The following is a 141,590-nucleotide window of genomic DNA, read 5'->3' as shown; positions in this document are numbered from 1 at the left end:
GCTTCTGCGCATGCGCATGACGTCATTTTGAGCGTCTGCACATGCGCAAGCGGCAAAACCTGGAAGTAACCCTTTCTGAAAACACTCAACCTGAAGCAAACGTAACATGAGGTATGACTGTAATAATAATAATAATAATAATAATAATAATAATAATAATAATGGAATAAAAGGTAAAGGGTCCCCTGACCATTAGGTCCAGTCATGGCTGACTCTGGGGTTGTGGCGCTCATCTCGCTTTACAGGCCGAGGGAGCCGGCATACAGTTTCCGGGTCATGTGGCCAGCAGGACTAAGCCACTTCTGGCGAACCAGAGCAGCGCACGGAAACGCCCTTTACCTTCCCGCCAGAGTGGTACCTATTTATCTACTTGTACTTGACGTGCTTTCGAACTGCTAGGTTGGCAGGAGCAGGGACCGAGCAACGGGAGCTCACCCCGTCGCCGGGATTCGAACCGCCGACCTTCTGATCGGCAAGTCCCAGGCTCTGTGGTTTAACCCACAGCGCCACCCGCGTCCCTTTCAATAATGGAATAGGGCGTCCCTATTTTCATAAGATAAATGCGGGAGGGTATGGAACAGGATGCTGGCCTCGGTGGGCCTCATCCTGCAGGTACTTCCGGCTTGTAGGGAAGAGTGCTGCCTCTCAGGGACAGAGCATCCCGCACCACCAGATTTGTGGCTCCACAAAGACCTCCAGTCCCCTTGCCCGCCAGTGCTTCAGGGGCCTGATCCAGGCCCTCCCTCCCCGCAAATGGACGCCAACGGCCCCCTCACCGCTGCGGCCAGCTTCAGCGCCAGATGGACCAGGATGATCAATGCGACCAGGATGGCGATGGTTTCGTGGAGCTCCAGGCAGCATCCCTCGGGGGACGGGTGGCAGTGGAAGCTGGACTCCCCCATGGGAGAGGCGACTGGGCCAGCAGCTGGCTGGCTGAGCCCCACATCCCCACCGGCCTCCACGCCCAGGGGCACAGGGCAGGGCAGCTGTCCAGCCGGCAGGAGCTAATGGCCGGCCGGGGAGGCTGAGGGGAAAGGGGGTTTGTGATGCAGTTGCCCCGGCAGCCGGGAGGGGGATTGTGACGCGGCGGGAGGGGGGGCAAGAGGCAAATGGGCCTCTCTGGGGAAGTGGTCTCTCTATAGGGGACATGGAGGGAGGCCCTGGAGGAGGGATGCAAGTGTGATAGGAATTTTGAGGTCTTTGTTGTTGTAGTTTAGTCGTTTAGTCATGTCCGCCTCTTCGTGGCCCCCTGGACCAGAGCACGCCAGGCACTCCTGTCTTCCACTGCCTCCCACAGTTTGGTCAAACTCATGCTGGTCGCTTCGAGAACACTGTCCCACCATCTCGTCCTCCGTCGTCCCCTTCTCCTTGTGCCCTCCATCTTTCCCAACATCAGGGTCTTCTCCAGGGAGTCTTCTCTTCTCATGAGGTGGCCAAAGTCTTGGAGCCTCAGCTTCAGGATCTGTCCTTCCAGTGAGCACTCAGGGCTGATTTCCTTCAGAATGGAGAGGTTTGATCTTCTTGCAGTCCATGGGACTCTCAAGAGTCTCCTTTGTGGTCTTAGTTATATGTTAGATGTTCATACGTAAGAAAAGAACTCACTCTAAAACTCACCCACAGGTGGTACCTAACACCAAGAAAACTAGCGCAAATACGCCCACATGCCACGTGACCCGGAAGCTGTACGATGGCTCCCTTAGGCCATGACTAAGCCGCTTCTGGTGAACCAGAGCAGCGCACAGAAACACTGTTTACCTTCGGTACCTATTGATCTACTTGCACTTTGACGTGCTTTCGAACTGCTAGGTTGGCAGGAACTGAGACCGAACATTGGGAGCTCACCCCGTCACAGGGATTCGAACCGCCGACCTTCTGATTGGCAAGCCTTAGGCTCAGTGGCTATTGTGGCTTTCGGACTCAGATGGTGGGAATTCTTGTGCTGGCCCGAAATACACCACCTTTGCCACCAGATGGCACCAGGAAGCTATGGAATAACCCTTATCTGTGTCGGGGCTCCTTCCTGCTTTTAACCCATGGGATTTTTGCCTGTTTCACAAAACACAAACTGGCCAACCGATCGGATGCCTCCAGCCCATCCTGCTCTACCCACTAGGCACCACTTCCTCCTTTCCCTCCCTCTGACTCTGCCCCCTCCCATGAGGACCTGGGTTCGAATGTGGGTTGAATCTGGGCTCAGGCACGGTTTTGGGACTGAATGAGCCTCGATGGATGATGACTTCTCTCAAGAACTGGACAGTGGGAGTGCCGCTCTGCGTCTTGGTCTCTTGGCAGCTTCTGCTGATTCCTGAATAATATTAGCAACAATAATTTGTACAGTAGGGACGCGGGTGGCGCTGTGGGTTAAACCACAGAGCCTAGGACTTGCCGATCGGAAGGTCGGCAGTTCAAATCCCCGCGACGGGGTGAGCTCCCATTGCTCGGTCCCTGCTCCTGCCAACCTAGCAGTTTGAAAGCACGTCAAAGTGCAAGTAGACAAATAGGTACTGCTCTGGAGGGAAGGTAAACGGCGTTTCTGTGCGCTGCTCTGGTTTGCCAGAAGTGGCTTAGTCCTGCTGGCCACATGACCCAGAAGCTGTACGCCAGCTCCCTCGGCCAGGAAAGTGAGATGAGCGCCGCAACCCCAGAGTCGGCCACAACTGGACCTAATGGTCAGGGGTCCCTTTACCTTTACCTTTAATTTGTATAAAGGTACCCCTGCCCGTACGGGCCAGTCTTGTCAGACTCTAGGGTTGTGCGCTCATCTCACTCTAGAGGCCGGGAGCCGGCGCCGTCCGCAGACACTTCCGGGTCACGTGGCCAGTGTGACATCGCTGCTCTGGCAAGTCTGCACCAGCGCAGCACACGGAACGCCGTTTATCTTCCCGCTATAAAGCGGTACCTATTTGTCTACTTGCACTTTTAAGGGCGCTTTCGAACTGCTAGGTGGGCAGGAGCTGGGACCTGCATGGAAGCTCCACCCCCCAGTCGTTCTCAGACTCCTTACTGGGTGAGCAACGCAGCCAAGCAACCCAGTTGGAGCCTCCCTCCTCCCTGGCCGGCAGGGAGGGAGGGAGGGAGAGGAGCTGCTTCCTTTGAAACCCGGGGAATTTAAGGGACATCATCAAGAAGGGACAGCAGCGGGACATGGCGCTGGGATAAGGGAGTTTCCCGCCAAATAAGGGACAGTTGACAGCTATGCTCCTGGCGTAGGAGCTTTATCTTACGGATCACGAGGGAAACGGACAGCGGAGACCTGTTGGTGCGGCTCATAAACAGCCGTTTGAGAATCACCTTGTTGAATTTTGCATTGGTCCGTAGAGCAAGAAATCTGTAGAGCTTGACCAGGAGGCGAAGGTAGATATCCTGACTCTTTGGGAATGTAAGAAAGTAAAAAACTTCTGGGAGATGATATATAATGAGATGAAAAAGATGTTGAAATATACATTAAAAAAAACAACCAGAAGCATTTTTACTTGGTATTATAAGTGAGGATATTAATAGACAGGATGTTAAATTGTTTTTATACGCAACAACAGCGGCAAGAGTATTGTTGGCCCAGAAATGGAAGCAAGAAGACGAAAGAAGAATTGCAGACAAAAATAATGGACTACACAGAATTGGACAAAATGACAGGAAGGATTCGAAACCTGCGAGACCAGAGATTCACAGAAGATTGGAAGAAATATACGAACTGCTTGCAGAGCAACTGTAATCAACAAATTACGGTACTAGTAGGACGACAAGAAGTTTTGCAAGGAGAATGTAATCTAAATGTAATAGTGAAAGTAAGAAATGTAAATTAAGTGATAAGGTTCGAAAATTTTCAGATGCGATTGATGGAAGTAAAAAAAAAGTGTATAAGATATAAAAGTATGTTTAATAATTGTTGAAAATGTTATGTTAAAAAACTAATAAAAATATATATATTTTAAAAATATCCTGACTCTTAGGCAGTTTGTGTCAAACCTTCAGGTTCCATGGCAGCGTCAGCCGCTCCTGGGAAAATAGGACCCAATTCTACAATTCTGTGATTATGTGAAAATCTCTATCTCTCTCTTTCACACACACACACACACACACACAAACAACTGACAAATATAGCAGATCCCCCCCCCCGCTTTTCCCCACAGCAAACAATAAAATGTGTCCCATGACCCACATGACAGCGGGAGAGAATCCACGTGAACGGGCAGGCGGGCAAGTGAGCACATGCCGGGATCAGCCGCCACACCTTCAAGAACCCAAAATTTGCACCAGACCCAGAACGAGAAATAAACAAGAAATATCCTCAGTAGAGCAAGTCTGAGAACGGAAAACACTGTTGGAGTGGGGGGAATTTGCAGAGTGTAATCTAAAGCGATTCTAGGCTGAAATCTAATATCTTGATCGAGGGAAGTCATAGTCCTGCTAGATCTTGCCCTGGTCAGACCACACCTTAGTAAAGATCAGGCTTACTAGCTGCTTTGCTTCTCAATATTCTCTGGTTGGCCTAGGGAACCCACTTAAGGACTCTATACGGGCTCTGGAATACCCCATAAGGGAAGGGGAGCAGTTTTTCTTATAACATTTCTTTAGCTGCTTTGTTGAACTAGGTGAGTTTTGGGTTCAGTTCTATCCTCAAAGATTTAGGCTCCAACCCTTAACCCTGGATACCAGGGACTCTGGGACGAAACCCCAGCAAAGTCAACAGGACTTGCTTCTGAGCAGCTGTGTTAGGCTTGCACTGTGAAAGTGGGCGAGGGCTGGCGAGGAAATTGGGGCGGCAGTGTGTGTGTGTTTAACCGCAATAATTCTCTCCACCCTTTCTTGTCGAAGCAGGGGATCTGTTCCTCAACAGCACCCAGACATAGGCAGAAAGGAACGAGGAGGTGAAATGGGAAGGGATCCGCCACGTGCCTGTTTTTCTCTCCCCTCCTTTGAAAGTCCTTCTGTCCCAGAAGATCTCAGCTGAGCCGCTTAGTGGGCCGGGCAAGTGAAAGCCAGGGACCAGAAGACCAGGTCTTGCAGCCACCCTACCTTGGAAGATTCAGGGCAGGCCAAAGGAAGCCCCTTTTCATGCATTGCGGACTGCGGAACTCCCTGCCACAGGAGGGAGTGATGGCGGCCACCAAGCTGGGTGGCTTTAAAAGAGAGCAGGACAAATTCATGGAGGGCTACCGATGGCTACTAGCCAGCATTGCTGTGCTTTGCCTCCACTGCCAGAAGCAGAGATGCTTCTGAATGCCAGTTGCTCGAAACCGCAGAGCGGTCTTGTGTTCGAATCCTGCCCGGTTGGCCTCTATCAGGACAGGAGGCTGGATGAATCCCGCTGGGAGAGGGGGAGAAAAACTTAATTAACCACTCTATCACTTTCAGAAAGCCTAGAGACTTAAGAAGGAAGGAAGGAAGGAAGGAAGGAAGGAAGGAAGGAAGGAAGGAAAGAAAGAAAGAAAGAAGGAAGGAAGGAAGGAAGGAAGGAAGGAAGGAAAGAAAGAAAGAAAGAAGGAAAGAAAGAAGGAAAGAAGGAAGGAAGGAAAGAAGGAAGGAAGGAAAGAAAGAAAGAAAGAAAGAAAGAAAGAAAGAAAGAAAGAGAAAGAAAGAAAGAAGGATAGAAGGAAGGAAAGAAAGAAGGAAAGAAGGAAGGAAGGAAAGAAGGAAGGAAGGAAGGAAAGAAAGAAAGAAAGAAAGGAAGGAAGGAAGGAAGGAAGGAAGGAAGGAAGGAAGGAAGGAAGAAAAGGACGGAGGGTAGGAAATGAAAGAGCAAATTCTAGCGCCCCTTGCAGGAATGGGCCCTGGTGCGATTGCTGCAAAATTGCATCGTGGATAATCCTCGTCTGTCCCCCAGCCCCGGTAGGAACAGAATCTGACTTTGGGGCAATTCAGAGAAGCTATTCAGAGGGCAATTTATAGGCCACCGTCGCCGTCGCTTCCCCCAGCTCCCGGATCAGGAAGGCGTTAAAGAGGCTGAGCCCACGAGAAAGAAGCTTTTAATTAAGGTTGCTGCGGGGAAGCCTTGCCGAACGAAAGGGGGCTTACTCTGTGTGCGCAAAGATTAGACGAGGATCCTGGCCGGCGGGAGGGATTTTAACTCTGCTTCACCGAGAGCTGCAGGAAAAAAGCAATGCCTCAGCACTTGCGAGACGGAGCGTCCTGGAAGCCGCCAAATCTGTATGTTGCTGAGGTGCAGATATATAGTCAGGCAGCGCTCAGATCTCATGCCAGAGAGCAAAAGAGGGGGGCAATGTTTTTCTCCATCCACTGAGGCCTGGAGCAGGCAAAATATTTTTATTTTTTTAATTCTATTCTATTCTATTCTATTCTATTCTATTCTATTCTATTCTTCTCTTCTCTTCTCTTCTCTTCTCTTCTCTTCTTCTATTCTTCTATTCTTCTATTCTATTCTATTCTATTCTATTCTATTCTATTCTATTCTATTCTTCTATTCTATTCTATTCTTTCTCTGAGGAGCTCAAGGTGCCACTTTCAAACTCCTCCCACCTCTCCATTCAACCCCCCCCCACAACAACCCTGTGAGGGAGTCCTTTGAGGTTGAATCCTGACAAGACAGAAGTACTGTTTTGGGGGGACAGGAGGTGGGCAGGTGTGGAGGATTCCCTGGTCCTGAATGGGGCAACTGTGCCCCTGAAGGACCAGGTGCGCAGCCTGGGAGTCATTTTGGACTCACAGCTGTCAATGGAGGCGCAGGTCAGTTCTGTGTCCAGGGCAGCTGTCTACCAGCTCCATCTGGTACGCAGGATGAGACTCTCCCTGCCCGCAGACTGTCTTGCCAGAGTGCCGCATGCTCTGGTTATCTCCCGCTTGGACTACAGCAATGCGCTCTACGTGGGGCTACCTTTGAAGGTGACCCGGAAACTGCAACTAATCCAGAATGCGGCAGCTAGACTGGTGACTGGGAGCGGCCGTCGAGACCATATAACACCGGTCTTGAAAGACCTCCATTGGCTCCCAGGATGTTTCCAAGCACAATTCAAAGTGTTGGTGCTGACCTTGAAAGCCCTAAACGGCCTCAAATGCCCAGTATCCCTGAAGGAGCGTCTCCACCCCCATCGTTCTGTCCGGACACTGAGGTCCAGCTCCAAGGGCCTTCTGGCAGTTCCCTCCCTGTGAGAAGCCAAGTTACAGGGAACCAGGCAGAGGGCCTTCTCGGTGGTGGCACCCTCCCTGTGGAACGCCCTCCCTTCAGATGTCAAAGAGAAAAATAACTACCAAACTTTTAGAAGACATCTAAAGGCAGCCCTGTTTAGGGAAGCTTTTAATGTTTAACAGGTTATTGTATTTTGGTGTTTTGTTGGAAGCCACCCAGAGTGGCTGGGGAAACCCAGCCAGGTGGGCGGGGTATAAATAATAAATTATTATTATTATTATTATTATTATTATTATTATTATTATTATTATTATTATTATTATTAAAATAATTAAATTATTATAATAATTATTATAATTATAATAATATTATTATTCATATTTATTATTATTATTATTATTATTATTATTATTATTATAATTATTATTATTCCCACTGTCAAACAGAGCCAAAAATTGTGTCCCCACGCCCTGCGCCGCTGCCTTCTTGGGCACTTGATAATTTGCTGGGCTTTGCATTGCAACTTAATAGGCTTTATGGCCTTCTCGGGTTGGTCTATAAGGCCTCACGGTGTCTCATTCAAGGATGGCCTTCCGCCCGAACTCCCCTTTCTCACTCGTGAGCTGGCGGGTGGCTTTCTATTTCCTTTCCTTTTCGCTTTGTCCTGAGAGAGAGAGAGGGTGAGTCAAAATAGGCGCTGCCGGGCCTGTGTGCGAATCTCGCCCTGCACCCTGGTTTGTGACAGGGTGTGATGGCGGTTTGGGGAAGCAGCGCTGCACAGGGTGGGGGTCGGATTTGGGCCGGGGTGGTGGCGACGGTAACATCTGCGCAGCTGGGCGTCAGCAGCATCCGAGATGTGAGAAGCAGATGCTAATTATATCTACACAAACGCACAGACACACCCATCGCACTGTGCATCGCGCTGTAGCCTGCAGGCCAGGAGAACTGGGGCGAGCGAAGGAGAATTTGCTTCTCCAACGCGGAGAGAAGGAGCAGGAGGAGGAGGAATGTGGGGGCTGTTTTGCAGTCCTGTGGGTGGTTTGACATGGGAGAGAGCGGTTCGGGGGCAAGCAGGCAGCCTGGGCTTCAAAAAAAGGGTTTCAGAGCCAAAAGGGGGTCGCCTAGGGCGAGCGGAAGCGAGAGCCTGGCCAACTCAATCTGAAATATACTCGGAGTCGAGAGTGGATTTCATGCGGGTGGTGCTGTGGGTTAAACCACAGAGCCTAGGGCTTGCCGATCGGAAGGTCGGCGGTTCGAATCCCCATGACGGGGTGAGCTCCCGTTGCTCGGTCCCTGCTCCTGCCAACCTAGCAGTTCGAAAGCACATCAAAGTGCAAGTAGATAAATAGGTACCGCTCCGGCGGGAAGGTAAACGGCGTTTCCGTGCGCTGCTCTGGTTTGCCAGAAGCAGCTTCGTCATGCTGGCTACATGACCCAGAAGCTGGACGCTGGCTCCCTTGGCCAATAAAGCGAAATGAGCGCCGCAACCCCAGAGTCGTTCATGACTGGACCTAATGGTCAGGGGTCCCTTTACTAGACTTGATAAGAGGGACACAGGTGGCGCTGTGGGTTAAACCACAGAGCCTAGGACTTGCCGATCAGAAGGTTGGGGGTTCGAATCCCGGCGACGGGGTGAGCTCCCATTGCTCGGTCCCTGCTCCTGCCAACCTAGCAGTTCAAAAGCACGTCCAAGTGCAAGTAGATAAATAGGTACCACTCCGGCAGGAAGGTAAACGGCGTTTCCGTGCGCTGCTCTGGTTCGCCAGAAGCGGCTTGGTCATGCTGGCGACATGACCCGGAAGCTGTACGCCGGCTCCCTTAGCCACTAAAGCGAGATGAGCACCGCAACCCCAGAGTAAGTCACAACTGGACCTATTGGTCAGGGGTCCCTTTACCTATTAAGCTCATAGTGGTGAGGAGGAATGGAAGTTCCCCCAGAATGTCTATTTTATATACATTATTTACACAATGGGCCCCAAGTGATTGGCTAATTCCGGAATTCACCTGCAGGCCAATCAGGTTGTGGATTCACTTCCACCTGGAGCTGGATTGGGTTGCTCCTGTGGACCAATCAGATTGCTGCATTCTGGATCCTATTGTTCTAGGACCAATCAGACTGCTGCCTTTTGGATCCTATTCCACTCAGTACATAACACAATCCTTCACTGAAATAAAATTTTAAAAAACCCCTGGGCACATATTCTAAGGATACGAGCGGTGCTGTGGTCTAAACCACTGCCGATCAGAAGGTCGGCGGTTCGAATCCCCATGACGGTGTGAGCTCCCGTTGCTCTGTCCCTGCTCCTGCCCACCTAGCAGTTCGAAAGCACGTCAAAGTGCAAGTAGATAAATAGGTACCACTCCAGCGGGAAGCTAAACGGTGTTTCCGTGCGCTCTGGTTTCCATCACGGTGTTCCGTTGCGCCAGAATCGGTTTAGTCCTGCTGGCCACATGACCCGGAAAGCTGCCTGTGGACAAACGCCGGCTCCCTCGGCCTGAAAGCGAGATGAGCGCTGCAACCCCATAGTTACCTTTTCCCTTTTACAGGGGTGGTTGTGGCCCCAGAGGTGGTCGTGGGATTACCTACAGGGGGCGCTAAGAGGCAGTTTTATTGTTGAAAGGCTTTACTGCCCCTCCCTTTCCCACTTCCTCCCCAGAGCTGAAGAAAGCCGGTTTTGGGGCGCAGACCCGGTACAAGCGCCTTGCGGCTGAAGTCCCTGCTGAAGCGAAAAGCAAGGAAGGTAAAGAGGAGAAGAGGCTCCCATCTTCTGAGGGACATGATCCGGCCTGCAGGGAGAAGCTGCTGCTGATGCAAATGAGGCGCAAGTGGGTGGTCTGGAAATGCCAGCAAGGCTGAACTCCTGCGTAATGTGTTTGTTTTGCTCCACGCGCAGGCCACACCCTCATCAGATACACCCTCTTCTCATACACCTGTAACACCTGGAGAGGGGTCCTTTACCTTTACGTAAGTATACGCACCGGGATGCGGGTGGCGCTGTGGGTTAAACCACAGAGCCTAGGACTTGCCAATCAGAAGGCTGGTGGTTCGAATCGCCGTGACGGGGTGAACACCCGTTGCTCGGTCCCTGCTCCTGCCAACCTAGCAGTTCGAAAGCACGTCAAAGTGCAAGTAGGTAAATAGGTATCGCTCCGGCAGGAAGGTAAACGGCGTTTCCGTGCGCTGCTCTGGTTCGCCAGAAGCGGCTTAGTCCTGCTGGCCACATGACCCGGAAGCTGTATGCCGGCTTCCTCGGCCAATAAAGCGAGATGAGCGCCGCAACCCCAGAGTCGGCCACGACTGGACCTAATGGACCTCCCCGCTTCCGAATGAGTTTGGTTTGGAGCATCTAACCAGGGCGCTGCAGCAGGATCAGGCCATTAGGGTTACCTTCTAGTCCAGTGGCCGGGGGAGGGAACCCGCAATCAGGATTCGAACACAAGAGCCCTCTCCGCTCCTGCAAAGCTTTGGACCAAAAAACCCGAGCGTCCTGATTTTTGTCAGTGGGGTGTTGGAGGGCAGGATGAGCTAGTAAATGCCGTTTCAAGGAATCGTACAGTCAGAAGGGAACCCAGGGGTCATCTAGTCCAACCCTTGCAATGCAGCCTGAGATTCGCATCCGCTTCTGGGTAGCTTTGGGGCGGGGCCAGAGGAAAAAGTAGGTGCGGCGACTAAGGTGGACGTTTGCCCAACGGGGTGGTTTCTACACACACACACGCCCTGGGGTTCACCCCTCTGTCCTCCAAGCCAAGCAAGAGGCGCGGTCCGGGTTCAAGAGCACTTTCCAGGCGAGCAGAAACATCCAAGCCGGAGAAGGAACATTCTCTCATATGTGGTGGGAATGTAAAAAAGTAAAGAACTTCTGGGAAATGATATATAATGAGATGAAAAAGATGTTGAAATATAAATTCTTTAAAAAACCAGAAGCATTTTTACTTGGTATTATAGGTCAGGACATTAATAGGCAAGATGTTAAATTGTTTTTATATGCAACAACTGCGGCAAGAGTATTATTAGCCCAGAAATGGAAACAGGAAGAAATTCCGACGAAAAAAGAATGGCAGACGAAATTAATGGACTCTGCAGAATTGGACAAAATGACAGGGAGGATTCGAAACCTGCGGGACCAGAGATTGACAGAAGATCGGAAGAAGTATATGAATTATTCGAAGAGCAACTGTAATCGACAAATTATGCTAGTAGGACTACAAGAGGTTTTGTAAGGAGAAATATACGAAGTGTTACAAAGTAGAAAAAGATAGAGATATTGGTTATGTGTTTGAAATGTAATAGGGAAGATAAGAAATGCATACTGAGAGATTAGATTGGGAAATTTTCAGACAGGATTGATGGAAGTCAAAAATGTGAATAAGATGTAAAAGTATGTTTAATTACTGTTGAAAATGATACGTTTAAAAAAACTAATAAAAATTATATTAAATTAAAAAAAGAAACATTCAAGCTGGGAGGGAAATAGGGCCTGCGAGGGGCGGGGCCTGGGGAGACTGGGCGGGGCCTGGGGAGCATTCTGAGGGCCAGGCAGGCAGGTCTGAAGGGCCACATTCTGGCCCTGAGGTTGCCCACAGCGGCTCTGCTGAAAGAGGACCTCTATTTGGAGAGCCTTCGGAGGTCTGCGTTGGGCCCCCAAGCCCCAGCCACTCCTCAGCCCCTGCAGACGAGGCCTTTCGACGCGCCCATTTCAAAGACGGGCGCATAAAGGCGCGAGAGATGCAAAGAAGGGTTTTTGAGGCAGCGAAACCAGGCTCCGCAGAAGCCAGATGGCCGGGCGAGTGTCAGGGGATATTCTGTTATCCTTACGTAAACTTCCACTTGCAAACATCCCAGAGACGGAGGCCTGAGCTGCGAAGAGGTGAAGAAGGAGGGAAATATTGCAAAGGACAAGTGGAAGAAGCGATTGCTTGGATCTGGGAGGAGTTAGGTCAGAGGTCCCTTTACCTTTATATATAACACACACACACTTTTGTTCTATAAGTGGCAGAATCCCAAGAACTAGTCTCCCTCCAGTCCCCCAAAAGAAACCTAGCAAAAGGGCCAGCAAGAGATCTTCCTTTGGCTATTGCCAAAGTACAGGATCAGGTTTTAAGGTGCTGGTTTTGACCTTTAAAGCTCTATGAGGCCTAGGACCCTCGTACCTACGGGACCGCCTCTCCTGGTATGCCCCGCGGAGAGGTCCCCAAATGACAACATTTTGGAGGTCCCAAGTCACAAGGTGGTTAGATTGGTCTCAACTAGGGACAGGGCCTTTTCAGTACTGGCCCCGACTTGGTGGAACGCTCTGTCCCAGGAGACTAGGGCCCTGTGGGACTTGACATCTTTCTGCAGGGCCTGCAAGACAGAGCTGTTCCGCCTGGCCGTTGGTTTAGACTCAGTCTGACCCTTATGTTTCCCTCTCCTTATGGTTTTGATTTATCAGTTACTTTTAAAATGAGGCTGCTTGCCAGGTAGGTTAGACTGTGGGTCGGCAACCTATGGCCCGGGGGCCGGATCCGGCCCAATCGCCTTCTCAATCCGGCCCGCGGATGGCCCAGGAATCAGCGTGTTTTCACATGAGCAGAATGTGTCCTTTTATTCCAAATGCATCTCTGGGTTATTTGTGGGGCAGAGGAATTCATTTATTATTTTTCTCCAAAATATAGTCCGGCTCACCGCAAGGTCCGAGGGACAGTGGACCGGCTCCCTGCTGAAAAAGTCTGCTGACCCCTGGGTTAAACAGAGAGGTGCTCTACCCCTGAGTGAGGCCTTTTCTCCCAGATGATTTGGGGGAGGGTGAGCCTCAGCCCGGACGCCTGGGTCCTTTCCCCAGCCGAGAGGCAGGAGTCGGGCTCGGAGCGAACACCCTGTGCTGAGAGGAAGCGAAGCAGCTTTTAATCTGCCACTGCCAGCGTATAAATTATCCATGCCTGTCACCGGAGAATATAAATGAACAGGGAAGGCGGCGCCTGAGAAACCCCACAAGGCACCTCCGGCTGCCGCAGGTTACGGAGCAGGAATGTTAAACGCCTGGCTGGAGACGCAGTTTCCCGGGCTCAGCCCCAAAACCTATTTATAGCCCAAATCGTCCCATAACGCCCCCTCCCCACTCGTAGCACATGGTTGCTGACATTTCTTTTTTCCCAGTGGGCTGCGTGGCGAGGGCCTCTGAGCATGCACAGAGTGGCTCTTGCTCAGCACTCACCTGGCCTCATTAATTTATACACACACACACACACACACACACACACACACACATATCTGCACATATATATATTCATTTATATATATCTGCATATTTCTATATCTATCTATCATCTATCTATCTATCTATCTATATGCATATATATATATATATGAAGGGACGCGGGTGGCGCTGTGGGTAAAACCTCAGTGCCTAGGGCTTGCCGATCGCATGGTCGGCGGTTCGAATCCCCACGGCGGGGTGAGCTCCCGTTGCTCGGTCCCAGCGCCTGCCCACCTAGCAGTTCGAAAGCACCCCTAAGTGCAAATAGATAAATAGGTACCGCTTTATAGCGGGAAGGTAAACGGCGTTTCCGTGTGCTGCGCTGGTGCCGGCTCGCCAGAGCAGCTTCGTCACGCTGGCCACATGACCCGGAAGTTTCTTCGGACGGTGCCAGCTCCCAGCCTCTTAAGTGAGATGAGCGCACAACCGTACAGTCGGACACGACTGGCCCGTACGGGCAGGGGTACCTTTACCTTTTTATATATATATGCCTCGGTGAAGATTTGACGTTTTCATCCCCCCCAAAGTTTTTGATTTGAGTTTCTACTGAAATGAGGCTGCATTTTCATGTTGCATTTGAATCTCGTTTTTAAGTTGTCTTTTAATCCATTGTTTTTATAGCTGGTGTTAGCCGCCCTGAGCCCGGTCTTGGCTGGGGAGAGTGGGGTATAAATAAAATTATTTATTTATTATTATTATTATTTAGAGAGGGAAAAGATCTCTGCGATGGGGAGCCTCGACTTCCTTCCTCCAGACCAACATATCACAATTTTGGAAAGTAGGGAGTAAGAACCATTTGTTTGTTTGTTTGTTGTGTTTATATTGCACCTTTTTCCCCTCCAAGGAGCGCAAAGCGGAGTGTGCATGGTTCTTCCATTCTTCCATTCATCCCCACAACATCCCTGTGAGGTGAGGCCTAGAAAGGGGATTTGAACTGAGACCCGAGTCCGGCGCTCTAACCACTGCACCCCACCACCGGTTCCCACACTACACCCCGAACTTGACTTGAGCCAAGGCCTTTCCTCTCGCCCCTCCAAAACAAACAGAGAGTTCATTTGGTAGGCTCTTATAATCTCAGGGTCTCGGGTTCGAGACCCGCGTTGGGCATAAAACTGGTCATTGGGCTAGACCGTGGGTAGGCAAACTGAGGCCCGGGGGCCGGATCCAGCCCAATCGCCTTCTCAATCCGGCCCACGGACGGTCCGGGAATCAGCATGTTTTTACATGAGTCGAATGTGTCCTTTTATTTAAAATGCATCTCTGGGTTATTTGTGGGGCGTAGGAATTCGTTCATTACTGTATTTCCCCCCAAAATATAGTCCGGCCCCCCACAAGGTCTGAGGGATAGCGGACAGGCCCCCTGCTGAAAAAGTCTGCTGACCCCTGGGCTAGACGGCCCCTCCGGCTCCTTAGTGGCGCTAAGGGGAGGAGGACGCAGGGCCCCTGAGCATGTGCAGAGTGCCTTTGAGCAAGGAAGCCCGGCTCTCTCTCACACACTGCTTACTGGATTTTTGGACACTTGGGGGGGGGGAAATATTCTTCGCCGACCTCTGGAGTCTGACTGCACCCACCTAGGGTGTTGGGTGCTGAACCCCAATATAATAATAATAATAATTTTTCATTTATACCCCGCCCACTCTGGGCGGCTTCCAACAAAACACTAAAATACAATAACCCCCCCAAACAAACACTCCCCCCCATCCCAGGTTCAGGAACCATAGCTGTCAACGTTTCCCTATTTGATAAGGGAAATTCCCTTATTCCGGATAGGATTCCTCGCAAGGAAAGGGACAGCTATGCCCTCCAGTCCGCATCTGCGCCCCCCTCCCACAATAGGGACCCCCAGTTTTCTCCGTCCATCAGCCTCTCATCTGTCTCTCCCCCCCCAACCCCCTTCCTCCCCTTTGCATCCTTTTGAAAGGGGGGGGGCAACCAGTCAGGCGTTGCCATGACATCCCTGCGCCATCACACCGCCCCCTTCTCCCCCCCATCCATCCCCCCCTCTCTCTGCGACATAGTTGGGGGTGGGGGTTAGAGAGAGAGAGAGGGAGAGGAAGGCTATTTTTAGCAGCCCTGAGCGCAGAGCCAGAATGCAAAAGAGGCAGAGGGGGAGCGCCCCCCTCCCCACGTGACGCTGACACGCGTCGCCTCCTCGTCTCCTCCACGCGCATCCCCCTTCCCTTCCCAACCTCGACTGGTCCGTGCGTGACTTGGGAAAAGGATCCCCCCCCTCCCGGCAAAAAAAAAATGACGGGGGGGGTCCTTTTCTGGACTGAACCCCCCCCTCCCTTCCAGAAGTGCCGACCTCTCCGTTGCAGCCCCTTTGGGGTGCCAATTGAATAAAAGAATTGGGGGGGGCAGATAACCTCTTTCTGCATAATCGATCGCACGCACGTCTTGCTCATCGATTTTTTTGGGGGGGGTGGCAAGCACCGTGGGCAGAGCCAGTGGGGTGCAGAGGGGACAGCTGCCCCCCTAAACCAAGTAAATAAATAGAAATAGTTAACTAACTAATTGCATCACAGATATCTGGGTTCTGCCCCCCCCATAGATCCTGGCTAAGCCCATACCAGGCCCCCTTAAATATTTTATTTTGGGGAGGGGGTCGAAGGGACCTCGGGCCCCTAGGAGCTGGCTGCCCTGGTGCTGCTTAATAATAATAATAATTTTTATTTATACCCCGCCCTCCCCAGCCAAGGCCAGGCTCAGGGCGGCTTAAGGGTTGAGGGGGTTTTTTCTGGGGGGGGGGTGTGGAGAGAAGGATTTATGGGCACATGCTTGGAGCAAGGGAGGAGCAGAGAGAATATATGTTTTTGGGGTGGGGGTGTGAAATTCACAGGCAGGGGCAAAAGACCAGGAGGGGAGGGGGGGATTGCCAGGGGATGTGGACAGGATTTCTGAATCGCAGGGGGTTGGACCAGATGACTTTACGGTTTGGTCGCCTGCTTGGCATGTAGAAGGACCCAAGTTCAGCGCCCCGCCCCCCCATGGCATCTCCAGTTGGGCTGGGAGAGATGTCTTCTTCAGCGTTGCTGCTGCCAGTCCGTGTGGACAATATTGGCTAGGAGAAGGCTCCTGTTTGTCGGAGGACTAGAACCAGGAGGAGCTCAGCTCAGCGGCAGAGCATAGAATAGAATCATAGAATCATAGAATCACAGAGTTGGAAGAGACCACAAGGGCCATCGAGTCCAACCCCCTGCCAAGCAGGAAACACCATCAGAGCACTCCTGACATATGGTTGTCAAGCCTCTGCTTAAAGACCTCCAAAGAAGGAGACTCCACCACACTCCTTGGCAGCAAATTCCACTGTCAAACAGCTCTTACTGTCAGGAAGTTCTTCCTAATGTTTAGGTGGAATCTTCTTTCCTGCAGTTTGGATCCATTGCTCCGTGTCCGCTTCTCTGGAGCAGCAGAAAACAACCTTTCTCCCTGCTCTATGTGACATCCTTTTATATATTTGAACATGGCTATCAGCTGCTCAGCATGCAGAAGGAATAATAATAATAATAATAATAATAATAATAATAATAATAATTTATTATTTGTACCCCGCCCACCTGGCTGGGTTTCCCCAGCCACTCTGGGCGGCTTCCATAGAAACCAAGAATAAACTAAAATATCACACATTAAAAACTTCCCTGAACAGGGCTGCCTTAAGATGTCTTCTGAATGTCAGGTAGTTGTTTATCGCTTTGACATCTGAGGGGAGGGTGTTCCACAGGGTGGGCGCCACTACCGAGAAGGCCCTCTGCCTGGTTCCCTGTAGCTGCACTTCTCGCAATGAGGGAACCGCCAGAAGGCCCTCGGAGCTGGACCTCAGTGTCTGGGCTGGACGATGGGGGTGGAGACGCTCCTTCAGGTCTACTGGGCTGAGGCCATTTAGGGCTTTCAAGGTCAGCACCAACACTTTGAATTGTGCTTGGAAACGTACTGGGAACCAATGTAGGTCTTTCAAGACCGGTGTTATGTGGTCTCGGCGGCTGCTCCCAGTCCCCAGTCTAGCTGCCGCGTTCTGGATTAGTTGCAGTTTCCGGGTCACCTTCAAAGGTAGCCCCACGTAGAGTGCATGGCAGTAGTCCAAGCGGGAGATAACTAGAGCATGCGCCACTCTGGCGAGACAGTCTGCAGGCAGATAGGGTCTCAGCCTGCGTACCAGATGGAGACCCGGAAGGTGACCCGGAAACTATAACTAATCCAGAATGCGGCAGCCAGACTGGGGACTGGGAGACCATATAACACCAGTCCTGAAAGACCTACATTGGCTCCCAGTATGTTTCCGAGCACAATTCAAAGTGTTGGTGCTGAACTTGAAAGCCCTAAACAGCCTCAAAGGCCCAGTAGACCTGAAGGAGCGTCTCCACCCCCATCGTCCAGTCCGGACACTGAGGTCCAGCTCCGAGGGCCTTCTGGCAGTTCCCTCGTTGCGAGAAGTGAGGTTACAGGGAACCAGGCAGAGGGCCTTCTCGGTGGTGGCACCCGCCCTGTGGAACGCCCTCCTTTCAGATGTGAAGGAAATAAGCAGCTATCTTCTCTTTAAAAGACATCTGAAGGCAGCCCTGTTTAGGGAAGTTTATAATATTTAATGCTGTACTGTTTTTAACACTCGATTGGGAGACGCCCAGAGCGGCTGGGGAAACTCAGCCAGATGGGTGGAGTATAAATAATAAATTATTATTATTATTATTATTAGACTGGATGACCTTTGGGGATCCCGTGACTTGCAAGGGAGAAAGGGAGGGAGGTGAAGAAGAAGAAGAAGAAAAAAGAAGACAGGAGAGAAAGCAGAGGATGGAGGATGAGAGGCAATTAAGGCGAGATGGATGTAGAGCTTAGAGAGGGGAATGGGTCTGGATGGAGAGGGAGGAAGGGGGCTGCCCCATAGCGCTGCCAATCAGACCCCCCCGCCTCCCGCCCTCTTCCAAGCCCTTCTCCTCGCCTGCCCCTCCAAAATCCTCCGCAGTGTCCCCCCTCTGGGTTCCCTTGCGACGAAGCCACTGTTCTGCACTGTTTGCAAAAAATATATAGGTCACGTCGCTTTTGTGCCGCTGCAATGGGGGGGCGAGGCTGCAGGACCCATTGGCTTTGGCCTGCGCAATCCCTGCCCCCCCAAATCTCCCTAGAGATATCTTCTTCTTCTTCTCACCCTCCTTCCGCCTCGGCCAGGATGCCCTGCGGAGGTTTGGGGGTCACAGCTCTTCACTGGAGGTTTCAAAGCAGTGGATCCTTTTAAGCTGCAGTTTCCGTGCCGCGCTAGTTGATCCCTGGGGGATCCCTTCCTAGGCCACGGTTCTGGGATTCCGAACTGGGGAGCCTAATGGGAGAGGAGATGGGCCTGCGGGCGGCCGGGAGCTGTAGCCCCACAGGTGCGGAGGGCACCGGGTTGGGGAAGGTCGCAAGCCCCACGGCGCCCCCTGTTGGGGAGACCGGGCTTGCTCCCTGCCCTCCATTTTCCCCCTGCAGGTTTCCAGAGGGCAGTTCTGGTATGTTTGCCTCATAATACCCTACCCTCTGGGACTCCTTGCCACTTGATGTACATTTTCGGAAGGATTTTTGCTCAGGCGATCTGAGCCAGATGTGCAGAACGTCGGTGTGTACGTTTCAATTCACTTTTCATTTCTTGCTGATTTTAGCCTTTTTTGAATGTTCCAAAGAGTTTCAAACAGTAAACTTAGTGTTTTGCAAACCGCTTTGGGGTTGTTGTTCCTTTTATATAAGGAAAGGAAAAACTGGCTGGTGTGGAAATTTTATGAAATGTGCTGAATTAAATAAACCTGGGGATTCTCAGCGCTTTGGAAATCCGAATAGGGGAGCTGCAGCAGTGGCCCTGTAGGGAATCTATGGGGCAGAAAACATGGGGCAGAAAGAAGGGTTCACGATCCAGATTCAAGTGAGGCGTACCCAGGCCCTTAGTGGGCAGTTTTGGTGTCAAGGGAGTGCTGCGCATTTGGGGTGGGGTTGAGAAGCGAGGAAATAGGGGCCTGGGAAGGAGCACTGACCTCTCACGTTCCTGCATTTCCTGGGGCTGGACTAGATGGCCTTTGGGGGGTCCCTTCCGGCCTCGATTCCGCGTGCTGCCTCCAAACTTTGCTCCCAAAGCCGGTTTGGGCAAAGGAAGTTCTATTACTCTCCGTGCCGGGAAGAATCCAATTAAAATGAGCCACGGGGCGTCTTTGAACAGCAGACTCGGCTGACGGTGTCCAAATTTCTCCCCCTGCGGAGATGGCTAGCTGATGCCCAGGAGGTGAGCAGGAGGACCTGCAGGCCACGTCGCATAAGGGAGGATTTGAACCCGGCACCTTATGGGGAAGGGCCGTCATAGCTCAGTGGTAGGGCATATACTTGGAGTGGAGAAGATCCGATCGCTAGGCAGGGCCTGAAATCCTGGAGGGCTGCCAGTCCGTGTGTGCCTTCCTGATGGACCCCAGTGGTCTAACTCGCTTCCTAACTGGGGATCGAACCCAGACATTCTGCATTCCTAGCATGTGTCCTCGTCCCCTGCTTTGGGGCAAGGGCTCCTCCAGACGAGGGGCAGCCTCACCCCCCCCCCAGAAGGCACCGGGGTGGATGAGGCACGGGGCACATCCAGGCCATAGCTGTCAACTTACAGATTTGAAAATAAGGGACCAGCAGCCTCGAAAGTAAGGGATCAGCAGCCAAAATAAGGGATTTTCAGAGCACAGGTATGTTCGACTTCTGAGCCAAAGGCAGAAAGCCCAGCCAGCAGCCAAACGAAGCCTCAAACAGTGGTTCCCACAGCGCAGCAACCCGGCAAAGGGGATTCAGCAAGGAAAACCACCCTCACCTCTCCGCTGGGAAGCGCTGAGCAAAGGCGAGTCCCCAGGCAACGCGGCCGATTTGATTGGCACAAGGCATGCAAGCTCCACCCCCCAGTCGTTCTCAGACTCCTTACTGGGTGAGCAACGCAGCCAAGCAACCCAGTTGGAACCTCCCTCCTCCCTGGCCGGCAGGGAGGGAGGGAGAGGAGCTGCTTCCTTTGAAACCCGGGAAATTTAAGGGACATCATCAAGAAGGGACAGCAGCGGGACATGGCGCTGGGATAAGGGAGTTTCCCGCCAAATAAGGGACGGTTGACAGCTATGGTCCAGGCAGCAATCCAACAGGAAGTGTCCTGGCTGTGGCTCCTGTACTGCAGGGGGTTGGGATGGATGACCACATGGGGGCCCTTAGAACACGACGGTTCTGTGATAGGCCAGGTTAGTCTGCCTGGCCCAGCAGCACCTCGACTTGGGCCGATGATGGCGCTCTAGGGCTTCCTGCGGAAAGGGGGGCGGTTCTCTTCTATGATGTGCTTCCAGATCCTTTTAACTGGAGCGAACAGGGACGAGATCTGGGATCCAGCTAAGTTACGCCGGACACAAGGGAGGCGACAGCGTCTGCTACCTTTGGCCGCTGCCGCACATTGGTAGAGCACATGGCGCAAGGCAGAGCATCCTCCGAAGGGGTAGCCATTTTCTAACCGGCCTTATGCCATTTGGAGCCCTCAAGTTGTTTAGGACTACAGTTCCCATCAGCCCCTGCCAATTCCATCTGTTTTGGATTCCCATCAGCCCCTGCAAGATCTGGCTGTTTTGGACTCCAACTCCCATCAGCCCCTGCCAGTTCCTTCTGTTTTGGACTCCAACTCCCATCAGCCCCTGCCAGTTCCTTCTGTTTTGGACTCCAACTCCCATCAGCCCCTGCCAATTCTGTTTTGGACTCCAGCTCCCATCAGCCCCCACCAATTCCATCTGCTTTGGACTCCAGCTCCCATCAGCCCCTGCCAATTCTGTTTTGGACTCCAGCTCCCATCAGCCCCCACCAATTCCATCTGCTTTGGACTCCAGCTCCCATCAGCCCCTGCCAATTCCATCTGCTTTGGACTCCAAGTCCCATCAGCCCCTGTCAATTCCTTCTGTTTTGGACTCCAACTCCCATCAGCCCCTGCCAGCTCTGGCTCTTTGGGACTACAACTCCCAGCACGATAGGATTTGTAGTCCAAGGCAGCCTGCCAGCCCCAGGTTACAAAAGGCTCTTTCCAAGGGTGAAGCCCGGGGGTCTTGCCCCCACCCCACCCCGCCGTAGCCCCCCAAGAGCTCAAGAAGCACACCCAGCAGCTAAATCATTTTTTTTATATATTTACAATATCATTTTCCATTTCTTGCAAGGTTTAAAAATGTGTACAGCATCTCAGCTCGGACCCCCGCCTCCCCCCAAATTGCACCCCAAGTCCCTCTTCTCTCGGAGGCTGGAAGGGGGGGGCGCACAACCCACCCCAGAGGCGTTTCGACCCACCAGCTGCGTCTCGATCGTAACAAACCAACGAAATTTAAAAAAGAAAGAAAAGAGGAAGAAGAAGAAGAGCACCACCTTGGGATTTGTGTTTTTGATTTCAATCGCGCCCTCTTCCATGAGAAATGGTCCTTCTTTTCTGGGGTGGGCGGCAAGAGTCCGCAAGTTCGGGGAGGGGGCCCAGATTTCGGCCGTGGGTGTGTGTGGCCCCCGAGTGCAGGAAAGAATTCGCTTTTTTTCTGCTAAACCCCCAAATCAACCCCTTCCTGGCCCCAAACCTAAAGTCTCATAAAAATAGATTTCTCTCCAGTTCGCAAGTGGGGGAACAATGGCGGCAGGAGGGGAGGCCGACCCTCCTCCTTGCGCCGCCTGAGGCGAGGTTCCTGGCAGCCATTTTGGGTCGCGGCGCATGGCGGTGGGAAGGCGGCCATCTTAAACGGGCCACAAGGACGGGGCGGCGGCCATCTTGAAATGTCGGAAGGGGACGGCGAGGACGATGGCCGTCGTCATCATAGCAAGAATAAATCCTCTGAGTCGGGTTTGCGCCGGCCTGCGAAGCCGACGGGTGGAGGCCGCGCCTGATTTTTTTTAGAAAACGAGGTGGCGGAGGCGTCGTTTCAAGGGGGCCATCTTGAACGGTGGGACGGAGCCGCCCCCGAGGAGGCCACGTCGGTTGGCTTTTGGAAACAAAGAGGGCCGCCTTGGATTTGGCGAACGGGAAGGAGGACGGCGTCGGAAACAAACGGAGGGGAGGCCCCGCGCAGCAACCTTTCGGTTTCGGAGCTGCCGCCGCAGTTGTCGTCCCTCAGGCGGCCATGTTGGGTCAGCGGAGAACATCTGGGCTGCCATCTTGGACCTCCAAACAAAATGGCCTGTGCTTTTCTCCGCCGGCGGACGGATCCGGGATATTGCAGTTGGCGCTTTTGGGGTGAAAAGGACAAAGGGGCGAGGGTTTTTTTGGGGGGGGTCAGCATTTGGCAACAGTGTAAGGCGCTGACATCTCTCATTCCAGAGGTGCATTCGCACCCCACGTTGGAACTTCATTCCGTTCCTTGGCACAGACTTTATTTTTTTTGTGTTCACAGGAGTCCCAGGAAACGCGGTATTTGCAAAAAAAAAACACAAGAGAACAGGCCCCCCTCTTTCCCCCCTCCCAAACAAACAAACAAACAAACCACCCCGAAAAAAATATGCTCCCCAGCCCCATCCAAGTTTGCTGAGTTTGGCACAGATTTCGCTTTTATTCCCCGCCCTCCCACCCTCCCCCGTCTATTTAATCATTTTAAATTTTTGTTTTTGTTCATTTTTTTTTTTACAAAATAATTGTTTTCCTTTTTTAAAAAAATGGAGATATCTATATATATATTTATTTATATTTATAATAAACTTCTTTTATTCTTTTCTTTTTTTAAAAAAAGGAAACCAACTCGGAACATCGCCAAGTTCAGATGGAGTCTTCAGAATGGCTTAAGAACCAAAACCGCCCTCCCCCTCCCCGCGACCGGCCTTCATCCGCTCCCCTTCGTCTTTCCTCTTTCGTCGTCGTCGTCGGAATATTCTGGAAACGATAATGGTCTCCCCACACGCCCCCAACCATGAGAATGAACGCCAGAGGCACGAGAACCGAGGAAGGCAGCCGTGGGGACGGGAGAGAGAAAAGGAGGGGAAAGGAAAAACGAGAGCCAAACACCCATCCAAGAACGATGTGCTTCTGCAAACAAAAATATCACATTTCCCTTTCATGCATTGCAGGGGGTTGGACTGAATGACCTTTGGGAGTCCCTTCCAAGTCTACAATCCTATTCTTCTACGATCCCCCATCTTACTGGAGCCAGCAAGTACGAGGTCGCTCTAGAAAGAGCGTACTACGGCCGAGCAGGGGGCGAGGAATCTCCCTGGGGATCCCAGGAGATCACTGGAAGTGCGTGTGGGTGCATAGATGGGTCCATATTGCACGGTGGGGATGGGAGATGGAAGTCGGGAACGAAGGGTCGGGGGGCGGCGGCGGCACACCCTTTAGACTTCGCCCCTGCGCCACCCCCATCTGAGAAAGAGCCGCCGGCCCTCCCTTCCCCTTCAACCTACACGACCCGGCCCCCAAGCAAAGAGAAAAAAGGCACACACAGAAAAGGAGCGCCTTCGGAGGAAACAATAGCTGGCTCATGCAAGCTAGCCAAGCTGCGTATTACGGGGAGAGAGGCACGCGGGGAAGAAGGCTCAGCCCTGCGGAGGTGGGCATTGATCAGGGGCAGGGTTTGATGGGCAGGCGGAGCTTATGCAGGGCAAACGGGGTGGATTTGGGCGGCAGGATCAGGCCAACGGCCCATCCTCGCAGTGGCCAACCGGATGCGAGCAGAAAGCGTTCTCCTGGTTCCCAGAAGCATCTCTGCCTCCTGTGGCAGGGAGTTCCATAGTCTAACTCGGCACTGCACGGAGAAGGGCTTTGAACATTTCGACTCGGTTTTCTGTGCTAGAGCTTCTCTCTTGAAGGGTGCTGTTTCCCGGCCTCACCCTGCTATCCCACCTGCTCTTTGGGTCGGTTGCCAACCCAGACGTAACTACAGAGAAGAAATCCAAAACTCCATTTCGCTCCAGGAGGAGAGAGGTCGGATCCCAGCCGCATCGTGCGCGGAAAACCTAGCCCAAAGAGGGAAGGAAAGATTGGCCTCCCTGGAAGGAACAAGGGGGAAACAGGTTTGCAAAGGAGGAGGTGCACGTCTAAACCCATCGGAACTGCTTTGTCTCTCGAATGAGAAGCCTGCGTCGCAAGGGGTTGGGCTAGATGACTTTGGGGTTCCCTTCCAGCTGTCCAGTTCTGTCAACCGGAGTAGCCGCCATCTGGTAGGAAAAGGCTGCAAGTCGCTAACAAAAGCACACTCGGCACTTTTGCCAAACTACGTTCTTTGGACAGGGAGAAGCGTAACTTTTAAACCTGTTTCACACCAATTTAAATTTGCGGCTCTCGACAGACCAGCTACTTCCAAGCTGGGGCTTAACGTCATTCATTCCTTCACTGGCAACTGTTGTGTTTTTTTAACTTGCTGGATGTTTCACAGGAAAAGGGTCAGCTCAAAGGAAACGGGGAGGGCGAACGGGCTGGCGTTCCCGACGCCAAAAACGTCCTGCGGCTTGTGCGAAACAAAACAAAATTGCACTTGCACAGATCCTGAAATAAGGACCCACCTGGGAGCACCCACTTTGCAGACGTTTTAGGCAGGGTGCTTCCAGGTGACCTGCGTCTTGCGCCTTGGTGCCAATTTATTTACGGAGGAACTGTTTGCAAGGAAATCGGACGGCATTGCATCAAAGCAAGGACCCATCCTTTAATTTCCCATCGTCCACACATTGTTCACTGGAAACAACTGCTGTCCCAAACTCCCCACCCCGGCTAAAACCAGAGTTTCCCTGTCCTTCAAAAACCCAGAAAGCTCACCTCTTTAAAAGCGCTCCTGACAAGCTTTCTGTGATTTATTTATTTTTAAACGGACATTTTTTATATCGAACATCAAGGCGAGGTTGATTAAAACAGCAAATTGGGTGAAACAGGGAGAATGGACAGGTTAAAAAATCACACCTGAATGTAGGCTGCTCAGGTACGCACCGCCAGGGGCAAATCGATCGCATAAAATTTGGATTTTGTGGGCTTTACCCACACTTTCGTTTGACCCATATTTTGATCATACTGTGTCCCGACCGATCAGATTTGAGGGCTTGCCCGCTGTTCCACGGATGCGCTTTGCAGGGATCTGATCTTGCCCTCTGAACCGGATCTTATCAGATGCGCGGAAAATCCAAAATAGAGGTTTTGCTTAACCGAGCGTCAGTTCCTCTGTGGGTGCGATCGGATCTTTGCGAGGCGTGGCTGCAGAATGGCGAGAGAAGCTCTCAGGGCCCGGGAGAATTAACCGGTAGGCGATAAAATCAAAACATGGGTCAAGAAAAAGTGTGGGTGGCCTCTCTCACTTTCTGGCGCATTTTGCGCATGATGGTAAACGCACGAGCGAGACCCCAGCGCAAGAGCCCTTTCCCCTTCTGTGGTTTCAAGCATTACGGTCTCCGTGAAGGCAGAGCAGACAAATTTGCCTCATTCTCTTTTAAAGCCCTGAGAAATGGCCACTGTCGCAGGGAATTCCAGAGTTTAACTCTGTGCCGCACGACGACGGGCTTTCGCCTGCCCTGAATCCTACGACACTCAGTTTCAGTGGATGCCCGTGAGTTTGTTTTTATGACATTCGTGGGGAGGGGGGGGCAGAAATGGGTATGTTGGCACAAGACCTCCCAGCCAATGATATCCACGCAAAGTGAATTTTGCACCCATGCATGGCTGAATCCCACCCGAAAAGCAGCAAAAGTTCAGAAGTTCGCAAGGAGGGTGTTCAAGAAGAGAGGGGGGGAGTCTCCCCCTACCGCCATAGAAGAGGGGTTGTGGAGGGAGAAATGATCTGGGGGGAGGTCTGGGTTCTCCGAAGCAAAAGGCAAGCGATGCTCCCCTATCCCAAAGAGACTGAAACTCTGACGCCCCACGCCCCGCGATCACCACTCCTTCGTTCCCTTGCTCGGATCTTAAAAAAATAAAAAAATTAAAGCCTGGAACATGCAGTGTACCTTTGCAGGTTTTCTTAACAGCTCCCCCCTCCTCCCCAAATCTTGGAGTCACATCCTTCAGGGGGGGAAGTGGATTTCCAGTTGTTGCATTCAAAATTCCGCCTTGGGAACAAGCTAGTTGGCGCATGCTGCCTGCCCACCCCGACCCCGCTTTGAATCCCCTCTCTCTGGGCTCCCTTCTAGATGCTCCACATCCCCACACTGTTAAGGCCCCCCCACCCAAAAAAACCCAAAAAAACACCTAGTGATTCCAGGCAAAGCTTTAGCTCTTGCACCAAATTGGAGGGAGGTGGGGGCAGAAAATTGCCCCCTGGCGGACAAGAAAGGGTCAATTAACCCTCTGCAAATTGTGCAAGGAAGGCACTGGGATTTTGACAAGTACCCACCCCACGGCGAAGAGGCAGGGCTCGCTCCTCGTTCCAGCAGGGCGACCCTTTTTCGGCAGTTGCGAACCAGCCATCGCTGGGACCACTGCCTTGGGGACGAACCCGCCGCTGCTTCTGCACTCTGGACACACACACCTCCAGGTCTCCTTCCCTTCTCTCCACCTCCGCCACACAGACTCGAAAAAGGGAAAATAAGGGGGGGTGAAAGAAAGGGGGCAGGATCTCTAGCAAACCTCTCTCAGCCCAGAAGGGAATTTGTCTGGGCTGACCGGCTGCTCCCTCCTCAGCAATCAAGCACTGGGAATTTGACGCTGAGCGGACCACAGGGCACCTTCACCACCCAGAGAGATGTTGTGCCAAGGCGAACCGGCTCCTCTCTCTCTTTCTCCCCTCTCTCTGACCTTTGACCCTCCCACCCCTCCTCTCCATCATCTCTCCACTGTCCATTCGTCCATCCAAGCCGAGCCGACAGCTTTGAGTGGCGTCACTGACCCCCCTGGGGGCAGAGGGACTGCCTTTTTTTGTCAATCACAGCCACGGCGGGGACTCTCTTTCCCTACGAGTCAGACTTCCCTTATCTCCACCCGGAAGGACAAAGGATGCCTTTGCCGCCTGGACCCAGATGGACGAGGAACGGCAGACCAATCTTCCTCCCGGGAGCGCCGGCGAAAACCACGGCCGCTGTTCCGCCGCCCGTCCGGAAAACAAGGGTGGGAAGGCGACCCGCTTCTTTGCCTCGTGCCGGAAAGAACCCCCAGCACCCCAAAAGGAAGTGAGATTGCTGGTGCTGCCCTCCTCTGCTGCCATGCCATGCCACGGGTGTCGCCAAAGGGTGTCGGGACCCAAGCAGGGTGGAGAACCGTTGCCAGCCCGTCCGTGCCATGTGCCGTAGGGACAGACGGGCAGACCTCTGAATCGCCCAACCCCTCCGTCTGCTAGACCCCCCTCCCCCCGCAACGTTGTACAAAAGACCCGTCCACGTGGCAGGAAAGGTGGCCCGCTCTTTGCTCGAGCGGGGCGGGCCGGGGCAGCCGAGGGGCACGGAGGGGAGGGCAACTATACGCGGGTGGTAGAGTGAGGGTGGGGCAAGGTGTTGTTGTGTCCGGTGGGGAAGGTGTTGAAAGGGTGAAGGGCCTGCATGCCCGTGATAGTGCTGGGGATCATGGTGATGGTGTTGGGGGTCATCAGGGGCACGTCGTCGGGGGCACGCCGCAGCGCCAGGGTGTAGTCGGGGGGGCAGGCGGGGCGCAGGATCTCGTGGGGCCGCAGCGGCTCCAAGTCGTGGGCGTCGTGCTCCGAGTGCTTGATCTGCAGCGACATAATCTCCTCCTCCTGGCCGCCATGCACCAGGTCGTTGGCCGCGTTGCGCTGGGGGCTGAGCCGACGCCCGCTGCGCAGTTCGTGACGCTTGTCCCGCTTGTAGTACAGGGCGGCGAAGGCCAGGATGTTGAGGAAGAGGAGCGAGGCCCCCACGGCCACCGTGACACTCAGCTCGGTGGAGTAGTCCCGCGAGTCGCCCGGGAAGGGGACGTAGCGCTGGGGGCGGACCACGTCGTCCTCGTCCGGCGGCAGAGTGGGGATGGGCCGGCGGGTGGTGCTGGGCCCCACGCGGGTGGTGGGCCAGCGGGTGACGTAAGGTGGGATGCGGGTGGTGGTGGAGGTGTAGGGCGGCTCGTGGAGGTTGTGAAGGTGGGGGACCAGCTCCAGCCAGAAGGCCACCTTGTTGGCGCGGTAGTTGTCTCGCACCCGGGGCTTCAGGCCGATGTGGAGGTACTGCTTGTCCTTCGTGTTGAACTTGGTCCACACCACCTCCTCAAAGCGGTTGGGCTTCGTGTGGATGAACTTGGTGTCCTGCGGCACCGGCTGGTTGGGGTCCCTGCGGAAAGGGGGAGAGGAGATGGAGATCATCATCGTCGTCATCATTTGTGTTAATTAAAATGCTTTTCAAAATTAATTCCTTTATAAATTTTAACAAACAAACAAGGCAACAACATTTCAACTTTCAATTGATCATTCCACCTACAACTTTCACTCCCTCCCTCCTTGGTTCCCTCAAAATTTCAATTTATGTTGCTTATCATCGTTACTCTATACCATGGTTAGGCAAACTAAGACCCGGGGGCTAGATCTGGCCCAATTGCCTTCTAAATCCGGCCCACAGACGGTCTAGGAATCAGCGTGCTTTTACATGAGTAGAATGTGTCTTTTTATTTAAAATGCATCTCTGGGTTATTTGTGGGGCATAGGAATTCGTTCATTCCCCCCCCCAAAAAAAGGTCCGGCCCCCCACAAGGTCTGAGGGACAGTGGACCGGCCCCCTGCTGAAAAAGTTTGCTGACCCCTGCTCTATGCCTTCACTTTATCTCACAATAAAAACAAAGTTCACTGTGATTTTTGCTGATGGCTGCTCTTGCGATTCGCTGCCCCCTGCAGGAGTCAGGGGACAGCTAAGCTGCCAGAGTCAAGAAGGGCTGCAGGAATTGAGAGAAGCACTGGCTGGCTTTGCGGTTTCCCCGACATTGTGATTTTTGCATAACACACATGTCCTGATTCGCAATATATTGCCAGGTTAAAAATTATGAAACCGATGTCACAATATGCGCTTCAGACAACAATTTGCCTAGCCACTCAGAGATCTGGATTATGTAAGTAAATGCTACTTTTACATCTTCACAAAACAAGGTGTGTGAGAGATGGTTATTTTTAAGTGGGAGAAAAGGAATAATACTAGAGAAAATCCAGTCCGCCTTAAAGCATCTTGGATTATTGTTTCTAGAAGTTAAATCAGCTTCCAAGTTTTAAACTCTGCTGATCTCACCAAGGAAGAAAAATAGCTAAGCAACCTATCTTCTCCTAGTGCATCAATCCATTCGCACAATCGTCTCACCCCGTCTTGGCGAAGTTGGTCCAGTAGGTCATGACGACAGCGCTGAGCATGACGTCGTTCTTGGAGAAGTTGCAGGGGAAGAGGTCGGTGGCGCCGATCATGGGCACCCCGAAGACATAGGGGATCTCGTCCCCGTGGGCTGCGTCCGCCCACTCGGGGCGGGTGTCCGTCTGGCAGTGGTGGTAGAAGGTGTAGAAGTAGACGGGCGACTGGTATTCGGCGTGAAGCTTGGCGGTGGCCACGGCCGGCGCCACCCACTGGTGGTCGGTGAAGAGGGCCAGGAGGGTCTTGCGGCGCATCTCGCCGTTGTCCCGGTCCGCCCAGTCCGTGTACATGAACTTGATGGTCTCGCGAAGGATGTCCTTGCCCTCAGGATAGCCGTAGAGGTTGTCCACGAAGTTGGAGATGGTGAAGTCGAAGTAGCTGGCCGAGATGCCATCCTCACTCTCCATGGAGTCCTCCACGAATTTGAGGCCCTCGCCCTGGTTGACCCCGATGAGGATGTCGTAGTTGAGGAACTCGCCCTGCTGCATCAGGATCTCTGGGTCGTCCGGGACCACGTCCCCATCCACCACGGGCCCAAAAGCGATGTGGTAGCGGGCCGGCTGGATGTCCTGGTCTACCAGCTCCCGGTAGGCCTTGCGCCTCAGGCACTCCACCGTGTCGCTCGTGTCCATGTGGTCGCAGCCCACTTTGGAGGCCAGCATGCGGGTGTACTTGAGGGGCTGGTAGTTGACCGACCAGCTGGAGATGGCTGTGCCGCTCTGTGCGATGGCTTTCTGGAACAGACCTGGAAGGAAAAGGACAGTCAGCGTTCAAGAGGAGAAGAGAATGGTTGGAGAAGCCATTGGGACGTATTATTATTATTATTATTATTATTATTATTATTATTATTATCATTATTATTACGGTGGAACCTCGGTTGTCGAACGTAATCCGTTCCGGAAGACTGTTCGACTTCTGAGACATTTGACAACCAAGGCGCAAAGTCAATGGAGAAATGGACAAGCATGCCTCTTTCTCTTTTTTGAGAAGCATTTTGTTGAATTAGGAAGCCTCTCATCACTGCCTTACTGGCATCCCACACTACACTTAAATCAGTTTATTGATTGATTGTCCTCCCCCTGGCATATTTTTATTTCCCCCCCTTGCTATTAAACTTACAGCAGTTGGGTGTATACCCCCTAGATTACTGCAAGGATTTATCAGCGATTCCTGAAGAGTTTTGTGCTCTTCTCTCTTGGCTACTGAGTTTGTTTTTTTCTTTTATGGAGTAGAGAGCACACTCAAATATATAAATATAATTTCCTGCTTGGATTTTGGCTGACTGAGTGGGATACGCTTTATGGATTGTGAATTTCTATATATTTTTTAAAAACTGGTGGATTCCTGCATAATCTAATTGGGATTATTTTGCTTTGTCCTTCCTTCCTGCTGACTGAAGAAGAAAAGAAGGAAGAAGAGGACAAAAAGTAAAGAGGGAAGGGGGTAGAAGGAAAACTGGAATTGTGAGATATAGACACACACGGTGGTACCTCGAAAGTCAAATGTAATCCGTTCCAAAAGGGCGTTAGACTTCTGAAACATTTTATTTCCAAGGCACGGCTTCTGATTGGCTCTTGGAATCGGAAGAGCCAATCGGAAGCCACTTGTCTGCTGCGCTGGATGTTTGGCTTCTGAAAAACATTCGAAAACTGGAACACTTACTTCCAGGTTTTCGACGTTCAGGAGCAGAAATGTTCAGCATCAGAGACAATAAAAAACCAAGGTTTGGCTGTGTGTGTGTGTGTGTGTGTGTGTGTATTACACACACACACACACACACACACACATGATATAATTTAAGATCAGGCATGTTCAAAGTCTGTTTCGGGGCCTAATCCGGCCCACCAGTCGGTTTAATCCGGCCCTGTTTACTTCTTGGGGTAAAAGCTGAAAAAAAACTATGGTTGGCCCTCTGGTCGGCCCTCACACGTTCACTTCATCAAACCTGGCCCTCTTTGAAAAAAGCTTGGACACCCCTGATTTAAGATGGATCTTCGAATCCTTTCATGGAATGGAAATGGACTAAATAACAAAACAAAAAGGAATAAAATAGCGCACATCTTGACAAAGCAGAAATTAGACATCATTCGCTTACAGGAGACACATATAAAAAGACAACATAGAAAATTACTAATAAATAAAGGTCTGGGACAAGAGTTTATCTATTCTGATAAAACTAAAAAGAGAGGAGTGATGATGTATGTCAACCCCAAACGAGATCCTAAATTCACCTTTAAAGATGAAGAAGGCAGAATGATGGCTATTGAAGTAAGACTAGGTGGAGGACCAATTACTGTAGTGGGAATTTATGCCCCCAATGAACGGAAAACTGATTTTTAAAAATCTGGAAGAAAATTTGTTTAATCTGTGTGGTACTAAAATAATAATGATGAGTGATTTTAATGCTGTTGTTTCCCTTGACTTAGATAGAACTGTACTGAAAATGGATTCAAAAGAAGGGAAACTTCCAAATGCCTTTTTTTAAATATGGTGTCCAATTTTGACTTACCGTATTTTTCTGTGTATAACACAAGGTTTTTTTTATTATTTTAAAACTATGCTTAAAATTTGGGCTTGTGTTATACATGGGTAGTGCTGAGGGGCGATGGGCGATTGGTTGCAGCTGCGAGCACGAGATTCAGTGGCGACAGGGCGGGTGGTTGGTGGTGGTGTGAAGGGCTGTTGGCGATTGGCTGCCGTTGCGTCAACTGGGTGGTTGATTGGCAGCTGCCGGCGGTGATCGGGCAGTCGATTGGTGTCTTCTGTGATGCATGCAATTGTCAGCGTTGGGTGAGCAATCCCCTCCCAAAGCTCAACAACTCTTGACAATCTCCCCCCATTTTCTTAATTTTGAGTCCCCCCAAATAGGGGGCGTCTTATACATGGGGGCGTGTTATACATGGAAAAATACGGTAATTGACCTATGGTGACGTAAGCATCCGTTAGAACGTCAATCTGCTTTTTTATCAAACGCAAACAATTCTTCAAGCAGAATAGACTATTTATGGCCTTCGAAAGAATTAACAACCAGGGTAAAAAGGGTAGAAATTCAACCTAAGACACTATCTGATCTCAAGGCCATCTTGATGACAATAACAGGTGAGAAATGATCTTCGTTTAGGTGGAGGTTAAAAGATGTGGTGTTGCAAAATGAACAAACTGTGAGTAAGGGGCAACACTCTCTACAATAATTTTTTGACCTGAATTAAGTGTAGTGTGGGATGCTAGTAAGGCAGTGATGAGAGGCTTCCTAATTCAACAAAACACTTTTCAGAAAAGAGAAAGGGGGAAAAGAAACAAGAGATATTAGATGCTCGACTGAATAAAGAGAAGGAGTTAATCGCAAAGCCAAAGGAGAAACATGTATGTCAAGCAATTAAACTCCTGCAAGCACCATTTTCGGTGTTAGTTAATAAAGAGATTGAGATGAAAATTAAATTAATGAAACAGAAAATGTTTGAATTTGCTAATAAACCTGGTAAATGATTAGCATGGCAACTCCAAAAAGAAAGACAATCAATAATATTGTTGATGAGGATAAGCATTTGACTAGCCCAAAAGAGATAAGGAAAGCATTTGAAAAAGAAAAAAAATTCTTTATTATACCGTTGTGAGAAGGAGAACTTTTAAAAAATGGATTCTTATTTAAGTGACTGTTGCATACCCCGGAGTATCTAAGGAAAACCAGCAAATTCTAAATACACCCATATCTTTATCGGAACTGCAAATGGTAATAAATCGAATGAAGATGGGAAAAGCATCAGGGCCAGGCGGACTTATTGCAATTTATTATAAAAAGTTTCAGGATCCACTTATAAAACCACTTAAGGACAGCATGAGCAGAATTTTCATGATGGGAGTAGTCCCAGCCTCATGGAAAGATGCATTCATTACTTTGATCCCCAAATAAGACAGCGACTTAACAAAGACCAAAAATTACAGACCTATTTCATGATTGACTGCAAAATATTTGCTACAATCTTGGCTAATAGATTGAAAAGGACATTAACTGAGGCAGTCCACAGAGAACAGGCCGGGTTTTATACCAGGCCGACAAAAGAAAGACAATATAAGAAATGTAATTAATTTAGTAAAAGGCTAAAGATTTATATGATTTGAGGAGAAGCCAGAGTATTATTGTATTATGAGGCAGCTTGTTTGTGTTGGTTAAAAGAATGGATTGTATCGGACAATGCAGACATTTTAGATTTAGAAGGTCACGATTTAAAATTCAGCTGTCATGCATGTCTTTGGCACGGGAAGGCTAAAATCTATGAGAGTTTTTTGAACCACAATCTTAGGAAGTATCTATATAGAGTCTGGGAGAAATAGAAAAAAAACTGCTGGAAAGAAAAACACATTTACGGTTCTCTCCCACTGAAGCAATTGCAATTAAGAGAGTTAATATGGACAGGCGATGGGTGACTTACAGGGAACTGGGGGACAGGGGACCCAAACTGAAATCAGTGGAAAACTTAAGGAGTCAAGTTATGGATTGGTTGCAATATCACCAGATATATGAAATGTTTAAATTAGATAGGAAGAATGGATTACTGGACCAAAGCTCACAATTTGAAAAGGAATTCTTACAAAATAAGGATAAACTTCTGCCTAAAATGTATTATTTTTTATTAGAATGGGAAACAAAAGACAAGCTAGTTAAAGTTTCAATGAGACACTGGGCAATAGATATAGGACACAATGTAGATGTTAACCTCTGGGAGAAGCTTTGGAAAAGCAAAGGTCGGTATAGTAAAAGCTATGGATTCCCCAGTAGTGATGTATGGAAGTGAGAGCTGAACCATCAAGAAGGCCAATCGCCGAAGAATGGATGCTTTTGAATTCTGGTGCTGGAGGAGACTCTTGAGAGTCCCATGGACTGCAAGAGGATCAGACCTCTCCATTCGGAAGGAAATCAGCCCTGAGTGCTCACTGGAAGGACAGATCCTGAAGCTGAGGCTCCAAGACATTGGCCAGCTCTTGAGAAGAGAAGACTCCCTGGAAAAGACCCTGATGTTGGGAAAGATGGAGGGCGCAAGGAGAAGGGGACGACGGAGGACGAGATGGTGGGACAGTGTTCTCGAAGCGACCAGCATGAGTTTGACCAAACTGCAGGAGGCAGTGGAAGACAGGAGGGCCTGGCGTGCTCTGGTCCAGGGGGTCACGAAGAGGCGGACACGACTCAACGACTAAACAACAACATTTATTGAAAGAGAATGATTTGAAAATGATTCATGGATGGTACCTAACTCCGAGAAGGTTGGCTAAGATTTATAAAACAGAATCAGATAAGTGCTGGAGATGCAAAGATGTGGATGGAACATTCTTTCATATATGGTGGAACTGTAAAAGGGTAAAAGCATATTGGGAAATAATTTATAATGAATTGAAAAAAATGTTTAAAAGAGTCCCAAAAAAAGAGTCCTTTTTGTTGGGAATAACCCAGACAGAAATTCCTAGGTGTCAGAAAAGCTTATTTATGTATGCAACATCTGCAGCCTGTGTTTCGTTAGCCCCAAAATGGACAGGGAGCAAAATGCAGAACTTGCAGATTTGACACATAGAATAAGAGAGCAATAGCGCTGAGAGGTGTTTTCTTAATTTGGAGTCTCCCAAAATAGGGGGCGTCTTATACACGGAAAAATACTGTAATTTTTGACGGCTGTAAAAGTGGGAAATTGATTTGAATGATTATAGTAAAATATGCAGGAATGTATGATACGTAAAATGAACCAAGGAAGGAGAAGAAGGGAAGGCATTTGATATTTTAAAGTTTGTAAAATGTTTATTTTGAAATGTAAAATAAAATAATAAAATAATAATAATAATAATAATAATAATAATAATAGCCAGTCCCCAAAGGCCTATGGGAATGAAACAGTCTTTGCCTGCTGGCAGAAGGACAACCAGGAGGGAGCCTGTCTGGCTTCTCGAAGGAGGGAGTCCCAAAGTCTGGGAGGAGCCACCACCGATAAGGCCCTGCCTCATGCCCAGCTCAGCCAAAGCTGGCTGAACGGAGACTGGGGCCTAAGCCCCCCCCAAAAAAGGGGGTGTTCTGTGGGGCGGGACCAGATCACGGGTACTTAGGCCGGATCCTAGGCCTGTTCAGTTTGGCCACACGGGTAAATAACTATTTCAAAGGTTTATTTGAAGGCAGCCCTGTTTAGGGAATTTTTTAATGACCGATGTTTTAATGTATTTTTAATATTGTGTTGGAAGCCGCCCAGAGTGGCTGGGGAGGCGCAGGTCAGTTCTGTGTCCAGGGCAGCTGTCTACCAGCTCCCTCTGATACGCAGGATGAGACCCTACCTGCCCGCAGACTGTCTCGCCAGAGTGGCGCATGCTCTGGTTATCTCCCTCATGGACTACTGCAATGCACTCTACATGGGGCTACCTTTGAAGGTGACCTCGAAACTACAACTAATCCAGAATGCGGCAGCCAGACTGGGCACTGGGAGCGGCTGCCGAGACCACATAACACCAGTCCTGAAAGACCTACATTGGCTCCCAGTACGATTCTGAGCACAATTCAAAGTGTTGGTGCTGACCTTGAAAGCCCTAAATGGCCTCAAAGGCCCAGTAGACCTGAAGGAGCGTCTCCACCCCCATCGTTCTGTCCGGACACTGAGGTCCAGCTCTGAGGACCTTCTGGCGGTCCCCTTACTGCGAGAAGGCAAGTTACAGGGAACCAGGCAGAGGGCCTTCTCGGTGGTGGGGCCTGCCCTGTGGAACGCCCTCCCTTCAGATGTGAAGGAAATAAACAACCACCTGTCTTTTAGAAGACATCTGAAGGCAGCCCTGTTTGGGGAAGCTTTTAACGTTTGATGCATTACTGTATTTTAATATTGTGTTGGAAGCCGCCCAGAGTGGCTGGGGAAACCCAGCCAGATGGGCGGGGTATAAATAATAAATTATTATTATTATTATTATTATTATTATTATTATTATTATTATTTCCACTCTGTGCTGCCTTAGCTCGCTCTGCTTTGCTTTATGCCAGTTTCTTGTGTGCGGGATCGTTTTTCCAACCTCCCGAAACCCTGCGAACCCGCCGCCACAACACCGAACGAGCTGAGCGCTACCTTCCGAGTGGTGAGATAAGATGAGGAGGTTGACGCACGAGGCCCCAGCTCCCGAACCGAAGATGGTGATCCGTTCCGGGTCGCCACCGAAATGCCCGATGTTCTCGTTCAGCCACCTCAGGGCTTGGATCTGGTCGAGGATCCCATAGTTTCCCTTGGCGGACTGGTCGCCGGTGCTCATGAAACCTGCCAAGGGGAAGGGAAGAAAGGAAAAAGCCGTGTCAGGAGGAGGAAGAAGAGGACGAGGGTCTAGGGGGAAAGGCGCGATTTAGTGCAGGCCGATCCACCTACCGTATTTTTCGCTCTAGAGGACGCACTTTTCCCCTCCAAAAATTAACGTGTGTGCGTCTTATGGAGCGAATGCAGGTTCCTTGGCTTCAGCGATAGCAACGCGAAGCCTCCGAAGCGCAGAGGGAGCGCTCCCTCCGCGCTCCGGAGGCTTTGCGTTGCTTTCGCTGAAGCCTGGAGAGTGAGAGGGGTCGGTGCGCACCGAGCCCTCTCGCTCTCCTGGCTTCAGCAGAGAGGGAGAGCTGCGCAGCGCCCCTTCAGCCAAGCGGGAGGAGAAATGGAAGGGGCTCCGTTGCTCCTGCCGCTTCGCTGAAGGGGCGCTGAGCAGAGAGGGGGCGAATTTTTTTTCTTGTTCTCCCCCTCTAAAACAAGGTGCGTCCTATGGTCCGGTGTGTCCTGTAGAGCGGAAAATACGGTAAATTTAGGCTGCGTACGTCTTAAAACACAGCCGGGTCGTTGCTTTTTCTCAATCCGGATCAAGGCTGGTTTGGGAGAAACAAGGTGTGTGCACAGTAAAAGGTAAAGGTACCCCTGCCCGTACGGTCCAGTCGTGTCCGACTCTAGGGTTGTGCACCCATCTCACTTAAGAGGCCGGGGGCCAGCGCTGTCCGGAGACACTTCCGGGTCACGTGGCCAGCGTGACGAAGCTGCTCTGGCGAGCCGGCACCAGCGCAGCACACGGAAACGCCGTTTACCTTCCCGCTATAAAGCGGTACCTATTTATCTACTTGCACTTAAGCGTGCTTTTGAACTGCTAGGTGGGCAGGCGCTGGGACCGAACAACGGGAGCTCACCCCGCCGCGGGGATTCAAACCGCCGACCATGCGATCGGCAAGCCCTAGGCACTGAGGTTTTACCCACAGCGCCACCCATGTCCCTGTGTGCACAGACACACACACATATTTCTTTTGATAACAATAATCATCTTATAATATTTGTATTATTTATATTCCGCCCGTCCGGCTGGGTTGCCCCGGCCACTCTGGTAACTCTGATTTCCGGGGGAAACCACACACACACACACACACACACACACACACACACACACACCTTTTGATGCCTCAGATCCCTACTTAAAAAAAAAGAAACAGATTCAAATTCCCTCAACTTTCTAAGCATCTGAGTAAGCTTGTCTTTAATAATAATAATAATAATAATAATTGTTAAGTTGTGGGTGAACATATCAGATGACACAGCGATTCTTCAGACAGCTCTTGTTTATTCACAGGCCAGAACAGAACTGAACTGAAGGGTTCAGCCAGCCTGCTTACATAGAGCTCCAGTACAAAGCAACAGTAACAACTTTCTGTTACTATCCAATCATTGAACGTCACTTTCAATTCCTTATTTGCATATGCGGACCTGAGTGAAAACTATCTACATTATCCCCCTGCTGGCCCAGGGTGAGAACTTCAGTACATAATAATAATAATAATAATATTAATATTAATAATAATAATAATAATAATAATAATAATAATAATTTATTACTTTTACCCCACCCATCTGGCTGCATTGCCCATCCACTCTGGGCAACTTCCAACAGAACATAACATGTTTTTATTTTATTTTTTCAAATTTTTTTTAATGGTTTTCACAAAATTATAAACAGACACTAAACGATCGGGTTCTTAAAAATGCGGAAAGCAGGAATCACAAGATCCCATAGCAGCGCCAATTCTTTTTTATATACCGTATTTTTTGCACCATAACACTCACTTTTTTCCTCCTAGAAAGTAAGGGGAAATGTCTGTGCGTGTTATGGAGCGAATGCCTGCGGGTGGCGGGGGGGATCTGCTGCAGTCGTGAGCAGAGGATCCATGGTTCCCCTTCCTTCCCTCCTCCATGGTTACAAAGCATGGATCCACATGGATCCTCAGGATTTTTGCATTGGCTACTCCAAACTCACTGTCAGATCACATGTCTGTGGCCACAGCATGAACCACAAAAATCATATATCCACTATTTTGTTTAGAATATTTTTTTTCTTGTTTTCCTCCTCTAAAAACTACGTGCGTGTTATGGTCGGGTGCGTGTTATAGAGCGAAAAATACGGTATATATAGTCCTTTCTTTCTTTCTTTCTTTCTTTCTTTCTTTCTTTCTTAAAGATTTTCTTGTTTTACAGAAGTATGTGTAATGTCTCTCGTATTTTTTCCGTGTGACATTTTTACAAATCAGTTTCATTTGTTGAGACATTGGGGGGGGGGAGATGAGGGTGGGTTGGGTGTGATGTTTCTATTTTGCTTAATTTATGTAGGGTTTGGTGTCAGTATTGCTCGTGCAGGTTCTCTGCTGTTCATTTGTGTTTCTTTGGTGGTGAGAGAGGTTGGGCTTGGCCTAGGGTGTGGTTGTTTGTGGTTGGCTGTGGTGGTCTTTGTTTTCATGTGTGAGTGAGGTGGGTGGGTGTTTTGGATCAGGTTAGCCATATTGATTCGTATGCTGTTGGTGGGTTTTTGTCATTGTCTTCTTGGGCTGTGTGTGTGATAAAGGGGAGCCGTACCGGGGTGAAGGCGTCTTCTTCTATTTGTCCCCGTGTCAGTTTCAGTTTATTGCTTAATTTTTCTAGTAGGGCTGTTTCCCATACTATTTGGTACCATTGCTGTTTTTTTTTAGTCATTTAGTCGTGTCCGACTCTTCGTGACCCCCTGGACCAGAGCACGCCAGGCACTCCTGTCTTCCACTGCCTCCCCCAGTTTGGTCAAACTCATGTTTGTAGCTTCGAGAACACTGTCCCACCATCTCATCCTCCGTCATCCCCTTCTCCTTGTGCCCTCCATCTTTCCCAACATCAGGGTCTTTTCCAGGGTGTCTTCTCTTCTCCTGAGGTGGCCAAAGTCTTGGAGCCTCAGCTTCAGGATCTGTCCTTCCAGTGAGCACTCAGGGCTGATTTCCTTCAGAATGGATACGTTTGATCTTCTTGCAGTCCATGGGACTCTCAAGAGTCTCCTCCAGCACCAGAATTCAAAAGCATCAATTCTTCGGCGAATTGGTCCAGGCTTACTCCTGACTAGTCTCTCCAGTGTCTGGTTATGGTGTTTCTGGCTGCTGAGAGCAGGTGGGTTATGAGTTCTTTGTGGTGTAAATGGGCATTGTTGTCTTGGAAGATGTTTAGTAGGGCCAATTCTGGGGTGATGTCTAATACTTGCTTAGTTATTTTACATATTTCTCGTATGGCTGTTGTCCAGAATAGTTGGATTTTGGGGCACTCCCACCACATATGGAGGTATGTGCCTGTGGAGGTGCACCCTCTCCAGCATTTTGGTGAGGTTCCTGGGCGTATTAGTAGCAGTGCCAATTCTGCCAATCAAAGCAGCTGCGTTTGGCAAAGCGACTTTGCAGGTAAACTGGTCCCCCTCTGGATGTGGTACGGATTCCTTCAGGAGGTAATGGAGTCCCCTTCCTTGGAGGTTTTTAAGCAGAGGTTGGGTGGCCATCTGTCATGGATGCTTTAGCTGAGATTCCTGCATCGCAGCTGTGCTGGTCCCGGGGGGAGGTTACCGTGAGGCGTGGTCAAAGTCCGGTCCTGGGCCGAGGGTCTGGAGACAGTCCACCAAGGGCGAAGCGGGGTCCGAAGCAAGAAGCCGGACGTGGTTGGGAACTCCGGGAAAACAGGTCTGGGTGCTGGCAGAAACAGGTTTCCAACGTCGTTGCTCCCGCAACCTGGGACTGGGCGGACTGGCCTTTATCTCCTCTGAGGCCTAGGGTGGTCCCGGCCCACCGGTGACCCGCCTCTCCTGGCCTGGAGGCGAGCAGTCCTCCTGAGAGAACCCAGTTCCCTCCGCCTCTCTGCCCTGAGCCTCTGCAGCTCAGGAGAGGCTGGAGGGTTACTGGACCCAGGGGCAGCTTCACCTTCCCCTGACATGGCTGGGAGAGGCACACCTGCAGGCAGTGGGTCCTCAATCGCCTCCGGAGCCAGAGTGGATGCATCTGGTGTCTGCTCCTGAGGATCCAGCACAGGTGCGGGCCCTTCAGACTCAAGCCCCTGCCCCAGCTCAGCCGGCCCTGGAGGCGGGGACTCCTGTGCAGGCTGGGACTCCTCAGGTTCAGCTTCTGAATCAGACTCCCAGGCCATCACAGCAGCGGGTTGGACTAGATGACCCTGTTGAATGGTTTCTTTAAATGTAAAGGTTCCTCATTGTTCCACCCGATGTGTATGTCTTTAAGGGGCCAGAGCAAGATAACGAGACCCAGCTTTGCAGCTGTGAAGCATAGCAGGTGCTGCTGAGTTGTATTTGATTAAGGTGTGTCAGCATTTGGGTGTAGTATATAAGGAGCAGCACCTAGCTCTCCCATTACCCTGGGGGATGGGTTGGTGGTTGGGTCTGGTTTGTTGTTAATGTATTTAGTGTAAAAGGAGTTTTTGTTTTTCTTATTAAAACCTTGTTTAAGTTATTTTTGAGTCCTTTTTTTTTAATGCATGGTCTCCCCAGCAAGCTCTCTGCGCTACTAAACTGCAAACAGCCAACAGACCCCTGGGTCTCTTCCAATTCTATGATTTTATGATTCCATGCTTCAAGTCCAACTGGCTTCCCCCCCGCCAAAAAAACCCCCCAACATCTGGCAGGCACCAGGTTGCAGCAGAGGAGAGGCTGCTCCTAGAATCATAGAATCATAGAGTTGGAAGAGACCAACCCCCTGCCAAGCAGGAAACACCATCAGAGCACTCCTGACATATGGTTGTCAAGCCTCTGCTTAAAGACCTCCAAAGAAGGAGACTCCACCACACTCCTTGGCAGCAAATTCCACTGTCAAACAGCTCTTACTGTCAGGAAGTTCTTCCTAATGTTCCTCCTAATGTTTCTTCCTAATAATAATAATAATAATTAATAATAAATTTTATCTATACCCCGCCCTCCCCGGCCAGAGCCGGCTAACAGCAATAAAATAAAATCACAGTAAAAACAGAATAGGGGGAAAAGAGAGGGAGGAAAACAAACCAATTTAAAATACAGGTTAAAATGCAGTCTCATTTTAAAATAGCTGATAAATCAAAACCATAAGGGGAGGGAAACGTAAGGGTCAGACTGAGTCCAAACCAAAGGCCAGGCGGAACAGCTCCGTCTTGCAGGCCCTGCGGAAAGATGTCAAGTCCCACAGGGCCCTGGTCATTTGTGACAGAGCGTTCCACCACATCGGGGCCAGTACTGAAAAGGCCCTGGCCCTAGTTGAGACCAATCTAACCACCTTGCGACTTGGGACCTCCAAGGTGTTGCAATTTGTGGACCTTAAGGTCCTCCGTGGGGCATACCAGGAGAGGAGGTCCCATAGGTACGAGGGTCCTAGGTCTTAACTTCCTCCCGTTCCCGATTCAACACACAACACATAGGGAAGCTCAGCAAAGTGATCGATCGGAAAAGGTCTTTCTTTCTTTCTGCCTCTGCTCAACGCTCCCATCTGCACGGCCACATCTCCTTTAAAATTAATCATCGCTCCATCCCGGGGGCGCCCGCTTTTTTTCCTTTTTTTGCTGGAGATAACGAGGCCTCGCCGTTAATTATTAAAAGCTTTTTAATGAAATATTAATTTCGACTGCGCCTGGGTAAATTTCACACCCGCAGGGGGAGCGGAGGTGAGAGGACGGGGCCGAGACGGGGCTCGAACCGCCGATCGGGCTGAGCCTCGGAAGAGGGGTCCACGCTCCAGGTCGGAACCTCACCCACCCCCCAGCACCCAGAGGCCGGCGGGAGACCCCCTTCTCACGTTACACAATGCCTGCGCGTGCATCTTCCCCTTTGCAGAAGGGATATCGTAGCTGAGTCGATAGGGCACCTGGTCCCGGGTTCAAATCCCTCATGGCTTCTCCAGGCAGGTCTGAGCTAGATGGAGCCAGAGTCTGTATCCGCTTCCTATCGTCGGCAACCGTCTGTCTCGAGAGACAATGGAGTGCGCTTCCGGGGTGAAGCCAAACCACTGCGTCAGCAGCCCCAAAGTGACCTCCTTGGGGTCCAAGACTGGGCAGTGTGTGTGGAGTTCCTGGGCTTCCCAGACGACAAGACCCACCTCTCAGCCTCGCAGGTGTGGCCCAAAGGAAAAGAGAGTAAGATGCTTGGCACCAGTTCAACCACCTTAGGGACTCCATTCCAGATTTGTAGGTCTGTATAGTTAAAGCTCTGGTTTTCCCAGTAGTGATGTATGGAAGTGAGAGCTGGACCATAAAGAAGGCTGATGGCCAAAGAATGGATGCTTTTGAATTCTGGTGCTGGAGGAGACTCTTGAGAGTCCCATGGACTGCAAAAAGATCAAACCTCTCCATTCTGAAGGAAATCAGCCCTGAGTGCTCACTGGAAGGACAGATCCTGAAGCTGAGGCTCCAAGACTTTGGCCACCTTGTGAGAAGAGAAGACTCCCTGGAAAAGACCCTGATGTTGGGAAAGATGGAGGGCACAAGGAGAAGGGGACGACAGAGGACGAGATGGTGGGACAGTGTTCTCGAAGAGACCAGCATGAGTTTGACCAAACTGCGGGAGGCAGTGGAAGACAGGAGGGCCTGGCGTGCTCTGGTCCAGGGGGTCACGGAGAGGCGGACATGACTAAACGACTCAACAACAACAACAAATAGCATTTCCTCCTGACCCTTTTCTTCTCCCGAAGATGTCCCACAGGGCAGCAGAGTTTGAGGATGAGAGTTTTACTTCTCTGAGATGGGCGAGCCCTGTCTGCCCCTCTCTTCCCTCTACAGCAGCCTTTCTCAACCTGCGGATCCCCAGATGTTGTTGGACTACAACTCCCATCATCCCTGAGCTGTGGCCTTGCTAGCTAGGGGTGATGGGAGTTGTAGTTCAACAACATCTGGGGACCCACGGGTTGAGAAAGGCTGCTCTACAGCAAATGCAGGAACTGTCTTCTTCATCATCATCATTTTATTATCTACAGTGGTACCTCGGGTTAAGAACTTAATTCGTTCCGGAGGTCCGTTCTTAACCTGAAACTGTTCTTAACCTGAAGCACCACTTTAGCTAATGGGGCCTCCCGCTGCTGCCGCTCCGCCGGAGCACAGTTTATATTCTCATCCTGAAGCAAAGTTCTTAACCTGAAGCACTATTTCTGGGTTAGCGGAGTCTGTAACCTGAAGCGTATGTAACCTGAAGTGTATGTAACCCGAGGTACCACTGTATACCCTGCCCATCTGGCTGGGTTTCCCCAGCCACCCTCGGCGGCTTCCAACAAAATATTAAAAACACAATAAAAGATCAAACATTAAAAACGTCCCTAAACAGGGCTGCCTTCAGATGTCTTCCAAAAGTCAGATTGTTGTTTATTTCCTGGGAGGGCGTTCCACAGGGTGGGTGCCACTACCGAAAAGGCCCTCTGCCTGGTTCCCTGTAACTTCATTTCTCGCAGGGAGTGAACTGCCAGAAGGCCCTCGGAGCGGGACCTCAGTGTCCGGGCAGAACGATGGGGGTGGAGACGCTCCTTCAGGTCTGCTGGGCCTTTGAGGCCGTTTAGGGCTTTCAAGGTCAGCACCGACACTTTGAATTGTGCTCGGAAACGTCCTGGGAGCCAATGTGGGTCTTTCAGGACCACTGGACCCACTCCTAGTCTCGTCCGCTACATCTGCCAGAGTCTGTCTTCACATACAGGGAAAGACCCTAACTCACTGAGGGTTTGAGACCCGTCTGTTGCCCTCGCCTAGTTCAGCCGGCAGTCGAAGCTGTTCCCAGGGTGTGGCCCCTGTTGCACGCTGGCAGCTTCTAGGAGCCACAAGTGAGAGCTGAGTGCAGGCGTGGGGCCAAAAGGTGGACAAACTACCCCAGAAGGAGCACAATATGTTCCCTCGTCCAGCTTGCTAAGTTCTTATTTATAGCAGCCATTCCTTCAGATCAAAGAGGATTAGAATCTTGCGTTATTTTAAGGGAATTTGGGCATAGCTCAGGGAGTAGCGCTGCCTTGCATCCAGAAAGTCCCAGGTCCAGGTCCTCAGAATATCACCTGCCCCAAACCCTGGAGGGTCGCTGCTGCCAGCCAGTGTGAACAATATTGAGGTCGACGGACCCCAAAGGTCTGATTCGGCAGCTTCCTATCTCCCTAACGGCTCTCCTGTGCACATAACGCTCATCCTAACGTACAAGTAGAATCACGGAATTGCCAAGTTGGAAGGGACCCCGAAGGTCATCCATTCCAACCTCCTGCAATGCAGGAATCTTTAGCCCAACATGGGATTCGAACCCACAACCCTGGGATCAAGATTCTACCAACTGAGCTGTCACAGCTATTTTAAGTCCAGGGCAAAGGTGCATCATTGCTTGGCTATCCATGAGGGTCAATTCGGAGTAGAAAGAAATATGTTTTAACAAAACACCTTGCTTTACTTTTTGGCATATGGGCAGGGAACAGATTGGCAGCACACGGAACTGTGTACAGAACTGTTCCGAGATCAGAACAGGAGGCCAGATTTTTCTCTTGCCACGCACGACTTCCAGAACGCAACACCGGTTTTCATTTCTCCGATTTTTCAAAATACGTCCGTCGCAGAAACCAAGACGCCCAAAGGCTTTCCCACACATCTTCCCACCGCCTCTGCGTCCGGCCTGCTGTGCCTGGTGTATTTATTTCATTTGATTTCAGTTAAAGATTACACACTGCTGGCTTGTTAAAAGCAACAAGCTCAAACCAGTTTACAAAAGAAGAAGAGAGAAAACGACAAAATTACCAGCACAGAAATTGCCCACAACAACAACAACACTTTAAAACTTTAGAAAAGTTATAACGTGACGATCGACTGAAATCTGCATCGAGTTGTTGGCCGCAATTTGTTTTTAACTATCCGGCCGTTTCTTAGAAAGCGCTGCATTTTTAGGCGTCCGTTCCTCCCCGCCCCGCCAAACCAGTCTCGATCCGAATTGAGGCAAAATGAACGCTTCGAGCCGGTGGCACGCACGCAACGCGAGAATGGCGGAGGAAAACGAAACCTGCGATTGTGGAGAGCAACTATGTTAGGGGAAACGAGAGAGGAAGAGAAAGAGAAAGAGAAAGAGAAAGGGAGAGAGAGAGAGAGAGAGAGAGAGAGAGAGAGAGAGAGAGAGAGAGAGAAGTCAAGATTTTGGGCTCCGTTCCCCCAGCCCACCCCAGCGAAGCCCCCCTACCCAGCACGCCGAGCCGGTAATTCATGGTGACGACTATGACGTTCCCGTAAGCGGCCAGGACGCTGCCGTCGAACATGTTCCCGGTCCCCTCCATATAGGATCCGCCGTGGATAAACAGCATGACCGGTTTCTTGCCGCTGTCCCGGATATCTGCGGGGCGAGAAGGGAGAGATGGGTGCCGTGAGGCTGGGACCGTTCCCTCCGCGACGGCCTCTCGCCGTTCCTCTTTGGGAGGAAGGATGGAGAGGTTCTCCCCTAGCACGCGGCAGACACGCCAGCTCCTCTCTGCGCGCTGCTGTTCCACGAATGGCAGGGGGTTGGGATGGATGACCTTTGGGGTACCCACTTCCGACTCTGCCGTTCTGAGAGTCCATGAATACAGAGCAGGAATGAGGAGAGCTGGGAGGTGAGAGGGATGGGAAAAGGGGGGACCGGGCAGCGTGAGTTCTCGAAACCAGGCACTCACGGGACCCCTGAAATTGTTGGGCCTTTGGGAGTCAAGTTGCCTGACGGGTTAAGGGTGCTGAGCACCCTGAGGAGACCCCTATTCCCCTCACACAGCTACAGTCCTCCATCCCTTGAAAATAGGAGTGGATTTGTTAAGCCACTTTGGGAACTGTAGCTCAGAGAGGGGGGTCACCTCACGAAGCCCACCGCCCTTAACCGAACCGCAACTCCCAGGATTGCTTGAGGGAAGCCAATTTTGACACTCCATGTCCCTTCCCAGGGAACTCTGGGAATTGCAGGCCTGCAAGGGGAAGAACTACAACTCCCAGAATTCTCTGGGAAGCCATCACTCTTGACGGTGCTTTAAAGACAGGGTGCGAATGCGGCTTTGGCTGGGAACCCCAGCGGATCAGTAGGGTTACAAGGCGCTATTGCAATGAGATCCAGAATCCTGGCCGGACCCCAGGCCCAAATCCCACAAGCCGATGACCAGGGAACTGGTGGGGCAGGTGTGTTTGGGGTCCGCAGGTGAGCTGGGTCCCAGGCCAGAGATGAATGAAAGGACGATGGTTGAAGCTTAGCCAATGGAGGGGTGCTGATTTTTGGATTTTTGTGGTGTTTTATGTCCCCCGCAACACCTCAGCCCAACTTTGGCCACTGGGATAAGGTGAAAGGGCTTGGGGGGCTGTGACCTGCTGTGCCCCCGAACCATGCCTCCCTGGAGGGGGGGGGAGACGCGGAAAAAGGGCAGCCCCTCTCCTCAAGCCCCGGCCTCCGTTTCTAGGTCACATCCATTTCCATGGCAACCTGGAGCCTAATTAATTCGCTGCAAGGGGAGAGCGTTAATTAGACGCACCAAGGTCTTAATTAGCGGTTTCCACTTGGCCCCTCCCCCCACCACCCGCCTTTCCTGAGGGGAACAGATGAGGAAGAGGGTGGGGCCAAAGGAAAGCGGATCGTGATACATAGAATCCCCCCCAAAAAAACCATCAACCACCCCACACACATGTGTTTGACTTTGGGCAACCTGGTCCCCCTCGCATTGGGCTGGGTGTTCATCAGTATGCGGATGATACCCAGCTCTACCTCTCTTTCAAATCAGAACCAGTGAAGGTGGTGAAGGTCCTATGTGAGTGTCTGGAGGCGGTTGGAGGATGGATGGCGGATAACAGATTGAGGTTGAATCCTGACAAGACAGAAGTACGGGAGGTGGGCAGGTGTGGAGGACTCCCTGGTCCTGAATGGGGCAACTGTGCCCCGAAGGATCAGGTGCGCAGCCTGGGAGTCATTTTGGACTCACAGCTCTCCATGGAGGCACAGATCAGTTCTGTGTCCAGGGCAGCTGCTTACCAGATCCGTCTGGTACACACCGAGACCACATAACACCAGTCTTGAAAGACCTACATTGGCTCCCAGGACGTTTCCGAGCACAATTCAAAGTGTTGGTGCTGACCTTGAAAGCCCTAAACGGCCTCGGTCCAGTATATCTGTAGGAGCGTCTCCACCCCCATCGTTCAGCCGGACACTGAGGTCCAGTGCTGAGGGCCTTCTGGCAGTTCCCTCGCTGCGAGAAGCCAAGTTACAGGGAACCAGGCAGAGGGCCTTCTCGGTGGTGGCGCCCTCCCTGTGGAACTCCCTCCCACCAGATGTCAAAGAGAACAACAACTACCAGACTTTTAGAAGACACCTGAAGGCAGCCCTGTTTAGGGAAGCTTTTAATGTTTGATGTATTACAATATTTTAATATTTTTTTGGAAGCCGCCCAGAATGGCAGGGGAAGCCCAGCCAGATGGGAGGGGTATAAATAATAAATTATTATTATTATTATTATTAGCCCGAAACACACCTCCTATTTCCTCCAAACCCCTCTTTCTCTTACACATATATATCTCAAGACGCTGTAACTCACGGATTTCCAACGAAACCGAATGTTGGAAGATTTGGGACCATTTTCTGAGTCTATCTGAACAGATCATGTATTAAATCCAAGGGTTCGGGTTCGAGTGCTGTTGCTTTTTGCACGAGGTGCACAGGATATGGTCTTCGCTGGGCCAGAAACAGGTTATATTTGGAAGCCTCTAAGTTAAAGTACGGACTGAAGCAAAACCTCTTGATTAAAGGTAGCCAAATTCTATGCCATTGCCATAAAACTTCGGGAACAAGCTGTGCTGTCGTAATGATTAAGGTTAAATAAGTTGGGAGTTCTTGTTATTAAATATACCAAGAAAAAAGCACACCAAGAACTCAGGCCAATGTAAGTTTCAGCAGTGGGAGTGGTCTCTACTCGCAAATCAATAGTCACTTGTAACAAAATCTAATCCATTCAAAAGTATGGATTACAAACTCAAATAGAGAATTTAAATGTATTTTCATGTAATATTTGTTACTTCCAGCTGATGAAGGTGAATACGTCGAAACAGGGCCCTGTCCTGGTTTCTGATCCATAATTGACTTCTGACGGTGGACTAACAAGAACCTACTGGTTTCTTATCATAATGATTAAGGCCTTAAATGATAATTTTAGGTTATATATTAGTGACTAACGTTTTAATTTCTTTTTTTTTAACTGTTGCTATATCAGTATTGTCCCTATTATAAAAGGTAAAGGGACCCCTGACCATTAGGTCCAGTCGTGACCGACTCTGGGGTTGCGGCGCTCATCTCGCTTTACTGGCTGAGGGAGCCGGCATACAGCTTCCGGGTCATGTGGCCAGCAGGACTAAGCCGCTTCTGGCGAATCAGAGCAGCGCACGGAAACGCCGTTTACCTTCCCGCCGGAGCGGTACCTATTTATCTACTCGCACTTTGACGTGCTTTCGAACTGCTAGGTTGGCAGGAGGAGGGACCGAGCAGCGGGAGCTCACCCCGTCACGGGGATTCGAACCGCCGACCTTCTGCTCAGCAAGTCCTAGGCTCTGTGGTTTAACCCACAGCGCCACCCATGTCCCGTCCCTGTTATACCTAATTGCAAATTCAAATGTATCCCTATCGTGTTTTATAAATTCCTTGATATTGTATGTGGGCTGGAACTGTGACCAAAATAATAAAATTCATTCATTCAGGACAGGCAGCAGAAAAGTCCTGCGGAACTCCCCGCCACAGGGGCCGGCGGCGGCGGCCATCTTGGGTGGGCAAAGTCGCAGAGGAGGAGAGGGCTGTCGGCGGCAACTAGGGCAAGATGGCTCTGCTGCCATAGTTGGAGGCCACTGGCCTGATCCTGCTGGGCTCTGGGTATGTTCCTATTTCCTTGTGAGCATTCTGCAGCCGCCCTCCTTCGGGGAATGTGTCAGGTAACGCAAAGCTTTATTTGGGTCCTTTTGCCCATCAAATTCACCGACTGGCCTCAGTTCTTTACGTTTGGTAAGAACATCAAAAAAGCGACAGGCCCAACGTCATCCTGTGAGCTCCATGGCCAAGTGGGGGGTGGAATTTGAACCCAGATCCCCCCTCCCCACTTCTTAATCTACCTTTTTTTTCAAATCAGAACCAGTGAAGGCGGTGAAGGTCCTGTGTGAGTGTCTGGAGGCGGTTGGAGGATGGATGGCGGCTAACAGATTGAGGTTGAATCCTGACAAGTCAGAAGTGCTGTTTTGGGGGGACAGGGGGTGGGCAGGTGTGGGGGACTCCCTGGTCCTGAATGGGACAGCTGTGCCCCGGAAGGACCAGGTGCGCAGCCTGGGAGTCATTTTGGACTCACTGCTGTCCATGGAGGCACAGGTCAGTTCTGTGTCCAGGGCAGCTGTCTACCAGCTCCATCTGGTACGCAGGATGAGACCCTCCCTGCCCGCAGACTGTCCGGCCAGAGTGGTGCATGCTCTGGTTATCTCCCGCTTGGACTACTGCGTGGGGCTACCTTTGAAGGTGACCCGGAAACTGCAGTTAATCCAGAACGCGGCAGCTGGACTGGGGACTGGGAGACCACATAACACCAGTCCTGAAAGACCTACATTGGCTCCCAGTATGTTTCCGAGCACAATTCAAAGTGTTGGTGCTGACCTTGAAAGCCCTAAACGGCCTCAAAGGCCCAGGAGACCTGAAGGAGCGTCTCCACCCCCATTGTTCTGCCCGGACACTGAGGTCCAGCTCTGAGGGCCTTCTGGTGGTTCCCTTGCTATGAGAAGGCAAGTTACAGGGAACCAGGCAGAGGGCCTTCTCGGTGGTGGCACCCGCCCTGTGGAACGCCCTCCCTTCACATGTCAAGGAAATAAATAACTATCTGACTTTTAGAAGACATCTGAAGGCAGCCCTTTTAATGTTTGATGCATTATGGTATTTTAATATTTTGTTGGAAGCTGCCCAGAGTGGCTGGGGAAGCCCAGCCAGATGGGCGGGGTATAAACAATAAATTATTATTATTATTATTATTATTATTATTATTATTATTATTATTAAATTATTATTAATCCAGCACTCTAACCGCTACACCGCACTGCTGTTGGGACTCAAGCTCCCACCCACTCCAGTCAACCTTTAGAAGTACCAGGATCAGGCCAACGGCCTATCCTGTTCTCACAGCGGCCAACCTGTGGGAAAGCCAGCAAGCAGGATTCGAACGCAAGACCCGCTCTTCCCTCCTGCGGTTTCCGGCAGCTGGAATCCAGGAGTGTGGCTGCCACTGACCGTGGAGGTCAACGCACAGCCATCCTGGCTTGGAGCCACAGATATTCCTCTCTTTCTCCTCCACAAATTTCTCCGATCCTTATTTGAAGGTGTATTCCATTTGTGGGACAATTCATCTGGTGGCAGGGAGTTCCGCTGGTTAATTACAGCACGGGACACTTAATCTCAAGGTCGTGAGTTCGAGCCACAGGTTGGGTCAAAGATCCCATGCAACTCGATGGTTATTTGTTGCGTGAAGATTGGCACGTCCGTGAAAACCACTGGGTGACCCTTGAGTCGTTTCAATACTGCAAACCAGACCCTTCCAGATATTTTGGACTGGAGCTGCCATCAACCCCAGCCAGGGGATGATGGGAGTTGTAGTTCAAAGCACAGCGGGCGGTGCCAACGGGCGCTGCTGTTTGAAGGATCTGGAGGGCACCCGGTTGAGGATTGCAGCGGTGAGCCCTCGCCCTGCCTTGGGTGTTTGGAGGAGAAATTCTGGGTGCTCCAGCTGTTTTGCAGGAGGGGAGGGGGCTCCAAAGCGGGGAGATGAATACGTTGCCGAATATGTTCTTTTTGCTCGGTGTACGGATTGCCGGCGGCAAGCCACAAACCAGAGCTGCAAAAAGGGTCCAGAAAAGGCCATCCCAAATTATCGAGGGGACGGGGAGCGGTTGTGGCGTTTGGGAATTTCTGGTTTCAGAGGAAAGGCCCAAATCCGTGAAATTAGGCCTTGCACAGAGACTGAGAAAGAGTTTGCCTCCCTCTCTGGCAACACTGGAACTCGTGAACGTTGGAAGATTTAAAAAAAAGACCTTTTCCATGCTTCGTTTAACGTTGTTCAACTATGGAACTCCATGCCACAGGAAACCAACCGAGACGGCTTTAAAAGAGGACTGGACCAATTTGCGGAAGAGGAGACGGCTTTGGACAGCCAGGCACCTTCATTCGACATCTTTAGGGGCCAGGCGAAAATGTTCCTCTCCGAGCCTGTCTGTGTCTTTTTAATATTGCACGGACTTTTAAATGTGGGAGAGGGGGGCTATTGTTTTAAATGTGGGAGAGGGGGGCTCAGATCCTGTGTTCGAATCCTGCTTGTAGGCTTTCCCTTGGGGCATTTGACTGGCCGCTATGAGAAGTCTTCCCCAACAGATATGCTATTTTATATAAATATATATCGGGGTGCAAATTTAATAACTTTGGAACTCCCTGCAACTTGATGTCAGGCTCCACACTTTTTGGGGTGCCTGCTTTGAACATTTTAGTTTAGGCAAGCCTGTTTAAGACACATAGGCCGTTGACACGTGTTTTAATTTCTGTTTCTTTAGCTTATTGTCCATTATTCCTAAACCTTTTTTTTAAAAGCTGCTTTTACCCATCCTCTTATCGCTTTGAACTTTCCGTAAGCCGCTCTGAGACCTTTTCCTTCTCCTCACCATCGTTTCGCCAGACGAAACGAACGATAGGTAAATAAATGGGGGGTCAGGCTAGATGACCCCGGTGCACCCTTCCGACTCTACAATTCTATAATCTCCCTTCAAGGCATTTAAACAGCCCTCCGCTCTGATTTTGGACCCGTTTCACGCTGAATCCTCTGCTGTATCCTCTTGGACTTTGTGGCGTTGTTTTAAACGAACGCCGTTTCAGGTGCCCTAAAAGGAAAAAAATTAATAGCTCAGGGATTTTTGATTTTGAAGACCTTTTTCCTCAGGTGGGATGTGGCCCCAGATCTCTGGGTCGTCCTTCGCTCTGTCCCCACCTGCCATTCGCTTCAGACACGCGCTGGCTGCCAGATACGGTCCCAGGCGCCCCCAAAATCTTTGGACAATAAGCGTTATTTTTAGTTGGAATTGCTTTGGGGGGAGATTCTAGCTTGTAATTGCTTTTAGATGCAATTGTTTTTAGAAGGTTTCCACCTGTTTTACAAGGCTTTTTGCATTTTGCTTTTCAATTGCATCTTCATTTGTAGCCCTGGGACCCTCAGGGAGGAACGGCTGGCTATAAATTCAATAAATAAAAAGGATAAAGAAAGAAAGATGTGTTATTATTATTTTTATTATGTGCCCAGGTTTTCCTCGACCCACGAGACCATGCCCCAGCCTTCACTTTCCTGATTTCCTAATTTCATTTGCTTTGACGCCGCTGTTTCGCTGGTTTTAAGTTGCATTTTTCGTTTCAGTTATCGGTTTTAACCTCTGAAACGTTGTTGCTGTTTTTGTTTGAAATAATAAGCAATTTGGAGCCTTTTCCTTTATAAAGGAAACATATGCAGAAATGGATACTTGAAATAAACACCTGTCCTGTACTGCCAGAATATGGCCGCATTGGTACGGGAGAAAGAAAGAAAAACTCTGCACGTGCTCAGGAACACACACAGGAAGGGTTCAGAAGGGTGCGCCTTGTCTTCAGAACGTGATTTTCTAAATCCATACTCTTCGGCTGAACAATGCAGCTCGCAATCTTAGCTCACTAAAACGGGACTAGCTCACAAAACAGCCGCAGTTCCTGCATTGCACCGGGTTGGTCTGGATGACCCCTGGTGTCCCCACTCTTTATTTCTTTGACTAATTCAATAGCTTGGGGTTCTCTCCTCAAATTCTCCTTTCCCCTGTGTTGGAGAGGGGGCCACAGGATGGGACAAGAAAGGAGTTCTTAAGTTTACGGTGAACCCCGAATTCTTTCCCTGCCTTACCTCCACCAAACTCTACCTATTTAGTAGAATGGAATCGTTAAAATCCTGAGTCAGGCACTGTTTCATGGTTTCCCCATGCAGGGAGTATTTTTCGATAGCCAGTGTCTTCCCTGCTCTGCTAGATTTCTACTTGCAGGGAGTCTTTTTTAGATAACCGGAGTCTGCCTTGCTCTGCTAGATTTCTACTTGCATGGAGTCTTTTTAGATAACCGGCGTTTGCCTTGCTCTGCTAGATTTCTACTTGCAGGGAGTCTTTTTCGATAACCAGTGTCTGCCTTGCTCTGCTAGATTTCTACTTGCAGGGAGTCTTTTTAAGATAACCAGTGTCTTCCCTGCTCTGCTAGATTTCTACTTGCAGGGAGTCTCTTTTAGATAACCAGTGTCTGCCTTGCTCTGCTAGATTTCTACTTGCAGGCCATCTTTTTAGATAACCAGTGTTTGCCTTGCTCTGCTAGATTTCTACTTGCAGGGGGTCTTTTTAGATAACCAGTTCCTTCCCTGCTCTGCTAGATTTCTACTTGCAGGGAGTCTTTTTAGATACACCCCTCCCCCCCATCTAGTAAAGGTAAAGGTAAAGGGACCCCTGACCACTAGGTCCAGTCGTGGCCGACTCTGGGGTTGCGGCGCTCATCTCGCTTTATTGGCCGAGGGAGCCGGCGTACAGCTTCCGGGTCATGTGGCCAGCAGGACTAAGCCACTTCTGGCGAACCAGAGCAGCGCACGGAAACGCCGTTCCCCTTCCCGCCGGAGCCGTACCTATTTATCTACTTGCACTTTGAGGTGCTTTTGAACTGCAAGGTTGGCAGGAGCAGGGACCGAGCAACGGGAGCTCACCCCGTCATTGCAGGGATTCGAACCGCCGACCTTCTGATCGGCAAGTCCTAGGCTCTGTGGTTTAACCCACAGCGCCACCCGCGTCCCCTTCACCCACCTTTGGGTCAGCCCAAACACCAGGAGCCTCCTCTTTCCTTTTCCGTTATTGTTCTCTGCACGAACGGCCGTTAACCTCCGGAACTGCCTGCCACAGGAATTCCCGAGAGAGTCAAGAGAGAAGGCCACGCTTTGAATTGCGGGTGGGCGGAAGAAGAGGGACAACGTCAGGGCAGAGAGGCAGGATCCACGGGCTTGTCCCAAGAGAGTAGCGCCACCCACAGCGCCCCCCACGTCCCTCCCCCATCTAGTAGAAGATTGTAAAAACGTGACCCTTCTCTTTCAGTCTAAAGCAGTGCTGCCCATTCTACACCCCAGATAAACCCTCGTTGATCTATTTGTGTGGCAGCACCTAGCCTCTGGAACTCCCTGCCTATTGACACCAGGGAGCCTTCGCTGGGCTCTTTTCGGGACCAGCTAAAAAAAAAATTTTTGTTCAGACAAGCCCGCACAGACGTGTAGAACATGGACGTACATTTTATTCTGTTTTTACTTTATTGCTGATTTTTGTTTGTTTTAAAGAGTCGCTTTTTACTGTTCTTACTGGCAAATTTATTGTTTTCTTCTCCTTGTAAACTTGTTTTTAGGATTTATTTATTTTTTACAATCTAGAAATATATAAATTTTAAATAAGTAAAATGAAACTGTTCCACCGCCTCATTCTGCCACCGTCAGTGAATGTGGCACTGGGTGCGAAACAAGGCGTTTCTCTTTGTGGTTTGTCTTCTTTCCTCCGCTTCCCCTTGTATAGTTTTTATAACAGTAAAAACCACACGCAAATGGTTCTGCATTCACGAGCCTCAGGTTCTGGGAGATCAGAAGTGTCAATTTCTGCTCTTAAACTAACCGCAGTCGTCGTCCCCATTACATCCAAACTGCGGTTTCCTGGAAAGACCGTGGTTTGTTAAAACGAACCACAATCAAATTGTTCTGGCTTGTTCTGAAACCACAGTTTAGAGAAACCACAGTTCCGGAGAATTGGACGAAAAGGGAAACTGTGGTCAGTTTAAAAGTTGCAGAAAGGTTTGGGATGTTTTTTCATGTAGAGAAAAGACGATTAAGAGGCAACATGATAGAAGTCAAGTACGCATGGCCCAAGGAAAATCATTTCCTCCCTCTCTCGTGGCAGTAGGGCATATAATAATAATAATAATAATAATAATAATAATAATAATAATAATTTATTACTCTGGGCGGCTTCCAACAAGAGATTAAAAGTACATTAAATGAAGTGGAACATTGGAAGTTTCAGGACAGATAAAAGATAGCCTTTCTTCCTGCAGCGCTGTTAACCTGTGGAACTCTCTGCCACAGTGTGGCCACCAACTTGAATGGCCTTAAAAGAGGACTGGGCAAATTAGGACTAAGGGTATCCAGTAGCTCATTTACGAGCAAACACGGTCTGCATAACCTTGCAAAGAGAGGCTGGAACCACAACCAGTGTGCAAATTTTGCTAACAACAAAGGATTTCCCACCGCTTCGGCTCATTTTTCTTTTCCTACACGGGATTAAAATACCCGGGGGAGAGTTGCAGTCTGGACTCTTGTTGGTACGAAATAACCCTCCGCGTACACCAGGACCCACGAGTCCAATTTCTCCGCTCCATCTAATAAACCCAAAATAGTCCAGTCCACCAAGTTCCTGCTCCCTCTGCGTAATAATTTGCTGCAGGACCCTTTAAAAAACAACGCAAAACCCCAAACCCTTTCCTGCATTTTCTTTCCTCAAATTAGAACTCTCAGCAGCGCCGTTCCAGTCCTGGCAAAATAAAGGGTTGTGGTTGCAAAAAAAGAAAAGGGAGAGAGAGGGAAGATATGCGCAGGCTGCTTTTCGGCGAGACGTCCCCCTTTCTCCTCCGAAAATTTCCTGCATGGCCATATCAGTGAGAGATATAATTCCGCAGGGTCACCCGAAACACAACCGTCTGATTGTTTTGGGGCAAAAGGCGATGGAAAACAGTAAGGCCACTGCTGAGCAGGGGAAAAAAGGAAAATAATTCTTAACTTATTTTGGTCTTCAAACGGGCGCAACATTGCACCCTAAATCGGTGAAATTATCACATAAAAGTATTTATCGGTTAGCTTTGAGGGTTGGCCCCTTTGCTCAAGGGGGGCAGAGCACTTTGCATGCAGACGGTTGCGGGTTCAAACCCCGACAGAGTCTCCGTTTTAAAAGGAAACAGCCAGGGACCCAGAGAGGGGCTGCCAGCCAGAACGGGTAACACTGGCCTAGATGGGCAAAAAATGGCACAAGGCGTGTTTTTTTTTCTGCGTTGCTCCCAGTTAGGCAACATTTCTTATGAGAAGCTGCGGGCGTATCCTGTTAACCAAACAGTCAAAGCACCTACAATTCCTTCACTCTCTAGTTCCTTTCTTGCCATCCCTGAACTACAATTCCCACGCCGCCCGGGTGCAAAGCGGCGGAAGGGGAACCAGGTCTCGTTGGTCTCCAACTCCCATCATCCCCCTGGGCCATTGGGCCACACTGGCTGGGGCTGATGGGAGTTGTAGTAGGTCGACATCTGGTTGAGGAAAGCCGTTAGAAAACAAGGGAGCAAAGCAACTTTTCTGTAAAATGGGCACAAGGGAAATTGGGTCACCACCTGCTTTAATTCCGTCAGTTTGGGAGTGACAAGAAATCTTCCGCTTTCACAACTGGGGACTTTTAAGGGGTGGTGATGGCTTGTTTGAGGGACACCCTGGTTGGGGGGAAAATAATAACCCAAATATATATATTTTTAAGTTCGTAAAGGCAGGAAAACAATGGGAACCAGAGAACAACACCAGAGTCCCGTCCCACGAAGCCCGTTCCTCTCTCACAATGAATTAAAAGTTGCCAAGTTCAGAAAATACCCCCTGCGGGCTTTTCTCCACCAAAAAAAAGCCACTTTATTTTGGAATTTGTGAGCGAGGAGGATTATGGGAAACAGGCCCAAAGCTTGGTTTGCTTTGGTGGGGACACCACACCCAGAAATACAAGCACACACCCAAATCCCAAATGAAATTCTTCCCTTTGCAATAAAAGTTCTTCTAAATCTCAGTAAATCATCTGGCCCTAAATGGATTGGAGGGGGCAGTATTGTAATTATTATTATCGTTTGTTTCCCTTCCAAAAAAAAGGAGAAAAAAAAGAGAGGAAAAGGTAAAGAAAGAAGGAAGCGAAAATTGTGATGATTTTGGAAAACAAGAAAGGGGGGGTGCTTTCTCAAAAAAAGGAAAAAAGAGGGGGGGAAGGGTTGCTTTTTTTCCAAAAGTTTATATATTATTTGTTCTGGTTTCTTTTCTTTTCTTTTTTAATCAATATATATATATATTTAAAAAGAAGAAGTAAAAAACCAAAAAACCAAAACCAAAAAAAAAAGGAAAATATTTTGTTTCTGTTTCTGTTTTTTGTTTTTGTTTTTTTAAAAAAGCAAGATTTGTGAAACATGCAGGAAAAATACCTTCGTCTGGAGAGGGATTGTTAGTTGACACCTCCTCACGCTTTTTCGTGAGCGGACCTAAGAGCAAGAAAAAAGAAGAAAAAAGAAAAATGGGACAAGGGGGTAAAAAGAGAGAGAAAGATCAAGAAAAAAAAGAGATCGGTTTTTGCGTTTTGTTTCTCGTCTGCTTCAGCAAAAAGGGAAAAAAGCAATATTTCTTTTCTTTCTTTTAGCAAAATACAAACAATTTTCGTTTTTTAAAGGTTTTTTTTCTCTCCTGGGTTTGTGTGTGTGTGTTGCTGATGTTGCTGGGATATTTTTATTTTTCCTTCCCCCCCCCGAAAAAACATATATATATATATATATATATATATATATATATATATATATATATATATTAGATTTATATATATGACACAGAATTATAGAGAAACCGGATGCTGTGAAATTAAAGGTAGGTTAGAGACGAACCGGGTTGGGAGGGGTGGGTGGGTGGTGGGTTAGATCCTGAAATGGATAACAGAACCATATGGACTACCTGGGAGGGAGGGATTCTTTGCTTGCGGTTTCTGCATCGGAGCGGGTTGGACTAGATGACCGCTGCTGGTCCCTTTCAAGTCTACAACCATCTGCGAGGGACCCTGCGAGATGCGATTTTCCTGCATCGCAGGAGGGTTGGACTAGATGATATTTGGGGCTCCCTTTCCAAATTTCATTACCATTCAACACCCCTGGGACAGCGGCCGGGGAGAGGGCAGACAAACTCACTCACTTAAGGGCCACACCAAATTCCTCTATTCGCAAGGGACTTGCCGGATCTTTAAACTGGAAGCCAGCATCTTAGGAAACCTCTGTGCCTGCAAAAACTGTCCTGTTTTGTTATCATCCGTGCTTTTTTCCTGAAGAAAATGTTTCGCGGTACTCTCGTTTTGACTCGAGAAAAATCACCGTTTTGTAGTTCAAATCGAGGGAAAGAAACACAGCACATGGACAAAAGTACAGGGGACGCTCGGGTTGCGAACGTGATCCGCGCAGGTTGCGATTCGGCGCTTCTGCGCATGTGCAAAGCGCGATTTAGTGCTTCTGCGCATGCTCGACCGCCGAAACCCGGAAGTATGCCATTCCAGTACTTCTGGGTTTTGGCAGTCTGTAACCCGAAAAAACGCAACCGTCTGTAACCCGAAGTATGACTCTACAAAGATTCACAAAATGTGGGCTTTGCGTACCTCCAGAAAAAAAGCACTGGTTATTATATTGTGCGTTTTTATTTTGCAAAATGCCTTTGTGATCCTCAGATGCTGTCGTACATTGGATCTCAGATGCCTTGGCTCCAGAAGAAATCGGCTCCCGAATGATCGAAACCTGGGAGTGAGCGTTCCGGTTTCTGAACGTCCTTTCGGAAGCCGAACGTCCGACGGGGCTTCCGATTGGCTGCAGGAGCTGCTTCCTGCAGCCAATCAGAAGCCGTGCTTTGGTTCCTGGACGTTTCGGAACCCGAACGGACTCTCGGAACGGCTTCCGTTCGGCTTCCGAGGTACGACTGTATAGAAATTTAATAAACGAATACATCTCCTCGTGTAACCACTTAGAAATGCTAAAAAATGCTAAGCGCTTTTAAATAAAATGAAATAAATATGCTTTTCTGAGACTTTTTCTCCCAAGGGTGCTGATTCCAAAGTCAGGATCGAGTCACTAACCCGCTTCCTGGGTCCTTGTTGTTATTTTTGGTTCTTAGGGCCTTTAACCGGTGTGTGACATCATTTCTCAGGGACGCAGAGGGTCAGTTCGCCTGGCTGCTAACCGGAAGGTTGGAGGTTCGAGCCCAGCCAGGGGGTTGGACTAGATAGCACCTCGGGGTCCCCTTTCCATCTGGGCAATTCTACCATAAAGCAGGCATTCCACAGGTGCAGTCCCCTCCCCAGGCAGAACTGTACGCAGAAGCTGCACCTGTTGGACTCCTGCCTGCGTCCCAAGCATCCTTCCGGAAGACGCGGGAGGAAGGAACCGGGAGGCAAAGAGGATGACTAGAGAGGGAAGCGGCAGAAAGCAGAGCGAACCGGGAGCTTTTTTTAAGTTGGTGTCCTAGAGAAAAGGCGAAGCCAAGAGCCCAGCGGGACGCGGGAAGGAGGCGTCGAGACGGGATCTGGCAGGCAGATGGGAGAGGGGGCGTGTGTGGCTGCCGCATGACGTTGGAAGGGACCCGTACGGTCATCCATCTCAACCCCCTGCGGCTGGAGGAGGAGGTGTCGACAGACGGGCAGACGGCGCCGCCTGAAGAGCGCTGAGCTGGAGGAGGAAGGGGGCAAAGGGGATGTTGGAGCCCCACAGGACCCCACTGAGGCCGATCCTGTCCCTTCCGGGACAAGGGGGTCAGACTCTTAAGAAGGGAGGAGAGAGGCGTTAGCCTGCATCCCCAAGGAGGAGACGCGGAAGGCCAGGGTTTTCCAGCTCCCGAGCAATGTAAGCAGGCCCCTGTGGATCTTTGGAACTCCCTGCTACAGGAATTCCCGAGAGAGTTTGCCAGGAAGGCGGCCGAGTATCCGAGGAGGGGGACTTGCAACCGAAGGGAAATCCTATGCCGAGAGGGGGAGTTTTGGGGGACAGGGGAAGGAGAGGCGAAAGGCTTGGCACCGTGCCCGGCTCAGCTCCGCCAGCCGAAATCTGGGGCAGCGCGACGGCTGGCATCTCCCTTTCCTCCCTGATGTGATGGGGGAACTGGGCATTTGCAGATTAAGACAGAAGGATTTTTCACGGGCTGGCGACTCGCCCCGGGGCAGCAGCATCCTCTGCTATATAAAGAGAGCAGCGAAAGGGAGGGCAGAGCAGGAGAGCGGAAAACAGGGAGAGAAGGAGGGAGGGAGGGGGCTAACCACAAGTGCCCCTTCACCCTCCTGACCTGCGCTACTCTCTCGGGACAAGCCCGCAGATCCTGCCTCTCTGCCCTGACATCGCCCCTCTCTTCTTCCACCCGCCCACAATTCACAGTGCGGCTTTCTCTTGACTCTCTCGGGAATTCCTGTGGCAGGCAGTTCCAGAGGTTAACGGCCGTTCGTGCAGAGAACAAAAACGGAAAGGGAAAGAGGAGGCTGCTGCTGTTTGGGCTGACCCAAAGGTGGGTGAAGGGGACGCGGGTGGCGCTGTGGGTTAAACCACAGAGCCTAGGACTTGCCAATCGGAAGGTCGGCGGTTCGAATCCCCGCAATGAAGGGGTGAGCTCCCGTTGCTCGGTCCCTGCTCCTGCCAACCTAGCAGTTCGAAAGCACGTCAAAGTGCAAGTAGATAAAGAGGTACCGCTCTGGCGGGAAGGTAAACGGCGTTTCCGTGCGCTGCTCTGGTTCGCCAGAAGTGGCTTAGTCCTGCTGGCCACATGACCCGGAAGCTGTACGCCGGCTCCCTCGGCCAATAAAGCGAGATGAGCGCGCAACCCCAGAGTCGGCCACGACTAGACCTAATGGTCAGGGGTCCCTTTACCTTTACCTAAAGGTAGGTGAACCCAGCCGCCCTGCGCTACTTATCAAAGGACCCGATCTGATGGAATTTAGCTGTGGTTGCGGGGGTTGGAGTAGATGTCCCCTGGGGTCCCTTCCAGCTTCTATTATTCTATATGAATGCATGTGGCTTCCCACCGGATCAGACCCAAGACCTCTGCCACGCTCCCGTTGTTTTTAACTATCGTGCTCCTTGGGAGTTATAGTTTGGGGTGAGCCCCGGACACTCCGCAGGGCCTGTAAGACAGAGTTGTTCCGCCTGGCCTTTGGCTTGGAGCCAATTTGATTCCCTCCTCGTCTTTCTTTTTCCTTCTCCTCCTGTGATGAGGCTGCATTTTAATATTTTAAGGTTTCAATATTTTAATCTTAATTTTTAAGTTGTATTCATTCAATTTGTTTTTATTCTTGCTTGTTAGCCGCCCTGAGCCAGGCCTTGGCTGGGGAGGGTGGGGTATAAATAAAATTATTATTATTATTATTATTATTATTATTATTATTATTATTATTATTATTATCTTGTCCGCACCGGCTCACATTTCCCAGGGTGCACTGGGACGGACACAGATATTAAATCGCCCTGAGCCTATGGCAACCTTTGCCAACCTCGTGCCCTCCAGATTTTGGGGGGATTTTATCTGCCACCGAGTCCATCCAACATGGCAGCGGTCAGGGATAATGGGAGTTGTAGTCTGACGCCTGGAGGGAACGAAAGATTGGGGGAGACTGCTGCGGAGGTGTCCCTGACACTAAATTTTGCCATAAATGTCGGGTGAGTGGGTGAAGCTTATTTTCCACAATTGGGGAGGGGAGGAATTGACCCTCAAAACTGAATTTCAGCATCCATACAGACAAACTTTATCTGCATTCCTTTATTTTTATCTGCAAGCTGCTTTGAGCCCCATCCTGGGGAAAAGGTAGGATTTTAATTTTAAAATATATAGTTTAAAGAAAATTTGTCCAGAGGGGTTACTCTGAGGAGGTCCAGGCTTCCATGCACATTATTATTATTATTATTATTATTATTATTATTATTATTATTATTATTATCTACCCCATCCATCTGGCTGGGTTTTCCCAGCTACACTGGGCAGCTTCCAACAAAATATTAAAAATACAATAAAACAACAGGCATTAAAAACTTCCCTAAATGGGGGGCGGGACTTCCCTATCAAACAGGAACATCAAAGGATCTAGGGCACAGGATCCAGCCAATGGCCCACCTAGCCTGCATTCATGCCGAATGTTAAAAGCGCTGCGATACCGCTTTAAACAGTCATGGCTTCCCCCAAAGGATTCTGGGAGCTGTAGTTTGCTAAGGGTGCTGAGAGCTGCGAGGAGACCCTCCGCTATTCCCTTCAGAGAACTGCAATTCCCAGAATTCCCTGGGAAGAGGGATTGGCTGTTAACCCACTCTGGGAATGGTCTCTCCGTGAGCGGGAACGGCAAGGTCTCCTCACCGCGCTCGGCAAACTACATCTCCCAGAATCCCTTGGGAGAAGACATGCCTGTTTGACCTCCAACGCCGCTTCCCAGGGAACTCTGGGGGTTTTTGCTCTGTGCTCTCAGCACCCTCAACCCAACTACAGTTCCCAGGATTCCTTGGGGGGGAAGCCATGACTTTAAAGCGCTCCATGAACGTGGCCCTTCTAGGCCAGTGGGTCTCCAGCTGTTTTTGGACTACAACTCCCATCGCCTGCAGCTAACAAGAGCAGCGGTCGGGGATGATGGGAATTGTAGTCCCGGAGACTCACGTTTGGGAAACCGCACAATGGGGCAGATTCAGTTATGGGGCTTCCACTTGCTGGCTCCTTTTTAAATGAAGATTATCCCAGATCGGGCCTGGCATTAAATCCGCCTGTAACCTGCTCAGATTGGCCAGGGAAAAAACCCCCACTCCAGACCCTCCAAGAGTCCTTATTTTCCAGTGTTATCCCCAGCTGTGAAACCTTTGGGACCGAGATGGTTGTGTTTTCTATTCCGGACCCTCCAAGTTTCTCTATTTTCCTGATTTATAGAAGCCGTCCCGGTTTTTTGATTTGATCCCAGGATCTCCCGCTTTTCCTTAGGACGTCCCCATTTCCACTGGAGAAATGTTGGAGGGTGTGGAGTTATCTGACCCCCGAGCCGTCCGAAAGCAATCCTGTACAGTGGTACCTCTGGATGCGAACGGGATCCGTTCTGGAGCCCCGTTCGCACCCAGAAGCGAACGCAACCCACGTCTGCGCGTCGCAATTCGCCACTTTCGCATATGCGCGCATACACGAGCGGTGAAACCCGGAAGTAACGCGCTCCGTTACTTCAACCCGAGGTACGACTGTACAGTCTCATCTTCAGGATGAGAACAGAAATTGTGCTCCCGTAGCGCGGCGGCAGCAGGAGGCCCCATTAGCTAAAGTGGCGCTTCAGGTTAAGAACAGTTTCAGGTTAAGAACGGATCTCTTAAGTACTTAACCCGAGGTCCCACTGTATAGGGAATGGGTGTTTTTTTAAAATGCTTTTATTGTGTTTTTATATCTGTTGGAAGCTGCCACCCAGGACGACGCGCGGGGCATAAACAGGGAAATTATCGCGACAGAATGGGACGTCCCTATTTCCACCGGAGAACTATTGCATCCTCGCTGCCTTGGCCTCATCCAGGTGTGGACAGGTGAGGGCATCCTTGCGGATGCTGGACCAGGGAGCCTCCGCCGCTCAGGTGAGGGAGATTTGGGGGGGGGGGTTGAGAAGCAGCAGGCAGGGTTCCCAAATGGGACCTGACATTTCTCTGCGACGCCCCAGGCGGCAGCTGGGGAAAAGCGTGTCACACGGAGGGGAGAAAGAGAGGGAGGGAGGGAGAGAGAGAAGATGTGGGGCACGAGGGGGGAGGCGAGGGGCAGAGTTTGGGGTTGGGGGGTGTAGGAACAGCAGCTGCCTCTACCAGGAGCAAGTGCCCCACACAGGGGGGCGGGGGGAGACGCTCCGATGCCTTGTGTGTGTTTTTTTCCGCCTAGTGCTTTGGGATTTGATCGCCCCCTTCTTTAAATGCAACCCCCCCTTTCCCGGCCGTTGCCAAGGAAACTGGCTTAGCGATGCTGCGAAAAGAGAGAGGGACGGCTTGGTGGGAGATGGAAGGGGTGGCGTTTGGGGGGGGGAGAAGAAACAGCTGGTTTCTCCTCCTTCTCCTCTTTCTCGCCATCCCCTGCTTTTTGGGGAGAGTTCTCCCTCCCTTAATAATAATAATAATAATAATAATAATAAATTTTATTTATATCCCTCCCCAGCCAAAGCCGGGCTCAGGGCGGCTAACAACAATAAAATAATACAACATTCTAACATCATTTCATTACAATTAATTCAACTCAAATTGTGTCCAGAAACAAATGTTTAAAAGGCTAAGTAATAATTCCAAAATGCATTCTCAAAGTGGCAAGATCAATGGCCCCCAAAGGAAGCCCGCAAGCAGAAGGTAAGAATCCTAGAATGGTAGCGCTGGAAGGGACCCTAGGGTCATCTAGTCCAACCCCATGCAAAGCAGGGTTTTTTTGCCCAACGCAAACTCGAACCCACAACCCTGCGATCGAGAGCTCTGTGCTCTAACGACCGAGCTGTGCCAGTAGCCCTAAGGCCAGGCCATTCCTTGCCGTTCTCCGCCCCAACCGGCAAAGCCCCCCGACCCTGAAGTTAGTGGGGTGGTTGTAGGGCGAGCGTCGCTCGGACAGGACCTGGTGGGGGGGGGAATGGCCCTGGGGAGTCCCCAAAGGGCCGCAGCAAAGGATTCTGGGAGCCAGAGCACCCTGGGATTTTGGGGAGAGGAGCCCTTGTTCTTGGAGGGATGAAGCTCATCGCTGGACCTGAGGTCGCAGCAGGGCTGCTGCCGGCCCGTGTAGGCTGCACTGAGCTAAGTAGCCTGCAGAGGTCTGGCTTTAGATAGAAGGCATTTTGCTGTCTTTGTACATTTCGAGCTGCTCAGGGGAAGAGTTGCTTGGAGTGAAGAAGGCTCCGGGTACGATCTCTGGATAGGTAAAGGGCCCTGCCGGAAGCCCTAGCAAGACGCTGCTGCCAGTCCGTGCTGGGAACGCTCTGCTAGATAGGCCAGTTTGGTCTGAGACTAGGATAGCTCCATTGGCATAATAATAATAATAATAATAATAATAATAATAATAATAATAGTTTTATTATTTGCACCATCTGGCAGGATTCTGCGATGCATCGGAGGTTCTTAAATAGGGGCTGGATAGGAACCTGCCAGGCATTCTTTAGCGGAGACTAAATGACTCATGGAGCCCCACGTCCCATGCTATGATCTGGAGAAGAAAAACTCAGGTTCACAAGCCCGTCTGTTTTGGGGAGAGCGAATCCTGCGCTTATTCGACCCTAGCTTGAAAAAACAAAATGAAATCAGGATTTTCATTGCTCCCCAAAGGAGAGCAGCTGCGCGTTCAGGGTGCGCCTGAGGGTGAGAGGTGCTCTGCTTCTGAATCCCAGTTGCTGGAAAACGCAGGAGAAGAGGGTTGCTCTCGAACTCGGGACCCGCTTGGGAGTTTCCCGCCAGGCGCGTCTGTTTGGCCACTGCGAGAAGACGGTGCTGGCCCGGGTGAGCCCTTGGCCTGGCCTTCGGGCTACTGGCACAGCTCGGTCGGTAGAGCACGAGGCTCTTGATCGCAGGGTTGTGGGTTCGAGTTCCGCGTTGGGCAAAAAAATCCTGCTTTGTAGGGGGTTGGTCTAGATGACCCTCGGGGTCTCTTCCAACGCTACCATTCTAGGATTCTTACATTCTGCCTGTGGGCTTCCTAGGGGGGGCATCGACCTGGCCAGTTCGAGAACAGCATGCATTTTGAAATTATTATTATTATTATTATTATTATTATTATTATTATTATTATTTATTGGCCTTTTAAACATTTGTTTCTGGACATTTGGCTCACTGGCATCATCTTCGGGCTCTGGGAAGGATCTCCTCGCGAGCCATGAGGATTTCCCTGCTCTTTCCCGCCACTTCTGGGCTGGAATCAAATCATTTATTTATTTTGCGGCGCCTGGCCTGCGCGCACAGATTGGGGATTTGCCCGTAATTGCCACTTTTATAATAATAGCACAGTACCCTTATCCTTCCCCCCCTGCTTTTCGTTTTCCCTTCCACATTGTAATCAGTCAATCAATTCCCACCAGAGTCACAGAACCAGAGTCAGAAGGGGCCCTAGCGGTCATCTAGTCCAACCCGCTGCAGTGCAGGGATGTGCCCCCGACCCTGATGGGGGGGAATCGAACCCGCAACCTTGGTGTCACCAGCACTACGCTCTAACCAACCGAGCTCATTCGACTAAACCAGGCGTAGGCAAACTCAGCCCTCCAGCTGTTTTGGGACTACAACTCCCATGATCCCTAGCTAACAGGACCGGTGGTCAGGGATAATGGGAATTTTAGTCCCAAAACATTTGGAGGGCCGAGTTTGCCTATGCCTGAACTAAAAAGGTAAAGGGACCCCTGACCATTAGGTCCAGTCGCGAACAACTCTGGGGTTGCGGCGCTCATCTCACTTTATTGGCCGAGGGAGCCGTTTGTTCACAGTTTTTCTGGGTCATGTGGCCAGCAGGACTTAGCCGCTTCTGGCGAACCAGAGCAGCGCACGGAAACGCCATTTACTTTCCCGCCAGAGTGGTACCTATTCATCTACTTGCACTTTGACGTGCTTTTGGACTGCTAGGTTGGCAGGAGCAGGGACCGAGCAACGGGAGCTCACCCCATCGCGGGGATTCGAACCGCCGACCTTCCAATCGGCAAGCCCTAGGCTCGGTGGTTTAGACCATCCCATACGCCTGAACTAAACTGTTCTTTAAAAAATGTTAACACTAAAGCATGCTGGACTCACTGCTCCAATCCTGCGGAGCTCTTCCGGTCGCAAAAAGCACTCTGCACATGCCCAGAGGCGCTGCTCAAACTATTTCTCCGGCAGCCAGGAAGCTAGCGATTGGAGGGGTTTCCGGTTAGCAGCGCAGGGGAGGCGGCCAGGGCTAAAGATGATGGTGATTATTATTATTTCAAAGAAGGGATTGCGGTGTTAAGCAGGGAGTGAGGTTCCCTGACCTACGACGCTGGAGAGGAGAGTGGGGAGAGATGCAAGACAGCTGAGGGGAGGGTTGGGGGGGGCTCGCCCGTGTCCGCTCGCCCGCCCCCCTTTTGCACCCTTACCGTCCTCCATGGGGACGTAGATGTTGAGGTACAGGCAGTCTTCGCTCTGGTTCTGCACGTATCCCGCCACAATCTCCAGGTTTTCGGTGAACCACACCGGGAGCATAATGCCCGGCAGCATGCCGTGAATGTTCTGGGGGCAGACGGGAGCGAAGGCGGTGGCGTTCCGCACCTCGGACCAGGACGCGGGCGCCTCGGGGGGCTGGAAGCGTCTCTCGCCCACGGGCGGCGTGGCGTAGGGGATGCCCAGGTACTGCACCACGGGGCCGAGGATTTCGTTGTTGAGGTCCTTCTTGATCCCCCGCAGCTTGCCGTAGTTGGTGGGCACCACCGGGTACTTGTCCTCCGGCTTCTGCCCCGAGAGGGGCAAGGAGCGCAGCGCCAGGCCCAGGAGCCAGAAGAGGACGGCCGTGCCCGTGCGGAGATTCAGCACCCGCAGGACGAGCCTCGAGGGCGGGAGGAACATGGCGGACGCGGCGGTGGGGTGGCGGGCGACGGATTCTGGGAGGGCGGGCTGGGGGAAGGGAGAGGAAGGAGCGTCCTCGCGCGAGGAGCGGGCGAAGAGGAGGGAAGAGGAAAGAGGCGCGGGAGGCGAGCCGGGCGTCCGCCGGAGGAGCAGCAGCAGAAGAGGAGGATATAACCACCAGGAGAGCGGCCCGAGAGGAGAGGATTAGGAAGGTCTTAGCGAGAATCGCAGGAGGGTTTTCCGGCAGAGGAAAGGCGTCTGTTGCGTTCCATCGTGGTCCGGGAGAGCGGGAAGCGTCCAGCCAGACTTGAGAAACACACCTAGAGGTCAAGAGATGGGGGGGGGGAGAATCGAAGGGAGGGGTGAATAAGAGGGAGAAATGGAAAAGAAACAGGCAGGGTGGGTGGAGAAAGAGAGAAAGAAAGGGGTTTTCAGAAAGAAGCCATCCTCCAATCATTCACCCCTCAAATAGTTTTCTTTGCCTAAAATGGACACACCATAGATTTAAAGCATAGTTCACCCCTTTTAAAAAAAAAAGGATTCTGGGAACTGTAGTTTTCTTTTGAGGGTGCTGGGAGTTATAGTTCCGGAAGGGGCGAACTACAGTTCCCAGGATTCTTGAAGGGGGTGTGTGCTTTAAATGTACAGTACACACAGCTCCCACCCCCAAAACACCTTTACCTTCCCCCAAAGTACGGCCCACTCACCTCCAAAATCTTTTTTTTTTTTTTTTTTTGCTTGGGAACCGATCTGCATATTGACATTATGTAGATTATGCATGATTACGCGACAATGCGTTATGCGCTTCACACTTCCTGCGAAGAGGGAGTTGAGGACAAAAAGGGAAAGGGGAGATTGGGGATTTGTGGAGCTCACCCCAGACACCTCCGTTCCCTGAAGGGAAAACAAGTCCATTTGGGATGAAACATCTCCTCTGCCTCCTTGCACAACTATTCAATGAATCACACTTCCATTTTCTGCCTTCTGTTGGGAGTGATGGGCCACGAAACCAAATGCAACATGAGAACGTAAGGATGAGGTGGCGGCCCATCTAGGCCGGTGTCCTGTTCTCACAGTGGCCAACCAAATGCCCATTCTGGGAAACCCACGAGCAGGATTCGAACACAAGACTCGCTCTCCTGCTCCTGAGGTTCCCCACAACTGGGATTCAGAACTATTTATTGCCTCCAACCACGGGGGCAGAACACAGCAGGCAACACCAGCCCTCCACAAATAGGTCCAATCTTCTTTCAAAGCCATCCCAGTTGGTGGCCTCCTGTGGCAGGGAGTTCCACCGTCTAACTACATGCTGAAGGACTTCCTATTATCCGTCCCAAATAGCCCGACCCTCGGCTTCTCTGAACATCCGCTGGTTCCAGCATTACAAGGGAGGAGAACCAACAGATTCAAGGGATCCGACCAGGAAGAAGTTTTTGACGGCAGGAGCTGTTCGACAGTGGAACAGACTGCCACAAGAATTGAAGGACTCTCCTTCCTTGGAGATGTATAAGCAAAGGTCGGACGGCCATCTGTCCAGGATGCTGAGATTCCTGCGTAGGGGGAACCTTCTGATTCAAAGAAGCGTAGAATCGTAGGGACCCCACGAGTCATCTAGTCCAGCCCCTTGCAATGAAGGAATCTCAGCTAAAATCTCCAGGACACATGGCCACCCAACCTCTGTTTAAAAACCTTCAAGGAAGGACAGACCACTTTGGCCACAGGTAATTCTCATGGGTGGACGCGGGTGGCGCTGTGGGTTAAACCACAGAGCCTAGGACTTGCCAATCAGAAGGTCGGCGGTTCGAATCCCCGCAATGACGGGGTGAGCTCCCGTTGCTCGGTCCCTGCTCCTGCCAACCTAGCAGTTCGAAAGCACGCCAGTGCAAGTAGATAAATAGGTACCGCTCCGGCGGGAAGGTAAACGGCGTTTCCGTGCGCTGCTCTGGTTTGCCAGAAGCGGCTTAGTCCTGCTGGCCACATGGCCCGGAAGCTGTACGCCGGCTCCCTCGGCCAATAAAGCGAGATGAGCGCCGCAACCCCAGAGTCGGCCACGACTGGACCTAATGGTCAGGGGTCCCTTTACCTTTACCTTTTTAATCCTCATGGACTTTCCTGGACATGCCCTCCTTCAATTCTCATTTCTTCCCAAACCAGGTGTGCTTTTGCGTTACCACACGCAGGTAAGCAGCCATTCTGGGTCGGGGACACAAACACGCCATCCCTTGAACCTCCACCCTGGGCAGATCGGAGCGCAGATCATTTCCCACGCCGAAACCGATCCCCGCGGGATTCTGCGCTGCGCTGGGAGAAGCGGCGTCCTCTCCCCCGCCTCCCCTTTTCCAACCGTACCAATTCTCCCCGGTGGATTCTACCAGGTCTTTAATTAAATAAAACTGGAGTTTTTTGTTTATCATTCACAATGTGGCAATTAGAGGCAGGAACATGTAATTAGTACCAAATTGCGTCTGGGAGAATCCAAAAGGCCCAGAGAGAAGTGGGGGCGGTGCTGGGAGCGCGTGCCAGAACCCGACGCCATCAGAACTGCCGACGGACAGACGGACGGACGCTTCGACGCAGGGGAAGTCGAGGCAGCTGCTGCAGCGCAGAAGCTTGACTCCGGCCTTCTCCAGGCTTGCTGCTGTTGCAGGAATTTATGTATAGGTTGGGGGGGGGTTGCCCCTCCAGCAGATATCATGCACATGCAGCCCACTACCAAAACCAGCACAATCGCTTTTGTGACTTTGATGATTTGTCCCCACAAAACACTTCATCACAGTTTCTCCCTATCTATTCAAAGGGCCTTTGCTGCACGACACCAAATGTAAGAATTCACTGATCAATGGATCTCTGTACTGGCTCACTGGGAAAACTTCAGAAATTCATATAGACAGGTGAGCTCAGCTCCTCAGCAGCCCCTCTGCCTGAGGGATAATCCCTGGCCTCCTGATACCTGAGTGCCAGACAGGTAGCCATTCCAGAAATAACAAAGCCAGATGAAGACAAAAGGGTGGGATGAACTTGGCTGGGAAACAGGGAAATGTAAAGATCTTTTTTGTTACACTTGAGGGGTGTTTGGTGGAGGGCAAGGAGAACCATGGGGCAGGGTCCAGGATGCTCAGATTACGGCCACCAGACCTCCTCTTTCATGATGTGACCGTGATGTATGAGTGATGTAGTTTGGGGGGTGTAACATAGGGATGAGCAGCTAATAAAAGTTTGGGTTCTCTTTTGTCCGGGGCTTCCATCTTGTTCCACCTGGTGGCAGGTGGGAGTCCTGTTGCGACAGTCTTCAATAAAGACCAAGCCTATTGGCTGCTGTTTTGCTCTGGTCTTCCTGGCTGGGGTCCTTGTTTCTTGTCCAAGGGAGCTCTCAGATTTCTCCGTTAACAGTTCCCAGCAGGCTGGGACTACAACTCCCATGACCCTCTGGGAGGCTGATGAGAGCATAGCGGGTGTGCGGCACAAGGGGATGTTGAGAATTGCGTTCCTGCGTATCTGGAGGGTGCTGCCAAGCTTGCATTGCTTCGATGGAGGGGTCAGGGTGGCCAGAGGGAGGAATGTGTGGGCTTCTGGCGGAGGCTTGTTGTGGATGGGACCAGGGCAGAGGGCTACAGCCAGATTTACGTATAAACTAAACAACCTATAGCTTAGGGCCCCACTCTGTTGGGGGCCCGAAAAAAAACTAAAGGGAAAAAAACTGGATGTACATTTCCAAAATATAAGATAAAAAACAAATAAAATAAAACCTACAGACAGCAACGGACACAGGTGGTGCTGTGGGTTAAACCACAGAGCCTAGGACTTGCCAATCAGTAGGTCGGCGGTTCGAATCCCTGTGGCGGGGTGAGCTCCCGTTGCTCGGTCCCTGCTCCTGCCAACCTAGCAGTTCGAAAGCACGTCAAAGTGCAAGTAGATAAATAGGTACCACTCCGGCGGGAAGGTAAACAGCGTTTCCGTGCGCTGCTCTGGTTTGCCAGAAGCGGCTTAGTCATGCTGGCTACATGACCCGGAAGCTGTATGCCGGCTCCCTCGGCCAGTAAAGCGAGATGAGTGCCGCAACCCCAGAGTCGTCCACGACCGGACCTAATGGTCAGGGGTCCCTTTTACCCTTTTTACAGACAGCAACAGTGTTTTGTGTTGTGTAGGCTCCTAGGATGTAAGTCGTGGGCCCCACCTGCTCCCTAAAATATCACGGGTTTGCTCCTTTCTATATATAGGGTACCTACATTCTGCATGGACTGGTTGCAGGGCAACATGGGCAAATGGCTTGAGATACCTATTAGGTCCATAAATGACCATACAGTGGACGCTCGGGTTATGAACGTGATCCGTGTGGGATGCACATTCACAACCCGCAGTGTTTGCAACCCGCGCCTGCGCACGTGCGGGTTGCGATTCGACGCTTCTGCGCATGTGCACAGCGCGGTTTAGCACTTCTGCGCATGCACGGCTGCCGAAACCCGGAAGTAACCCGTTACGGTACTTCCAGGTTTCGGCGGTCCACAACCTGATAAACAACCTGAAGTGGCTGTAACCTGAGGTATGACTGTATAGCATATATTCAACACTAAAAAACCAGCGACAATTTGCTGTTGACAAAGGACAGCTGGACATTTAAAGGGCCCCATTGCCTTCAGTAGCTGAGGGCCTCATCAAACCTAAATCCGGCCCTGGGCAGGGCGAATGGGTGGCGATTCCAATTTTGAGAGACAAAGAGAATTCCACGATTCCACGATCTTTCTATCCAAAGGGGCGGATGTCAAAGAGTGAGTTGGCAGTGTGATGCAGCAGCAAAAACAGCTAACGCTATTCCGACTGCATCAGTCTCGATCGAAGGAATAATAATAATAATAATAATAATAATAATAATAATAATAATAATTTATTATTTGTGCCCCGCCCATCTGGCTGGGTTTCCCCAGCCACAAAGACCAAAAATAAACTAAGATATCACACATTAAAAACTTCCCTGAACAGGGCTGCCTGTTCTGCCTTGGCCAGACCACAACTGGAGTCCTGGATCCAGTTCTGGGTGCCACAGTTTAAGAAGGATGTGGGCAAACAAAAGGGTGTGCAGAGGAGGGTGACCAAAATGATTTTTTTCTTTTATTTACTCAACTTACGCACCGCCCTATATCCGGAGGTCTCAGGTCGGTTCACAACAAGAGCACAACATATAAAATCAAACCAAAATAATAATAATAATAATAATAATAATAATAATAATAATAATAATAATAATTTATTTATACCCCGCCCATCTGGCTGGGCCTCCCCAGCCACTCTGGGCGGCTTCCATAAAAACCAAAAATACAGTAAAATATCACACGTTAAAAACTTCCCTGAACAGGGCTGCCTTAAGATGTCTTCTGAATGTCAGGTAGTTGTTTATCTCTTTGACATCTGCTGGAAGGGCGTTCCACAGGGCGGGCGCCACTACCGAGAAGGCCCTCTGCCTGGTTCCCTGTAGCTTTGCTTCTCGCAATGAGGGAACCGCCAGAAGGCCCTCGGCGCTGGACCTCCGTGTCCGGGCAGAACGATGGGGGTGGAGACGCTCCTTCAGGTATACTGGACCGAGGCCGTTTAGGGCTTTAAAGGTCAGCACCAACACTTTGAATTGTGCTCGGAAACGTACTGGGAGCCAATGTAGGTCTTTCAAGACCGGTGTTATATGGTCTCAGCGGCCACTCCCAGTCCCCAGTCTGGCTGCCGCATTCTGGATTAGTTGTAGTTTCCGAGTCACCTTCAAAGGTAAACCCACGTAGAGCGCATGGCAGTAGTCCAAGCGGGAGATAACTAGTGCATGCACCACTCTGGTGAGACAGTCTGCGGGCAGGGAGGGTCTCATCCTGTGTACCAGATGGAGCTGGTAGACAGCTGCCCTGGACACAGAATTGACCTGTGCCTCCATGGACAGCGGTGAGTCCAAAATGACTCCCAGGCTGCGCACCTGGTCCTTCGGGGCCACAGTTACCCCATTCAGGACCAGGGAGTCCCCCACACCCGCCCGCCCCCTGTTTCCCCAAAACAGTACTTCTGTCTTGTCAGGATTCAACCTCAATCCATTAGCCGCCATCCATCCTCCAACCGCCTCCAGACACTCACACAGGACCTTCACCGCCTTCACTGGTTCTGATTTAAAAGAGAGGTAGAGCTGGGTATCAATAAACCAATTTAAAACCCCCCCAAAAAGAACCACATTCTAAAAGTGTGTTGGATGTCAAGAAGATCAACCAAATTCCTGGAGAAAAAGGAACGTTTTTGCCTGATGCCTAAAGCTGTATAATGAAGGCACCAGGCAAACTTTCCTGGAGAGAGCATTCCACAAACGGGGAGCCACTGCAGAGAAGGCCCCGTTCTCGTGTTGCTACCCTCAGGACTTCTCGAGGGCCTCAGAAGATGATCTCAGGGTCCGGGCAGGTTATTATGGGAAGAGGAGGTCCTTGAGGTATTGCGGTCCTGAGCCGTTTAAGGCTTTATAGGTCAAAACCAGCACTTTGAATTGGACCCGGAAACTAATTGGTAGCCAGTGCAGTTGGACCAGGATCAGTGAAATATGCTCAAACTGTCTTGCTCTGGTGAGCAACCCAGATGCTGAATTCTGCACTAACTGAAGTTTCCAAATGCAGCCCTATGTAGAACGCATTGCAGGCATCTAACTTTCAGGTTACCAGAGCATAGGCAACAGTAGTCAGGCTATCCTCCGCCAGGGCCTTCTCAGTGGTGGCTCCGACCTGGTGGAATGCTCTGTCCCAGGAGACCAGGGCCCTGCAGGATATAACCTCCTTCCGCAGGGCCTGTAAGACAGAGCTATTCCGCCTGGGCTTTTAATTTGAATTCAGCCTGATCTTTTATTTTCCCTTCTCTTCCCTCCCCCTCCCCTTTTATGAAGATCACCCGCTCTGAGACCCCACAACTAATTCTCCCCTGGCCTTTTCACTGGCCAAGTAGTGAAATTCAGCCAGCTAGCCCTGGTGATTATCTAACATTTATTAGATGGATTTCCCCTAAATTGATTTCTGAACTTTGAATTTTATTGTTATTCATGTTTTTAGACTGTATTTTATGCTGCTTTTACAATTAAGTGCTTTAAATTTGTCATTAGCCGCCCTGAGCCCGGTTTTTGAACCAGGAAGGGTGGGGTATAAATAAATTATTATTATTATTATTATTATTATTATTATTATTACTATTATTATCCCTGTCCAGATAGGGGTGTACCTGGGCCACTGGCCGAAGCTGATGGAAAGCACTGAGTCTGGAAACTGAGCCTGATGAGGAACGGTTGAAGTAACTGGGTATGTTTAGCCTGGGAAAGAGGAGACTGAGTGGAGATAGATAAAGGTAAAGGTAAAGGGACCCCTGACCATTAGGTCCAGTCATGGCCGATTCTGGGGTTGTGGCGCTCATCTCGCTTTACTGGCCGAGGGAGCCGGCGTACAGCTTCCGGGTCATGTGGCCAGCAGGACTAAGCCGCTTCTGGCGAACCAGAGCAGCGCACGGAAACGCCGTTTACCTTCCCGCTGGAGTGGTACCTATTTATCTACTTGCACTTGGACGTGCTTTCGAACTGCTAGGTTGGCAGGAGCAGGGACCGAGCAACGGGAGCTCACCCCGTCGCAGGGATTCGAACCGCCGACCTTCTGATCGGCAAGCCCTAGGCTCTGTGGTTTAACCCACAGCGCCAAAATATCTCACCAAATATCTCATGGCTGACATAAGGAAGACGGAGCAAGCTTGCTTTCTCCTGCTCCATAGGGCAGGATCCGAGTCGATTCAAATGACAAGCAAGGAGATCCCGACAGAACAGGAGGAAGGACTTTCTGACCGTAATGGAGCGGTCTCCCTTGGGTTCTCCTTCGCTAGAGGCTTTTAAACAGAGGTCACGTGGCCATGTGTCACGGATGCTTTCGCTGGGATTCCTGCATTTTCAGTGAATTCTACAATTCACTTACTGGTTTTCGCCTCGTCAGCAGCGTGGAAACAAAGGCATCATCGGTGGGTTCAAACGATTCCCCCTCCCCGCGAAAAAACACATCAAGACACTTCATCCCCACTGCACAACCAGCATGATTATGAAGAATAACCGGGCAAATTATAACAATACCAACCTTTCTGCGTTTCGAAAGCACTATATAAATGCTAATTATTACTGCTAATTATTATTATTCGCCTTTTAGAGCCACTGACTACCTGACCAGCTCGCCTTTGCCAGAGGCACCTTGGTCCAACCAGCTCCCTTCCCATGAGAAAGCCTCCAGTGCTTGATGAGAGGCAGTGTGGCATAGTGGTTAGAGCGCTCGACTGGGGCATGGGGCAGACCAGGGGTGAAGTCCCCCTACTTCGACATGGCCTAGGACTCACGTACCTACGGGACCGCCTCTCCTGGTACGCCCCGCGGAGAGGTCCACAAATGACAACACTTTGGAGGTCCCAGGTCACAAGGTGGTTAGATTGGTCTCAACTAGGGCCAGGGCCTTTTCAGCACTGGCCCCGACTTGGTGGAACGCTCTGTCACAAGAGACTAGGGCCCTGCGGGACTTGACATCTTTCCACAGGGACTGCAAGACAGAGCTGTTCCGCCTGGCCTTTGGTTTGGACTCGGTCTGACCCTTATGTTTCCCGCCCCATATGGTCTTGATCTATGGGCTGCTTTTAAAATGAGGCTGCATTTTAAAATGCATTTTAATCTGTATTTTCAATTGGTGGTTTTCCCCCCCTATTATGTTTTTACTGTAATTTTACTGGTGTTAGCCGCCCTGAGCCCAGCTCTGGCCGGGGAGGGCGGGGTATAAATAATATTTGTTGTTGTTCTTGTTGTTACTCTTACTTGGCTATGAAGCTGTGCCCGACACTTCCACTCTCTTAGCCTAGTCTACATCACAGGGTAGCAGAGACATCACCTTGCCAACAATGGTCCGAATAGTTAAAGCCATGGTTTTCCCAGTAGTGATGTATGGAAGTGAGAGCTGGACCACAAAGAAGGCTGATGGCCGAAGAATGGATGCTTTTGAATTCTGGTGCTGGAGGAGACTCTTGAGAGTCCCATGGACTGCAAGAAGATCAAACCTATCCATTCTGAAGGAAATCAGCCCTGAGTGCTCACTGGAAGGACAGATCCTGAAGCTGAGGCTCCAAGACTTTGGCCACCTCAGGAGAAGAGAAGACTCCCTGGAAAAGACCCTGATGTTGGGAAAGATGGAGGGCGCAAGGAGAAGGGGACGACGGAGGACGAGATGGTGGGACAGTGTTCTCGAAGCTACCAGCATGAGTTTGACCAAACTGCGGGAGGCAGTGGAAGACAGGAGGGCCTGGCGTGCTCTGGTCCAGGGGGTCACTAAGAGGTGGACACGACTAAACGACTAAACAACAACAACCTCACAGGGCCGTTGTAATGAGGGAGGGGAGAACCCTGCCTGTGCTGCTTTGAGATCTTCAGAGGGAAAAGGTGGGATATAAATGCAATACATACATAATTGTAATAATATTATTTCTTACATGCGTTAGCCAAATCCCAGCCTGTTGCCTTCCAGCTGTTTAGGACTACAGCACCCAGCCAGTGTAATCCTCGGGCTGATGGAAGCCTGGCTGCGCTGACACGGTTGAGATAGAGGCCCGTTTTATTTTATTTCTTTATTAAATTTCTGTTCTCGCCCTCCCTCCCTCCCAAAGGAGCCCAGGGCAACGCTGTACCTATTTATCTATTTAGGCAAATTCGCATCCCGATTAAACGTAGCCGTCTCTGGAAAAAACTCAGGGCAATGAAAATAAAAACGAGCTGAAACTGTAAAACCAGAATTCAACTAAAAAGCTTGCTGGATTTATTTTTTATTTTTATTTTCAAAAAAGAATTCACTAAGCGCCGGAGGTTCAGCTGTCTGAACGCTCTCTGCCTCTGTGGATTGAGGCAGAAATGTTCCCGAATCCCAGTTGCCAGAACCCACAAGAGGGGAGAGCGGGTCTTGTGTTCGAATCCTGAAGGCGAGTTTCCTACGATGGGCACCCGGTTGGCCACTGTGAGGACAGAATGCTGGACTAAGATAAGCCTGATCCATAAGGCTCTGCTTACAATCTTAATTTCTAGAGAAGCATGCCGGTAGCAGTCTTTACCCCCAAACGACCGTGAGATATTAAGCCATCTGAGATATTAAGCCCACCACAATACACAGGAACCTCAGAAGCAGGGTTAGAAACTCAGATGTATAATCTAGGCGCCAAATGGCTCCTAAAACCAAGGTTACAGTCGCCATTTTGGGGGCCAGGAGGCTGTAAAGTATTATTTTTTCAAACGATGGACTGGCCGTGATTGATTCTCGCTTCTGGAGTGGCTGGGAAACCCAGCCAAATGGGGTGGTACAAATAATAAATTATTGTTATTATTATTATTATTATTATTATTATTATTATTATTATTATTATGGCTACCTCAGACGACAACGCTGAGCTAGGTTAGGAGCTTTGAGAATGTGAAGAAAAGTCTCTTGATCCAGGGACAGCCCACATACCATATTTTTTCGCCTATAAGACACCCCCGATTTTTGGGGCGACAACCAATAATAATAATAATAATAATAATAATAATAATAATTTATTTATACCCCGCCCATCTGGCTGAGTTTCCCCAGCCACTCTGGGCAGCTCCCAATCAAGTATTAAAAACAATACAGCATTAAATATTAAAAACTTCCCTAAACAGGGCTGCCTTCAGATGTCTTCTCAATGTCAGGTAATTGTTTATCTCTTTGACATCTGCTGGAAGGGCGTTCCACAGGGCGGGTGCCACTACCGAGAAGGCCCTCTGTCTGGTTCCCTGTAGCCTCACTTCTCGCAATGAGGGAACCGCCAGAAGGCCCTCGGCGATGGACCTCAGCGTCCGGGCTGGACGATGGGGGTGGAGATGCTCCTTCAGGTATACAGGACCGAGACCGTTTAGGGCTTTAAAGGTCAGCACCAACACTTTGAATTGTGCTCGAAAACGTACTGGGAGCCAATGCAGATCTCTCAGGACCGGTGTTATGTGGTCTCAGGGGCCGCTCCCAGTCCACAGTCTGGCTGCCGCATTCTGGATTAGTTACAGTTTCCGGGTCACCTTCAAAGGTAGCCCCACGTAGAGCGCATTGCAGTAGTCCAAGCGGGAGATAACTAGAGCATGCACCACTCTGGCGAGACAGTTCGCGGGCAGCTAGGGTCTTAGCCTGCGTACCAGGTGGAGCTGGTAGACAGCTGCCCTGGACACAGAATTAACCTCCGCCTCCATGGACAGCAGTGAGTCCAAAATGACTCCCAGGCTGCGCACCTGGTCCTTCAGGGTCACAGTTACCCCATTCAAGACCAATTGCCAGTCCACCCTCGACGCTATCCGTGTATATCTATCCGGCCCCTAATTTTTGACATTCGTTTTTAGGGGGGAAACTATCGTCTTATACATGGAAAAATACGGTATATATTGGCCCGTCCCAACCTCTTTTTCTTAAGGGCGAGGACACCTTCTCAGGCTGCGCAGAAAAAGCGTTTTGGTTCTGGAAATTCGTTCCAATTGTGCAGAGAAAATATAGCTGATGGAATTCTACGGGACGGGGGTACGAGTGAGCGGAAACAGTCCAGATCCAAGGATCCGCAAGATGGTGGAGACGGTAGGATGGGCGCCCGGGGATCTTCACTTGGTCGCAGGTGGCCGATTTGTTGTTGTTGAGTCGTTTAGTGGTGTCCGCCTCTTAGTGACCCCCTGGACCAGATCACGCCAGGCCCTCCTGTCTTCCACTGCCTCCCGCAGTTTGGTCAAACTCATGCTGGTAGCTTCGAGAACACTGTCCCACCATCTCGTCCTCCGTCGTCCCCTTCTCCTTGTGCCCTCCATCTTTCCCAACATCAGGGTCTTTTCCAGGGAGTCTTCTCTTCTCAGGAGGTGGCCAAAGTCTTGGAGCCTCAGCTTCAGGATCTGTCCTTCCAGTGAGCACTCAGGGCTGATTTCCTTCAGAATGGAGAGGTTTGATCTTCTTGCAGTCCATGGGACTCTCAAATGTCTCCTCCAGCACCAGAATTCAAAAGCATCCATTCTTCGGCGATCAGGACGTTCCTATTCTCAGCGAAGAGGGTATGGGGTTATGGGACCCCCGAGCCAAGGAGATCCAGTTTGGGGGATACCAGGTAGCCTGACGTCTGGCTGGTTGACAGGGGATCAAATACTTATTTCACTCATTATATAATGCACACCAATTTCTGACTTTTGTCTTCTGGGGTTTCTGGGGGTTTTTCCTGTTGTTATTCTGTCTCTCACAGCTACAGTAAACCTACCATTAAAATTATGGACTGGTCATTTCTTTGTCAGAGGGCAAACGGGCAAATTTAGCAGGGGATCAAATACTCCCCCCCCCCCTCACTGTAACTATACAACCTTTAGAAGTCATCTGAAGACAGCCTTGTATGGGGAAGCTTTTTAACGTTTAACGTTTTATTATGTTTTTATGTATGTTAAGCTGCACATTATTAAATAGGAGGTCCCTATTTTCTTCTTATTTTTTTGGAAATCATTTTTATTTAACTATATATATATCAAATACATATACATAAAGAGAGATTTTTCTGAATCTCAAGACTTCGTCCCCTCCATGGGTTCTATTGACAACATTTTCAACTCCATATTATTTCACAATCTATATTTTGAATCTATCCAGATTATCCATAGTACTTCTTACATGACAAGTGAGGTTAAAATCCTGCCAATTTATTCATCTGCTCATAGTGGGCTCCTAAATAAATTAAGAATTTCCCCCATTCTTTTTGTTATGGAAATGAAAATGGGGAAAACACATCTTTATAGTTGTTACACGTTGCAAATATTATGCCTGAATGTATCCTTTCGACTTGAAAGCACAGGGAAGAAATCTAGCTTTATAAATTCGTAGAAAATCCATACTTTAACCAACTCTCCTCATTCCGAGACCGGCAGTTGAGCAAGTCAGGTGTTCTGAAAGCCCATCTCCAGAAAAGTCCTGAGGGCAAGGAGATGTCAAGAGTTTGACTGTTCTTTGGGTGATGGGGACTTAAGAGGTGTTGGGAAAGGTGTCTGATAAAGTGAGCTAATGTTGAACTTGCGTAACCCTTGTGTAAAGGTAAAGGGACCCCTGACCGTTAAGTCCAGTTGCGGACGACTCTGGGGTTGCAGCGCTCATCTCGCTTTACTGGCCGAAGGAGCAGGCGTTTGTCCGCAGGCAGTTTTTCCGGGTCATGTGGCCGGCATGACTAAGCCGCTTCTGGTGAACCAGAGCAGCGCACGGAAACGCTGTTTACCTTCCCGCCGGAGTGGTACCTATTTATCTACTTGCACTTTTGGTGTGCTTTCGAACTGCTAGGTTGGCAGGAGCAGGGACCGAACAACGGGAGCTCACCCCGTCACGGGGATTCGAACCGCCGACCTTCTGATCGGCAAGCCCCAGGCTCAGTGGTTTAGACCACAGCGCCACACAGGTGTAAATGTTGACAGTAGGAGCCATAGAAGGGACAGGGGGAAGTCCAGAAATTCAGAGGGATCTCTTTACATGGAGTTGTGCTTGTATTTGTTATAAATTTGTATATGTAAAACCGAATAAAAATATTTTTTTAAAAATAATAAGACATTCTTGGTCAACCTGCTGCCCTTTGTCCAACCAGGGATGATTCTCATTTATCCAGTCTTAAACTCCACATCCAATTGCATTTATTTTTTTTCAGGCACCATGGTAATTCACCAACATTTAAGTGCAAATTTCTCCTAACTTGCACACGCGGTCATATGCATATTTTGCCCAATATACACATTTTTTCAAAGGCATTTCTGTAGGTCCTTTTCACCAATGCATGCAGTTGTGCCCATGCTTTACCCTAATGTATTGGAATGCAACTTTGGATGAAGGAAACAAGCTGCAAAAACCGGACGGCGTCAAATTAGTGAAGGGTGGCCAGATTTCCATTCCACCTCTTATTCCTGGAAATCAGAATTGGACTGAGTTTGCCTTTAAATGCAAATGAAGTTGAGTTCCCCTCCCGCATTGCAACTCCTGGGGGCTGATGGGAATTGTAGTCCAAAACATTTTCTTGACCTGTTAAGACTGCATTGGCGGCCGAACTTTTTCTCCCAGGTGTTCAATGTGGAATGGAACAACAACCTTGTGAGGTAGGGTAGGCTGAAAGAGGCAGCGACCGGCCCGGCAAGGCCACCCAGTAAATTTCATAGCCAAGTGGGAGGGGGGATTTGAACCCGGGTCTCTCCCTCGTCCGACCACACTGAGCCTCTTTCGACAGAAGGTGCTTTTGGGCGTCGTTCACCCACCATTTCCCAACAGAGATCCTTTCATTAGCAATTAACATAAGGGGTCTACTCCATTGCAGCGGGTTCAGAGAAATATAAATAAAATAAATAAAATGCTGGTGAGGGTGTTTTGGGTTCAAGGGGATAGTCCAGCTGCCTCAAACTGCAGAGGCAGAGCACAGCCATCCTGGCAATAATAATAATAATAATAATAATAATAATAATAATAATAATTGTACCCCACCCATCTGGCTGGGTCTCCCCAGCTACTCCAACAAATAGACATTAAAATGTCACACATTTAAAACTTCCCTGAACAGGGCTGCCTTCAGATGTCTTCTAAATGTCACGTACAGTGGTACCTTGGGTTACATACGTTTCAGGTTACATACGCTTCAGGTTACAGACTCTGCTGACACAGAAATAGTACCTCGGGTTAAGAACTTTGCTTCAGGATGAGAACAGAAATCACGCAGCGGTAGCAGGAGGCCCCATTAGCTAAAGTGGTGCTTCAGGTTAAGAAGTTTCAAGTTAAGAACTGACCTCCGGAACGAATTAAGTACTTAACCCAAGGTACCACTGTAGTTGTTTATTTCCTTGACATCTGAAAGGAGGGTGTTCCACAGGGCGGGCGCCACCACCAAGAATGCCCTCTGCCTGGTTCCCTGTAACCTCACTTCTCTCAGGGAGGGAACCGCCAGAAGGCCCTCGGCGCTGGATCTCAGTGTCCGGGCAGAACAACGGGGGTGGAGACGCTCCTTCTGGTATACTGGGCCAAGGCCGTTTAGGGCTTTAAAGGTCAACACCAACACTTTGGCTAGTAGCCATCAATAGCCCTCTCCTCCTCTGTGAATTTGCCCAGCCCTCTTTCAAAGCCACCTAGGTCAATGGGCAGGGAGTTCCGCAGTTTAACTCTCCGCCGTGTGAAGAAGGACTTTCATTTCTCTCTCCCCAACTGAGATCCGTCCTAAATCAAGACCAGGCGAGAGGCTGGATTTCCTATCGCCGCCGACATCCGGCGCCACTTTTGGACCACAACTCCCATCAGCATCCCTCCCTCCCTTGCCCAAACAGATGTGCTGGCTGGGGGGAGAGAGTTGTTGATGGGAGTTGTAGCGCAGAAGATCCAAAGGGCGCCTGGTCGGCCAAGGCTGCTTGGAGCGTCCACTATTTACTGGAAAACAGGTGGGCGTGTGATCTGGAGCCAACGTTATTCTAGATCCGTTCTGGCAGGCGGGGAGGGAGAGAGAGAAAGCTGCCGCTGTATATGGGAGAACACTGGTCCTCTAGAATGGGTCAATTACCTGGCCTCTGCTCGGACATGCCTTCCGCCCCCAAAATATGTATCTCCCCAGCTCCCGGGCTGGATGGGGAGGGGGATTCACTGTGGCGCCTGGCTGTGTCTTGGTGCAGCTGGCACGGGTGAAGGGAGGAGGGGGCACAGGGCCGGAAACGAGATCCTCAATAGAAAAGGCTGCGCTGGACGGCGGCCAGGACAAGAAAGCCACCATCTCCCGGCTGGGCAGAAGGCCAGAGGCGAGCGGGTGGGGTAAACACTTGTCTCCCAGGCCCCAAACCAGACTCGGCCTTGTCCCCTCGGCTTGGGGGGCCAACTGGCAGGGAGGGGGCTGATAGGGGCAACTGCCTCCTCTACCCCGACACCCCAATTTTGCCGGCCGACTTTCAGAAAGAGGGAGATCCGACATCCAGGAACTGATTTAGGCCTTGACATCTCGGAGAGCTCTTCATCTCACGGTTGTGGGTTTGATCCCCGCGCTGGGCAAAAGATTCCTGCCGGGGTTAGAAACTCAGATATATCTAAGCTAACCACCAAATGGAGCCTTAAAACCTAGGCTGCGGTCACCCCCAACAGAATGTCTAGGCACCGTTTATTTTGCAACGGAATCTATTGTTTTGTTATTCTTTTTTTTTTTTTTGGCTGCTTTGTATTTGACAGAAACAGCCTCAAAGTGGTTTACAACGCAGCAAAACGTCAAATAAAACCATCTGGAATAGAAGTCAAGATTGAAGGAAAATGTTTCTCTAAGTGACATTTTGCTCTCTTGGTGTTTATTACCTGCTTAATTTACAGAGCTGCCCGGCCAGTGCGACGTAGTCGTTAGTGTCGGACGAGGACTCTCACAGCCTCCTGGCCTACTTCTCAGGGTCGTTGTGGGAATTAACTGAGGAGGGCGGGTTAGCTCTAACCACCCCCAAATGAGACGTATTCCCGGCAAAGCCCGGCGAATCTGGACCTCAACTCGCCAGCCCGACAACGCTGATATCCTTCACATTTTAACTGCTGCGCACCTGCGCTTGTTCTGCGTGCCCATTTTACAGTCCTGATCATCACCTCTCCGCCCATCGTTAACAGCGGCCCTCTCTGTTTTAGACGTGTGAAAACAAAGCAAAACAGGAGGAGGCCTCTGAGGGCGCTGGCTTGCAGCTTGGCGGAGGCAGAGAGAGGGTGGCCGGGGCACCCAGGCTGGGTGCTGTGGGGGTGCCAAGAAGACAAGCCACCCACTGGGCATCCCTGGATCGTGGCGCTTGCCGACAAAGGAAGGGGCAAAAGGGATGCATGCAATTGTCCTGGGAGGGGGGCATATTCGCAGTTTAAAAGGGGCAGGAGGGAATTCCGCTCTGGAAAGTGCGGAAGGGCCAGCAGCACAGCTGATGGCGAACAGGGGAAGCGGGCAAGGAGATAAATATGGAGAGAGCGAGTGTGTCAAATATTCTGCCGAAATCCTGCAGCAGGAGAGGGGAGAAGCTAGCGCCGGCCTCCTCCTTTCCCTCCTCCTCTCCTCTCCTCCTCCTCTATGCCTTCCCCATTCCCTCCTTCCTGCGGTCACGGCGAGGAACAATCTTTTTTATTAATAATGGATGTCCCTTTAGGGCAGTTTTGCTGGATCTTTTATTTCCTCTCCCCCCCCTCCTTTCGGGGATCGGCCGGCCGTAAATCCACCGAAGGAGCCGCTTGCTGCCTGCTTGCCTGCCAGCCCCTCCCCCCAAGACCCCCCCATGCTGCAAAGCACACTGCGGGGGGGGGGAGAGGGAGGGACACGCGCGCAAGAGGAGGAAAGGGTTATTATTACGCGTAGGGGAGAGGAACGCGCGCGGAGCGTTTTGCACGAAGGAGGCGCACAGCCAGCCGCCCTGCGTCGCTGAAAACCCAGGCCTGGATCTTGCCCACGTCTCCATCTGGCACCGGGGCACCCCTCTCGCCCCCACTGCCCACCTACGGGTCTCTCCCATCGCTGGTCCCCCAAGGTGTTGCTAAGGCAGCGATGCTGTAGCCCCGTGGCGGCCGCGCAAGGAGAAGGATGGCGACGCAGAGGAGCGCAAGAAGGGGGGGCAGCTCAGAGGAGATTCCTTCCTTCCCTGCACCACCACCCTCCTTTTTCCCCTCTCCCCCCCCCCCCACTCCACAACCCCACAATCTCCCGGCGTAAAGGCATGGGCCCGTTGCCGTGGCGGCAGTCACTCCGGGTATCCGTGGCAACCGGGTTTCCAGAGCCGCCGCCGTTCTCCCCGCTTACTCATCCCTGCCTGAAATCCCTGCGGTGGGCTGGCTGGGACCCCCACCACCCCCACCCCCACCCCACGCGGGGGGGCTGGATTCGGAGCCGGGGGGGAGGCTTCTTCTGCGCCCCGAAAACCCGGCAAATATCCATCCACCTGTCATGAGATTACAGCTCTCTCTGTGTCTGCCAGGAGAACCAGGTTATCTAAAGGAAAGAAGGCATCAGCGAAAATGGGCAAGAGGGCCTCTGAGGAAGCGCAGAGGGCCTTCCTCTCTCGGCAAGGCACCTGGAAGGGCTGCTCTGCCAGAGGGGCTCGCGCCCCCAGACCTATTATCTTAGGCGTTAATAAAGGAGATTGCGACTGACCGTTAGGAAGAACTTTCTATTCAGGGATGGGCTTCCTCAAAAGATGGACTCTCCTTCCTTGGGGAAACCCGCCTGTCAGGGATTCCTGAGCTGGGATTCCTGCCTCGCAGGGGGTCAGGCTAGATGGCCCTTGGGGGTCCCCCAACATGATGGGTTGGCGGCAAGCCTGCTGTCTTCCCCAAGAATCTGGCATTGCGGGTACCTCAGCCTACCCAGAGACTTCCTTGCCATCTTCTGTCCAAGTCCACGAGAATTTCGGCTAGGTGGGGCCCTGTCTCTCGGACCCAACATGCTCTGCGCTGACCCGCCAGAACCCAGGAGTCGGGGCTCCCAATTCCCCCTGCTCGGCCAGGACAGCCCTGCCCAACCTGGTGCCCTCGAGGTGCCCATTCGCTGTCCAAAACAGTAACATCATTAGCAATAGTACTATTAAAGGTAAAGGGACCCCTGACCATTAGGTCCAGTCGTGACCGACTCTGGGGTTGCGGCGCTCATCTCGCTTTATTGGCCGAGGGAGCCGGCGTACAGCTTCCGGGTCATGTGGCCAGCAGGACTAAGCCGCTTCTGGCGAACCAGAGCAGCGCACGGAAACGGCGTTTACCTTCCCGCTGGAGTGGTACCTATTTATCTACTTGCACTTTGATGTGCTTTCGAACTGCTAGGTTGGCAGGAGCAGGGACCGAGCAACGGGAGCTCACCCCGTCGCGGGGATTCGAACCGCCGACCTTCTGATCGGCAAGCCCTAGGCTCTGTGGTTTAACCCACAGCGCCACCCGCGTCCCTAATAGTACTATTACATATAGTAATATTGTCCTGAAGGATGGCTCTGTTGGGAGAGCATGGCACTCTTAATCTCAGGGTTGTGGGTTTGAATCCCATGTTGGGCGAAAGACTCCTGCGTTGCAGCGGGTTGGATAATAATAATAATAATAATAATAATAATAATAATAATAATAATAATTTATTATTTGTACCCCGCCCATCTGGCTGGGTTTCCCCAGCCACTCTGGGCGGCTTCCACAGAGACCAAAAAATACACTAAAATGTCACACATTAAAAACTTCCCTGAACAGGGCTGCCTTAAGATGTCTTCTGAATGTCAGGTAGTTGTTTATCGCTTTGACATCTGGTGGGAGGGCGTTCCACAGGGCGGGCGCCACCACCGAGAAGGCCCTCTGCCTGGTTCCCTGTAACTTGGCCTCTCGCAATGAGGGAACCGCCAGAAGGCCCTCGGAGCTGGACCTCCGTGTCCGGGCAGAACGATGGGGGAGGAGACGCTCCTTCAGTTATACTGGGCCTTTGAGGCCGTTTAGGGCTTTAAAGGTCAGCACCAACACTTTGAATTGTGCTCAGAAACGTACTGGATGATCCGCGGGGTCCCTTACAATTCTATGTACATGTGATAGAATATCTGTAAGTATATTCACAAATTCTTCATACTAACATCAGGAGAGGTCTAATTTGGGGAAGGCTGGATTAGACCACAAGCTCCTCCTCAATAAACAACCCCAAATATCTCTCTTGGTCCTGGACTCCACAGTCAAATACGCACACACAAATAATAATAATAATAATAATAATAATAATAATAATAATTAATAACAACAACAACAACAACAACAACTTTTTATTTATATCCCGCCCTCCCCAGCCAAAGCTGGGCTCAGGGCGGCTAACAACAATCAAATAATCCAACATTCTAAGAACATTTCATTATAAAAATTAATTAAAATCAAATTGATGGCAACCGTTAAGCAAAATTCTGTGCAGATTGCCAGAGGAGGGAGTCAGGCTGCGCCCTGAACAAAGGCCTGGTGGAACAGCTCTGTCTTGCAGGCCCTGCGGAAAGATGTCAGGTCCTGCAGGGCCCTGGTCTCTTGTGACAGAGCGTTCCACCAGATCGGGGCCATGGCCGAAAAAGCCCTGGCTCTGGTTGAGGCCAGCCTAACTTCTCTGTGGCCTGGGACCTTCAGGATGTTTTTATTTGCAGACCGTAGGTTCCTCTGTGGGACATACCAGGAGAGGCGGTCCCATAGGTTCGAGGGTCCTAGGCCATATAGGGCTTTAAACACCCCTTACCAGTAATCTCTAGTCTATCCAGCAGAAAGAATGTAGCTTAGAGGTAGAGCACCTGCTTGGCATGTAGAAGGTTTAACTCCCAGCGGCATCTCTGGGCAAGACTGGGTGAGGCCTGCTGCCTGAAACCTGCACACCAGGCCTTGGCTCACAACCATGAGGTCTAGAATCTTAGCAGAAGGGCCACAACTCCATGGCAGAACACCTGTTTGGCTTGCAGAAGGTTCAATCCCAAATGACATCTCCAGGCAGGGCTGGGAGACAAAAGTGCCCAGAATCCCAGAGAGCCACTGCTGCTGCCAGCCCGTGCAAGCAGTATTGAGTTAGACAGCCTGACTCCCATGCTCAGACCTCCAGCCCAAACATGCATTTAGGGCAACACTTCTCGATTCGCTGGCACAGATTTGTCAGGCTGCAGTCCAGTTGCGCCCCCAGATCCACCAACCGAAGAACATCAAAACAGCCTTGGTGGATCAGGCCAGGATCCCATCCAATCCAGCCCCTGTCCTCACAGTGGCCAGCCAGGAGCCAGCATAGGAAAGCCGCAAGCAGGACTCGAACCCAAGATCCCTCGCCCATCCTGCAACTGGTCTTCAGAAGCATAATCGCTGCCTCCAACTGCGGAAGGAGAGCCCAGCCATGGGGCACAACTGAGGTTTCTCCTCCTGACGTCCTTAGTCAAATCCACCACCTCTGCCCCACACGGCCCCACAACTGAAGGAGTACTGGGGAAGAGGAGTGGAAGCAGGGAAGGAGGGAGGGAGGGAGGGAGGAAAAGAAGGGAAGGAATATGAAATAGGAGGGAGGGAAGGAAGGAAGGAAGGAAGGAAGGAAGGAAGGAAAAGAAGGGAAGGAATATGAAATAGGAGGGAAGGAAGGAAGGAAAAGAAGGGAAGGAATATGAAATAGGAGGGAAGGAAGGAAGGAAAAGAAGGGAAGGAATATGAAATAGGAGGGAAGGAAGGAAGGAAAAGAAGGGAAGGAATATGAAATAAGAGGGAGGAAAGGAAGGAAGGAAGGAAGGAAGGAAGGAAGGAAGGAAGGAAGGAAGGAAAAGAAGGGAAGGAATATGAAATAAGAGGGAGGGAAGGAAGGAAGGAAGGAAGGAAGGAAAAGAAGGGAAGGAATATGAAAAAGAGGAAAGGAAGGAAGGAAGGAAGGAAGGAAAAGAAGGGAAGGAATATGAAAAAGAGGAAAGGAAGGAAGGAAGGGAAGGAATATGAAATAAGACGGAAGGAAGGAAGGAAGGAAGGAAGGAAGGAAGGAAGGAAGGAAAAGAAGGGAGGGAATATGAAATAAGGGAAGGAAGGAAGGAAGGAAGGAAGGAAGGAAGGAAGGAAGGAAAAGAAGGGAAGGAATATGAAAAAGAGGGAAGGAAGGAAAGAAAAGAAGGGAAGGAATATGAAATAAGAGGGAGGAAAGGAAGGAAGGAAGGAAGGAAGGAAAAGAAGAGAAGGAATATGAAAAAGGAAAGGAAGGAAGGAAGGAAGGAAGGAAGGAAGGAAAAGAAGGGAAGGAATATGAAAAAGAGGAAAGGAAGGAAGGAAGGAAGGAAGGAAGGAAGGAAGGAAGGAAGGGAGGGAGGGAGGGAGGGAAGGAATATGAAATAAGACGGAAGGAAGGAAGGAAGGAAAAGAAGGGAGGGAATATGAAATAAGGGAAGGAAGGAAGGAAGGAAGGAAGGAAGGAAGGAAGGAAGGAAAAGAAGGGAAGGAATATGAAAAAGAGGGAAGGAAGGAAAGAAAAGAAGGGAAGGAATATGAAATAAGAGGGAGGAAAGGAAGGAAGGAAGGAAGGAAGAAAGGAAGGAAGGAAGGAAAAGAAGAGAAGGAATATGAAAAAGAGGAAAGGAAGGAAGGAAGGAAGGAAGGAAGGGAAGGAATATGAAATAAGACGGAAGGAAGGAAGGAAGGAAAAGAAGGGAGGGAATATGAAATAAGGGAAGGAAGGAAGGAAGGAAGGAAGGAAGGAAGGAAGGAAGGAAAAGAAGGGAAGGAATATGAAAAAGAGGGAAGGAAGGAAAGAAAAGAAGGGAAGGAATATGAAATAAGAGGGAGGAAAGGAAGGAAGGAAGGAAGGAAGGAAGGAAAAGAAGAGAAGGAATATGAAAAAGAGGAAAGGAAGGAAGGAAGGAAGGAAGGAAGGAAGGAAGGAAGGAAGGAAGGAAGGAAGGGAAGGAATATGAAATAAGACGGAAGGAAGGAAGGAAGGAAAAGAAGGGAGGGAATATGAAATAAGGGAAGGAAGGAAGGAAGGAAGGAAGGAAGGAAGGAAGGAAGGAAGGAAAGAAAAGAAGGGAAGGAATATGAAAAAGAGGGAAGGAAGGAAAGAAAAGAAGGGAAGGAATATGAAAAAGAGGGAAGGAAGGAAGGAAGGAAGGAAGGAAGGAAGGAAGGAAGGAAAAGAAGGGAAGGAAAAGAAGGGAAGGAATATGAAATAAGAGGGAAGGAGGGCAGGCCTGCCCCTCTGCCCTGGCATTTGGACTCCTCCTCCAAGCCCATCATCTCAGGTGAGGTGTTTTGACGCACCCCTTCTCCAGCACCCTGCCATTGCATTTCTATCCCACCTTTTTCTCCAAGGAGCTCAAGGCGCCTTCATGGTTCTCCCTGCCCCTCATTTAAACCCCACAACAACCCTGTGAGGCGGGACGGGTTAAGAGGTCAGCATGGCAGAGCGGGGGCTTTGAACCCTGGTCCCTCCCAGATCCTAGGCAGGCCCCTCTAACCACAGACCACACACCTGCCTGCCCAAACACACACACACACAAGGGAAACTGTTGGGTCAGACCAACTTGGACTGCTCTGGAAGCGGTTTAGGCAAATTCTTGAAGCTGTCGAAGGCCATGATGGCTCGGTTCTGCCAAGTAGGGAGACTTGCTGTACAATCATAGAGTCAGAAGGGACCCCGAGGGTCATCTAGCCCAACCCGCTGCAATGCAGGAATATTTTTGCCCAACGCGGGTCTCGAACCCACAACCCGGCGGTCGAGAGTCTCACGCTTTATTGTCTGAGCTATCCCGTGTCCTGCTTTTGAGGTTTCCCACTGGGGCCTATGGTTGGCCCCTGTGAGCACAGGATGCTGTCCTGGCCGGGCCCCCTTTGACCCAGCTGCCACAAGGCTCTCCTGAAGTTTTCACAGTTAGCCAGTGGAACTCACTGCCACAAGGAAGGAGATTGCGACTCAACATCAGGAAGGACTTCCTGGCGGTGACAGCCGAACGGAAGGCGGTGGTCTCTCCTTCCCTGAAGGTTTTTTAAGCCGCCTGCCAGGGATCCTATGGCTGCGATTGCTTGGGGTTGGGCTGGATGACCTTTGGGTGCCCCTCCCAACTGTACAATTCTATGGTTCTAAGGGGTACTGATGGCTGCCAACTTGGAGGGCTTCGAAGGAGGACTGGACAAAGTCAGGGAGGAGGGTGGGGTTATAGATGGAGGGTTAGACTGCCCCTGAACTTGGAGGCTGAAAAGCCCTTGACAAACCCTCACGTCATCCAAACCCTCAAGCTCCTCCAGCTACGGCTCCCATCAGCCTTAGTCAGCATGGCTGTACGACATCAGAACCGATGGGAGTTGTAGTTCTCAGCAGGTGCACAGGGGCGCCATGTTGGAGAACGGCTGGACCAAGGCGACGGCCATTGGGACAACTTGCTGCGGTCAGTTCCACCAACGGATTGTGTGTCTTCCACAGATGGTCCTGGCTTGGCTGTGTCCTGACCTGACCGCGGCCCCGTTTTGCAGAGTCGTCCCGTCCGTCTCTATACTATATAGCTGGGAGGGACCCCAGCGGTCATCTAGCCCAACCCGCCGCAACGCAGGACCTTTGCTCAGGCTCGTTGTTAACGAAAGGAGGCGCGATGGGAAATGGCGGGTCAGGATGCTGGGAAACAGTCCTTCTGACAGTGCGGCCTAGTGGTTAGAGTGCCGGGCCTGGGAGAGACCCGGGTTCAAAGCTCAGCCACAAAGCGAGCCGCTGTCTCTCAACCCAACCTACCTGGCAATTAAATGAGTGTGAGAACCACGCATTGAGCTCCTCAGAGGGGAAAAGGCATGATATAAATGCAACAAATAAGTCAGAGCGTTAGTCATGCCCTGCAGGATCAGGCCCGCCTGGTCCACTTGTGTCAACAGCTCCAACTGCCCTGCTATTTAGCCCCACCAACACGATATTCTAAGGTAGACTGCCCCTGCGGAAGGAGGTTCTCTTTAGCGGTCACGGCCAGTATCGAACGAATACGTTTGTCCCCTGCAAATTTACCGAATCCTTGTCATTTCCCCTGCTCCAAAGCACCCGCTCTGTTGTACTGCTTCCTTCCACCCCCAGATTTGGGGGTTAGGGGGCTGGGTTAGCACACAAACGACGCCCCCAGTTGGCAAATCGACTCCCCCTTCAGTTTTTGTTTTCTCCCCTCTCGTTGCAACGTTGCGAGTGAAACTTCCTCTTGTCCCGCTCGGGGATCTGAAGCCGTGCCAGCTTGGGCATCAAACAAATAACAAACTTAAGAACGGCGGAGCTGGAAGGGGTCCGAGGGGTCATCTAGCCTGACCCCACGCACTGAACTTTAATGTCACCAACCCACATGTCCGTTCTACACAATCACACATACACACACCGGCCCCGAAGGAGAATCTAGGATGGGGACATGGCGCCTGCGTGGCCACTCTCTGGATGCGTTGGACTCCGACTCCCATGATCCACAGACAGCGTGGCCAAGGGTCGTGGACGATGGGAATTGTAGTCCCCCAAACCCATTGCTATCCCAGGACCGCACCTGGGAGAGAAATATCCGGGGGCGTCCTAGAAACACGATCTAATCCAGGCCTCCCCAAACTCAGCCCTCCCTCCAGCTGTTTTGGGACTACAATTCCCATCATCCCTGACCCCTGGTCCTGTTAGCTAGGGATGATGGGAGTTGTAGTCCCAAAACAGCTGGAGGGGCTTGACTAATCAGAAGACTCGGAAATGTTTCGCCATGTGCGTAATGAGGACTAGAAGACTGGGGAAATAAAAACAGGGGGATCTGAGGAACTCCCCAAACCAGGAGCAAAGAGGAATCCCTTTTGATATAGGGCTGTTATCTACCCAGAAGCAGGAATTTGTTCCCTGAACCCTCGATAGCGAAAGGGGGGGGAGGGGGGAGTCCAGCTTTGTCCGGAGGGATCACCAAATTTAGGAAGGCTTCCCTGAGGCATAGGCCTTGCTGGGGGGGGCGGGGAAGCGAGTAGATGGAGTGGAGGTGAGTTCGAGAGAAATTGGGCCAGAATCCTCTCTTCGACACAAACCCATTTTCCTTTCCTCTTTTCTTTTTTCAAAGAGTTTTCCCAAGGGGACTCCCTGCCCCGCCCCCTGCCCCCCACAGGCCAAACACCAACCTCCTTTTGTCATATCAGAGTCATACCTGCTTCAGTGTCGCCTACTCGGGCAGGCAGCAGCGACCTCGACCCTGCACCCTCGTCATCAGGGATTGGGACAAGGCGCGCTGGGTTGAAAAGCGCTACCGGATTCCCCCAGATCCACACACACACAACACACCACAACACTTTTGCTCTGCATCACAGGTAGAAAGAAACAGATCTACAGCAGCAATAGCTGATAATGGACAAAGATGCTACAAACCTACAAGTCTTCGCTCTAGCTAGTCCCAGGAGAGGAGGCTTAGCTGAGGCTCAGCGGCCTCCGAAACCACCCCTCTCTCCCCTCCATCCTGCGCCCCAAATCCTGGGCCTGCCCCCCAAATTCTGTGCCCTCTGAACCCCCTTTTTCCCCTGCTCTGATGGATGGTCCTCAATCATTCCCCAAAGGGCAGGTGGCTTCTCCTCAACCTGAGCTTCCATACATTCCAGGCCCGGGGATTATTCCTCCACACAACCCTTTTCCTCGCTCCCTCTCTCTCTCTCTCTCTCTCTCTCCTCACAGCCTTCCTTCTCTCCACATCCTCCTGGCTCTCTCCCAGCAACCACTCCGCTATACCTTTGGGGAGATCTTCTCCAAAGGCTCCCCCACCCCAAAGGAAAAACACCTCTGACCCACACTGGTCTCAGCCCCCTGCAAGGAGCGCTTGGGGGGTCGGTTCAGGGGTCTGACAGAATCTCCTCGGCTGCCGCATCCAGCCCGGAAAGGTCTCCCCCCCCCCCGTGTTGGGCCTTGACTGAGCTGCAGGCAGGTGGATGGGAGAGACCCCCCCTGCCAAACCCTGGTCCAAAACGCTCCCCTGTTGCAGAGCAGGGTTAGATGGGGGGATGGAGCAATGAAGGAGGGGGGGAAAGGGGTGAATGTGAGAGAGAAAGAGAGCAGGGAACGGGGGAATTGTCGGGGGGGGGGACACGCAGAGAGAGAAATGACAGACCAGGTGTTAGGCGGAACAAGATGGATGGATGGATAAGTAAGCAAAGGGAGACGGGAGCAGCAGGCAGGGCGACAGGCAGAGCAGGAGGAAGGAAGGAAGGAAGGAAGGAAGGAATGAAGGAATAAACGCTTTACCGGCCCGGCTCCTCCTTTGCAGAAGGGATGAGAGGCAGCGCTAACACGAAGGATGCAGGGGAATCGCATCTATTTGTTTTCTAAGCCGGCTGCGCTGGGGGGCGACGCCAGCATTTTGCTCTAATTCCTCTGGAAAACGGGGGTGGGGGTGAGGAATGGGAGAGGAGGGCATTTTCCGTGTGTGGGGGGGGGCCGCTCTGGGGTGGCAAGGAGGTTGGAGGGGGGGAGAGGAGAGGCAGGGGGAGCGCGCGTGTGCCGGGGCCTACGTCCCTGAGTGCGTCCATTCAAATTGGGTTGCTGTTGTGGGGGGGGGGAGATGGGGGGGGAGGGAGAGAAGCAGGTGCCAGTGAGGAAGAAGGGATTATAGAAGTGGAGGGGTGACGAATGGAGTCTTCTTCTTTTGGAGGGGGGGGTGATGGAGAGATGGAGCGGGCGAACAGAGGGATGGAGGCGCGCGGGGAAGATGGAGATGCGGGATGAAGATGGAGGTGCTCGCGGGGCCCGCGGGGCTCTGCGCTCCCCACCCCGGCCCGTCGTGGGTGGTCTGTCTCTCCCCCCCCCAAAAAAAAACCCCAGCGGGGTCTCGGCTCCTTACCGGCCTCAGCAGCAGGAAGAGCAGGGTTGGGGCCGCCGGCGCCGCCGCCTGCGCGCTTCTCGGGGTGCCGGGGCCGCCGTCGGGGGGTCTCGTCCGTTGCCCAGCGCTGCCCGCATCCTGGGAGGGGGGGGTTGGGGGGGAAGGGAGGGAGGGAGGGGGAGAGCGGCTGCCTCTCAGCCGAAGGCCATGGGGGGGGGAAGCGCGGGTGGTGGGGTGGAAGTGGGGTGCTGCCGGGGCGCACGGGTGGAGGGGTGGGTTGGGTTGTGGGGTCGTCCGCTGCTGCTGTTGCCTCCGAGGATGGAGAGGCCGGAGCCGGGCGGGATGGGTGGCCGGTGGGAGGTTCCAGAGGGCGCCCCCCCGACGCCGCTGTGCCCGGCGGCGCCCCGGCTTAGGAGGGGAGGTGGCCGGTGCTCGCCCGCCGCCGCCGCCGCTTGGCCGCTCTCGGCGCCCGCCCGCCCGCCGGCCCCGCTGCCTGGCCCGCTCGCCTCGCCCACCGAGCCCGCATCAGCGGCCGCGTCAGGGAGGCGGGAGCCGAGAGAGAGGGAGAGAGGGAGGGAGGGAGAGATGGAGAGATGGAGCCCCTCCCTCCCAACTGATGCAGGCGGACCCCGGCCCGGAGGGGGGGGAGAGGGAGGAGCGCGAGGGGGGAGGGGGTGGCGAGGCGGAGGAGATGGGGGGGAGAGGGGAGAAGCCGCGGAAGAAGGAGGAACTGGGGAAGAAGAGAAGGAAAGGAAGAAAGGAGGGAGGAGAGGAGGGGGCTGCAGGACAGGGAAGGGAGAGGGGCAAGGAAGAGAAGAAAGGGAAAGGGGTGCAAAGGAGGAGAAGGAAGGGAAGAGAATAACGGATTGAGGAAGAAGAAAGCAAGAAAAGATGACTCGGAAAAAGCGAGGAAGGGAGTTTTGGGGAGAAGTAAAGGGAGAAAAATTTTGGGTGCGCAAAACAGAGAAGATCGGGGGGAGAAGGGGAAAGAAAGCGAAGGGGGTTTGGGGAGGGTGGGAAAGTGTGGGTGCAAAGGAAAGAGGGGGGAGACTGGGCCGAGGAAGAAGAGAGCGGGGGGCCTGGGAAAGAGGGAGTTGGGGAGAAGAGAGAGAGGATGAAAGAAGGCCAGGAGGAAAGGGTGGAGAAGGAAAGGCCCCCGTTGAAAGGGTGAGAGGGAGAGAACTAGAAGGAAGGAAGGAAGGAAGGAAGGAAGGGAGGGAGGGAAAGGGGCAGCAAGTAAAGATAAGTAGCTCTTAAGAAACGGAAGACTGGAAAAGGAGAAGGAGCCCAGCTGGGAATGGAAGACAGAAAGGTGGAGATGGAAGAAAGAAGCAGGGAATGAGAGAGAGAAGGAAGACAAAACAGCAGAGAGAAATCAAAGCTAAGGTGTCTGTTCAGCCTTGAGCATGCAACCCAAATAAGCAGTTCTTGGGCTCTGGCGAATCCCCAGTGGCATGGAGTTCCACAGGCCCTGCAAGGGTCTCTCAAGGCAGGAAAATTGAAGAGACATGAACTCCCAGGTGGATGGATAGGATAGGATATGGGAGAAGAGGGAGAGTTGCAGAATGGAAGGAAGGGCAGGGGAAAAGGGGCTCAATCAGATCCCAAAGGTGGTGCCCTCCAAGTCTGAATCGGTCTGAACCCGGATTATGGAAAAAATGACAGCGGGAAGAAGGAGGAGGACCTGTGTCCAACCGCCTGGCAGGTGACCAAAAGAGGGAGATAAATAGATGGATATCGGATGGATGAAGTTAAAGCTGAAAATGCCCACAGACAGCAATATGAAATGAAAGAAAGAGGGCGATAGCCAAAAGGAATGGAGGGGTGTCGATGTCACAGCAAAAGGGAGCGTCTGCTCCCGGGGGGCGGGCAGGTGGAAGAGTGGGGAGCCAGGACTCCTGGGTTCTATCCTGCCCCAAACTCCGCCCCCCACCAGTCCACGAAGAAAGAAAAAAATGTGATTCGAAGCATGCTGATGGATTGGCTAAGGGCGATCTCTGGGCCTGTGCGAATTGCTATCGACAGGATTCAATTGACCAAAAATCCGGCACGAGAGGAGCGGAAAGGCAGCGTCATCCTGGCCCTGGCAGATTTGGTTCAAGCTTGCAGCACGGACTGGGTGGGCTTTGCGGCCCACCACCCGGTGAAGCAGAGTAGTCAAATGCCAAGGGGAACGCATTGCTGTCAAACGTGCCTGCTTAGCCTTGGGTGCTCAGAGCCGACCCGAATAAGCAGTGCTTGGGCTCGGGAGAATTCCCAGTGGCAGGAAGTTCCGCAGCCCCGATGCCCTGCAAAGGTCTCCCCTGGACTCGGAGGAGGTCTCCGAGACTTCAGACCCCACAATAAACTAAGCTGGGCAGGTGCGAAACTGCGGAACTCCCTCCCACAGGAAACCACCAACTTGGACATCTTGAAAAAGGAGTCGGGCATCCGGCTGCCCAAATGATTTGTGCCCAAAGATGGAAAGAAGAAACCGTTCCTACAAAGGGAGACTGGCAATTAAAATTGACGGAGTAGGCAGAAATGGCGAGGCTTACCGGAAGAATAAGAAACCAAGAAGAGAGACTCTTTTAAAAAAAGAATGGAGGAAATGTATTGATTATCTGAATATATATCGTAAATTATCTGAAACACCAGCAGGATTGAGATGAACACGTGCAGTAAGAAATAATTAAATGGGAAGATAAGGGGAAATTAGTAAATAGTTTTGAATCGGAGATGCAGTAATAAGAAGATACAAATTAAGTAACCAGGGAAAGGAGGGAAGTGGAGCGAAATGTCAGCTGAATTTTGTAAAGGCTTTTTTCCCCCTCCTTTAAAATATTTGCAAAATGCGAAAATAAAATTTGCTTGTGAAAAAGAAAGATAAAGGAGTCTGACAAATTCAGGGAGGAGACGGCTATTGATTGGTGTCGGCCACGACAGCTGGAAACCGCAGGAGGGGAGAGCTGGCTCTTGTGTTCGAATCCTGCCCACTGGTTCTCCATAATGGGCACCTGCTGGGCCGCTGTGAGAACAGGATGTTGGGTGAGATGGGCCGTTGGCCTCTTCCAGCAGGGCTCTTCTGAGCTGCTCAGGGTCCAACACAGTGTCTTGTTAAAGCAGCTGCATGGGTTACTGCTCAGCTGCTCCTGAACCAGGTTCGAGCTCCTGGAACCACCTGAACCGGGGCTGGATTTAGGTTTGATGAGGCCCTGAGCTACTGAAGGCACTGGGGCCCTTTCTATGTCCAGCTGTCCTTTGTCAACAACAAGTTGTCGCTGTTTTTTGTGATGAATATATGCTATATGGTCATTTATGGACCTAATAGGTATCTCAAAGCATTTGCCCATGCTGCCCTGCAACCAGTCCATGCAGAATGTTGTTGTTGTTTAGTCGTTTAGTCGTGTCCGCCTCTTCGTGACCCCTGGACCAGATCACGCCAGGCCCTCCTGTCTTCCACTGCCTCCCGCAGTTTGGTCAAACTCATGCTGGTAGCTTCGAGAACACTGTCCCACCATCTCGTCCTCCGTCGTCCCCTTCTCCTTGTGCCCTCCCTCTTTCCCAACATCAGGGTCTTTTCCAGGGAGTCTTCTCTTCTCACAAGGTGGCCAAAGTCTTGGAGCCTCAGCTTCAGGATCTGTCCTTCCAGTGAGCACTCAGGGCTGATTTCCTTCAGATTGGAGAGGTTTGATCTTCTTGCAGTCCATGGGACTCTCCAGAGTCTCCTCCAGCACCAGAATTCAAAAGCATCAATTCTTCGGCGATAAGCCTTGTTTATGGTCCAGCTCTCACTTCCATACATCACTACTGGGAAAACCATGGCTTTAACTATACGGACCTTTGTTGGCAAGGTGATGTCTCTGCTTTTTAAGATGCTGTCTAGGTTTGTCATTGCTTTTCTCCCAAGAAGCAGGCGTCTTTTAATTTCGCGGCTGCTGTCACCATCTGCAGTGATCATGGAGCCCAAGAAGGTAAAATCTCTCACTGCCTCCATTTCTTCCCCTTCTATTTGCCAGGAGGTGATGGGCCCAGTGGCCATGATCTTCTTTTTTTGATGTTGAGCTTCAAGACCATATTTTGTGCTCTCCTCTAGGAGCAAACCCGTGATATTTTAGGGAGCAGGCGGGGCCCATGACTTACATCCTAGGAGCCTACACAACACAAAACACCGCTGCTCTATGTAGGTTTTATTCTATTTGTTTTTTAATCTTATATTTTGGAAATGTACATCCAGGTTTTCTCCCCTTTAAATTTTTTTGGGGGGCCCAAGAGAGTGGGGCCCTAAGCTATAGCTTGTTTAGCTTATATGTAAATCCGGCACTGGTCTCAACCCTCCTACCCTAACTCGATCACAGAGATCAGGTTGATCCTTCGCCGGGATGGGAGTTGTGGTTCATAATGTTAAGGAAAAAATCTAGGTGTGAGGCTGCTCAGTCCCCCAGCTGGTCGGGCAGAGCCCGTGGGTCCCTGCGGAATAAAGGAAGGAGTCCAGCCAACCGGAGCAAATAGCTGTAGACTAAAGTTTATTGTGCAATAGGTTCAAAGAGCAAATTTTGAACCCCGAGGACGGGGTGACAAAGACTTTTTAAACTTTCCCACCACATCCCAGAATACAGTTTGAAGGGGAGGGGTTAACCTTGGCAAACATGTCCAGACAAGTCCTTGGTACAAGATTAGCATAAGCAGACATGGCAGGGCAAGACTCAGGTGTAAGATTAGCATAGACAAATATGTCTTAAGTACCCACCACCCAAAAGTACAATAGAAGTTCCTTTGCATGTCTGGAGCCTGAGGCGAGTCAGGTGATGAGATTTGGCTTCCCTTGGCTAACAATGAGCTCAGCAATTGTCACCTCTGGGAACTTCCTGGAGTCCCTTTTCAAGGGGAAAATAGCTTTGGAATGGAGGAAACTGGGAAAGGAGATGATTTTATATTATTTTTAAAGCTAGGTGACTTCCCTGAGCTGTCAAGTTGGAAGGATATATTCAGGCATAATATTTGTAATATGTAACTTTAAAGATGTGTGCCCCCCCCCGTAATTCCCGTAACAATCAGAAGTTTTCCCCCTCCCACCTGACTGAGTGCCTATTGAATGGATGGGCTCCATGCTATGGGGAAACCCAGCCAGATGGCGGGGTATAAATATATATATATATTATTATTATAAACCTCTAGGCTTTTCGGCCTTGCCCTGCTAGGGCTGATAGGAGTTTGAGATCCAAAAGATTTGGAGGCCACCAGCTCGGGGATGCCTGGTTGAGATTCTCTGCCTTGCCCACTGCCGAAAGAACTCAGAAATCCCCCAGAGGTTTTCACGCGGTGTGGAGGGTGGGGAAAGCTGTCATCAGAAGTGCCGTCAATACGCGAGTGACACCCGGCTCTATCTGTCTGCTCCATCTGAAATCAGGAGTGGCGTTTGAAGTGCTAGATCACTCCTCCGAGGCAGTGACAGGCTGGATGCCGGCCAGGAAACGGGAACCTAATCCTGGAAAAAAAACCAGAGGCACTGTGCAAGTCCTTGAGTCCGTGAGGTGGGGAGACGGCCGGTTTCGGACGCTGTTGCAGACCCTGAGAAGATGGGGCTCATCCCGTATATGGGATATGTATATGAATTTTCCCTCGGCTCTTTTTGCTGGCCCATGTAGGACCAGCATGGAAAGTTGGCCCCGGTGAATATTTGACATTTTCTCCCCTTATGGCTTTGATCTGTAGGCTACCACTACAACAAGGCTGAATTTTAAACTATTTTTTATATATATAAATTTTTATTAGTTTTTTTGACATATCATTTTCAACAGTAATTAAACATACTTTTACATCTTACGCAGGTGGCGCTGTGGGTTAAACCACAGAGCCTAGGACTTGCCGATCAGAAGGTCGTCGGTTCGAATCCCTGCGATGGGGTGAGCTCCTGTTGCTCGGTCCCAGCTCCTGCCAACCTAGCAGTTCAAAAGCACGTCAAAGTGCAAGTAGATAAATAGGTACCGCTCCAGCGGGAAGGTGAACGGCGTTTCCGTGCGCTGCTCTGGTTCGCCAGAAGCGGCTTAGTCCTGCTGACCACATGACCCGGAAGCTGTACGCCGGTTCCCTCGGCCAGTAAAGCGAGATGAGCGCCGCAACCCCAGAGTAATCTGCACTTTACCTTACATCTTATTCAGTTTTTTTGACTTCCATCAATCCTGTCCGAAAATTTTCCAATCTAGTCTCTTAGTATGCATTTCTTATTTTCCCTATTACATTTCAAACGCATAACCAAAATCTCTATCTTTTCCTACTGTGTAACACTTCGTATATTTCTCCTTACAAAGCTTCTTGTAGTCCTACCGGCGTAATTTGTTGATTACAGTTGCTCTTCAACTGTATTCTAACTTATAGTTTAATCAACTGTTTGTTTGTTTGTTTGTTTGTTTGTTGTTTATTGTTTTTTAAAAATATTTTTACTGTATTTATATCCAGTGTAAGCCGCCCTGAGCCTGGTCTTGGCCAGGGAGGGTGGGGTATAAATAAATTATTATTATTATTATTATTATTATTATTATTATTATTATTATTACTATTATTATTATTATTATAGCTTGGGGGTCCTCCTGGATCAGGTGGCCTCAATGGCTAACAAGGTCTATCCCCACTTTTCGGGCCTCTGTCTTGTCTATCCCAGTCCCTCTACGTGTCCCTATTTTCCATGGACATTCCTGTTTTAGAGAAGCTGCCCCAGTTTCTTATTTGATCCCAGAATATCCCGCTTTTCCTTAGGACGCCTCTATTTTCATTGGAGAAATGTTGGAGGGTATGGAGTTATTTGACCTCCTGAGCCGTCCGAAGGCAACCCTGTACAGCGGCCCCTTGGTTCTCAAACTTAATCCGTTCCGAAAGTCCGTTCCAAAACCAAAGCGTTCCAAAACCAAGGTGCGCTTTCCCATAGAAAGCGATGCAAAACGGGTTAATCCATTCCAGACTTTTGAAGACAACCCCTAAAACAGCCATTTAACATGAATTTTACTACCTAACAAGACCCTGGATCCATAAAATGAAAGCAATAAACAATGTACCGCAGTCACACAATCAATCAGGAGCTGAACTGGGTTCCACACAGTCAAGAAAACAACACAACAAAAAAGAGCCGCAAAAGCAAAAAATGCAAAATAAATAGCAAAAATAGACAGACCTCAGGGTAACACTCAAAACCGAAGCGTGGCACTCAAAATGGAGCATGTTTTGCTTCCGAAAACAGTTCGCAAACCAGAACGCACGCTTCCGGGTTTACAGTGTTTGGGTTCCAAGTTGTTTGAGTACCGAGGTTCTTGAGAACCAAGGGACCACTGTATTTTGGTTAAAGAATGAAATATAGGCGAAAGGAAAATCTGGTCCAGGTTTGGGGCAAGTACTCATTGGCAAGAGAAGCAATTTAAAATCACAAAATAGACGTGGAAATGCAGGCCGTTAGACCTTTAAAATATCCCTTTCTAAGTTGCTCCCAAAGTTCCCCACTCCCTGTAGCATAGAAAGAGGCCGTGCATTTGGCCAGTTAAAAATGGTTTACTGTACTTACAAATTCTTCAAAGGTCAGATTCATGTGCTTTTGCATACAGCAGCAAGAAAGGACAGGCACCTTAGACCTCCTCGAAACGGAAGCGCGTTCAGCTTCCGAAAAAAGTTTGCAAACCAGAACACACACTTCCGGGTTTGGGTTCCAAGTTGTTTGAGTACCAATGCGTTTGAGAACCAAGGAACCACTGTAAACACCCGGAAGAACTTTCTGACGGCAAGAGCTGTTCAACCATGGAACGGACACCCTCGGAAAGTGGTGAGATCTCACCATCTGTCAAGGATGCTTTATCTGTGATTCCTGCATTGCCAGGGGGTTGGACTGGATGACCTTTGGGGGTCCCTTGCAACTCTACAATCATGTGATTCTCCGAACCCATCCCAGAACCATCTGTTGAAGGGCGAGTAAGGAATCTTATAAGTACGTCAGGCCTGGGGAACCTTTGTCCCTCCAGGCGTTTCTGAACTACAACTCCCATCAGCCTCTGGCCAGGCTGCCTGGAGATAATAATAATAATAATAATAATAATAATAATAATAATAATGAGTTAATATTTATACCCCGCCCATCTGGCTGGGTTTCCCCAGCCACTCTGGGCGGCTTCCAACAGAACACTAAAATACAATAACCTATTAAACATCAAAAGCTTCCCTAAACAGGGCTGCCTTCAGATGTCTTCTAAACGTCAGATAGTTGTTTATTTCCTTGACATCTGACAAGAGGGCGTTCCACAGGGCGGGCGCCACCACCGAGAAGGCCCTCTGCCTGGTTCCTTGCAACTTCACTTCTTGCAGGGAGGGAACCGCCTGAGGGCCCTCGGAGCTGGACCTCAGTGTCGGGGCAGAACGATGGCGGTGGAGATGCTCCTTCAGGTATACAGGGCCTTTGAGGCCGTTTAGGATGACGGGAGTTGTAGTTCAACCATGTCCAGAGGACCAAAGCTTCCCCACCACATGAAATATATCATCTTACAGTGGGGTTTGAAGGGGGATGATATGAGAGAGAGAGAGAGAGAGAGAGAGAGAGAGAGAGAGAAAGAAGGAAGGAAAGAAAGAAAGAAAGAGAGATTCTGTAAGAGAAGGGAATGGACAAGTGCCATAAGAGAGGGGAGGGTATTTGAAAGTCGAATCTTTATCTTATCTGGTGCTCATGTGTAATACACAAGGCTAGATAGCAGTCACCACGATGAGTAAGGCCATTTTTATTACCGTATTTTTCGCTCCATAAGACGCACCTGACCATAAGACGCACCTAGTTTTTAGAGGAGGAAAACAAGAAAAAAAATATTCCGAACGAAACAGTGGATGTATGATTTTTGTGGTTCACGCTGTGGCCACAGACATGTGATCTGATGGTGAATTTGGGGTGACCCAATGCAAAACTCCTGAGGATCCATGTGGATCCGTGCTTTGTAACCACGTTTTTGCACCATTGCAGCCCCAGGAAACAGTAATATGAACATATTAGAAAACGTGTCCATTCGATTTTGACATCTAGACATTAGACTGAAAAGAGAAGAATGGAGACGGGTTCTCAAACAGGTTCTCCTAACTTGAATTTCCTCGTACAAATATGTGTTGTTGTTTCAGATTTGGGGTGATATGGTCCCCGCCCCCATCATTAAGATATATATTATATTCAGTGCTTTTTTCTGGGGGGGACATGAAGGTACGCATACCCCTAAACATTTTGTGAATCTAAGTTTGGCCTCACTGAGGGGCAATGTTTCAATATGAGTAGGAAAATGAGAGTACCCCTAAACTTTTTTAAAGGAAAAACGACAACACTGATTATATTTATATAGATGTTCTTTAGAGCTTTTTAAAAAAGAAAAGAAAAAAGGAGACACAAAATAGTTTCAAAGACTGAATCGGGGCTGACTGCCTTAAAAAAAATCTGATCTAGGAGATTCAGTTTGTTTTTAAAAATGGCACCTGAACTGAACTTTAGAACTGAAGAACTGAGCACTGGAAGTGTCAAATGGTTAGGTTCGCATTTCGGAAAATGTGCCTAAATTCGGAATCGGTGGAAATTTAAATTTTTAATTTCTGTGTTCCCAGTGAGGATGTTATGGTTGTTTCGGGTGTGTTTTCTTTCCCCTTATGCTCCTTTATAATTTTATTCATGCAAGACATACATAATGAGTATTCTGACGATATTTTCATTATCACACTACTGCAAATGTGGTCACAAAAAGTCTCTGTTCCGATCATCGCAATCAAAACACGTGAAATGTTTGCAGAGCCTTAGAGACTACAAAACCTGTGATGCAGCGTGGCACGATTGATCCCAACGCACGCAGAAACTCTGGGTGAGCCCTGTTGCAACAGAAAATACTCCATGGGTCGGAGAAGCAGGGAGACTCCTTGCCACAAGCATTTGGAGAAAGTGAAAGACTACAAAACCTGTGATGCAGCGTGGCACGATTGATCCCAACGCACGCAGAAACTCTGGGTGAGCCCGGTTGCAACAGAAAATACTCCATGGGTCGGAGAAGCAGGGAGACTCCTTGCCACAAGCATTTGGAGAAAGTGAAAGACTACAAAACCTGTGATGGAGCGTGGCACGATTGATCCCAACGCACGCAGAAACTCTGGGTGAGCCCTGTTGCAACAGAAAATACTCCATGGGTCGGAGAAGCAGGGAGACTCCTTGCCACAAGCATTTGGAGAAAGTGAAAGACTACAAAACCTGTGATGCAGCGTGGCACGATTGATCCCAATGCACGCAGAAAATCTGGGTGAGCCCTGTTGCAACAGAAAATACTCCATGGGTCGGAGAAGCAGGGAGACTCCTTGCCACAAGCATTTGGAGAAAGTGAAAGACTACAAAACCTGTGATGCAGCGTGGCACGATTGATCCCAACGCACGCAGAAACTCTGGGTGAGCCCGGTTGCAACAGAAAATACTCCATGGGTCGGAGAAGCAGGGAGACTCCTTGCCGCAAGCATTTGGAGAAAGTGAAAGACTACAAAACCTGTGATGGAGCGTGGCACGATTGATCCCAACGCACGCAGAAACTCTGGGTGAGCCCTGTTGCAACAGAAAATACTCCATGGGTCGGAGAAGCAGGGAGACTCCTTGCCACAAGCATTTGGAGAAAGTGAAAGACTACAAAACCTGTGATGCAGCGTGGCACGATTGATCCCAATGCACGCAGAAAATCTGGGTGAGCCCTGTTGCAACAGAAAATACTCCATGGGTCGGAGAAGCAGGGAGACTCCTTGCCACAAGCATTTGGAGAAAGTGAAAGACTACAAAACCTGTGATGCAGCGTGGCACGATTGATCCCAACGCACGCAGAAACTCTGGGTGAGCCCTGTTGCAACAGAAAATACTCCATGGGTCGGAGAAGCAGGGAGACTCCTTGCCACAAGCATTTGGAGAAAGTGAAAGACTACAAAACCTGTGATGCAGCGTGGGCGCGATGGATAGCGCCACGCACAAAAGCTCTGGGTGATGCATAGAAAATATTCCACGGGTTGGAAAAGCAGATGGATTCCTTGCCAAGATCCAGCCTTTGGAACCAGGAAACCAAAAATGGAAATTCATGACCGCACGGGCATGAGGAACCGAAAACAAGATTTATTTAGGGGACTGAGGCTGTGATCCTATGTACTTGGGGACGCGGCGAGGGCATGCGAAATGATCACGGAGGTGGTATAAAAATGAAGAAAGATTGCAGCGTTTGAGATTTTTTTTTGCTTTAGAGGAAAGGTGAGCAGAAGTCAAAACGATCAAAAAATTTAAAAATCGTGCACAACTCAAAAAAGTCAGTGGCAGAAAGTTTCTCTCCCTCTGTGATGACACTAGAACTTTCAATGAAGCTGAATGTTAGCAGATTTGGGGCGGACGAAAGAAAGTCCTTTTTCAGGCAGCACGACCGTGGAACACCTTGCCACAAGAGGCAGCGACGGCCAACTGAGACGGCTTTAAAAGAGAATTTCATCGGAGAAATGTTGGAGGGTACGTTGCACGTGATATATATGCACGTGCATATATGCACGTCTCAAATAAGCATGGATTCTCAAACAAAGGTGGACGTACTAGGTTGCCAAATGCAGAAGGTGGCCGTGGTGATTCTGCCATGTTAGGCTCGCCAGCTTACTATGACTATGTTTGGAAATGTGAGAGGCGTTTCATTTTGACCATTCCTCTCTCCCCAGTAAGAAATGGAGGCAGTGAGAGATTTTACTTTCTTGGGCTCCATGATCACTGCAGATGGTGACAGCAGTCATGAAATTAAAAGACGCCTGCTCCTTGGGAGAAAGGCGATGGCAAACCTAGACAGCATCTTAAAAAGCAGAGACATCACCTTGCCGACAAAGGTCCGTATAGTTAAAGCTCTGTTTTTCCCAGTAGTGATGTATGGAAGTGAGAGCTGGACCACAAAGAAGGCTGATGGCCGAAGAATGGATGCTTTTGAATTCTGGTGCTGGAGGAGACTCTGGAGAGTCCCATGGACTGCAAGAAGATCAAACCTCTCTATTCTGAAGGAAATCAGCCCTGAGTGCTCACTGGAAGGACAGATCCTGAAGCTGAGGCTCCAAGACTTTGGCCACCTCATGAGAAGAGAAGACTCTCTGGAAAAGACCCTGATGTTGGGAAAGATGGAGGGCACAAGGAGAAGGGGACGACGGAGGACGAGATGGTGGGACAGTGTTCTCGAAGCTACCAGCATGAGTTTGACCAAACTGCGGGAGGCAGTGGAAGACAGGAGGGCCTGGGGTGCTCTGGTCCAGGGGGTCACCAAGAGGCGGACACGACTAAACAACAACAGCTCTCCCCAGCTCTTTCCCATTAGCTGCTACTGTTTGGGAGTGCACCAAGTGCCTTTGACGGGGCAGCAACGAGGCCCCTTTAGTCCACATCCTGTTCTCCAGGCGCCCATGGGAAACCCACAAGCAGGATTCGAACACAGAGCAACACTCCCCGCTCCTGCGCTGTCCGGCAACTGGGATTCTGAAGCCTTTGCAACCACAACCCTGAAGGCAGAGGAGCAAAGCCGTTGTGTCTAGAAGCCATCGATAGCCCTCTCCCAACTGTGAACTGAGAGAAGGCCTGACTGTGTCTCCTGTTAACGGAGAAATCCGAGGGCTCCCTTGGACAAGAAACAAGGACACCAGCCAGGAATACCAGAGCAAAACAGCAGCCAGTAGGCTTGGTCTTGATTGAAGACTGTCGCGACAGGACTCCCACCTGCCACCAGGTGGAACAAGATGGAGGCCTCAAACAAAAGAGCCCTCCAAACTTTTATTAGCTGCTAATCCCCATGTTACACTCCCCCCAAACTACATCATTCCTACATCATGAAAGGGGAGGTGTGGTTGCAATAATCTGAGCATCCTGGACCCTGCCCCATGGTTCCCCTTGCCCTCCACCAAACACCCATCAAGTGGAACAAAAGAGATATTTACATTTCCCTGTTTCCCAGCCAAGTTCATCCCACCCTTTTGTCCTCATCTGGGTTTGTTATTTCTGGAATGGCTACCTGTCTGGCACTCAGGTATCAGGAGGCCAGGGATTATCCCTCAGGCAGAGGGGCTGCTGAGGAGCTGAGCTCACCTGTCTATATGAATTTCTGAAGTTTTCCCAGTGAGCCAGTACAGCGATACATTTATCAGTGAATTCTTACACTTGGTATCATGCAGCAAAGGCCCTTTGAATAGATAGGAAGAAACTGTGATGAAGTGTTTTGTGGGGACAAATCACAAAAGTCACAAAAGTGATGGTGCTGATTTTGGTAGTGGGCTGCATGTGCATGATATCTGCTGGAGGGGCAACCCCCCCCAACCTATACATAAATTCCTGCAACACTCCCATCAGATGCCCCTGCGGCAGAGGGTGGGGGAGCGACCCCCCCACTTCTCTCCCCCCCCCCGTCTTGCGCCAACGAGACAGGAGGCGTGCAAAGGGTCAGCATCGATTTGGTCCCCGCGTTGCATATTCATGCCTTCTTGTGGGTGAACGAAAGCTGACTGCGTGGAAAAGAGAGGAGGTGTTGATCTCCACGTTGAAATCGATGCGGGAGAAAAATAGATGATGAACCAGACCCGTCTTCAGTCAATAGAGCCTGTGGCCCCTGGGGTGGGGGGAATTTCTCTGCCGGAAAGAGCAAATGGGGGGTGGCGAAGGACGGTTGGGCACATGGCATGGCCCAACTGAGATCCAGAAGGAGGGCTGGGCCGTGGGATCGTAGAAGTGCCAAGTTCAAAGGGAACCCCAAAGGTCATCTAGCCCAACCTGCTGTGAGGCAGGAATAAAATCCGTGACAGACGGCCGTCCAGCCTCTGCTTAGAAACCACCCATCGACTTCCGAGGGAGTCCATTCTGCTACTTACGTTCTCTTTTTATCATGCATGTTACAGAAAAATCTAGGTGCGAGGCTGCTCAGCCACCCAGCTCGTCGCGGGTCGCTGCGGAATAAAGGAAGGAGTCCAGCCACCAACCGGAGCAAATAGCCGTGTTGTTGTTGTTTAGTCATTTAGTCGTGTCCGACTCTTTGTGACCCCCTGGACCAGAGCACGCCAGGCACTTCTGTCTTCCACTGCCTCCTGCAGTTTGGTCAAACTCATGCTGGTCTCTTCGAGAACACTGTCCCACCATCTCGTCCTCCATCGTCCCCTTCTCCTTGTGCCCTCCATCTTTCCCAACATCAGGGTCTTTTCCAGGGAGTCTTCTCTTCTCATGAGGTGGCCAAAGTCTTGGAGCCTCAGCTTCAGGATCTGTCCTTCCAGTGAGCACTCAGGGCTGATTTCCTTCCGAATGGAGAGGTTGGATCTTCTTGCAGTCCATGGGACTCTCCAGAGTCTCCTCCAGCACCAGAATTCAAAAGCATCCATTCTTCGGCCATCCGCCTTCTTTATGGTTCAGCTCTCATTTCCATACATCACTCCTGGGAAAACCAGGGCTTTAACTATATGGACCTTTGTTGGCAAGGTGAAAGACCAAAGTTTATTGCGCAACACGTTCAAAGAGGAATTCTGAACCCCGAGGATGGGGTGACAAGGACTTTTAAAACTTTCCCGCCATATCCCAGAATACAGTTCGTACAGCATCATTGCTACATCACTGACGTGTCACCAAAGGGGGAGGGGTAGACGGGTTACACTAGTTTAACCTTGGCAAACATGTCCAGACAAGTCCTTCGTGCAAGATTGCCATAAGCAGACATGGCAGGGCAAGACCCAGGTATAAGATGAGCAGAGGCAAAGTCCCACCACCCAAAGTACAAGAGAACTTCCTTTGCATGTCTGGCCCCTTGGCAAGTCTGGTGATGGGATTAGGCTTTTCTTGGACAACAATCAGCTCAGCAATTGTCACCTCTGGGAACTCCCTGGAGTCCTTTTTCAAGGGAAAATAGCTTTAGAATGGAGGAAACTGGCAAAGGAGTTGATTTTATATTATTTTTAAAGCTAGGTGACTTCCCTGAGCTGTCAAGTTGAAAGGATACATTCAGGCTTAATATTTGTAACATTTAACAACTTTAAAGATGTGCCCCACCCATAGCTGTCAACTTACAGATTTGGAAAAAAGGGATCAGCAGCCAAAATAAGGGATTTTAGTCAACCACCTGAAATACAAAGTTAAAAGGGACCAGATAATTTTGGAGAGCAGCCCCGGTTTTTAGCCCTTCGTTTCCAGAGGTTGCTGCTCAAGCTGATAAAGGTAAAGGTAAAGGGACCCCCGACCATTAGGTCCAGTCGTGGCCGACTCTGGGGTTGTGGCGCTCATCTCGCTTTATTGGACAAGGGAGCCGGCATCCAGCTTCCAGGTCATGTGGCCAGCAGGACTAAGCCGCTTCTGGTGAAGCAGAGCAGTGCACAGAAACGCTGTTTACCTTCCCGCCGGAGCGGTACCTATTTATCTACTTGCACTTTGAGGTGCTTTTGAACTGCTAGGTTGGCAGGAGCAGGGACTGAGCAACGGGAGCTCACCCCATTGCTGGGATTTGAACCGCCAACCTTCTGATCGGCAAGTCCTAGGCTCTGTGGTTTAACCCACAGCGCCACCTGTGTCCCTGTTAGCAAGTCTAGTAAAGGTAAAGGGACCCCTGACCATTAGGTCCAGTCATGAACGACTCTGGGGTTGTGGCACTCATTTTGCTTTATTGGCCAAGGGAGCCAGCGTCCAGGTTCTGGGTCATGTGGCCAGCATGACGAAGCCGCTTCTGGCGAACCAGAGCAGCGCTCGGAAACGCCGTTTACCTTCCCGCCAGAGCCGTACCTATTTATCTACTTGTACTTCATGCTTTCGAACTGCTAGGTTGGCAGGAGCAGGGACTGAGCAATGGGAGCTCACCCCGTCGTGGGGATTTGAACTGCCGACCTTCTGATGGGCAAGCCCTAGGCTCTGTGGTTTAACCCACAGCACCACCCGCATCCCTATGTTTTATATATATATATATATGTTAAAAAACAACAACCCCAAAACGAGCTATTTAGGGCAGAGGAGAGCGGAGGAGGAGGTGTTGGTGGTGAATGCAATTTACACTGAACACTTCCTTGCCACCTTCCTCAGATGAGCAACACGGGATATCATGGGACCGAAGGTGGCATGATCGGATAGCGGCAGGAAGGAGGGGTGCCCCCCACCCTTTCTCGAATCCCACTCTGCGCATGCTCCGATGCCCTTTTTAAATTTCGTGTCTCTTGAAGATCTGCCTTCAGAACACCTCCCGGGCCTGGGAGAACCACAAAGACAGCCTTCGTTATGAACCTGGCGTCCTCCGGATATTTTGGACTACAATTCCCATCATCCTGAGGCAGCTCATCCAATTGTCGTGGACGATGGGAGTTGTAGTCCAGCAGCACCTGGGGACCTGGGAAAAGCGGTTTACAGGGGCCTTCGGCAAGCTGGCACCTTCCAGGTGTTTTGGAATACAACTCCCATCAGTTCCCATTGTGCTGATGGGAGTTGTAGTCCAAATATCTGGAGGAAGACTGCAATGGGAGAAAAGGAGAATTTTAGAAGATGTGGGATCCTGGTTCAAAGCAAACATCTGGATCTGATCACATATGGAAATGGGATTTTGGTTGTATTGTGAGGTCTGGCCAATACATAATTAATAATAATAATAATAATAATAATAATAATAATAATAATAATAATTATACCCCACCCATCTAGCTGGGTTTCCCCAGCCACTCTGGGTTGCTTCCAATAAAAGATTAAAAGTACATTAAAACATCAGTCATTAAAAATCTCCCTAAATTGGGGATGTAAACGCTTTAAACCCTGAATATCTGCTAAAACTGCAGGTCGCTTTATAAACGGGGGTTTCCCCCTCTATCATTCACGGAAAACGTCTTCCAAAATTAAAAAAAACCCAAACCGGTGACATTTGTGTTCATTTTTTTGTGCACGAGTAAAGCGATTGATTCCTCGATCGACGCTCGTGCAATTAACCGGGCAAGGTTTTTTTAAAAAAATTTAATTTGTGGCATTGCTAAGCCAGCAATGCGGATGGCAGAGCCACCATCAGCCCCAAAACCCAGCATTAAAAACCCGATGCTGTCGCCATGCGCTGAATGGTCGCGCCTTTGCCGCCCTCTGGTGGTCGACGCTTGCAAAAAAAAATGAAAAATTGGGGTGGGGGAGCGAGGAGAGAAATCCTAGTCTTGATGATGAAAAATAATTAAAGAACCAACGAGTGCTTTGAGAATTATTTGAATTATTTTTTGCTTTTTGCTTGAAATAATAAAAAAAACTCTTGGCGCCCTCCAGATTTTTTGGACTACTGGTGGGAGCTGCAGTCGGCAACATCTGGAGGGCGCCAGGTTGGGGAACGCTGAAACAGACAATGCCTCTTTATGATGGAAGAGGCAGCAGGAAGGAGGCAATGGCTTTAAAGGAGAAACCACATGGGAATCTCTTTTCCTCCACCAGGCGGCGCTGTGGAGACACTTGGTGTGCCGTAAATATTCTAAACAATGAGCACAAACCATTTCTTCCTTCCTTCCAAAAAGATGGGATGAAGGTTGGTAGGATTTTTAACGCGCAGCCAACTTTTCCTATTTGTCACGTGCTTACCGTATGCATCCTAAGAGCAGCGCACACTTTAATTTTCCTTCCTCTTTAAGCTGCGGCAGAAGCTGCTGCAAGCGCGTTCCTACCAGGCGCCCCCTGATTGGTTGACGTGCTGAGATGGACTTCCCGGAGGCAGCCTATCAGGAGAATGGAACTGGAAGAGAGAGGCGGGGAGGAGGCGGAACCGCGCTTCTCATTGGACGCGCCCGCGTTCCAATCCCCGGCCTCGCACGTCATTGGCCAACCCTTTCCGAACTTTGGCTGATGCGGAAGGAAGGGCTGGGGAACGCCGATTGGCTGAGACGCAGCGTTCTGAGGGGGCGGGGGCTGCATACTAACGAGCCGCCGAGGCCGCTGATTGGATAAAACGCGCAGGGAGTCGGAAACCAGGTTGATACATTTTCACGTCGGGGATCGGAATGGTCGCGGGCGCCGGGGTGTTTTTCCGACGGCTCGGAGCGCTGAGCGGGGCTGCGGCGGTCGGGGCGGCCGCCTACGGGGCTCACGGTGAGGGCAGGCGGGTGCCGGGCTGGAAAAGAGGGGGTGCAATCCTGGCCTTGATCCCCCGACGGTCTTTGTGGACAGCTCCCAAATACTGCGGGGAGAATACAGTGGTACCTCGGGTTAAGTATTTAATTCGTTCTGGTGGTCCGTTCTTAACCTGAAACTGTTCTGAAGCACCACTTTAGCTAATGGGGCCTCCTGCTGCCGCCGGAGCACGATTTCTGTTCTCATCCTGAAGCAAAGTTCTTAGCCCGAGGTACTATTTCTGGGTTAGGGGAGTAACCTGAAGTGCCTGTAACCCGAGGTACCACTGTAATGGGGTGCCCTCTTCCCACGTTGGATCAAATCTATGCTTCCAGGTGCCATAAGAAAGCTGCAGAGATAGCGCAGGATAGTGCGCACCCAGGAAATGATCTCTTTCAGCTTCTGCCTTCTGGAAGAAGGTAAAGGTAAAGGGACCCCTGACCATTAGATCCAGTCATGACCGACTCTGGGGTTGCGGTGCTCATCTCGCTTTACTGGCCGAGGGAGCCAGCGTACAGCTTCCGGGTCATGTGGCCGGCAGGACTAAGCCGCTTCTGGCGAACCAGAGCAGCACACGGAAACACCGTTTACCTTCCCGCTGGAGCGGTACCTATTTATCTACTTGCACTTTGACATGCCTTCAAACTGCTAGGTTGGCAGGAGCAGGGACCGAGCAACAGGAGGTCATCCCGTCATGGGGAACCCCCGACCTTCCGATCAGCAAGTCCTAGGCTCTGTGGTTTAACCCACAGCGCCACCCGTGTCCCTCTGGAAGAAGGTACAGGGTTATAAAGACTAGGACTAGCCGCCTGAGAAACCGTTTATAGCCAAATGTGATTTTTGTTGTAAATGCAGTGTAAGATAGTCACAGCGTGGGTGGCGCTGTGGGTTAAACCACAGAGCCTAGGACTTGCCGATCAGAAGGTTGGCGGTTCGAATCCCCGCAACGGGGTGAACTCCCGTTGCTCGGTCCCTGCTCCTGCCTACCTAGCAGTTCGAAAGCACGTCAAAGTGCAAGTAGATAAATAGGTACCGCTCCGGCGGGAAGGTAAACGGCGTTTCCGTGCGCTGCTCTGGTTCGCCAGAAGCGGCTTAGTCCTGCTGGTCACATGACCTGGAAGCTGTACGCCGGCTCCCTCGGCCAACAAAGCAAGATGAGCGCCGCAACCCCAGAGTCGGCCACGACTGGACCTAATGGTCGGGGGTCCCTTTACCTTAAGGTAATCTCTATGGGAGTATATTGTATTCACTTATGGGGTATCAGTTTTTAGGGTCTAACCAGGCTGTAATAGTTGGGATAGCAGGCTTGTTGGTTTTTGAATGTCTGATGTAGATTTTTCAATTTCGTTGTTCTGTAAGGGACAATGACAATCAAGATTATCGTATTGTAAAAAAGGAGGTTGCAATTAAGTTGGGGGGCGAGCCTTGAAATGGGGCTGTCGAGCGAGGTGTGTGGTCTGTTTTTGCAGACGAGGCTTGCGGTCCCTTTATTACCTCGGGGGGGGGCTGGTTATTGCAAGGCGCCCCTGGGTTTTGCCAGCTGCCCCACCCACCCAGCTCCCTTATTAAACCAGCAAATTGCTATTAAACCACCAGGAAGTTCTGCAGCGGACGCCACGGTTGGATTTGTTTTATTTCATAACATTTGATTGCAAAATGAAATCAACCAAACCACTCAAAGCGGTTTACTGCTTCCTAGTAATAGTAACACCATAAAATGACCAGCAAGAAAAATGAGCGGCTTTTGAAACGTTAAGTTACTACAGGCCAAGATCAGATCAAAAACTTGCACCATCAGCTTTCTAAATGTCTGCGTGGGCTTGTCTAAGGAATAATGTTTTTAGACAGGCACTGAAAAGAGTACAGTGGAGGCACCTGCCTAAGATCAATAGGTAGAGAGTTCCAAAGTTCACTTAAATATCACATAAGGGTTTTGTCTCGTTTCGGCTGAGAATTTCCCCGGATGAATTGGGCCCCCTGGTTCGCCTCCCCTGTTTGTGTTCCAAGCTCAGAGCATGGAGACTTTTCCTCCACCATATCGCATTTTGCAGCCGTCCGTTGGAGAGGCGTTGATGACCCACCCTTTCCCCCCAGTTTATCTCCTGTGCAGTTTCTGCTAACTCCCCTCTCTCTCTCTCTCCCCCGCCCTCCTCCCAGATTTCCGTCGCAGCGACCGAGATGACTACTTGAAAGAGGTAAACGGTTTTATTTGGCTCGCTCAGTAGAGCATGAGACTCTTAATCTTAGGGTTGTGAGTTTGAACCCCACGTTGGGCAAATGATTCCTGCATTGTGGGGGGTTGGACTAGATGACCCTCGTAGCCCCTTCCAACTCCACAGTTCTGTGATTCTATTTATTGCATTTGTATCTGTTACACGGGTGGCGCTGTGGGTTAAACAACAGAGCCTAGGACTTGCCGATCAGAAGGTCAGTGGTTCAAATCCCCGCAACGGGGTGAGCTCCCGTTTCTCGGTCCCTGCTCCTGCCAACCTAGCAGTTCGAAAGCACGTCAAAGTGCAAGTAGATAAATAGGTACCACTCCGGCGGGAAGGTAAACGGCGTTTCCGTGTGCTGCTCTGGTTCGCCAGAAGCGGCTTGGTCCTGCTGGCCACATGACCCGGAAGCTGGATGCTGGCTCCCTCGGCCAGTAAAGCGAGATGAGCGCCGCAACCCCAGAGTCGGCCACGACTGGACCTAATGGTCAGGGGTCCCTTTACCTGTTATGGAAAAATCTAGGTGCGAGGCTGCTCAGTCACCCAGCTGGTCGGGCAGAGCCCGTGGGTCCCTGCGGAATAAAGGAAAGAGTCCAGCCACCAACTGAAGCAAACAGCTGTAGACCAAAATTTATTGTGCAACAGGTTCAAAGAGGAAATTTGATTGCCGAAAATGTTATTTTTGTTTCAAACCTTACAGATCGTAGACAGAGTGGATTGCTTTGGAAAATGGCAGAAGGATATATCTAGATTTATCTGGCAGGGCAAAAAGCCCCGAATAAAGTTTAAAATATTAACAGATTCGAAAGAAAGAGGGGGGTTTGCCCTGCCGGACTTGAGGTTGTATTATGAAGCTGCAGCCTTCTGCTGGCTGAAAGATTGGTTTTTGTTGGAAAACACCGATGTCCTAGATCTGGAAGGTTTTAATAATGCTTTTGGATGGCACGCATACCTATGGTACGACAAGGTTAAAGCACATAAATTGTTTAAAAGCCACATTGTCAGAAAAGCAATTTTTGCAGTCTGGATGAAATATAAAGACTTACTAGAGAGTAAAACTCCGAGGTGGCTATCACCAGTGGAGGCCAAGGCCCGAAAAAGACCCAATATGGAGGCCTATTGGCCGAAATATTGGGAATTGACTGAAAAAATTGGAGACAATTGGAAGTTGCAGAGCCAGGACAAACTAAAAAATAAGGTGCGAGATTGGCTACATTATGCTCAAATTCAAGAGGTTTTCAAAATGGACAAAAAAGTTGGTTTCCAGGTGGAAAAGTCGAAACTAGAGACAGAATTGTTAGAACCAAAGACAAAGCTGTTATCTAGAATGTATAACTTGCTGCTTATGTGGAATTTACAGGATGAGACAGTTAAATCTGCTATGATTAAATGGGCACAGGATGTTGGACACAACATTATGTTTGAAGACTGGGAAAGGTTATGGAACACCGGAATGAAATTCACGGCCAGTACGGCCTTGAAGGAAAACATTATGAAAATGATATACCGGTGGTACATGACCCCAGTCAAGTTAGCTAAGATACATCACCTGTCTGACAATAAATGTTGGAAGTGTAAGGAAGCAGAGGGGACTTTCTTTCACCTCTGGTGGACATGCCCAAAGGTTAAGGCTTTCTGGGAAATGATTTACAATGAGTTGAAAAAGGTATTTAGGTATACCTTTCCCAAGAAACCAGAGGCCTTCCTGTTGGGCATGGTAGACCAGAAAGTGTTAAAGAAGGACAGAACTTTGTTTATGTATGCTAGTACAGCAGCAAGAATACTCATCGCAAAGAACTGGAAGACACAAGATTTACCCACGCTGGAGGAATGGCAGATGCAGTTGATGGACTACATGGAGATAGCTGAACTGACCGGCAGAATCCGAGATTTGGATGTAGAAACAATTGAGGTGGACTGGAAAAAGTTTAAAGACTACTTGCAAAAGTATTACAAACTGTATGAATCTTAAGACGGTGCATGATTTGGAAATGATACGCTTTAGCAATTATGATTAAGTAAATAGTAAACTAAGTGATAAAAGAGAAAAGGAGATAATATGAAATTGAACATGTTACGTTTATTTTAAAGGTATAAAAATTGTGACATAATACATTGAATATAGATACATAACATGTAAAAGTTACAATAAGGTATGACATAAGGTAACAAATTGCTGACATTGTTAATATAAAGAACGCAGAATCGGAAGGGGTGGGGAAGTCCAAGTTGGGATTTTTGTTAAAAAAAAAAAAAAAAAATGGTTTCTTGTAAACTCCTTATTTGTTTGTAATGTATAAAATTTGGAAAGAAACGTAATAAAAAAATATTATAAAAAAAAAAAAAAACAAAGAGGAAATTTGAACCCCGAGGATGGGGTGACAAGGACTTTTAAAACTTTCCCACCATATCCCAGAATACAGTTCGTACAGCATCATTGCTACATCACTGACATGTCACAAAAGGGGAGGGGTAGACAGGGGTTACACTAGTTTAACCTTGGCAAACACGTCCAGACAAGTCCTTGGTGCAAGATTAGCATAAGCAGACATGTCAGGGCAAGACCCAGGTATAAGATGAGCAGAGGCAAAGTCCCACCACCCAAAGTACGAGAGAACTTCCTTTGCATGTCTGGCCCCTTGGCAAGTCTGGTGATGGGATTTGGCTTCCCTTGGGCAACAATCAGCTCAGCAATTGTCACCTGTGGGAACTTCCTGGAGTCCCTTTCAAGGGGGAAATAGCTTTGGAATGGAGGAAACTGGCAAAGGAGATGATTTTATATTATTTTTAAAGCTAGGTAACTTCAAGTCGAAAAGATACATTTATGCATAATATTTGTAACATTTAACAATTTTAAAGATGTGCCTACCCCCCGGTAATTTCCATAACAGTTGTTGTTTAGTCGTTTAGTCATGCCCGCCTCTTCGTGACCCCCTGGACCAGAGCACGCCAGGCCCTCCTGTCTTCCACTGCCTCCCACAGTTTGGTCAAACTCATAGCTTCGAGAGCACTGTCCCACCATCTCGTCCTCCGTCGTCCCCTTCTCCTTGTGCCCTCCATCTTTTCCAACATCAGGGTCTTTTCCAGGGAGTCTTCTTTTCTCATGAGGTGGCCAAAGTCTTGGAGCCTCAGCTTCAGGATCTGCCCTTCCAGTGAGCACTCAGGGCTGATTTCCTTCAGAATGGATCGGTTTGATCTTCTTGCTGTCCATGGGACTCTCAAGAGTCTCCTCCAGCACCAGAATTCAAAAGCATCCATAACAGTATCCCAAGGAGCCCACAGTGACGTGTACATGGTTCGCGTCTTTCCCCATCTTATTCCCAGAACAACCCTCTGAGGTAGGCTAGGCTGAGAAGCAGTCGCTGGCCCCCAAGGTCACATCTTTATGGCTGAGTGGAGATTCGAACCCTGGCCTCTCCCAAGGTCAGAGTGCAATTCTCTAACCACTACACCACACTTCCCTTCACTTCCTCCTTCCCTTCCCTGTCCCTTCGGCTGAGCCAGTTAAACCGGAACCGCTGGTTGTCATAGTTTGTGGGTGGAGAGAGAAACCCTTCCCTGGGGTGTTCAAATTCTCACCCACCCCCCGGGGAGGAATGAAGTGGGGCAGGTTAGTGAAAGAAGAGGCACTATTGGGTGCGATAGATGGGAAATGAGTTTGCGCGTTCTTAACTAGATGGAAGGAAGAAGTTTGAAAAAATTGACGGAAGTTTATAAAATTATGCCTGGCATGGAGAAAGTTGACAGATAATTATTATTATTATTTTTTATAAATTTTTATTGGTTTTCCAACATAAATTAAACACATTACAATTCACAATACATAAACAAACAAACATATAAACATGTATAATTTCATAACCTCTTTTTCATAAACCTTATTTCACCGACTTCCCCATGCCTCCCTTTTCTGCATCCCTATTTTAAAATTTTCTTCAGCAACCCCTCACTTCAATTAACTTATAACTCACTTTCTTTAATCCTTCTTCTCTTACCCAGTCATTTACAGCTGTAATTCTGTTTTTTTTTCATTACCCTTGACATTTTAGCACTCATTAATTTTATAACAGTTCTTAAGGTAAACTTTGTATTTCTTCCAATCTTCTTCCACCTTCTCTTTTCCTTGGTCACGGATTCTGCCAGTCATCTCAGCCAGTCCCATGTAGTCTATCACCTTCGTCTGCCATTCTTCCAGCGTGGGTAGTTCTTGTGTCTTCCAATACTTTGCTAAAAGAACAGTTGACAGATAATTATTTTCCCTCCCTCCCTAGAACTTGTGAAGCTGAACGTTGGGAGATGTTCTTTGGCTTAAAGCAACTGGCAGATTTAAGAAATAATAATAATAATTCAGTCATTCAGTACCAATGAAAAAAGTCCTTCATCCAGCACATGATACCCAGCTCTACCTCTCTTTCAAATCAGAACCAGTGAAGGCGGTGAAGGTCCTGTGTGAGTGTCTGGAGGCAGTTGGAGGATGGATGGCGGCTAACAGATTGAGGTTGAATCCTGACAAGACAGAAGTACGGGAGGTGGGCAGGTGTGGAGGACTCCCTGGTCCTGAATGGGGTAACTGTGCCCCCGAAGGACCAGGTGCGCAGCCTGGGAGTCATTCTGGACTCACCGCTGTTCATGGAGGCGCAGGTCAGTTCTGTGTCCAGGGCAGCTGTCTACCAGCTCCATCTGGTATGCAGGATGAGACCCTCCCTGCCCACTGTCTGTCTCACCAGAGTGGCGCATGCTCTGGTTATCTCCCGCTTGGACTACTGCAATGCGCTCTATGTGGGGCTACCTTTGAAGGTGACTCGGAAACGATAACTAATCCAGAATGTGGCAGCCAGTCTGGTGACTGGGAGCGGCCACCGAGACCACATAACACCGGTCTTGAAAGACCTACATTGGCTCCCAGTATGTTTCCGAGCACAATTCAAAGTGTTGGTGCTGACCTTGAAAGCCCTAAACGGCCTCAAAGGCCCAGTAGACCTGAAGGAGCGTCTCCACCCCCATCATTCTGCCCGGACACTGAGGTCCAGCTCCGAGGGCCTTCTGGCGGTTCCCTCATTGCGAGAAGTGAGGCTACAGGGAACCAGGCAGAGGGCCTTCTCGGTGGTGGCACCCACCCTGTGGAACGCCCTCCCACCACATGTCAAATAATAATAATAATAATAATAAATTTTATTTATATCCCGCCCTCCCCAGCCGAAGCCGGGCTCAGGGCGGCTAACAACAATCAAATAATCAAACAATCAAATAAACCAACATTCTAAAAATATTTCATTATAAAAATTAATTAAAATCAAGTTAATGGCAACCATTAAACAAAGCTCTGTGCAGGTTGCCAGAGGAGGGAGTCAGGCTGCGCCCTGACCAAAGGCCTGGTGGAACAACTCTGTCTTGCAGGCCCTGCGGAAAGATGTCAAGTCCCGCAGGGCCCTAGTCTCTTCTGACAGAGCGTTCCACCAGATTGGAGCCGCAGCCGAGAAGGCCCTGGCTCTAGTTGAGGCCAGCCTAACCTCTCTGAGGCCTGGGACCTTCAGGATGTTTTTATTTGCAGACCGTAGGTTTCTTTGTGGGGCATACCAGGAGAGGCGGTCCCGTAGGTACGAGGGTCCTAGGCCGTATAGGGCTTTAAAGGTTAAAACCAGCACCTTAAACCTGATCCTGTACTCCACCGGGAGCCAGTGCAGCTGATATAGCACCGGATGAATGTGGTCTCGCAGCGAAGACCCCATAAGGAGTCTCGCCGCGGCATTCTGCACCCGCTGGAGTTTCTGGGTCAGTCTCAAGGGCAGCCCCACGTAGAGCGAGTTACAATAATCCAGTCTGGAGGTGACCGTCGCATGGATCACAGTGGCTAGAACCTGACATTCTGAAGACATCTGAAGGCAGCCCTGTTCAGTGAAGTTTTTATGTGTGACATCTTAGTGTATTTTTTGTCTTTGTTGGAAGCCACCCAGAGTGGCTGGGGAAACCCAGCCAGATGGGCGGGGTACAAATAATATATTATTATTATTATTAACCTGTGGAACTCCTTCCCACTTTAAGAGAGGATAGGACAAATTCATGAAGGAGGAGAGGACTGTTCGTGGCTATTCTTGGGTCTTCGTGGTCGGAGGCAGGGATGCTTCTGAATACCAGTTCCTGGAAACCACAGTAGGGGGAGAGAGCGGCTCTTGTGTTCGAATCCTGATTGTGGGATTCTGATAATGGCCGCTGTGAGAACAGGGTGCTAGACTAGACGGACCCTTCTTGGCCTGATCCTGCTGATTCCTCTTATGTCTTTAAGAGGAATTGTGGCTGCTAGTCAGGCCCCCTGGGACCCATCTCCAGGTGGGCTACAATCTTGGGAAGGGGCTTGGAGGGAACCAGGATGCCTGGGTTCTTTGCAGAAAGGAGATTGGGTGCCGCAGGTGTATGGAGCTGTCCGTTCTCAGTGAGATCACGAACCAGCATTCCCGAATTCGCCTTCATAAGACACTCCTCTTACTTGAACTCTGGGTCGTCTACGCAAGCGTTTTTTCCCAACCCGAGGCCCCCAAGATGTAGCGGCGCTTGTCCAATTCAATCTGCAGATTTCTTCCCGCGAAATAAATCTCAAAGCTGTATTTCCCAGAGAAAAACACCAGCAATAAATGCAGTGGCTTTAATTCCACATAGGAAAAAAAAACAATGGCACAATTTAAAACGAAAACGTTCCTAAAAACAGTTCCACGTATAGAAACAATTTGAAACACTTTCAAATCCAGTACAGATGTATAGGTAATGTATTTAAAACATGTATACAATACAATGTATAGATACTATATTTAAAAGAAATGTTTCTATTTAACCTTTTTTCTTTTTGTACCTTGATTAAAAAGATTTAAGGAAATAATATAATACTGTGTAAAATATAACAAGTGTGATTTAGGATTTTTGAGAACAATCAGAAGTCTAGGTCTTTTTTTTGTTTTAATTTTCTTGTATTTTCACATTTTCCCCCCAGTATGGGATGGGATATAAATTGTAATATAGTATATTGATGTATAAATCTGTGGAATATGTTCAATAAAGACTTTTTAAAAAGAAAATCCAATACAGAGGCAGTCTGGGAAGCAGATCTCCCCTTGTGGAAAAAGGAAGGCACCGAAAAGACTACAAAGCCCATCATCCACGACCATTTCCTAAGTTTGCAGTGGATGATGGGCGTTGTAGTCCAGCGTCTGGTGGGGAGGAAGCAAATGGCTGAAGTACAGAGATGGGGAACCTGTGGCTCCAGAAATTGCTGGACTACAACAACCATCACACTTGCAGGGGCTGATGGGAATTGTGAGCCCCCAACGACGACAGGGATGGCCTGTGTGTGTTGAATCACTGTCCTCACCCTGATCCTTACCTTCTTTTGTAGCTCTACGAGACGGCCAACAAATACCACTTCCTCCACAGCCTGGCCCTCCTGGCTGTGCCCCACTGCCGCTATCCCATGATGGTAAGGATCCACAACTTAGAATTGGCTGGGGTTTTTTTGAGGGGGGCGGTTTACAAGGTGCCAACCAAGTGCCTTAGAGACTCCAAATTTGTGTAGGGTTTATTCCTGAGCCATTTCTTCTCCTAAAGGCACAGGTCAATTCTGTGTCCAGGGCAGCTGTTTACCAGCTCCATCTGGTACGCAGGATGAGACCCTCCCTGCCTGAAGACTGTCTTGCCAGAGTGGTGCATGCTCTGGTTATCTCCCGCTTGGACTACTGCAATGCCCTCTACGTGGGGCTACCTTTGAAGGTGACCTGGAAACTGCAACTAATCCAGAATGCAGCAGCTAGACTGGGGACTGGGAGACCACATAACACCGGTCTTGAAAGACCTACACTGGCTCCCAGTATGTTTCCGAGCACAATTCAAAGTGTTGGTGCTGACCTTGAAAGCCCTAAACGGCCTCAAAGGCCCAGTAGACCTGAAGGAGCCTCTCCACCTCCATCGTTCTGCCCGGACACTGAGGTCCAGCTCCGAGGGCCTTCTGGTGGTTCCCTCACTGCGATAAGTGAGGTTGCAGGGAACCAGACAGAGGGCCTTCTCGGTGGTGGCACCCGCCCTGTGGAACGTCCTCCCACCAGATGTCAAGGAAATAAACAACTACCAGACTTTTAGAAGACATCTGAAGGCAGCCCTATTTAGGGAAGCTTTTAATGTTTAACAGACCACTGTATTTTAATACTTTGTTGGAAGCTGCCCAGTGTGGCTGGGGAAACCCAGCCAGATGGGCGGGGTATAAATAATAAATTCTATTCTGTTCTATTCTAAAGCTGTTCCACAAGGCAGGGGAGGTTTGGGTAACCGTTGGGTGTGGATGATGGGAGTCGTAGTCCAATGTTTGTCGGGTGCCAGGCTGAAAAAAGCTGTCCCCATCATCCCTGACGGTGGGACATGCACAGCCAGGCCACATTCTAGGTACTGGTCCTAACCTCAGAGCTGGGAGGGGACCCCAAATCTCATCTAGTCTGACCCCCTGAAATAAAACCTTTTTATTTCTATTCTTTGTATATTGTATTGTTGTTTTATTGCTGTGGCTGATGGCTGACGCAAATAAACATTCATTCATTCAGTGATTCTAAGTTGTACCTTTTGTTCTTCCCAGGCCGGCAGCATCCTGTCTCTGGGCATGGGGATGTTCTCTGGCGCCCTGTATTACCACGCCGTGACAGGGGACCCGATCCTGACCAAGGCGGCCCCGTATGGTGGTTCCCTCCTCATCCTCGGCTGGATCGCCATGGCCCCTTGACACCCCGTTCTGTCCCCATGTGGCCCCTCTCTCCCATCGCCAGGGCAACCAGCCCTGCCCCTCATTACCCCTTAGGCTAGCCAGAAGGGAGCCCTAGGAGAAGAGAGATTTCCAAATGTCAGTGGGATCCCTTGAGGTCTTTAGCCCACCCCAAACACGTCTCTGTCCTGCGTCTTGGAATTCCTCGAATGCCAAATCCCTTTTTAAAAAGCCAAGATCCTTTCTGCCCCCCCCCCCCAAAATTGCAACCAGATTTGAGTTTGCGATGGAGGCCTCAGAATGCAATGTCCAATCGGTGATTTTCAATTGGTGTTTTTTAACTTAATAAATGATGAGAGTGATTTAACTTTTTAAAAAACCCACATACCTTTTTTTCCTGTGAATAAATTTATTCCGTGGATAAATGTCGTGGTAAATGGTGGCTATATGTTAGATGTCACACGTAAGCTACGAGCAGGAAGCACAAAGCGTTCCAGTGCGTCTCCTCCTCCCTCCTGAGGTTGCTAGACTAAAATTCCCATCAGTCATGACTTATCCCTGCTTTTGAGAGACAAAAGAAGGGCTAAAGGGCTTTTCAGGCAACCTGGCTGGCCAGGGATGTTGAGAGTTGTAGTCCAAAGCAGCTGGGGAGCCCTAGGTTAACAGATTGAGGTTGAATCCTGACAAGACAGAAGTACAGGAGGCGGGCAGGTGTGGAGGACTCCCTGGTCCTGAATGGGGCAACTGTGCCCCTGAAGGACCAGGTGCGCAGCCTGGGAGTCATTCTGGACTCACCCCTGTCCATGGAGGCGCAGGTCAGTTCTGGGTCCAGGGCAGCTGTCTACCAGCTCCATCTGGTACACAGGATGAGACCCTCCCTGCTCGCAGACTGTATCACCAGAGTGGCGCATGCTCTGGTTATCTCCCGCTTGGACTACTGCAATGCGCTCTATGTGGGGCTACCTTTGAAGGTGACCCGGAAACTACAACTAATCCAGAATGTGGCAGCTAGACTGGTGACTGGGAGCGGCCGCCAAGACCATATAACACCAGGCTTGAAAGACCTCCATTGGCTCCCAGTACGTTTCCGAGCACAATTCAAAGTGTTGGTGCTGACCTTGAAAGCCCTAAACGGCCTCAAAGGCTCAGTAGACCTGAAGGAGCATCTCCACCCCCATCGTCCAGCCCAGACACCGAGGTCCAGCTCCGAGGGCCTTCTGGCGGTTCCCTCTCTGCGAGAAGCCAAGTTACAGGGAACCAGGCAGAGGGCCTTCTCGGTGGTGGCGCCCGCCCTGTGGAACGCCCTCCCACCAGATGTCAAGGAAATAAACAACTATCTGACTTTTAGAAGACATCTGCAGGCAGCCCTGTTTAGGGATGCTTTTAATGTTTAACAGACCACTGTATTTTAATACTTTGTTGGAAGCCGCCCAGAATGGCTGGGGAAACCCAGCCAGATGTGCGGGGTATTAATAAATTATTATTATTATTATTATTGCTCACTGGAAGGACAGATCGTGAAGCTGAGGCTCCAAGACTTTGGCCACCTCATGAGAAGAGAAGACTCCCTGGAAAAGACCCTGATGTTGGGAAAGATGGAGGGCAGAAGGAGAAGGGGACGACGGAGGACGAGATGGTGGGACAGTGTTCTCGAAGCTACCAGCATGAGTCTGACCAAACTGGGGGAGGCAGTGGAAGACAGGAGGGCCTGGCGTGCTCTGGACCATGGGGTCACGAAGAGTCGGACACGACTAAATGACAACATTATTATTATTATTATTATTATTATTATTATATTTTGGAAAAAGATCATAGAATTGCAGTTGGCAGGGTTCCCCAAGGGTCATCTAGTCCAACCCCTGGCAATGCAGGAATAAATTGGGTCATAAAATTTGTTGTTTAAAAAGTGGGGATGGGGAAACTTTGGCCGTTCAGATATTGGGACGCAAACTCCCCATGAGCCATCAGGACCAATGGTTAGGGATGATGGGAGTTGTAGTCTAGGAACATCTGGAAGGATCTGGGCCTGAAATTCCCAGTGAATGCTCTTTGACAGATGCTAACCCACCGTTAAAAAATCTCTCTCCATGCATTTATTTCACCACCATTATTATTATTTTTAAAAATATATGCTTTTATACAGTGGTACCTCAGGTTACATAGGGTGGCGCTGTGGGTTAAACCACTGAGCCTAGGGCTTGCCAATCGGAAGGTCGGCGGTTCGAATCCCCGTGACAGGGTGAGCTCCTGTTGCTCGGTCCCTGCTCCTGCCAACCTAGCAGTTCGAAAGCACGTCAAAGTGCAAGTAGATAAAGAGGTCTGGCGGGAAGGTAAACAGCCTTTCTGTGCGCTGCTCTGGTTTGCCACAGGAGGCAGCGACGGCCAAGAACCTGGATGGCTTTAAAAAGGGGACAGGTCAAATTCACGATGGAGAGGCTGCTATCGATGGCCACTAGCCAGGATGTCTCTGCTTTGGCTCTGCAGTTGGGAGTTAGCGATGCGTCTGAACACCAGTTTCTGGAAGACACAGGAGCGGGAACGGATCATGGGCACCTGGTTGGCCGCTGTGAGAACAGATGCTGGTCTAGAAGATGGTACCTTGGGCCCGATCCATCATTGACCTGTTCATAATTTTTAAAAAACTGGCAGGTGAGGGGGTGGTTACGAGTCAGGACAAGACGGTAATTTCATGGCTTTGGTGCCACCACTGAAAGGGCCATGCAGGGAATCATCAGGGGCCGAGGAATGCTCAGGAACGCTTCTGGTGATGAACTTGAGACATCATTGGGAGAACAGTGGTTCCCACACTCTGTGGGGTGAACCAGCTAGGAAGGGAAAACGTTGAAATTGGTTTCAAACGGGCAGGCCAGAGGAGGTGGGACTGTTTTTTTCTATTTATGTACCCTGGTTTCAGGGTGGTTTTCGTTGCAAAACCATTGGGGTTTGACTTGTGGGGTTTTCATTTTTTTTGCTATTTGCTGTAGGTGGGGGCTGTGTTTTCCCTCCTCCCAAAATAAACCCCCTTTTCCTCATTTCAGGGGCTTCTGCAGCAGGGTGGAATAAAGTTTGAGAAGTTATTCCTGCCTCAGAGCCTAAAAATAAGCGGTGGTATTTTAAATTCCTCTGGAGGGGTAGGGAGGAGGTTATGCTGTTGTTGTTGAGTCGTTTAGTCGTGTCCGCCTCTTCGTGACCCCCTGGACCAGAGCACGCCAGGCCCCCCTGTCTTCCACTGCCTCCCGCAGTTTGGTCAAACTCATGCTGGTAGCTTCGAGAACACTGTCCCACCATCTCGTCCTCCGTCGTCCCCTTCTCCTTGTGCCCTCCATCTTTCCCAACATCAGGGTCTTTTCCAGGCAGTCTTCTCTTCTCATGAGGTGGCCAAAGTCTTGGAGCCTCAGCTTCAGGATCTGTCCTTCCAGTGAGCACTCAGAGCTGATTTCCTTCAGAATGGAGAGGTTTGTTCTTCTTGCAGTCCCTGGGACTCTCAAGAGTCTCCTCCAGCACCAGAATTCAAAAGCATCCATTCAGCCTTCTTTGTGGTCCAGCTCTCACTTCCATACATCACTACTGGGAAAACCAGAGCTTTAACTATACGGACCTTTGTCGGCAAGGTGATGTCTCTGCTTTTCAAGATGCTGTCTAGGTTTGTCATTGCTTTCCTCCCAAGAAGCAGGCGTCTTTTAATTTCATGACTGCTGTCACCATCTGCAGGGATCATGGAGCCCAAGAAAGTAAAAAAAGGAGGTTATAGAGGGAAGTTTTCTCAGGACAGCGAAGCCTTACATTGACTTGGGGGCAGGAAGATCTCCCCTCTCAAAGGAAAGTTTTTTTGGAGAGGGTGGGCCTACACAGGAACTCAGCCCCACAATCCTGGAAGGGCCAACTGTAGTTGCTCGAGTGGTGAAGTCACTCTGCACATGCTCTGAGAAAAAACACAAACACAACACACTGCAACCAACTAGCCACGCCCTGGGCCCTGTGGGCTCTTGCACCACCAGCAAAAATAAGTACCGGTTTATGTGATGCTGACACAAAGACTTTGCTGACACACCATACAGAAGAATGAAATTTTACTGCCTCCTTTTCTCCCACACAACCCCATATTGCCTGTAATTGTAATGTCTCACTCGGAATGCAACTGATTTGTTTGACTCAAAAAGCGAGACTGTGTGTGTTCTATTTCTACTTAAGAAAATATTTTATTAAAAACATGTAATAATAAAAAGAGACTTGGAGAAGGCTCTTTTAGCTGAGGCAGGCTGGGGGAAGCCTGAGCGCTTGAAAGCAGTGGGGTTTGGAGCCGTACCTGGTCTTGAGATTAAATCTGGAGGGGAAAGGGGCGGGGTCTATTCAGGGGGTTGGACTAGATGACCCTCGTGGTCCCTTCTGACCCTACAATTCTTTGATTCTATGTCAGGTGCTGCAGGGACTAGAGCATGACCGTGGCAACAGCCAGGAAGGGCCATCATTGCGCACCGGTTTTTGCAAAAACACAAAGCGAGGATGCTTGCGCGTGGGCTAGATAGCTGTCACGTGTGAAACCCCCCCCCCAATCGGGTGGCGCAGAAGTGCTTCTCCCCAAGGCGTCGTGGAAACAGGCCTCAAGTCCGTGTCCAAAAGGCAAGTTCCCTCCTACCAGGCAGCAGCGGGGCCGCGTTCTCGCGTGGCGGTGCGTCCAAACAAAACAGCCGCGCAAGACGCGCGTCTCTCCCATCGAGGGCAGCCCGGGAGGACTCTACAAAAACCCCACCAGCTGGAGGGCGCCGGGTTGGCCGAGACCATTAACCCGGGCTAAGAGCCCCTAAGCTTTCTCCTTCCCCTCCCATCCCTCGAAGCGAAAGAGCAAGTGCCCGGACACGCCGCGTTCACACGACCGGCGCGCATCGCTCCTTTTACTCCTCTCGCTTCTGTCTCCGGGCGCGGCGCCGCTCCAGGGCTGCTGCCGGCGATGGGAGGGCGAGGGGGCGGCCCCTGCCTCGCCCTGCCCTCCCTCGGTCCATCCTTTTCCTCTCTTTCTCTTCTCTTTCTTTCCACCTCCCTCCCTCCGCCACTTTCTTTGCTGGCTCCAGGGCGTGAAGGTAACGCGGAGTGGGGAGAAGGAGCCGGGGAGGCGAAGGGGAGGCCCAGATAATGTGGAGCGGGGGAGGGGGGAGGGAGAGGAGCCATGGGGTGGGGGGGTCCTTGGCCTTGTCTCCCCCTCCCTCCTCTAACCCCCCCCACCAGGGGGGCTGTTTGGGAAACCAGCTGAGATGGCCAGGAAAATAAAAGATGGGTCTCTCCATCCTTTGCGCGCTTGGTTTGTTTCTGTTCCCGGGGAGAGATTTGGGGGGGCTCTCAGTTCAGGCCAGATTTGCAATTGCCGGGGGGGGGTCTTTTCTTTCTCCTCCTCTTTCTCGTGTGAATGTGGACAGCGGGGAGGTTGTTTTGCAAAGAGGGAATGTCGTGTCCCCCCCCAGTCTTGCCCGGGGGGGGGGGAAAGATGGGCGGAGGAAGAAGAAGGCAAATAAGTTTCTTTGGAGAGAGGATGGTTGGGTTTGGGGCGCGCACCCCTCCTCCCCATCTCCTTTGCTGGCTCTTCGGCGCACGCTTGGCCATCCTGGCGCCCACCCCAGCGTCCTCAGGAGCTGGGGGGCGCCAGGTTGGCAGCTCTGGGAGCAGAGAAACCAGATGGTTTTAATTTTGCTGTTGTTGTTTCGCCCCCCCCGGAGGGAGGGAGCCTCCCCTCCTCTCCCAACATCCTTCCTGATTTTTCTCCCTTCCCTTAACCCAACAATCTCCCTTCTCTCTCTCTCTCTGTGCACCCAGCCTGAGAGACGCCTCGCAGCCAGGTGGTGGTTGCTTTGCAAAACACTGCAGAATTATGTTTCCAAGGATCTCGGAAGGCTCCACAAAACGCTTTCCCCCCCTCCTCCCTATGTTCCCTTCATCCAGGTTTCCTGTCCAGCCCTCGCCTTTGTTCTCGCTGCTCCTGCGCAGCTTTCGGTTCCCCGGCCTTGAGTGCGAGTTCTGCACCACCCAGAAGCCTGCGCTAGGGAGGGAGAGTGGCTCTTGCACCCGGGTTCCGCTTGGTGGTTTTGCACAAGGACTTGGTTGGCTGCTGCAAAGGCAACATGCTGGATTAAGGCCCTTTAAAAATGTCTCCTGGAAGTGGAGATGGTTGGGTTGTCTTCTGTTGTGTATTTTGTGTCTTCTATATTGTAACTTTTGTTGGGAGCCGATCTGAGATCTGCAGGTATAGGCCAGTATACAAATAATAATAATAATAAAAAAATAATAATAATAATAATGAGCCCCTTTGGCGTGATCTAACAGCCTCTCCTTAGGCTCTAGTCCAGCCTTTCTCAACTTGTGGGTCCCCAGATGTTGTTGAACTACAACTCCCATCACCCCTAGCTAGCAAGGCCACAGCTCAGGGATGATGGGAGTTGTACTCCAACAACATCTGGGGACCCACAGGTTGAGAACCGCTGCTCTAGTCATAGAATTGTAGCATTGGAAAGGAGTTTAAGCATCGCGATAGCTCAGTCAGTAGAGCATGAGACTCCTAATCTCAGGGTAGTGGGTTCGAATCCCATGTTGGGCAAAAGACTCCAGCATTGCAGGGGGCTGGACTAGATGGCCTTTGGGGGCCCTTCCGACGCTACAATTCTGTGATTCTATAAGGAGAGCCTGCGGGATGAGGCCAGTGGCCCGCCTAGTCCAGCATCATGCCTTCGCGGTGGCCAAACAGATGCACCCAATGGGAAAGCAGCAAGCAGGATTCGAACACAGGAGCCACTCTCCCTTTCTGTGGCTTCTAGCAACTGGGATTCAGAAACAGTGCTGCCTCTGACTGTGGAGGCAGAACACAACCATCCTGGCTAGTAGCCAACAATAGCTTTCTCCTGCATGAGCCTGTCTAATCCCTCTTTTAAAACCATTCAATTTGGTGTCCATCCTGTGGCAGGGAGTTCCAAAGTTTATATGTCGCACGAAAAAGGGCTTTTGTTTTATCTGTGTACTGTAGTGTGTAAAGTGATTTAGAGAGAGGTCTCTGCTCTCTAGGAAGTTACCATCTGAACACTAAACACTAGCTAGGGGGAGTGTATTATGGTTCGTATGTCGGACTGGGACCTGGGAGAGAGCCGGGTTCAAATCCTGCCTCGGCCCCGAAGCTCGCTTGCTGACCTTGGGCCAGTCGCTGTCCCTCAGCCTACCCTACCTCGCAGAATTGTTGTGGGGTCTGAAAGAGGGGGAGAACCATGTACTCCACCTCCATTTCCTTAGAGGAAGAGGGTGCAAATTAATGCAATTAATAAATAAATTCCCGTGGTGCTGCCTCGGTGCTGTCAGTGGATGCAAATATACCAGGGGGAATGAAGCAGGGGATGGGATACGGCATGTAGAGCATGAGACTCTCACGGTCTTGGGTTCGAGTCCTACATGGGGCAAAAAGATTCCTGCATTGCCGGGGGTTGGACTAGATGACCCTGGGTCCCTTCCGACTCTGTAATGATTTTATGTGTGTTTGAGATTTGCCAGGAGGGAGAGAGAGGAAGGGCTTGATTAGAGAGCATCTGGGCTGCGGCCTCTGAAAGATACAGGATTCCTGGGTGGCTTTTGCAAGTGGGCGGAAAGCCAGGGATTTTGTGGCTTCTCTCAAGGGTAAGAAAATACCCTTTTGGCAAATTGTGGGGCGCTGCTTTTTTTTATCTTAAGGGAGTGGAAAACAGGCTCTCTTGCCAGCTGCTTGGGTTTGCTGGAAAGCCGCCTCCATCTTTCCGCGGGGAAACCCAGCCTCTCCCTTCTCAACCCAGAACCCAGCGCAGACATCCAGGCACACCCAAAGGTCACTGGGATTTTCAGGGAGAGCTGACTGGATCCCACGCGGTCTGCGGAGCTTGGAAGCGCCGCCTGGAAACAGGAGGCCCGAATCGTCCAACACACCCCCCCTCCAGCAACAATCCCTGCTTTGGAACAAAAAAACACACACCCAAAAGCTTGGGTGCCACCCAATTTTGGTGCAGGGCGAAGACTCTGAGCTGTTGGTTTGCCAGTGAGAGGAGCTTGCCAAAAACCCCTCTATTTTTAAGAGGGTAGCTGCTGTCATGTGGTTTTTCGCAAGGCTTTGTTTTCTTCCTCCCCCAAGCCGCTTGGGTGCAGAAGGAAGATCAAGACAGACTTTGTTTTCGCAAGGCGAGAGATCGATGGGGAGGCAATCTGGGAGCCAGAACTCTTGGGTGAGGAGGACCAAGGGTGTGTGTGTGTGTGTGTGTGTGTCAGGACTCCTGGGTTCTTCGGAGGCTGAAAGTTCGGCTCAGAGGCCTGGCAAGGAGTCGGGGATTGCCTCTCCTGCTGCTGTTCCTGCCCTCCCCATGATGAGTCTGTGTGGGCTTGAGGAGGGGGGTGGGAAAGCAGAGATCCAGTTTCACTTGGATCATGTGTCTGTTGCTTAGGCAAGAGGAGTGGGCGCCATTTCTGGAAAGCCGGACTCAGGGACATGAAGTGAGTAACGCCTGGAGGCTTCCGAGTTTGGTTCTCCTTGAGACTTGTGTGTTTGTGTGTCTTTGCACGCAACGCCTTGCACGGTTGCACAAATCTGTGTGTGGCCTCTGGCATTTGGGCCAGAGGGTCTGGTGTTTGTTTCCCAATTCCCTCTGGGGACACGATTTGTGTTCTGTGACACTTTGTGTGTTTGTGTGTTGATGGCTATCATGTGTTTTCACTTCTGGGTGGGCTTGGGAGACTGGGATGTGTGTGTGTGTGTGTGCAGGTTTCTGTACTCTGGTGTATCATAGAATTTCAGAGTGGAAAGGGACACCCCAAAGGACATCTATCCCAGCCCCCTTTAGTGGCAGGAATCACTGCTAAAGAAATCCTGACTCGGTCAGAGAGAAAGTGAGAACGCTGTACACTTAATTCCTCTTCTTTGGTGTTTTTGACACCGTTGCAACTGTGTGAATTTGATTCTCTGCATGTTTTGGCACGGGTTGTACGTGTGCGAGTTGCCACCCAAAGCTTCTGTGTTTTCTTGTGCATTTAAAAACTGCGCAGTTCCACCGGTGAAGCATTTCTTGTCTGCCGCAGCCAGGAATTCCGCACACCTGTTGGATTTCGGCTTGCCTGCTAGCTGTTCAAAAGCTCAGGAGCCTTGCCAATGAGAGGGGTGGCAATCGTGTGTCTCCCTTTTTATTGTTGTTTTTTGTAAATACCTTTTGTTTGGCTTCCTGGAGACAGGCCCCAGGTCTGCATTGTGATGAAGAATGAATGCAAAAGGGCAAGAGAGGGCGGCCAAAAGGGGTGCCTCTGTGCCAACTAAGTTTACCCGCTTTTGTGCCAGTCGGCGAGGAGGCTGTGTGTGTTTGTTTGGATCTAGGAGAACAGTCCTCTTTGCTTCACTGCAGCAACAGAGAGTCACCTCTCTCCAAATGACAAAGCTCAGGTATACAAGGATAAGTGGGACGTCCGTATGGGTGCAGATTTTGAAAAGCGGGCGGCATAAATCCAGTATCACTCATCACGTTGGTTATTTCTCCTTTAACCCCCTTTTAAGACCTGTGTCGGGACGCGGGTGGCGCTGTGGTCTAAACCACAGAGCCTAGGGCTTGCCGATCAGAAGGTCGGCGGTTTGAATCCCTGCGACGGGGTGAGCTCCCGTTGCTCGGTCCCTGCTCCTGCCAACCTAGCAGTTCAAAAGCACGTCAAAGTGCAAGTAGATAAATAGGTACCACTCCGGCGGGAAGGTAAACGGCGTTTCTGTGTGCTGCTCTGGTTCGCCAGAAGCGGCTTAGTCCTGCTGGCCACATGACCCGGAAGCTGTACGCTGGCTCCCTCGGCCAGTAAAGCGAGATGAGCGCCGCAACCCCAGAGTCGGCCACGAATGGACCTAATGGTCAGGGGTCCCTTTACCTTTACCTATACATACACATACATTATATTTCACATTTGTTCTTGCTCTCCTGAGCTGACTTCCCTTCTTCCTCCTTCCGGCTTTTTTATGCCGTCTTTAACTTTTCGCGTTGTCTTTGTCCGTTTTATATATAATTGTTATTCTTCCATTTCCCCCCCATAAAATGTCTGCAAACAAATAAATCTTTCTATATATACAATTCTTGTTGTCTGTCTATATCCATTTACAAATGTTGTTCAACAATAGTCCGAATGTACATTTTTATTTCATTTTGATATGATTATCCAATAAATTTCTTGTTTTTTCTCGTGGTTTATTTCAGTTCTACTGGTTTCCCTATTTCACATCATCATCTCTATATACAACATAAATTTTCCCCATTCTTTTTGATATGTTTCGTCACCCTGATGTCGAACTTTTGCTCTTAGCTTGGCTATTTCTGCATACAGTGGTACCTCTGGTTATGTACTTAATTTGTTCCGGAGGTCCGTTCTTAACCTGAAACTGTTCTTAACCTGAGGTGCCACTTTAGCTAATGGGGCCTCCTGCTGCTGCTGCGCCGCCGGAGCACAATTTCTGTTCTTATCCCGAAGCAAAGTTCTTAACCTGAAGCACTATTTCTGGGTTAGCGGAGTCTGTAACCTGAAGCGTATGTAACCCAAGGCACCACTGTATTCCATAACCTTGTACAGTGGTACCTCGGGTTACATTCGCTTCAGGTTACATACGCTTCAGGTTACAGACTCTGCTAACCCAGAAATAGTACCTCGGGTTAAGAACTTTGCTTCAGGATGAGAACAGAAATCGTGCTCCGGCAGTGCGGCGGCAGCAGGAGGCTCCATTAGCTAAAGTGGTTAAGAACAGTTTCAGGTTAAGTACGGACCTCCGGAACGATTAAGTACTTAACCCGAGGTACCACTGTACTGCAAATAAAGGTGATTTTAAAAATCCAAACACCCTGTGCTCTGTTCAGGCTTATTTGAGACGTTTGGGGCTAATATGCACCTCCTTCTCTTGAAAAACCATCCCTTTTTTCTCATTGTATCCCTGCCTCCACCCAAACAGCCGAGGCCAGACCTCCTAATATTTTACAGAATTGTTTGCTGTGCTTAGCGACCAATAATGCATCTGTCGCGAAATGATCCCTTTCTCTTGCTATTTCCTTGCAGGGACGTCCAAATGGAAGGCAGTCGCCGCCGCTGATCAGAAAGACGCCGGAAGCGGGGTCGTCGTTCACCCCACATCCCTCACCAAACGGATACAAAAATGGCGGCTCCAGGTCTGGCCTTTCATCCCTGCCTTAGCTCGCTTTTTAATTACGTTGCTAAATTATGGAGCAAACGAAAGCGCCATTCCCCACATAAGTAGCAACTTGCACGTATATTTTGGGCGGGGAGGAATCCTTGCGCGAGGCAGTGTGTTTAAAGTTATCCAACCCAGCTGTTCCTCAAGCTCGCATCTTTCAGAGGATGCAAAGTGGATTTCAGCCCTCGGGAAATCTATATATTGGCCTCCGATAAGGCACTTAATTTTGCACGACGCAAGCAGTTGCACAGCCAAACTGCAGAAAGCTTGGGTGCATCTGATTTCTTTGCGTAAACTGGCCTCGTAGCTAGGCGGTCGATAACTTGCTTCCAGGATCTTGCCTCGATTACATCGTCTGCACGCACAAAAATCGGAACGCAATGCTGAAGATTATTATGTGTCTGTTTAATACTGCTTCGATCTCTCTCTCTTTCTCATAGAATTGTGCAGGTGAAACTCGAAAAATTAGAATATCACAATAATATTTATTATTTTTCATGCAAAGACATAACAAAAGAAAGAGTTAACAATAATAAAAAAGAGTAAAACGAAAAGGAAAAAAAAGAATATAAAACATAAAATACATCAAATCACCACATAAACTAAAAGTTAGTTAATTAATTAAAATCCCTCTTCATAGACATATTACTTGACTTCCTCAAGTCTCTTCCATCTGAATTTCTTAGTAATTGTATATGGCAGTTTCCAATATCGTTATTTCATAAAACCATATCACAGTCATAATCACGTTTCCTAACTTTTCTTATCGTACATTTTCTTATTTATTTAATCCCAATTTAGTCCTAAACCTAATTGATTCTTTCAAGTGATTATATATCTTTAATATTGCAAGAAAAATTAGAATATCGTGGAAAAGTTCATTTATTTCGGTAATTCAACTCAAAAGGTGAAACTAATATATGAGATAGACTCATGACATGCAAAGCGAGATATGTCAAGCCTTTATTTGTTATAATTGTGATGAACCTGTTGCAGGTGTTATGGATTGAATAGCTACTGCACCTTTTCACAATATTCTAACTTTCTGAGATTGTTAATTTGGGGTTTTCATCAGCTGTACACCATAATCACCACAATTGTAACAAATAAAGGCTTGACATATCTCGCTTTGCATGTCATGGGTCTATCTCATATATTAGTTTCACCTTTTAAGTTCAATTACCGAATTAAATGAACTTTTCCACGATATTCTAATTTTCCGAGTTTCACCTGTAGAGTTGGCAAGGATAACAAGCGTGGGGTATAAATTAAACACACACAGTTGTGCCTTGGATCCCAAACGCCTTGGCACTTGAACGTTTTGGCTCCCGAGTGCTGCAAACCCGGAAGTGATTGTTCTGGTTTGCGAACGTTCTTTGGAACCTGAACGTCTGACACGGCTTCCGATTGGCTGTAAGAGCTTCCTGCAGCCAATCAGAAGCTGCGCCTTGGTTTCTGAACATTTTGGAAGTCGAACGGACTTCCGGAATGGATTCTGTTCGACTTCCAAGGTACCACTGTGTATGTGTGTGTGTGTGTGTGTGTGTGTGTGTGTGTATGTGCATATGGACGCGGGTGGCGCTGTGGGTTAAACCACAGAGCCTAGGATTTGCTGATCAGAAGGTCGGCAGTTTGAATCCCCACGACGGGGTGAGCTCCCGTTGCTCGGTCCCTGCTCCTGCCAACCTAGCAGTTCAAAAGCACGTCAAAGTGCAAGTAGATAAATAGTTACTGCTCCGGCGGGAAGGTAAACGGTGCTTCTGTGCGCTGCTCTGGTTCACCAGAAGTGGCTTAGTCCTGCTGGCCACATGACCCGGAAGCTGTACGCCGGCTCCCTCGGCCAGTAAAGCGAGATGAGCGCCGCAACCCCAGAGTCGGCCACGAATGGACCTAACGGTCAGGGGTCCCTTTACACACACACACACACATATAGATATATAGATATATATATATTCCAATTCCCTGCAATGCAGGAATCTTTTGCCTAGTGTAGGATTCAAACCCACGACCCTGAGGTTAAGAGATTCACGCTCAACCGACTGAGCGATCCAGCCTCATCCATACCCCCATTCTTCTCCAAAAATGGATAAAAGACCATTTCTTTTTTTTAAGTCAGTCTGATCCTTTGGTTTAACGGTTTGCTTTGTGTGTGGGGGGGGGGCACTGCCATTATTTTAACAAACAGACACATTTCCCCTCCGACAATTAACTTGCAATATTTAATTCGCTGAGCTCTGTGGCGGAACGCCTGCTTCTTTCCAGGCAGGGTTTGGGGAAGACCCCTTTGTCCAAAATGCTTGAGACGCATTGCCGGTTAGGGGAGAGCACCCTTCCCCAACCTGGTGCCCTCCCCTGGCGGTGCGGAGTGCTGTAGTCCCAGAACTTCGGGGGGGGGGGGCATCAAGTCTGATTGACATATGGCCTCAAGGGGGGGAGGAGCCAGCTGGGCCCCAGGGTCTCATGTGGCTACAGCTCAAACCCTGACAATCAGCTGACGGTTCCAATGGGTCACATGACCTCAGCTCACCTCTGGGCCAGATCCAGACCCCACACGCCCCAGGGCTGGATCCGTGGTCTGGTTCAGAGTGCAGCAGTGCTTCTGAATGCCAGTCGCTGGTAAACACAGTGTCGGTCTTGTGTTCAAATCCTGATGGAGGTTTTCCTAGAAGGCTTGGCCACTGTGGGAACAGGTTGCTGGACTAGAAGGGCCCTTGGCCTCATCCAGTAGGCCCTTCTTACACTCCTACAGTCTGCGAAAGCCAGGGTGGTGTAGGGGTTTAGTGTGTCCAACCAGGTCCTGGGAGAGCAGGGTTCGAATCCTCCCTCGGGGATCTCTGGCTGACCTCAGGATCCGGTCCCTGCCTAGACCACCTCGCAGGTTGGTTGTGGGGTTTAAATGAGGATCATTACCACCACCTCGAGTTTCTTGGAGGAAAAGGCGAGATTATAAACGCAATATTGAAATAATATGTAAGGTGGCGATGTCTTGCGTTCCAAAATGGGACCAGATGAGAGTTGGGATAGATGTCCTTTGCGGTGTCCCATCCAACTCAAACCAAAAATCACCTCTGAGTCTGCAGTCTTGACTGCTTCAAGGAGCGTCAAGGTTGCCAAATGCTGATTCCTACAATATGCAAATGGTGTGTTCTCTCTCCTCGCCCGTCTTAATCGTCTTTGCCCTTTCGGTCTTTAAGCCAATTCTGTGACAGTCTTTCTACAGTGGTACCTTGGTGCTCAAACTTAACCCGTTCCGGAGTCCGTTCCAAAACCAAGGCACTCAATTACGCATAGAAAGTCACGCAAAACAAATTAATCCACTCCAGGCTTTTAAAAACAACCCCTAAAACAGCAATTTAACATGAATTTTACTCTCTAATGAGACCACTGATCCGTAAAATGAAAGCAATAATCAATGTAAAAAGGTAAAGGGACCCCTGACCATTAGGTCCAGTCGTGACCGACTCTGGGGTTGCGACGCTCATTTTGCTTTACTGGCCGAGGGAGCCAGCGTACAGCTTCCGGGTCCTGTGGCCAGCAGGACTAAGCCGCTTCTGGCGAACCAGAGCAGCGCACGGAAACACCGTTTACCTTCCCGCCGGAGCGGTACCTATTTATCTACTTGCACTTTGACGTGCTTTTGAACTGCCAGGTTGGCAGGAGCAGGGACCGAGCAACGGGAGCTCACCCCGTCGCGGGGATTCAAACCGCTGACCTTCTGATCGGCAAGCCCTAGGCTCTGTAGTTTAACCCACAGCGCCACCCGCGTCCCGCTAATAATCAATGTACTGTACTATAAAATATATAAGACAGTATTGTAGATGATAGTTTTTTAAAAAAATAATTCTTCCCTGCGCTGATGATAGTCATTGTTTGGCTGGGGGGCTTTTATCCATTTCCACAGTCTCACAATCAATCCGCTGAATGTTGGAAGATTTGGGGCAGAGGAAATGAAGTTCATGCAGAGGGAACTGTGGAACTCCTTGCCACATGAGACAGCAATGTTCACTAACTAGGATGGCTATAAAAGAGAATTAAATCAATTCATGGAGGAGGAAAGGGCTATCGATGGCTACTAGCCAGGATGGCTTATTCTGCCTTTGCAGTTGGAGGCTGTAAATGCTTCTGAAAGCCAGTTGCTAAAAACCTCAGGAGGGGAGAGCGGGTCTTGTGTTCGAATCCTGATTGCGGGTTTCCCAGAAGAGGCATCTGCTTAGCCCCCTGGGGTAACTGGATGCTGGGCTGGCTGGCCTGATCCAGGAAGCACTTATCCTGTTCAGTGGGCGAGGAAGAGAAAAGAAAAGAGGGATTTGGAGAGGAACCGGAGAGGCGGAACTTGCGATTCCCGTCTTCGCTGCAGACATGGGCATCGGGGCATGAAAAGAGGCGCCGCTGCAGCCCCACCCAAGTCAGCTGCGATGTTCGCCACCCCTTTCCCTGGGGCAGGGCAAGGCCTATTGTGACGGGGCATAGCTGGAATGCGGCTAGGCAGGATTTGGGCGCAGGGGGGCTACGTCACTGTCTGCTCCCCCACCTGGCTATTTTAACTTACCTGAGACGCCTGCAAGTCGCCTTCTCAGTGCCAGATTTCGGTATAAGCTAAACAAGCTATAGTTTAGGGCCCCCCTCTCTTTGGCGCCCCCCAAAAAAAATTTAAAGGGGGAAAAAAACCCTGGATGTACATTTCCAAAATGTAAGATAAAAAGCAAATGAAATACCGTATTTTTTGCTCTATAAGACTCACTTTTTCCCTCCTAAAAAGTAAGGGGAAATGTGTGTGCGTCTTATGGAGTGAATGCAGGCTGTGCAGCTATCCCAGAAGCCAGAACAGCAAGAGGGATTGCTGCTTTCGCTGCTCAGCGATCCCTCTTGCTGTTCTGGCTTCTGAGATTCAGAATATTTTTTTTCTTGTTTTCCTCCTCCAAAAACTAGGTGCGTCTTGTGGTCTGGCGCGTCTTATAGAGCGGAAAATACGGTATAAGCCTACCTACAGCAACAGTGTTTTGTGTTGTGTTGGCTCCTAGATGTAAGTCATGGGCCCTGCCTGCTCTCCTGCTCCCTAAAATATCACTGGTTTGCTCCTTTCTATATATAGAGTAGGGACGCGGGCGGCGCTGTGGGTTAAACCACAGAGCCTAGGACTTGCCGATCAGAAGGTCGGCGGTTCGAATCCCCATGACGGGGTGAGCTCCTGTTCCTCGGTCCCTGCTCCTGCCAACCTAGCAGTTTGAAAGCTCGTCAAAGTGCAAGTAGATAAATAGGCACCACTCCGGCGGGAAGGTAAATGGCGTTTCCGTGCGCTGCTCTGGTTCGCCAGAAGCGGCTTAGTCCTGCTGGCCACATGACCCGGAAGCTGTACGCCGGCTCCCTCGGCCAGTAAAGCGAGATGAGCACCGCAACCCTAGAGTCGGCCACGACTGGACCTAATGGTCAGGGGTCCCTTTACCTAAACAAGCTATAGCTCAGGGCCCCACTCTCTTGGGGGCCCCCAAAAAATTAAAGGGGGAAAAAACCTGGATGTACATTTCCAAAATGTAAGATAAAAAACAAATGAAATATAAACCTACCTACAGCAGCAGTGTTTTGTGTTGTGTGGGCTCCTATGGTGTAAGTCATGGCCCCGCCTGCTCCCTGAAATATCACTGCTTTGCTCCTTTCTATATATAGGGTGCCTACATTCTGCATGGACTGGTTGCAGGGCAACATGGGCAAATGGCTTGAGATACCTATGAGGTCCATAAATGACCATCTAGCATATATTCAACACAAAAAACAGCGACAATTTGTTGTTGACAAAGGACAGCTGGACATAGAAAGGGCCCCATTACCTTCAGTGGCTTAGGGCATGGGGGCTGGATCCGGCCCAA

The 141,590-nt window shown here is 50.1% G+C and overlaps 4 protein-coding genes across 8 annotated transcripts in view; 2 read left to right on the top strand and 2 right to left on the bottom strand.

Annotated features, from left to right (window-relative positions):
• The window catches only part of LOC128400166 (uncharacterized), a 7,793-nt gene extending 6,775 nt beyond the window's left edge, over window positions 1-1,018 (bottom strand). Inside the window, exon 1 of the mRNA XM_053362227.1 lies at window positions 777-1,018. Within this exon, the coding sequence (XP_053218202.1) occupies window positions 777-902 (126 nt within the window). The 5' untranslated portion in view covers window positions 903-1,018. The remainder of the gene's footprint in view (window positions 1-776) is intronic.
• A 26,019-nt stretch (window positions 1,019-27,037) lies between these two features.
• NLGN2 (neuroligin 2) lies at window positions 27,038-95,911 on the bottom strand. 3 transcript variants are annotated; one of them, XM_053362189.1, is made up of 7 exons: window positions 95,525-95,624; window positions 67,737-68,522; window positions 58,102-58,158; window positions 45,988-46,137; window positions 36,615-36,800; window positions 29,488-30,277; window positions 27,038-28,476 (listed from the first exon to the last, which is right to left on the bottom strand). In XM_053362189.1, the coding sequence occupies exons 2-7, from the start codon at window positions 68,200-68,202 to the stop codon at window positions 27,657-27,659; spliced, it is 2,469 nt and encodes an 822-aa protein (XP_053218164.1). In that variant the 5' UTR covers window positions 68,203-68,522; window positions 95,525-95,624; the 3' UTR covers window positions 27,038-27,656. The 3 variants fall into 3 exon arrangements, with proteins under 3 accessions (XP_053218164.1, XP_053218166.1, XP_053218165.1); XM_053362191.1 differs by lacking the exon at window positions 67,737-68,522 and having other exon boundaries at window positions 95,525-95,911; XM_053362190.1 differs by lacking the exons at window positions 58,102-58,158; window positions 95,525-95,624.
• A 17,493-nt stretch (window positions 95,912-113,404) lies between these two features.
• TMEM256 (transmembrane protein 256) lies at window positions 113,405-124,957 on the top strand. Its single transcript, XM_053362257.1, has 4 exons — window positions 113,405-113,567; window positions 115,746-115,783; window positions 123,186-123,266; window positions 124,410-124,957. Exons 1-4 carry the CDS (start codon window positions 113,480-113,482, stop codon window positions 124,551-124,553), a joined length of 351 nt encoding a protein of 116 aa, XP_053218232.1. The 5' UTR covers window positions 113,405-113,479; the 3' UTR covers window positions 124,554-124,957.
• Window positions 124,958-129,465: 4,508 nt separating this feature from the next.
• PLSCR3 (phospholipid scramblase 3) overlaps window positions 129,466-141,590 on the top strand; it is a 26,468-nt gene continuing 14,343 nt past the window's right edge. The window contains exons 1-2 of one of the 3 annotated variants that reach the window (XM_053362231.1): window positions 129,466-129,610; window positions 135,591-135,700. In XM_053362231.1, coding sequence (XP_053218206.1) covers window positions 129,481-129,610; window positions 135,591-135,700 — 240 coding nt within the window. In that variant the 5' untranslated portion in view covers window positions 129,466-129,480. Of the gene's footprint in view, window positions 129,611-132,833; window positions 133,021-135,590; window positions 135,701-141,590 lie in introns of those variants that run through there. The other 2 variants (XM_053362230.1, XM_053362232.1) reach the window with 2 other exon arrangements.

Source organism: Podarcis raffonei, chromosome 13 (assembly GCF_027172205.1).
Source record: "Podarcis raffonei isolate rPodRaf1 chromosome 13, rPodRaf1.pri, whole genome shotgun sequence".
Classification (NCBI taxonomy): Eukaryota; Metazoa; Chordata; class Lepidosauria; order Squamata; family Lacertidae; genus Podarcis; species Podarcis raffonei.
The sequence above is the reverse complement of the archived record's forward strand: the minus strand, read 5'-3'. Positions and strand labels throughout refer to the sequence as shown.

Coding starts and splice junctions, on each gene's coding strand:
- NLGN2 (XM_053362189.1), bottom strand. CDS start 68,202: ATGTTCCTCCCGCCCTCGAGGCTCGTCCTGCGGGTGCTGAATCTCCGC. Junction 46,138..58,101: donor CAATCCCTCTCCAGACGAAG/GTATTTTTCCTG, acceptor CTCGCCCCGCAG/ATATCCGGGACAGCGGCAAG. Junction 28,477..29,487: donor ACCAACTTCGCCAAGACGGG/GTGAGACGATTG, acceptor CCCTTTCCGCAG/GGACCCCAACCAGCCGGTGC.
- TMEM256 (XM_053362257.1), top strand. CDS start 113,480: ATGGTCGCGGGCGCCGGGGTGTTTTTCCGACGGCTCGGAGCGCTGAGC. Junction 115,784..123,185: donor GAGATGACTACTTGAAAGAG/GTAAACGGTTTT, acceptor CTTCTTTTGTAG/CTCTACGAGACGGCCAACAA. Junction 123,267..124,409: donor ACTGCCGCTATCCCATGATG/GTAAGGATCCAC, acceptor TGTTCTTCCCAG/GCCGGCAGCATCCTGTCTCT.